At 37.8% G+C, this 144,179-nt stretch overlaps 1 protein-coding gene across 3 annotated transcripts; it reads left to right on the top strand.

The window, feature by feature from the left end:
- The first annotated feature begins 59,715 nt into the window (after nucleotides 1-59,715).
- On the top strand, nucleotides 59,716-139,354 carry tei (irregular chiasm C-roughest protein teiresias). 3 transcript variants are annotated; one of them, XM_076131655.1, is made up of 14 exons: nucleotides 59,716-59,824; nucleotides 73,473-73,656; nucleotides 127,479-127,906; nucleotides 128,125-128,340; nucleotides 129,403-129,688; nucleotides 130,212-130,322; nucleotides 130,593-130,694; nucleotides 131,253-131,474; nucleotides 133,703-133,844; nucleotides 134,912-135,069; nucleotides 135,222-135,335; nucleotides 135,413-135,502; nucleotides 135,637-135,747; nucleotides 135,831-139,354. In XM_076131655.1, the coding sequence occupies exons 2-14, from the start codon at nucleotides 73,572-73,574 to the stop codon at nucleotides 136,208-136,210; spliced, it is 2,445 nt and encodes an 814-aa protein (XP_075987770.1). In that variant the 5' UTR covers nucleotides 59,716-59,824; nucleotides 73,473-73,571; the 3' UTR covers nucleotides 136,211-139,354. The 3 variants fall into 3 exon arrangements, with proteins under 3 accessions (XP_075987770.1, XP_075987767.1, XP_075987768.1); XM_076131652.1 differs by having other exon boundaries at nucleotides 135,219-135,335; XM_076131653.1 differs by having other exon boundaries at nucleotides 59,753-59,884; nucleotides 135,219-135,335.
- Nucleotides 139,355-144,179: the final 4,825 nt, after the last annotated feature.

The raw sequence follows: 144,179 nt of genomic DNA, 5'->3' as shown, positions 1-144,179 counted from the left end.
TTTTCAAATCGGACCAGTAGTTCCTGAGATTAGCGCGTTCAAACAAACAAACAAACTCTTCAGCTTTATAATATTAGTATAGATAGATGCGAAAGTAACTCTGTCTGTCTGTCTGTTACTCAATCACGCCTGAACTACTGAACCAATTTGCATGAAATTTGGTATGGAGATATTTTGATACCAGAGAAAGGACATAGGCTACTTTTTACCCCGGGAAAATGACGCATTCCCATAAGAAAAATCAGGTCAAAGTAGCGGGTAAAAAGCTAGCATAAATTATAAAAGCTTAACTTAATTAAGAAGATTGTCAAATAAGAATCAACTTTTGGACCTCTTTAAAGACCGATCGTTAAAGACCAATAGCACGCAGCCCAACTTAAGAATTGAACCCGAAACCCCATGGTTAGCAGTCAGATACATTACCGACCTCGCCACAGCGGCAGTCTCAATAATTACTTATTATTATAATGGATTGGCACAGTGCCCATCGTTATGGCTTCATTTCTTTTAAATTCTTCCTTTTGCCTCTGCGAAGGAAGTTTTTAATGGCGTGACCCATTATTTGGATTAATTATGGGATAATTAAGTCCGGGTGATAATGCTTTGGGAAAGGAAATGGTATTGGTAATAATGCTGATTAGGTAAGTTTATATTCAATTTATGTCCAAAAAAATGCACCAGTGTAATTTTTACAGTATTAAAGCTTTCATTCGCAATATTATATACTAGTTTACAAGAAGTGTTAAACCGCATTTCCGGTAAAGGGTTTTACAGTAGAAAACCGGTTTAAAAGTTGCTTTTACGAATGCTGTAAAAATAACAGCCTGAATGAAAACGACACTTCGTTCTTAGTTTTACCACTGTTGTAGACGTAATATATGTATGTATGCCCAACAGCCTAAGGCAAAACATGAAAAATTAAGTTCAATGATTCAAAAATAATTATAAAACATTTTCATCCGTCCAGCGTCATTTTAGTCGCACATAATTCACACATAAACGCACCTCGTCCGTTAGGCCGAGTGCACACGGTACACAGACGTTAGGCACCGTCCACACTGTGCACGCTCCACCGAGCGTGTGACGTCACTGCCGGCTGTCAATGACACGACCAAGCTGGCTAGGATTGGGTTAAATTTAATTTTGTATTTAGTGTAATGAAAAATTCTCTAATATTGTAAATTTTCGATATGTACAATAGTATATTATTTACAACATTAGAAATAAGCTAAATTTAGGAATTCAGTAGTTCCTGAGATTAGCGCGTTCAAACAAACAAACAAACTCTTCAGCTTTATAATATTAGTATAGATAGATAAAAAAAAACAAAAATATATATGGTTGGAAAAAACTGGCCAAGTGCGAGTAAGAATCGCGCTCTAAAAGTTTGATACGGAACATTATTTACAAAAACTTGATAAAGAAAAGACTTATTGTATATAATATGTCGCCTTATATTATTATATTCATTTTTATTAGTATAACGTTCATGAGATACAGTCTAGTGACTGGTGATAGACAGACAGACATACTGTGAAGTCTCAGTAATAGGGTCCCGTTTTACCCTTTTCGTGAGGAACTCTAAAAACCGATCGGCCGTGGAAGGAAAGTATTTTTAATATTGAAGACATCTTAATTTACAGAAATATAATATTAATTTAAAAAAAAAAACAAAATTATATTTTTTCTAAAAAGGATACTTCATAACTCATTAAGGTAAATTTATAATAAACTTTATAAAATAAATAAACAAAAAAATATTCATTACAATTAATTAAGTTGAGCTCAATTAAAATGAGCACGTAATTAAAGTGAAGCACACTTCGGTACAAACGTTTATAAAATGGACGTACATTTATTTCAAATGAAACCGTTTTAAATTGAATGTTCATTGGCATTTATTTATTAATGGGTTTTCTACGAATTTCTACATATAGAAATAGACTGACTTTGTTTGCAATTAAAACGAGAAATGTGTTAAATAACAGGAGCCATACCTACGGTTGTACATGACCATAAAGCCTTTTTCACCAGAGATAAATAAATATTAGGTCGGGGAAAAAGTCTTTTCGCATTATAGTATGTATGAACTTGTAATAAAATCTTTTCTCTACACAAAAAAGCTCGATATTTGGGTACCTCACGAGCTCACTGAAAGAAACCTAATGAACCGTGTACTCATTTGTGATTCTTGAAGCCAAATAGATTTTATTACAAGTTCATACATGCTATAATGCGAAAAGACTTTTTCCCGACCTAATGCTTAAATGAACATCACTGGACAACTCACACACTGATCTTTGATTCCAAACTAAGCAGAGCTTGTACTATGGTAACCAAATAACTGATAAACATACTTACAAACTATACAAAAGATGAACTATTTTTGCATTAAATTTTAAATTTCAAACTACCAATACTCGATAGTATTGGGGCCAGATAATAATATAATCAAGCTGCAAGAAACAAATTTTTACACCTTTATATTGAAATGGTTTTTTTCGATACTACGACTGCCTATTCACCCCATAATTCCCCACTATAATCGAGAAACTATTAGTATAAAGGTAACGAAATTATGTTGTTGTGTAAATTATCAAAAGCAAGCTTTCAATATTATAGCACAGATGAAAAAAAATCGTACTGCAGCATCGATAACTTAGGCAGCATCTTTCATATTATGTAATTAATATGAAAAATGATAGTTAAATTACAGTTGAACAGTGCACAATAACATTTGGGTGGGCGTCATAGCCGCTTACCCAGTATAATGTTATCTATCAAATAAAACTGTCTCTGCGCGCGGTCACATGGCCAGTTGGCTGGCTGTCAACCCCACACACACCCTCCACCAACACCCCCTTGTACAAACTTCACTAACACACATCACCACTACTATAAATACTTCAAACTATTCTGACTGTAGTATAGTTTGAAGTATTGACCATGTATATAGTGAACGATAGCAGCGCTAGTAAGTATTGACCATGTATTAATGTATTCAAGAAATAAAATATTATATAATAAAATATCTGAAACCTCATGTATATTATGTACGTAAGTTTGTGTACCCAGTGTGTCTTAAGCGAAACAGGGGCGCGCCATGCCACACTTACCTACGCGTCTATCACTCGGAAACTCTTCTTACAAAAAAGTGTAGAGTATAAAGCAACACATATCTTTCTATCATTGCTCTTTAGCTCATTATATTTCTTTGTAAAATCAAACTTAGATGGTTAGTTATTATTATCCAGTCTGTAAGATTTCGTTCTTTACGGGACGTAAAAAATATGCTATAAGAATAGTAAAAGAAGATCCTCCTCGTGTCGTGTCTTCGAGTTTCAGAGCACACATTGACAATCGGTTCTCGATGTTGAATATTTTGTTTATAGTCGATGAAAACAATAATTAATTTCCGAGTGACATAAACGACTAAAACAGATGCTCATTAACAAAATAAAAAAACGTAGGTACATATATGTATATCAACTGCAAGCACTGTAGTTAAACCACAAAACAAATAGTACTAAAAATGTCTGAACAGTTGAAAATCTAGTATTTTTTACGTTAGGAAAAGCGTTAAAAAGTTAGTTTTTAAACTGTATCTGTAGTGGGTAGTTTCACGGTATTGTTGCTGCGAATATTTTGTACTTTTTGTTTGTAATAGAACGCAGCTTTTTGGCTTTACGATTGTATTTAGTTTTTACTAGAATTTGAATGTGCCCGGGGAATATTACGTAACAAAGGTACGTGTATTTTGTGCAATGACCCGGTTTTGCATATGTGAGGTATTTTAATTTTACCTATGTTTGGTTTTACAGGGTTCTTGAAACATAAAATGGACACAGCGTAAAACCTGACCCTGAACCAGTGTTAATAAGTTACAGTAAATGTTTCTCGGTAATGAATCGAGCGGCCATCTCTCGGTGCGAGTGGTGCCGTCATTACAATTTTTCAAACTTAAAAAAGTTATAAATTAACATTTGCATTATTGTAAAACTCGAAGCTGCTATTCACCAATCTCTATCAGACATCTTACTCTACACAGTTCCACAATTAATTAAAAGTCAATTTACACAGTCTCTCAAATAATTGTTTCCAAAAACAAATACATTTAACCCTATCCATTATCAAAATTGCACATCAAAACAGAGCCCCGTCTATCGTTTGCAATGAATTACATGCAAATTTGATCAGCAATTTAGGAGTATCTCACCGACTCTTGTCTAGCCATTTGAAAGAAATTTATTTTTCTTTATAGTACAATTTACATGGATTATGGCTAATTTTCCTTCCCCTAACTCAAAGGGACCCCTAAGTAATAAGGGGGTGAGTTTTAGGGGTAAGTCTACAAAATGCCTTGCACTCAAGTTAACTCTCAAGACGTTTTTTATTTGATTAACATTTTTTAGAGTTCCGTAAAAGGGTGCTGACGGAACCCTATTAGTAAGGACCCTCTGTTTGTCTATCCGTCTGTTCGTCACAGTCGTATCATTATTTGTGCGATCCACAAATAATTGTTTCGGGTCCCGTTGTACTTTGTGTCTGTTGTTTGTGGTTAAAGTCCCCGCGACACAAGAACAATGCTTAGTGCGGGAGTTAAATTTAAGAAAAAAAACAAAAAACTACATCAATTTAGATGCCATTCTTCGGAAATAGTATTCATCCAATTATACCTTACATTCCCAGTTACAGTTCAAGAACATTTTCCCAAAAATAGCGGAATGGCAGATAAAAGTTAATTCATATGATAAGTTTGGCTATATTGTGACGTCATAGTGCGGGTAGTTTTACAAAGTTTTCTTCTCAAGTTATTGTAGAGGTTTCACGGTTCGATACACAACAAGAGTTGTGAATAAAGACTAGACTTTCCGATATTGCTTTGTTATTCTGAACAATGTATGGCGTGACGTCATATAGCGAGGTTAAGTTATGTTGCCAAAGGTCGATAAACGGATGGGTGACTGTACGATATTGGTTGATTATTATCGCTCTATCTAATAGGAATAGATAAACATACTTAAACAACGATCATTGGAAACGTTTTTAATGATTAAATTTTAATGCTGAAATTTTCCTCTTTGCCATGTTGTACTTTAAAAGAGATGTAACCATAATAAATTATGATTGTGTAAATGCGTACCTATTGGCACGTCACTACGTTTGCACTGCAATATACATAGGTTTGATTCTCATACAAAACGAAAAATATCTGTGTATCCCACAGCTTTTATTCCAACTCGAGATTGTATTTTACGAAATTGAAAAGTCCGGGGAACGTTACATGCTTCGCGTAAATTCTTTATCCAAAAGAATATTTTCAATAAAATACAACGAAGGTATTTTATCGAAAAATGAACACGTTTCAATGGAAACCAATAAATCAGTGAACACAATAATATTTTCATATAAATGATCTCAGTTGCATTTCTGTTCAATACTTCACCATCGTTTAAAAGACAACACCAATTAAAATCGAAACGAAATTAAAAAGCACACGGATATGCGTATATTAAACTTTTAATCCGGCTGAAACCGGTTATATCCAGTCGTAGCCGGAAAATACTGGCGCGATCCGCCCCGAGTGCGTCCACCACCCGTCCGGATTAGTCGGGATATTGTTTATTTTTTATATGAAACTTGTGAATTTTGCTTTTCATGTTTTATCGTTTAATTCTATTTTTCGCTGCGTGGCTTTATATATTTTTTTCGATTTTTAATATTTTAGTTTCTATGTTTTTTTTTGCAAATGCTTTTAGGAAGTTTATGCCAGTGAATTTTACGATTTGATGTAAAATTCCGTTAAAAATATTTCAAAAACACGCTTGAGGATCGGATGGGAGATTCATCCAGAGTTGTTATATTATTTTAAATATTTTTCATTTGAGAGTTTATACCAAATACTTTTGATTTACTTTTTTTTTGGCTTATTTGACTGAGAAAAGAAGCTTTGATCAATTCAGAATGGAATCAGAGTTGAGAGACATAGTAACAATGAAAATATACAAATCGTTTACAGGCTAAACAATTTATTTAACCTTTTTAAAACTAACACGAGAAATCCGAGAGGCCTTAACGTGATGAAACATTGCGTGCCTAAAGATTGTTTAACACATTTCTTGAGGACACAAAAATTTCTAACCGGCAGCGGCACTTGGCCAACGTGATAACCTCAAGACCTAAAATGCGATCCAAAATATTTGTTTCGGGTCTGATTGTACTTTGTGTCCGTTGTTTGTATGTTTGTTAAAGTCCCCACGACGTAAGAGCCATTCTTAACGAGGGAGTTGTCTTTTAACAAAAATGAGAAAGTGGTGAATTATCCTGTTATTTCAGTAATCATGGTGGTTCCACAGTTAGCACAGTTAATTGCATTCCATTGTCTGTGCCCAAAGAAAATAGTGATGCGCTATGTTTCTATACGGCATGTCAGCTTGTACTGTCTGAAAATACTTGTATTTATTGAAAATGCTTTTATTATTGAATTGTTTAAAAGAATTTTGAACTATCTATATTGATGTTTGAACAGTTTTATTTGAAAGAATTGTATTTTATTGCTTTGTTCATTTTGGTTAAATTTTATTGTGTACGTGTATGTTTGTTATTTAATCATACGTAGACGTTTAAATGGATTTTATCTTACCTTATTTTTTTATATTTTATCTTTGGATAAATTTAAAAGTTTTGTATCTTACATTGTTGCAAAATTTATAATATAGGATTTTATAATATGAGACAAGATTTTCATTATTTTCAAGCATAATCGAGTCAATGTTTAACTTCTAGTTCCCAGCTCGCATTTGTTCAGCGTCGTGGACTCTAGCCCTAAATTCTTTCTAGTGTAGTTTCTCAAGGAGACCGTGCCCAACAGTGGGATAGTATAGAAATAAATAATAAGTTATATTAGCGTCTACCCGCGACTTCATCCATATAACCCGATTTCCTGGGGTAAACATTCTTAATTCTTAGTTTTATAAACTATCTGTAAGCGAAATTTTATCGAAACCGGTTCAGCAGTCCTTGCTCCTCCCCATAAACTTTCGCATTTTTAATATAAGTAACATGTTTAGTGGAGCTAAACCCTATGCAATTGTTATGTATGAAGCAAAGTTACTACATAACCTCTTCAGTCAAACTTTTACTAGTAAAGACGTATCAATTGATTTCCACTTACGAATACCAATAACATTTCAGTATCCATTACCGACTCTGTATGGACGTGGAGAGACTAACTTTGGTCATTGAAACCAATGGATATCTATCTATACGGACTAAAATGATAATTGCGAAAGTTACTCTGTCTTACGGTTTCGGCTTTCATGACAAAGCTAAATCGAGTTTGATAAAACTTTATTATATAGACTATAAAGAGATGGACACACTATTAGTGTTTATTATGTTGTATTTTAATGAGACTTTTATTTATTTGATTTTAAAATATGTCTTGACAAAATTAAAAGTGGCTAAGGTCGCCACGCCGCTACTATTGCGTGGTCGTGGGTTCGTTTCCCCACACGGAACTGTTATTCGTGCGATCCACAAATAGTTGTTTCGGGTTTGGTTGTACTTTGTGTCCGTCTTTTGCATGTTTGCAAAAGTTCCCGCGACAAAATTCTTAGTGCGGGAGTTGTATTTAAAAAAATTATAATCAACTAAGGTTACCTATATACCATATATTTTTTAACTACCTGGGAGTCTAAACATGATGATCCCACGGCAGGATCAGAGATAGTAGTGCGTTTACCATTTTCAACTCTGCACAACAAACTGTCAAAGTAAATACATACTACTTAGTTAATATACGAAGTGCTGCTCGCTTTCAAAGTTAGGAATTTAAACCTTAAGCGTATGTAAGTTCGTCGTTTCAATTATAGCTGATAGCAGAACTTTTTTTTTTATCTAGCCTATTTCTGTGTCCCACTGCTGAGCAAAGGCCTCTCCCCTAGACTTCCAGTCCCCTCGGTCGCAACAGAACTTGTATGATATAAAAATAATAAGCTAAGTATATTTTTTTCTCTACTCATCATTTTTATACAGTCTTACAAGAATCTTTGAAATTAACTTAAAAAAGTATCATACTTGTATCCTCAGAAAGTTCGTAAACCGATTTCAAAGTGGTTCCCAGCCCTATTCCCAAATGTGTCCGGACAACGATTTGTAGTGCGTCGCAATCCGGGATAAAAAGATTTGTGATAACGACTGAGATAAGGGGAAATCTCGGTGCAATGAGATGGAGGGTCCCCCTGGGGGCAGCGGGGGGCTGCGGGGGGCGGGGGGCAAGTCCTTGGCGGAGACAGCCTATTATTTATTGAACACATTCGTTTAAAGGGACGCTCTAGTGGCTGTTTCGGAAGTTTAAATTATTGAGGTGTATGACGAATTGTGGGAATAATTTTATTCCCCTTTTTTGTATGAGTTTTTGTCAGCATAGTGGCGAAGTTTTTGTAAGGGCTTTTTTTTATGATTACTGCTTTTTATACAGACCTATTTATTACAAATTTTAACATAACCTCAAAGCCATTCGGCAGCTGCATCATTCACGAAATGACTACGCCAAAGTTTGCTTGCTTCAATGAACATGCACTAGGTTAAGTTTCTTTCACTGTTTTCGGTAGTTAAGTTATATCTTGTAGAAGGAGCAACTAAATTTGCATACGAACCTCGTGTCATAAAACATGTTTATTTTTAGCAAACCACTACATTTAAAAGAGACATAACCTAAACTTAAAAACGAATCTTGTAACGGTAAAAGTTTTACAAACAAACTGTTTGTTATGTATACTGAGTAAAATTACTCAAAACGACTTACTGGATTAGAATCGAATCTACGACTCCCGCACTACAGCAACAGTATGGTAAACACCAAAAAAACCGAAAATTATACACCATTTGAGAACCTTCACATTTTTTTTGGAGTAGCTTTTTTCGCGTCTATGTGTTGGTTACTCTCGAAACATAATGGGATCAATTCCCAGTACTTAATTGTAGAAGTAAATAAAGTGTGTGTTGTGAGATGTGCAGTGATGAGTAGGTGGCGTCAGTGGTGTGCGTGGCGTTCGACGCGTCTGATAAACGCTCCCCCGGCGGTGATTTACTGGGACAATGGGACATGCACAGTGGACGCTAGGACGGTGTTACTGTCGCCTTAGCGTTTTATTAACTTGTTATTGTGATAAATAATAAACTAATTAATGAATTGCCACTGTGGCGCGGTTGGTAGTGTTTGTTTCCCAGGTTGGACAAAGTGTTATTAGTCTTTTTCTAGTCTAGCTTGCCGCCCGCGGCTTTGTCCAAGTGGAATTTCACCCCCTTCGGAGTGGAATTTCCAAAAAATATCTCTAAGGTCGCTTAGGTTCCTCTACAAGTCTACACCTTCTAAGGAATCTTCATACCAAATTTCACCTTTCTAAGCTCAGGTGAAATGTGCATTCATACATCTTTGCCAACACCTGCAACAGCCCTATTGTCTGTATAATATAGTATAATTTAACCTAATTTAGTGCTTAGCTCGACTCGTGATTCAAAACCACAATCTCATAATCAGTTGTCGCCTACACTCAAGTTTGAACTCATTTGAACTGCTCAAATTACTTCAAATTAGCAAAAAACTAAATTATATTACTTTAAGTTACCCACGTGTCAAAAGTATAGAATTTAATAATAGTAAAAAAAAACCCCATTTAAACAAACAATAAATGCCTTTTTTCATATTGGCCTTACCCCTTGTCATTGCGTATCCGTGCCCCGGCTTCTTGCTGGTCTCGTGTGAGTAGCTATGAGAGTAATAGAATAGAGAGTGTACCTTTGTATTGCCTACACACTTGGACACTATAAAAAAAAATCTAAACAATTGTCTGGTTTAAGCCTATAGAATACTGGCATTAAAATATATTATTTAATAATAATAATAAATATTATTGGACAACTCACAGACCGTCATTTGATTCCAAACTAAGCAGAGCTTGTACTATGGTAACCAAATAACTGATAAACATACTTATATACTTCTAAATACATACTTATATAGATACATTAACATCCAAAAACAACATAAAACATTAAAACTTTACAAAAACAATAAGGCCTCATAATTTCACACTTTTCACAGAAATTGCATTCAAAATCACATCTATCGTCTGTTTCATAACGACAGTGTTAAATATAAGATCAATCAATCACTCGTTCAATATCAACGTGAAAAATGAACGCCTTCCAACATTTCACCAACATTTCATACTTCAGAAGTTTTCATCAAATCACTGAGAACAATTTTGTATGGAGCAAATTGCTTTATGATAGACGAAAAATTATACGTTTAGGTTTTGCGTACTTGAAATATATTGTCAGCTTTCTTAGATTGCTGTTTAAATGTCTCAGGTTCAACTCCCGGGTTGGGCCAAAAATTTATGAATATGTTTCTAAGAAATTTAAAGCGATTATCATAATTTACCGCCTATAGAGATACAATAGACCTCTACTTGTCTATGCCCTGCTTTTCGATCCTTTTCCGATCTGGTATAATCCCGAGTATATGGACCAACCCGCATTTGGCCAGCGTGGTGGACTCAAGAATAAGAAGACCCTTGCCCAGCAGTGGGACAGCAATGGGTACAGGCATTGAATATGGGAGTTATTGTGTCCAGTCTCACCGTCAGGACCATAGAAATGTTTTCAAGAAAGTGCAAATACTGGCAGCATTTTACGGGATTTCAGAAACTACATACAATGCTAGTATTATTCTAGACCCAAAATGTTAAAATACGAAGACGAAATTGATTTTGAAAGCTACTTCAATTTCGAAACTTAATTGGAGACCAATCAGTTTGTTAGTCAAAATTCTTAGAACAACATTTTGAAAGAGATCCGGGTGTATCAACACTCTAACTTTCATCGATACTATTTCAAACTATTTCGTAAAAGTATTATTTGGCACGAATCTAGTTTTTAGAATTAGTCATAAAATTGGGTAAGTTTGATTAAAAAACCTACTACGCACATCCAGAAGATGGCCTTGGAATCGAACCTGGGAAGATACCGGTTATACTACTTACTACTAGTCACGATTGCTATTACTAGACTGGTGAGATAAACAAAATAAAAACGTATTAATTTAGAATATACTCTTTGATTTTTACCAATACATAGGTTTTACCAGAATTTGTTCTTTCGTTCAATTTAAAACTGATTCAGATTTTTTCTATGAGTATAGAAATACAGTAATTTTAAGCACTTTTTATATATTCTGTTGTAGACAGAGGTGTATAAATAAATAAATAAATAAATAAATAAATAAAATAAGCCTAAGCTTCACCGTATACGAGTTTATAACCATAATGATAAACCTCCGATGTTTTCGTCACACAAGATTCAAACAAAAACATCATAATAATATGCTTAACCCGGGAATCAAACTTAAAACCTCATTTACAACTGAGAATCTTACAAGTTAGGTATCAAAAATCTGCCTTATAATAACTTCATAAATAAATACTAATATCAAACAAAAATATCAATACAAAGTCATTGGTAGTGCTTCTATAACCTTGGCACCGTTATGATAACTCTCACGAATCATGTGAGTACTAAACCTGTTCCCGTTTGAACACCTTGAACTATTATACCGATACATTGTACTCGTTATTATAGTGTTTGGGTATATATTTTAATAGGTTAGGTTAGGTGCATAATATTTTCGTTTTAATTCCAAACAAATTAATGTGGGCCATGTGTGAGTTAGGGAGTTTGAATGCCGTCAATAAATGTTTAAGACAATATTATTCGTGAAAGGTTTAATCACGATGTTTTCCTTAACCGTTAGAGCACGTGATCACTATTTCTTACACTCATAACTTTGAAAAGTCATTTGTGTGTTGAGCCGGGTTCGAACCGTCGACCACATGCGTGGGTGACGCCAACTTATACCACTCGGCTATCATCGCTATAGAAATTAACTAAAGAAATTATCGAAGCTAAAACTGAGTCACCTAATTATACTTAAAACATTCATATGCTAATCCAGGCAGATGTTAGTAATCAAGTAATCTTAACCACAAGTAAGCCTTTAGATTTCAGTCTATACTAGAGGTAGAATAAGGAAAACTATCTCTTGAATGTAACCAAACTAAGTTATATGTAGGTACTGATAGTGAGTCACGTTCTACCGCTAGATATGAAAGTAGAATAGTTTCTTCATGATTCATTCGTTTTCACCCATGGGTGAACTAAAGGCATTGTAAGTTTCGCGAATATTAGAAATCGTTATCACTCGGTAAAAACGAACTTGCATTTCTTCAACTTGGACTAGGGTGGCCTAAGAAGTCCAAACTATCTGTGGGTTCAGCAACTCTTGGCGAGGTCATTCCATTTAATGGTTGTTTGAACCTAAACCGGTTGTTTTTTACTATTATGATAGACATAAAATCATGTCCAAGGCCTTTCGGGCGTCTAGATGAACTTTGACGCTAGGTTGATCACTAACATACGATAGAATATAAATAAAAACAGAAATTTGCGTGGTCGGGTAGCTCTACAAGGCTTTTATAATTACATCGTGACTGTAAAATCCAAATATGTAGGCAAAAGTTTAGATAACGTTAATCGGATACTAAAGGTGCGAGCATTAAGAGCTGAATATCAAGCACATAACTATTGAGATTCCAATATTGAAAAAAAAAACGACATTTCCTCGACTCGGGAGTCGACCCCACTACTACAGAATCAGCAAACGCATATGCTACCGTCTGGACCACAAAGACAGTCAACTTTAACCTACATAGTCTCCACCGGTCAATGTTCCTAATCTCTCTCACTGCGAGAGCACGGTAGGACAGTAGCGGGTTTTTATTAATGAACTATATCATTCATCTCATTCATTCATTCATCAACTCTCATTCAACATAGTTCGTTGTGTGCAAATTAGTAAAAAAAATGGCTAATGAATTTTGATTTTGGTCAAGTGTGAGTTGCGCATATCTTTTAGAAGGTTTCTTTTAAATTGTTTTTATGTATTGCTGTTTTGCTAGAAAGTGAGGTAAAGATCCGGGTTCGATTCCCGAGTTGAGACACATTATTGGGATAACTGTGCTGCTTAGACAAAGTAGAAAATAATTTTAAATCATCAACATATTAAAAAGTCAATTGAAATAGCTAGATAGAAATCGAACCTGCACCATAGAGCACACTGAAAACCATAAAAATCTGGTTTAAAAATAGCCATTGTAAACTATTCCATGTAAAAAAAAATCAAAAGTGTAAACCTAAGAAAAACTCTCCATATTTTTTTTAAGGTTTGTTCAAAACCACATCACTGGCTTCTACCCCTACGTCCTTCTCAACGGCCAGTAATTACACGTACCGCTGACTATCAGCCCCACCCCCCACGGTCACAGGGGGGGGAGGCGACTAATCACGAATTAGATGAACCCTTCGCTACTCGGAGCCGATACACTTGCTCAAATGATCGCCGTAATGGCTTACAATCTAGAAACCTTTTATTTGTTCAATGAGAATTTTTGCCTAGACTGGTGAATTTTGGTGTTCTTATTTAAAGTATAGGACTGGTTTCTTCTTAACTTATTATATAACATTTTCACTTAGCAAACTTACTGGGTTAACCGTAGGGGTGTAATGTACATTTTTTATCGATACTGTAATATTCTTAATTATCACCATCAATGAATATTCTTAAGAAAGTAAATGTATTTTGTAAATAAAATCGGCACATAAACAGCTCAGTCCATAACTACATACAAATTTTAATATTAACAATAGTTTTTTATGTGTAAGAAAGTGTTTTTGTATGGTATCTCTATATTAGCGATAGATAATATTCGCTCCTAATATGTTGGTTTTATTTCCTACATAAAAAAAATGTATAATCCACCGAGGCAGTCCAAAATACACGAAGTTAATATAATGTTGTGTATGTATGATATTGATACATTATTGTTACAATTATACCATAGAGACTCATAATATGATAACAACTGCACTTGAGAGCACATTTCAGGCTATTTGATGAATGATACCAAGTGGGAAATAAATTAAAATACAAAGGTTTTTAACGAAAAATCCATAGCCAGTTGCGCTCACCGTTCGGTAAACGATCTCTGGGTTAAGCAAACATTGGCGCGGTCATTCCATAGATGGGTGACCGCATAGTGGTATTTGAACTGGACGTCTCCGTGCTTCGGAGTGCACGTAAAATGTCGGTCCCGGTTGTTTTTAATTAAGATAACAGTCGTTATGCTAGTTAAGCCACGTCAAAGGCCTTCGAGCGGCTTGAACAACTTAAAAACTAGGTTGACCACTAACCATACGATTAGAAGAAGTATTAACGCGAAACCAAATTTTGCTACTTTTTTCACACTAACTGTCTTAATAAAACGTCGTGTAAGCTGTTTAGTTATACAGTGTTTTGGCACTTTCAATCATTGTTGAATTTGTATATGAGTGAACAAGACAAAACACTTTAGTAAGATAGGGTTTATTTTTTTATATCCTGGGATACTAATTGGTCAAGCATTAAGCCTTACGAAAAGTCTTTGATTTAGCCAGGTACTTGTTATAAAAGGCAAGCATCTAGGGCCGACTTTTGACGTGCCCTTTTGCCCTCGTGCCCTCATTAAGCGTCCATCTTAGTTATGCCTCGTAAAGTATTGCTTAACTTTCAGATAGTTTATCAACCGGTGAACGCAAATAGCTATGGATACTTGAATATGCTATGGTTTTAGTTTTAAAACTAAAGGACCTCTAAATCAGAAGTAGAATAGTAAAAGAATGTACAGTTAAATACATTAATCTTAGGCTTTTATTATAAAATACAGTAAGTATGTCTATCAATCCATGCTAATGTTAAAAGTGTCAGCTTGTTTGTTACGCTCTAATGGCGAAACTGATTGACCGATATTCGTACAAAGGTTAACGCTTTGTTTGTACGCTATATCTAGTAAGTAAATAATTGAAATGAATCACTTTGTATTCGAAAGCCTGTTTAGATTTTAAACGTAAGTAATTGTTCAAAACTTATGGTTATTGATTATTTTTACAAACAAACAAATAGTGCGGTGGTGACGGCCAAGCTAATTAGTTTATATTACAAATTTCTCAACAGCTACTCTATAATTGTTGATAGTGGCCGAAAATCGCCTATCTGCTTGCATCGGCCGTGGTTCCAGAACAAGCGTCAAATCTTAAAAGAAGAATAATATGTAATCGACAGTAAACTAATGAATATACCATCGGCTCGACCTCGCATTTGTAGGCCATTTTGTTACATTTGTTACTATCGAATAACGGAAAAGAAGAGGTCTCTGCCCAGCAATGGGACATTAAAAAGGGCTGAAAAAAACCCCGACTAGTGAAAATAACAAAATAGTCCAGATCAGAGATTTTCATACATATTTCTTAATAGCTACTCGGTTGTCAATAGATCGGAATCGGAAAGAGCCAATCCAACTGTCAGATGCTAAAAAAAGAATATGTAAAGGTCGTAGCTATGATAAATATCGTGGCTCCACCTCGCACCTGTTCCCCGCTCCTTCTTCAACGCATAGAACAAAGTATTGGCCATATCTCACACATTCTCCATACTCTTTACCTTTTTGCTACGTTTTTTCATAGTTTAAAAGTTCCTTCCCCTAAATCTGGCCAATATAAACTGCAATGTATTATCTTATAGGGTTGCTAACATGAATATAGGAGATTTAGTTGATATTGAGTTAAGTGTGATGGTTTAAAATGTCGTGTTACTTTTTGTAACTTGTAGGTTTCATTGAACAAAATATATTTATATAAATAAAAATTATTTAAAATGAGTCACCGAAATGTACGTACACGCATAACTTTTAAACTGCTAAAGTAAATTGGAAAATTGTTTAATTAATATTATGTTTGTAACTGTCGGGATAACGTTTGTATGGGTTCAAAATACTCACGGGAATGGAATCAAAGGGATAAAATTGTAATATACTCGGCCGAAGTAGGTCCAGTCTGCTTATAGTTCAAATAAAAATTGGTTGTTTCTGTTTAAGCCGGATTAAGCCATTTTTCGTATATTTGGAAAGGACTCAAGACAAAAACTGTAACTATTGCGAGATACAATTCTCTCAAAAATACATTCACGTTTCTATGATGGTTAAGTATGCTTAGTACTTAATCACTTAAAAACCGCTGAATTTAACGAAAACATATTGTATCTTTGATTGAGAAAAATTACACTTTTCGTCAAAAGCATTTTTGTTTTTCAATCCAATTGTCAGAAACCAGTTTAAAAGACTATTTTTCTTAAAAGATACAGTAGCAGCCCTACAGCTAGACAAATAGTAGTACCCATATTATTTGCTGGTCCAAGATAGAGGATATACATCATCTCGCATTATTTATGTGTAAGGGCTCAGCAGACATCGCTCGCGACCTACAGTTTGTTAGGCGCGCGTGATTTGGGTACCTGCTCAATATTCCTTTGCTTTTTTACTAGTTTATGCTGATAGGGAAGTTTTTTTGCGATCTGTCGAATGTTTTGCGAAATTCCTTCTACTATTTTCCAGTCTTTATAGTCCAAGTAGATTACAAGGAATCATTGAAATTTCGGGTTGGATTAACATCCGAGACAAAGTTTTTTACGTGGTTATGCCAAGTAAATAATCCTATTAAATAAGATAATATATCTATGATTGTGCCTCTATGCCGTAAACTATTGTAGCCTATGTAATAAACCTATTGTTCTGTTTTAGGTTCTATGATAACAATACGTAAAAGTTCAATCTGGGGGCACGGAAGTGCCCCCGCAAGTCGAGCAAAAAAAAAGCGGCACGGCCGTACCATTCTTTTCTCGAAGCAATTCGGGCTATTTTTGACACCCCTATAATTTCGTTGTGGATAAAACAAGAAGCCTGAATTTTCAGCAACCAATAAGTCATTGTATAAACACGGTATATTTAAAATTTCAGTCAATTTGAACCAGTAGTTTAGGAATGACAACTTGTTAAAGTTTCTGAATTTTGTCACTCACTGATTCACTGACTCACTGACTCACCGATCATCAAAAGTCTTAGGTACTTCTAGCAGACTTAGAAGCTTCAAATTTAGAATACAAATAGGGTTTAGTGTCTTAATCATGGGAAAAATTTAATATTTTCTAATTTCGGTTCAGTTTTCTAAATACACTAACTGCAACAATAACTTTGTAATTCCATATAAATGTATAAGATTACAAGGTTACATTTGCAGTTAATGAATTATTATTACTGTAGAAAATAAAATAAATAGATGTAAATAGGTACCTACTATGTGAGGCATAACGGGAGGGGGTATAGGGTGGGTAAGGGTGTTTAGCTCATGAAACTGAACAACATTCCCTTAGGAAAATATGTTGAATCGTGAAAAAAAAACGTCTTTCCATACAAATTGGACTTATGTTCCCTCTACAAAAAGAAGTGAGATGCCATCAAAAACATTCTGTAAAATTCCCAAGTCTCGCCGTAAAAAGTTGTGAGATCGATATAATACCAAGTCGATTAATCTATTTAGTCTCTACTTAAAAGACCTTCTGTCTTAAGTTATTACGTATGTTATTATCATGCCAATTAAAAAAAAATACGTTTCAAACAAAATAGATCGACTTGGTCATCGCAAGAAAACACAAATTCGCCATTAACATTTCGGGCATCTCGTCGTGCTGTGTAGTGTGATACAAACTAATCATCAAATCATGCGATGGCCAGGTCGGTCTATTTGTTTTAAACGTTTATTTTTTTTTAATTGGCATGATAATAACATACGTAATAACTTAAGACAGAAGGTCTTTTAAGTAGAGACTAAATAGATTAATCGACTTGGTATTATATCGATCTCACAACTTTTTACGGCGAGACTTGGGAATTTTACAGAATGTTTTTGATGGCATAAAATTATGTGAATGAAACATTATGCGATATGTATATTGCGGTTAAAATTTTAACAGGCGTTTTAGTTTAAATCTTATTATTTTTATAGATGAAGGAAGAAAGTGTGGAAATTAAAGGGTGGCCCTTACTTCAAACCTTAAATACAGCGCTCTCGTACATGTCCGTATAGTTACACATAAGTTCAAACACAATATGACTATTTTAACTAAATAATTAATCTAGCTTTCCAATAATCTCTATAATAATTTATTGCTAAGTTTAGAACGTTAATTATTCATTAATCCTGCACAATTGATTTGCGTGCGTTCAACCAACATCCGCATAGAACAAAGGAGATAGAATAGTAAATAATGAAACACACAAAATAACACAAACACGGATTGTTCGCACGTAGCCATCATTAAAACCAACAAATACTGATAAATGTCATTTATTACTAGCGCCTGATACAATTATAATAGCAATAGAACGCGTAATCAGATATTGCTCGCGCGCGATCAATAGGCAATTTGCATTAATTAATAGATAACCATTATAATGTGAGCTTCCAGTATTAATATTGTAAATAATCAACTAGTTCTGTAATCTCGTATATTAGTATAGTTTCATATAAGAGTATTATCGGAGTACATAGTTGAGTTTGTGGCTTAAATTTGAAATTACTTGGTGGATTTAAATTACTTGCTATGCATTGTGACAATTATGTAATATAATGGTTTACCATTATGTTTATAGGTAGCCATGACGAGCCAAATAGTTGTAGGTACGATTCCATACGAAATCAATGTTCATGTGGTTTATTTAAACCGCATCATTGGAAGTTAGATAATTATTTAAACTAGCCTAATAAAAACAAATACCTAACCGCATGTCATTTAGAATTTATACATGCATAATATCACGCCTTTTTCACTGATTTAGGGGTAAGCAGAGATCAAAGAACGCCCTTTGGATTTTATATAGAAATTAAAACTAGGTATCTCGGTTTGTTGAATAAGAATAATTTTACTAGCACTGATAGCACAGTTTATAATACACCTACCTATTGGTTTAATACGTTTGAAAATGTAACATAGTATAAAATTCTGCTTCTAATACAATCTTTGAAATATAATCGGAATGTATATAAAGTGACATTGTAAACGCGACCCAATTCCGTTCGTACCAAGTTTACGGCAGAGGTCGTATTAGATTCTGATAACGTTTAATTTACTATTTGTACGTTCCCGATTTTGTTAGCTAACAACGAGTTGGAAATATTCCCGAACATTAGGAAATAAGGACATTTTTATCGACTTTTTTTGAAGTAGGTTCTATTATAGATTATATTAGTTAAAGTAGGTATACAATGTGCCACTACCATGGCTTGTTTTGATCAACGTATGGGTAGGGCTTAGAGGTCAATTATAGTCATGTGACAAACTTAAATAATATAACATAGTTATCTACCTAATTGCAAATAATTAAAATATCACACATACATACAATAGGTAATACAATATTACAATCAACAGTATCACTCTATACAAACATTCATTCATACGTATCATCTTATTATCTTATCATGACATATAAAACACTTATGACTTACCTGTACCCCGGAGCAACAGTGGCAACGAAGAAAGACTCGCAAGTCCGGCGCCGGCGCGTCTCGATCCTGTAACGACACTGACTCTTCTTGCGGCGAATGTTTTTCACCTACCCACTTACAAGTAATTATCACTTGTTATTTAATAACCATCACTAATCACTTCAAGCGCTTAGTTTAGAAAAGCATTGCATAATGTTAATGCACAATTTGGCGTTCGAAATGTGTGTATTAGGCACCTTGAAAACAACACAAACACTCACTACGGTCTACCTAATAATGATCAACCTTCTTCTTAGCGTGTCGATGGCAAACAAATTATAGTATTAATACTAAAAATAGTGTATGACACTTTCTGTCTTGTAATACACTGCCAGCCAGTATTCCGCTACGTATATGGCGTTTTAATGTTTATAATGATCAACCATCAATAACACTATGGCGTCCATACCGCAGTAGGTAATCACTTACTGAAATGTCTTTATCGCACAAAACGATAACTATGACTACTTAATTACACTAAAAACTTTTAATTACATAATTAAACGTGATTTTTGCGTAAAGTTAAATTATATTTTTAGTTTTTAGCGCGCGGAATGCAGCGCTAAGTGTGTCAAGGCCACAGGTTCGGCTGACACTGGCGGGATAGATCAAAGTACATCAAACGGTGCGGCACCGTCGCGTGCGCCGCTAAGAAAGAGAGGCCTTAACGTAGTATTTTTTTTTTCTCATTTTAGTTTTATTGATTCGGATATGACTAGTGAGCCCAAGGGACGAACTTTATGCTAAAGTTGATTAGGTACATGCTGTAAAAAATTGTTTATAAAGTTAATAGTTGATAATTCGGTAATGACTATATTATACCAGCTGACCCGCGCAGCTTCGCTTGCGTCACATAAGAGAGAACGGGTCATAATTTTCCCCGTTTTTGTAACATTTTTTACTGGTACTCTGCTCCTATTGGTCGTAGCGTGATGATATATAGTCTATAGCCTTGTTCCATAATTGGGCTATCTAACACTGAAAGATTTTTTAAAATCGGACCAGTAGTTCCTGAGATTAGCGCGTTCAAACAAACAAACAGACAAACTCTTCAGCTTTATAATATTAGTAAAGATTATGGCAGTTTTATTTCTAGAAAATACTTTAGTGTTACCTCACATTTACTCTAGTACCCAAAAATATTCTTCGCTTCAAGTATAAATGTTAAGCAAACAGCTTTCAGAGGCTCAAGTGAGCAAACGTGTTGAAGTCATGTGTACACACTCTAAGTGCAACTACCAATATTGTGCCGACGCAGTGCACTACTAAATCTGTTATTTTACTAGCTATTAGTATTAAGTAATAGGCTACTGCTAGGCATGGGGATGTATGAAGCTCGAGATACTGACCTATGGTCATCAACCACTCAAGAACTGTATGAAAATCGCAGGCACGCAAGCCCAAAATGATTTTTCACGTACAAAATTCCAAGTTGTCACCCCGGGGTGACAGCGTAGAGGCGACAACTTTGAATATATCTTTGGAAGAGGCTGTTGCCCAGCAGTGGCCAGGAGTTTCTTGCCAGCTGAAAATGAAAATGAAAAAAGATGAAATGAAAATAATTTTATTGTTGGCAATAAATAAATATAAACAATAAAAAAAAAACAATATGTGCACGTATTGCCAACAATGAGGCCCTCATTCAGCTATATGCTGCAATACCACGAAGATATTGCAGCGCTGGTTTTCAATGAGAGCCCCATTTTGAGCGATACTGTTACTTATCTAGGTTACTACAGCAAGTTACTACTCTTCTCATTGGCCCTACCTTTCGAACTGGCGGTAAATTCACTCTCTGTATCATTGACTCCTATCATAAGTGTCAGCATTTGACCTATATGAATAAACTATTTAATTTTGATTTTTGTGGTGCGATCCTCAAATAATTGTTTCGGGTCTGGTTGTAGTTTTCTGTCCGTTGTTTGTATGTATGTTTAACCGCGACACAAGAGCAACTCTCACCCCCGGTTTCTGAATACATTTAGCGGTAATTTATCTAATCAATAGCATTTAAACTCATATAAAAAAAACGCTATTGAATAGATAAACTACCGCTCAATGTGCCTCAGAAACCGGGGGTTAGTGCGGGTTGTCTAATAAAATTAAATGTAAAATACATGCCTATAGTCTATAGATATGTAGATAGGGACGTCTAAACAGTAGTCGAACAGTGTGGAGGTGAATCACGTCCGCAATGTTCAGTGCAGCGACACTGCATACAAATGTGACGCCACAGACATTGCCACTTATCATAACACGATTTTAGAAACATCTAGCTGCCAGAAATACTTTAGAGAATGGCCTGTTTTGTATCTAACAATCTAGTCTAACTTTAGTTTATGATATTTTTGTATAATATTGCATTGAAAATGCGAAAGTTATTTGTTTGTTTGTATGTGTGTTAACCTTTCAAGTAGCTAACGAAAGGATTTTAAGAAAACAGTTTGTTAATCTAGATTAATACTCTACTTTTTATTCCTAGAAATCTTTTCACGAAGACGAAGTCGCAGGTACAAGCTATGTCATAACTATGGCTTCTGGGAACAATATTCTCTTAGATTATACTTTATCAGTTCCAGGAAGGTAACCAGTATAAAAAGGGTTGCGAACTAGTCTTGAGAACCTTTAACTTGAAGAAATATTTTAAGATCTCTTCTTGCCTAATATTATAAGTCGCAAAGTTGCCTCTTAATATTATTATTATCACTACAACAGAAATAATATAATGTTTACTGTATATACGGAAGTTAGAAAAATCTTCTATTTTATATGCTTATAGAAGGCAAATCAAATTAATCTTAAAAGACACATAACAATATAGCTATTTTTATTTTTTTTGTAAAAGACAACTGCCGCACTAAGAATTGCTCTTGTGTCACAATTATTTGTTGATCGCACAAATAATTATTCCGTGTGCGAATCGAACCCACGACCTCCCGTCGCAATGGTAGCCGCGTGGCGCGTGGTGATATTAACACAATGCGCCACGGAGATGATAGACATAATTGACTACAAACAAAACAAAAGCAACTTATCAAAGGAAATCAGTATTTATCAGTGTTCTAATCTAAGTCGTTACGTGTATTCATACCGACACGTCGTCTTATAAATCAGCATATTTATCTGACACGACAAGACGCAACGTCGCACGACGTCGCGCGTGGCTTAATCTAAAACGTGGGCAACATTTACAATTTCACTATAAACCTCACACTCTAAATTAAACCTTAAGTCTTGCTACTAAGGTTGCAATTGCCCTGTGTCGTGTTTAAAAAATGGATGCACAAATATTTGAAAATTTTAACACGGGAAAATGAAAAATGCGTCAAATGTGGAACAAAGTTACGTGTTCTGTGCGATTTTAATTTCGGTCGGGTTATTTGGAATGTCTTAATTCATCTTCTCATGCTATTTGTTCAACTGTGATTTTATTATTATGTCCTGTTTCAAATAATAATATTGTGAATTTAAAACTTGTATGTTTGTGCAATGGATGCCTGAAGGTCAACGACGACGTCGAGGCAGGCCGAGGAAACGTTGGCGTGACGATTTAGACATTTATCTGGAAGAGTGGCAGGAAATAGCTAACGATAGAGACCGATAGAGACGATAGAGACCGTTGGAGAAGTTTGGGGGAGATCTTTGCCCAACAATAGGACAGTAAAGGTTAAAAAAAAATATATATGTTTGTGTGTTTGTTTGTTTATGTTACTCATTTTGTCTTATGTGCAATGATATATTTAATATTGGGAAAGAAGGCTTCTATGAGAAAAAATAAAAGGACATAGTATATCCTATCTCAACTACATATGTAACTATAATATACGTTTGGCTCATTTTTTACGTCAAAATAGATGAACCAATTTGGACAAAAATTTGATGCCGTGAAAAGTCAAATCTCGGGGATTGGGAAATTAATCAAGCCACTTTTTCCTACGTAAAATAAACCACGCAGGCATCAGCTACTATTGCTAATTTTCAAAATCTAATTTGATCCCTGTTTAAAATTGCATAGCATAATTCATTCCCCAATTCCCATGAGAAGGTTGCACGAACATTGCAAATCAAATCATCGTCCCTTTACCATCCCGGTGTCGAACACAGGACCCCTCCTGGAACACGGGTTATAGTTATTTAAATGAAGCCTGACAACCTTCTAATTTGACGTTTGGTACCGCAGCGGTTACAGCCACCATGACATTACCATTACACAGGGTAAAGGGGATTGGAATACTATTATTATTTCTGTGATTAAATGACAGAATCTTAGGGGACGATTTCGTACTACTACCGGCATTAATTAAGTCCAAAATATTTATATTTTTTGGAAACTTATCAGCGCCCCTAGCGGACTTTGCAAGGACTATTTTCTTAGTGTAATTTGATGTCAAACGCTCGCAGGTCTATAGCACGATTATCAAAATCGTGCTAGTGTTTAGAATTTTTGTTGGTAAAATCTAATAAATTACGTGAATGTGTATCTTATATTAAACATTTAATTGACTAACCGCAATCGGTTTCTTAATGGTTTTTTGACATCTTTAATAAATTATACTTGCTTTAATCATATGGATAGAAGGTTACAAATAAAGATCGTTCAATGTTTTAATACAAACATTTTTGGTACTCAATTACACAAAAACAGCATAACAGGTTGAATATCATTTTCTCCAACATATGTTAATAGTAGACTACAATTGACATTTTATACTAGGATGCTCTTAATAAATATTTCCACGCGAATAAAGTCACTATCAGAACCTTTCAAATAAAATAAGAAGTAAAAACAACCAAGCTTTTATCCCACAACTATTTCAGTGTGAAATATTAAAGAATTCTTAACAGTTTTAAGATTTAAAGTCACAATTTGGATCGCTAAACGATTCAGAGCGGAGTAATGCGTCGCTGCTTGAATACTAAGTAATGTTTTCAACTACCTAGTGTTTCTGTTTTTTAGTCTAGATTGAAATGTTCGGAGTAGTTGCGACGCTGGATGGAATAATTTTGAATTTGATTTTCTAGAGCTGCTTTGATTGCAGATTTTAGAAATTTTTCAAGCATGAATAGCCAGATGAGTGAATCTTTGACGATTTTCATACGATATTTGTTCATTTATTTAGAAAAGACTATCTGTCACTTATTCGGAAGCAGCTATAGAGTAACAAAAAATTGTTCTCAATATAATTCATATGAATAAGAACGTAGAAACATCTGGTAAATCGATATGAACTTTAATTTGTTTGCAATAGAACAATCCATATATTGCACGACGTGGCTATGCCGTCAGTTTAAGATCAATCTATCACATACAAAAATAAATTGAAAGCAGAATCTAATAAACAATGTTACTAAGAACTCTCTGACCCACCTCAACCCGCAAAAATATTTCCCACTAAGACAAAACAAACATAAACACCATAGTCTAACTCTTTACATAAATCCACCAAAACGATAACTACTGTTGACAAATAGCGAACATCCCCACAGTATGACAAACAAGAAGTCAAAAACGTACCACAATAAGCAATAACACTCGAGGCGCAAAAACCCAGCGCCACAGGAAACCCGACCATTGTAGGGTTAATACGGAAAATTGCGGTCTAACCCGTTTGTAGGTTAACCCTCGATCGCTAAATATTCAGTAGAAATAGTTTTGTGTTTGATAATTCCGGTTTATTGTGGGTAGGGATGCCATATGCGAGGGTTTTCCCGGATATGTCCTTATGGAAAAATCCGGTGCACGTATCAATGGGATTTCAATATTAGATCAGGTTAAGTGTCGAACATTGATACACATATTTCTTTTAAGTAAGGCAAAAATAAATACGACTTTAATTCTACTCGCTGTTGGATATGGATTGCTTGCTTTCAGATAATGCTCAAGTCCTAAAAAGACTTTTTCTACATGTGCAATAGATCCCCAAATGCAAGACGCTAAAGCACGAGCGGAGCATTCATCTTGACTACAGCGTCTATTTGACTGTCGGCAATTTTATATTTTGCTTAGTAACATTAAAGAAGCCCTTAAACATCGCAAGACTGTTAAATATAAGATGCTTTAAAGTTTCTTGTCCCGACAGTCAGAATGTAAACATGGTGCCCCTACTAGTGGGCCCAGGACAGTTCCTTGAGGGACACCGACTTTCACCGTTTGGTTAATAAGGTTACTGGTTTACGTAAGTGGGTGTTGAAATTATGTGCGACGAACAAATGTTGTTGGGGACTTTATTGAGTAGTTGTAGACTCAATCGGACTGATAATAAGGTGGATATTTGGTTCTGATTCAGTGTTATGTAATCGAATGCTTTGTGCATAACACTTTTAGGTTGTTACAGCCCAATGGTTAAGATATTAAGGACATATTTTCGGTCGTTTATTTAAATCCTATTTATTTGCCAATGAAAACCTTTTTTAACTGGTTGTATTTTACAGGACTATGTATTGTAACGTCATACAACTCAATGATATGTCAGTTTTATCAAACAGAATGTAAAAATTTACAATGACAGTCCAATTTCAACTACAAAAACTTGTCAACTAGTCACTGGTTTGATTCCTAACATAGGAATCGGACACATGACCTTATGATCAGCAAGTCATATCGGTAGCTAAAGTAGTCAAAACCTAAATCACTGAGATAAACTAGAGTATATCGTGACATTTAGGCAAAATGTCACAAGTAAGAAGGGTCGAGTTAAGAGTACATCAATCACTGGATAAAAACTGCCCTTGACATTTACTTACGAAGAAAACTTACATCAATGTATTTATGTAGAAATTGATACTTCTTTTGTCCTAGCTCATACTGGTAACATTTAATTTCAAAAGTTTGAACTAAATATATAAATGTGTGTACGCAAAGGCAATATTTTGTATTTGTATTGTGAATTCGAACATCTATTCTATACTTATAATAAATCTGTAGAGAGGTCAATTCTGTACATTGAATATATTTAAAAAAACCAATGGGGGATGTTTAGTAACGGATACTGATACCGAATCTGCAATTTATAATTTTCTTTTCTGTCTGTCTGTCTGTCTGTCCTCCGTCTGTATGTGTCGCTATCACGTAAAAACTACCGAATAGAATGCACCGAATTTTGGTATATACATAGAATAGGTAGTGGAGCAATTTCTAGGATACTTTTTATAGCATAAAATTTCAAAGATTTTTAGAAAATTGAAAAAAATACGTAGAAAAGTTGAACCTGCGTTTCCCTATAGAGACCATAGATGGCGTTGCAATCCATTTCACAACATTCGCATAAAGTTAACGCAGCGTCTGCCGTATCGATACCTGTTGTTCGCACCAACCAATAGATGGCGTTATAGTTCGCAAAAAAGCATGTTTTTTCTAATTAATTTATTTTGATGGCTTTATTGTAAAAAAATACCTTTGAAACATGCTATACATTTATAGGATTTTCAAACATAAATGTTGTATGATATATTACACAAAAATGTTGGTTTACGTGGGTCCGGTGCGGTCGGGATATCCTAGATGGCCAACAGAGTAATTTCGTTTGTTGTTGTTGTTCGCCGCAACTAACAGATGGCGTTGTTGTTCGAAACACACATATAACCAAATTAATTGGTTGCATTAAGGAAATAAATTGGATAGCTATGAAACAGACTATGTGGTAAGTTTTAAAAAATAAACAACGGATGATATATAAAAAATAATTACGGGTTACGCGGTTTCGGACGTATCATCGCAAGTATACAATGACATTATTACGCGTGTGAAGAGCTCCGGCGCAGATAGGTCTGTCTGTACCTATAATAATATTCTGAATCCAGACGGGTAAGCAATGGTCAGTCTATAATAAGGTATTATATTTTATACTGTAAACTGGTACGGATACAGACGAGAGCGGAAAAGAAGGTAACCACAGGAAATCAGGCCTGCCTGAGCCTGTGTCACATTGTGTGCCCTTCGGGTCCCTTTCGTAAATAACCATTAGATGACAAAAGAGTTGTTAGCATATTTATGTGTAGGTGTATCGAGTGCTTCGCAATTCGCGTGCTCAAACGAATAAGCAACAGTACGAAATTCACGCGAGCGGAGCTGCACGGGTCAGCTAGTATTGAATAAAACTAATGAAACAATAGAAATTTCAGTTACTGTATGTTCCGATTCAAATATTTCAGAGAAAAACGTAATTAATTGTGTACTTTATACCAAGATCTAGTCAAGTAAAGTCGCGGGTAAAAAGTAGTAGCACTTGTCAGAGGGCTACTTTAGAGTTTTATAGTCGTTACAATAAAATTAATCTTCAAATAATAATTTTTGAGTTACGGTGTTGAACATATCCTAAAACCGACCTTAGTTCCACGTTACCACGGTGAACTCGGATCTCTTAACGGGCCGGTTTTACAAGCCTTCTAATAAATGCTCTAAGTAACCGTTTTATAAAACTGATTTGTATTCAGCAGATATAATCTTAATTCCGACCTAAACCGTTTAGCAATAAAACTGGCTTCTTAAATATTTTACGAGAAAGATACCGAAAAAGATTTTTCTAGTATTTGTTTTTTCAAATGTACCCAAAAATACGCTGGTATACTAACTTGAGTTCGTGATTTTACTTGCAAGCTTGTTGCTTTTTGTTAAGGCGACTTTAACCCAGCTTTTTAAAAATTACTTTGTAAGTTTAGCTCAAAAGTTTTTATCGAGGGCCACTTTCGAAACACGAAAAATACTCTCTCTTTCTTCCATGCTATGAATCCCCCATGGTAGGGGGGGTCAGGCTGCCTACTACTTCCGTCAACTTCGCTATATCCTTGACATCTTCTTCGGAACCCTCACACTCATGTAGTTTTGCACTATACTTTTTCCATCTTGTTTTGGGCGTCCCATGGACCTACGCCTGTGGAGAGATAGATGTAGTCCCTTGTCTCCTACATGCTTGGCTTGAAATGTCCCTACTATCTTAGCCTTCTCTCCTGTATTGTGTCAGCGATATCCCGTACACAAAAACTTCCTCGGATGAACTCGTTTAACAGGATAATAACAAACCTGAAAATATCTTTAGACCACTCAAAACTAGTTTTGTACGGTACATAAAAGTAGCTAAGTAACTTTATCATTGCACAGGCTCTGTCAAACAAATTCCACTTTTATTTCCAACAAAATGTTATAGCTTTGTTAGCAAATCTGCGAGACACGTATTTTTTTTTTATCATTTTATCCGTGCAAGCTGGCTGTGTGCCAACCTCACGTAAATTAATCAACAATTAGTGCGACGCCATCCGCCCGCCGCCCGACACTGTCTGCTTTTCAAAAACGTAATTTAACTTTTCACGAAATTGAATTTTTCTGTTCTTGTTAGTGCTTTCACAGATTGTTTTAGCTTCTGAAAATCTCTAGTCTGTTTGAACAACTAATTGGGGACTGTTCTAAGAAAAATAGACAAATTGAATAAACTATCTGAAAATGAGTTATAAGAGTTTCTTTACCAAGAAAATTTATATTACTGTTATTTGGAGCGTTGGAAATTTTATTTTTTTCTTTCCAACAGTATTTGCCGTTTAGACTGATAGTTTAAACATCGGACTCAAGATCGACAGGTGTAGTGAGTGGGTTTGTTCTGCAGGCATTGTGCTACCGACGTAAACTCGACTAAAACAAGTCACGAGCTCAGCTGGATAAGTTAATTTTATTTTGTTAGTAATTTATAAAAAAACCTAGTCTAGAAAATCCGCTAAGACTTCTATTCTCAGTCTAACAAAACGAATTTAACGAACACACCAACAATAAAATGCTATAAAATCCCAATACTTTTTAAAACGTAGCAGATGAGACGTATCGTACGTGCTACGAGTGCTACGAGCGCTACGGCGGGGCTACGACGCCGCTACGAACTTGGAACAAATATAAAGAAACTCATCAAGAGTTGAGTGGCACAAAGTTTTGACAGTAATGGCGGTGGCTACAACACTCGCTTTATATCTCTTCATAAAGGATGGTACACAACAAACGAGTTTGATTTCAATCACTCAGCATATTTTTACGCATTTTTTTTGTTTTATACTATCTATTATTAACAGATAAAAAATTGCAAGGGTATCTTAAATTATTATGTTTTTGTGTCTGATGCTGTTTTTAGCACTAGATGGTGAGGCTTTGTGGAATGATTTCTAATCTTGAAGAAACCTCAAAATGGCTACTTTTAACTATGAACTCTCTTGGAAAGAAACCTAGTACAATAATGTACGACTTGGGAACTGAAACCAGGAGTACGTGATCTGCATTCAGATACACTACAACCTAGATCACTAAATCAGGCAATTTAATTACCTTAAAAGACCTATTTGAAGTACAATCAAATAAGAAACTTTTATGGATAAATCTATTTCGATTCATTCTAAAACTATTAAAATAGATTAAAGCCAATATTGATTTGAAACTATTTAGTTTAATATATCTCGATTCTATTTACACTATCATATCAATCTCGATAAGTATGTACTACGCGTAACATCTACGCGGCTACGTGGCTACGTGTGCTACGGCGTAGCTAGTTAAGATGTTTTCTTTTCTTTAAAACGAGTGCAGACTAGCGAGTTGAACTAAGTTTATAATAGAAGTCGCGATACAAACTTGTATTATGTCGACAACTAACACGAGTATTGTTTCTTTTGTATTTTGTTTTATAACATCACGGTTCATATACCAAAAGATACAGCAGTATAAAATATACACACGATTTTCTGTGAGATGTAATATTATAGAGGAACCTGAATTATTCCTTAGGTTTTATGTGGAAGTGAGAATGTGTACAACCAATCAAATCATTTATCAATTTAGGTCAAATGTTGACACTAATGGTAGACAATAATTACCGAATCTACTGCTAGCTAGGTAAGAAAAAAGAGCCTAATGGTAAGAGCTTCTTGCTAGCTCTTCTCATATGGCACTACAGCCAATCTTTTTAATCCCAAAGATTTACATTGTGGTTGATACACTACAATCTACTGCTAAACAGAAACATATATGACTTCTAGGCTCTCTTGAAAAAAAAAGGAACTCTTTACATTATTATATTCAAGAAAATCTCTCAAAAATATAATCAACCTTTTATCTAACCCAAACACCTTAAATAACCATACATATACATGACTAAAACGGTAATTTAAAAGTAATTAGTTAAACCTTTAAGTTAGCAAGTCCCATTAGCGCAAGAGGCGTGAAGCGTCGGCGACGATCGAACGCGAGACAATGAAAAATATTAATAATTCATAGATTAATCGCTCGCGCACTGACTTTGACAGACACTGAATAGAACAACCCTTGATTAATACCTAACAGACTAATACTTCAGAGAGGGCAGGGATTTTTATAGACAAGTCCTTTACTCATAACTTTTAAACTCTCGCGTTGCATGTTTAATGTATAATAGAAAAATCAAAATATGAGGTTAGATGAACATTTGTCCGCCTCATATACACGTCCAAGTCCTGTCATCGCTGCTCCAGTCAGTCTGGGACCACGGCGATTGCAACCTGCGCCGAAACGTTAGGCATTTTAAGGTAAAATGCGTGTTCGCGTTAATTCCCGTATTCTATTATACATTAGGTCCTTTACTATAAAAATACCATCTAATAAATATCTTAAGCAAAATAATCAATTCAGTAATACACAAAGACTCTTGCCCAAAAACAAAAGTAACTTAATATAATAACTACCTTTCATAAAACTGCCTATATTTCATAACATAACCCAACAAACGTCTTTGTCTTTATCACAAATCTTTAACACATCATTCACCATTGTTCAAGTACAAGGTACAAGCCACAAAATCCTCATATTTCACATACTTTTCCTTCATCGCGACATTATCATAATGTAATACAAAAGTGCCTACACGCCGCGTCTGCGACATAATCTGTGCCCGCCGCGTGCCCGTGACGCGTCATCAATCATAGAGTTACGACTGTTCAGAGCTGTCCAGTGAACAATTTATATAGCGTTAGTTCTGATAGCCGAGATGTGACGTGTCTAGATGTTATTAAGATGTAATTATATTAATTATTTTTGGTATAAGCAATGTGAATAAATGTTATAATATTTTGCCGCATTGCAGATTTGATGTTATCTAAAGTAATTTTTTAATCATACACCATATGCAGAATTTTAAGACCGTTGCCATAAATTCAATGACATTTAAAATAAAAATATTATATGATCTCGGCTCAATCAACATAAAATCTTGAGATTTACCGTTGCAATCTTAGTCGTATACCCATTCAAGTAGTATAGTAGACTAGTATTCAATGCAATACCAAAATGATAATGTACCCCGTACGAACATCGTTCATAAAAATATGTACAAGCATTTTCAAAATAAATAGTTGTCATGCACCCTCGGTACATGTTGTTTACATAAGTATTATGTATAAGTTATTCCACAATATATTTGCAGGAAGTGTAAATAAATGAGAGCCTTATTACGCGAAAATTTGAGTAAACTTCGCACCCGTACCAGCGGGGAGCTCACGTGTGGTGCAAGTGTAAAGAAATATCGAGAATAGATAAATATTTGTTACTTTTTCTAACATCAGCTTGTCCATTTTAGGGTTCCGTACAAGGATAAAACGGGACCCTATTACTACTAAACCTCCGCTGTCTCAGGTTCAGGCTGTATCTCATAAACCGTGATTAGCTATCACGGTTTATTAAAAATATTAAAATATAATACATTAAGGGGTCCCCACTCCCGATACAATAAACGTGTTTTTTTTGTATTTTTTTATTACGATGTCAGCGCAGAGAATTTTCTTCTGCTCATTCGTATAACTTTTTGCAGAGCAGCCGTGGTCAAAATGTTGTTTTATTTTAGCGCGCACATAATAAACAAATATCTTCAAATAAATAAAAGCAAAAATGTACATCACTCCCCGCTCATGCCTCGCACCACTAGTCGCTGAACACGGCTTCGCTTTGATCTACCACCTGCGACGTCTTTTGATCATCGCCGAACGAAACAACGCTAATTATATCGTCCACTCACCGCTCCTTTTTGTTACAGCTTTTTATTATTACACTGCAAATTGTATGGAAATAGCTTTTAAACTGAAAATAACGGTGTTAGGGTGACAAGATAATATGGTAAGTAAAGCTATGTTGACAAGGTAAACCTTTAGGTTGGTGATCGTTTACAAAGAAGACTTGCGGGACATGAAAAATTGTCGCTTCTAATTATCAGCATCATGAAAAGCCTTCAAGTAGATGAAATTAGTCTTTTAGACGTGGATTATGGCTTTATAAAACTCTGATTCTGACTGTCATCTTTTGGGCTTGGTCTTCACCATGATTATAAATAGCTTTGTTAACGATACTTACTAACATTTTATTAGTGATTTAGGCTTTTTAGGCAAATCCTCTTTATTGAATGTTATTTATCGGACCCCATCAACCGTTGTTTCGTACTGAAAGGTACAATTACAGGCCTTTCGTCTCACCCACAGCAATACCGATGGGTCCATCTCTAAAACAAGCACTTGAACTTACTTGAGCTTAGCTTAGAGTAACAGGGTGTAAATGACAACCTTTTATTTCATCATCATCGTCATTTTCACTCCTACCCAGTATTCGATATAGACCTCTCTATGTCCATGTTACGCTCCCCTATCCTCTGCCAACCTTAGCTAGGCATAGCCTGCGCAATATACATTTACTAATATCGTCCAACCATCGTGACCATCAAACTTTCCCTTGCCATACAAAAATCATCATACAATCTACTCCAATCACAACTCAATCGTTTCGCTCAAATATTATTTATAACAACTCTTTTTCAGCACTCTGGTGAACAAGTTTCGTGAAGGGCTGTCGATACGACGTGTGATTTAGAGGCACTCGTACAAAAACCTTGTTGTGAACGTCAACTCGCGTCAACTTGCGTCAGCGGAGCGGAGGCGGGGCGGAGGTGGGGCGGAGGCGAAGCGGAGTAATCATCGCGGTGACCTGGATCATGAGTGCGATACACTATGGGACAAAATTATTATACCCTCCAATTTTTTTTGATTTTGTTGTACTCAAGGTTCAAACCCATTTTCGGTTGGGACAGTTATGAAATTTTAACTTGACATTTTTTTGTCATTACATTATTGCCTTGACATTATTTGGTGTCTCTATGTGTCAGTCTCTTCTCTTTCTCTTGTCTTACAAAAGGCAACTCCCGCACTAAAAATTGCTCTTCTATCGCGGGGACTTTTACAAACATACAAACAATGGACAGAAAGTACAACTAGACCCGAAACAATTATTTGTGGATCGCACAAATAATTGTCCCGTGTGGGAATCGAACCCACGACCTCCCGATGCAATGGTTTGCGGCGTGGCGACCTAAACCACTGCGCCACGGAGGCAGTCATATTAGGTTATATGGACTGGATGGGCTTTTTATCTAATTCCAAGTTTTAAGCAATTTTTTAGAAGTGAGATCTATATTTGCTAGCTTTTTCTCCTGTTACGGTAATAAAAATGTATACAGTACCTGTGTTGGATCAAATATTAGTCCGTCTCTTGTTTAACGTCTAGGTTTACTTTTGTATGTTTGTTAAGTCCCACGCGTCTTGATATTAGATACAATATAGAATAGAATTATTGACGAAGTATAAAATATCTTGGTTTATGAGTGCGGAAAGTAAATATATGAGTGCTAAAATTGTTGAATGAAAACAACAATTACTAAAAATATTTAAAAATTAATTAAATTAATAACGCTAGGAAGGATTTTGTTAACAGTAGACGCCACAGCTATTGCATCGGGTATAGCGAGTTCAATTCCCGAATAATAAAGATTTTTGTTTTCTTTTTTAAGGAATACCATCCCTTTATAAATTTAATATACAAATAGAGAACCCCATAATATATAACTTTTTATTTATCACACATTAAATATTTTACCCAATACTTAACTAACAAATAAAAAACTACTGGTCTAGTATATAATCGAATAAATAGAAGATATTCATTTTATTAAGTTTTAGTTCAAATACTGGGACAGTACAAATAAGTTGTACAAAATAACCTCGATATCGTCTTGAGACGGTCTTTGTATAAAAATAATATGTTCCGATACTTTTGTGTTCTTTAGCTTCTCCCGATTTCCAAGTATATTAGATTTGGAATTTAACTAGAATCAATTGTTTGGTAAAAACTAAATAAGTATTCGGAAAATATTTTTCCAATTACTTGCTTACTTTTAGTTCCCCTAAACTTTGCGTATCTTTAAAAAAATGGAATTCTCAAACATTTATAAACTTCTTCATGACTTTATCCTTTGCTGTAACAACAAATAGTTTGTTATTGTCCGCCATAATTTTAATCCTTAATTCCTAAACGAAATTAAACGTTATTTGCCATAGACCATTTCTATTACGAAACTGTTACCGTGAATGTATCAATTATTGTAAAACTTTATGATCACTGCTCAGCCCAAAAAATAGAACGTGAGACCTTTTTTTCAGCAGTGGTATACCATCGTGTTATAACTACGAATATTCCATCAAAAATAAGTAAAATTCAAAAAAACACTGCAGAAATCAAACTTGAGCCTTCTTGTCCTGCAGTCTCATACCACTGCACTGTACATTTGTAGAAATCACAATACTATATTAAGTAGTCAACTAGTCACATTAATGTAACTTCTCTAACGCATTAGTCTTAGTGACTGTAATGTTAGATGTAAGTGTGTGAAATAAATAAATAAATGTTTCCATGATGTGTGGTAAACATAATGTCCCGCAGTGCTCGTAGTCGAAGGGCATGTCACTAGGTGGAAGTGTTAAGTACTTGTGACGTCACATGTTTGTTATTGACGATATTGACGGCTCTACACACTACCACACGGTTTATATAACACAAAGTTTGACAACTATGAAGTTGTGTCGTAGCAATAATAATAATATTATTTAATCATTTATCAATTGATATTAGAATGTGAAAGTCTGATGCCCGTTCACGGTTTAACTGTTGAACTAGTTTTTAGGAAATTCGACTAAATATATTCAATATTTGAAGATCCAATGAAAATACTGGTAAAGGAATCGCAAATCGGCTAGTAGGTGGGCCATTAACCTGTCTGATTGCTAAATAATAAATTAGGAATCTATTCAAAACTGGTACGTATAGCTGAAATGCTCTTTATTAGCACATGTATCGACAAATATGACATTTAGAAGTGTATTGTTATGCATGCTATTCACATCTATGAAGAAGTTATTTATAAGCTTGTTACGTCCTATAAATGTTTCATTCGACAAATATTCCCACACAATCATTCTGTTGCCTTTATAGCTTAAATAACTTATAAAGTATTAACTCAAAGAAAATGTAAGGGAATAAAAATGCCACTGTTATTTAAACGTACAGTACACGTGGGCGGCTCATTGTGCTACGATCACCGTAGCATCTCGTAGCGACGCCTACGCCGTAGCTTCTGCGTAGAACTTATTTATGTTCGCTTTCAAGGAACTGATGAATTGTATCATGAATATAAATAAGAGTTAAACGTGTTTTCATTTTATTTTAACTTTGTATTGTTATTTTTGATTTACACGTGGAATGAGCCAAGAAGCCTAAGAATTTATACCTAAAGTAAACTTTACCATTTCTCAAATTTTGTCAAGTAATATTTATTTAGTAAATGAGATACACAAGGCATTTAAAGATAACATAACATAAACGCTACATATGTATACATATACATCAGGCACAACTAAAGTTTCAATTTGATCGAATACAAGACTTTTATTGCAACTAAAGCGACATAACGACCACCTTAGCCAATCAACCACATATTGCAATGCGACCACCATAACAAATTCCCTATAAAAAAGAAAAACTTTCTACCTTACTACCTTAAAAATAGAGCTCGATATAAAACATCTTTATGTATATACGTTTATAAAAATAAGATGTGATAGTTAAAATACTTTCCGTACATTTCTTTCAGGGAAGGCTCGAGATATTTCCAATACGACCTCTTTACATTCATAAAATCCCAATACTTACAAGGTCGGGAGTTAAACCCGGAGCTCACTGGCGGAATAGCTAATATTTACCTTCAAACTCGCCTTATATTACTTGCCTATGTATTTGACTTTTTACTTTTTGTGACAGTGGCTGTTAGGTATTATGTTTTGTCTAGGTTTGAGTACCATAAATAAAATATTTATGAGGTTTTTAACAAGCCCCATACTTGGTCAGCATGGTGGTTATAAGGTTTCTCCCTAATTCCAGGAGGAGACCCTTGCCCAACAGTGGGCAAGCAAACAGTTTTATTAATAAAAAACGTATATATAATATTTTAAAGATTTTTTTCTTTATTGTACTACCTGACTACAGCCTAGTTGGACAATTCAGAAACTAGCTACTGGTCTAAAGTCGATCATAAAGACTCATTAAACACAGGTCTTAAACGGTAAATGAATCTGTTTCTTCAAAAAAAGATAGAATTTCGAACCTAACTACAAAGTTCTTTTCATAAAAATCTTTCCGAATAATTAATTTGTCAGCTAAAGATTAGTTTTTATTTCAAAGTGAAATAACTGTGTATATAAATATTATATAACCTTTGCTCTTTAACAAATATAGTGAAAGCCAAGTCTTAGAATATATACGTGGTATTCAGTTAGACGAGGCGCCCTTGGCCCGGCTTTGTGAGCCTCCGCTCTCTACAACACAGATTTAAAGATTAATTTAAATGGAAATCGACTTATAAATACTCGCGGATCCATGTTTATTGCGATGTTAATCTATTTTCTAAGGTATTCTAACTATTATTATATTGTTGCGCTGTTATAAGAGATACTGTGAATTTATTTAAACGGTATAATTTTCTTTAGATCTTTGTGATAGTGTTTGATTACTATCTTTAGTCTGTACTTTTGAAAATGTATATAACGATTTAGGTTCTTAAATGTAACAATCTCTTTTAGAGATAATATTTACTGGGGCAGAGTATAATTTTGTGTTTGCGCTACTCTTTCCTGACTTTTCTGGATTTATGTGGCATGCTTCCTATTATAATAGTAGTATAGTATAAAATAGATAATAATTTGAATGTAATACTCGTCACGAATAAAGCGATATTATCAAAACTAAATGTAATCAGTACTTTTGTAGAAGTACGGCCTAAGCCAGTGACGTGTCTCTATCAACTTAAAACTAAATAATTACTGATAGTCAGAATAAATTAAACAACTGAAGCTTAAACTAAATAAGAATTACGCTATGACCGTCAAATTAAAATGTATAAATCTTACTAGTGTTGCAAACGAAAATTCAAGATTAGTTAGAAACATCTACTATTGTACTAACTACTGAAAATCTATTTATGTAATACAGTTCATAGAATTCTCGAGAAATCTCTTGGATAAACTCGTAAACAGAAGCTACCATTTTATAAATGTTCCATCGAATTTGTACTCATTACTGAACCAATACATCTTCGAGAGCTACATACAATAAGGAAACATGTGAAAACATCCACCACATCCCATACATCAATAAAGGCATAATTGTAACCGGAGCGAGGTGAGTGTTCGTGTTGAGTCAATAACTCGATTTGATCGCCCTCACGGCCTCCGAGTGAAGACCTCCGTCAATCTATGTCACTCCTCAATAAGAGCAACGGGTTATTAAGTCTGTCATCGGTTTTCAAATCGAAGATGTAGAAGGCTGGATGCCGCAAACTTAAAAATAAATTAAATAGGAACATTCGCAAATATTCGTAGCTAGCTCGTGGCTTAGTTTACAATAGCCGCACGGATCGATCTCTGAGGTTAAGCTACGCTTACCGAGGTTGTTCCGTGGATGGGTGACCATCTTATACATATCGAGTTCCTCCGTGTTTCGGAAGGCACGTTAAATTGTGGGTCCCGGCTGTCATTTTCGAAGATCTTTGACAGTCGTTAACAGTAGTCAGAAGCTTGAAAGTCTGACAACCAGTCTTACCGAAGGGTATCGGGTTAATACCTAAGCAACTGGGTTGTGGAGGTCAGATAGGCAGTCGCTCCATGTAAAACACTGTATCCAGCTGCATCCGGTGAGACTGGAAGCCGACTCCAACATAGTTTGGAACAAAGGCTAAGCGAATATATTCGCAAATATTCGTAGCTTATAAAATGATCGGTTGCCAGCAAGTCTATGGAAATTTTGATGTTGATACGAAGAAATAATCCAAGTCATTCAACTGGGTTGTGGAGGCAATTCACAAGTCCCGATAGGTAGTCGCTCCATGTAAAATACTGGTATTCAGCTGCACTCGGTGAGACTGCAAGCCGACTCCAACATAGTTGGAATTAAGACTAGGCTGATGATGACGAAGTAAAAACAGGTTTTCACGAACTCCTACATACCACAAATTGCAGCAACAACAAGGTGTTACTTAACTTTTCAGTATTAATTGATGTGAGATTAGACGACTTTCTACCTCTTTCAACCATCGGTAACTGAGTTACAATTGGGTGTATGAAAAATAACTCTAATACTCTCCATAAGTTATTTCTTTCAAGTTAGCGGTCGCCGGTTGTATAATGTATTGTCTTAGCTCAATTGTCAAACTATTCAGTGTCATATCTAGCATGTTCGATATCTGTGTACAAACCCTCATGCATAATATCAGAGCTTATTCCCATGGGAGTAGGCAGAGACTGCGGCGTGTCACTTGCTATAATCTCAAGCCGATTGCGATCAGCCCTCGATAAATGAGCACTGAGTTAAGAAATATTTGCACTCTATGAACCTTTGAAATGTTTCTGAATTAAATACAAACGTTAGAGGATTTCGATCCCGTAGTATTATATAACGATAGCCAAAATTACGACATTATACCGAACTTACCCTATTTTGAAAAGGATCTTATTGACTTTTACATTTTGTTTAAATGTGGATAGAATTCAAAACAGTGCATAAAATAGTAACTGTTCTAACTGTAAACGCAACTTTCTGAAGCCTCGGCGCGCAGCTTTTACTGAGAATTTATCACGATTGTTTTTAATTAAAAAAATCTAATCAAAAAAATTGTAATCAACAATTACATAGTACTTACCATATATTTCAATATGTAATATCATACTTTCAACTACAAAGAAAGATCCCAAAAAATCAAATATTACAATATTATAATGTAACTTTACAAAAACTCCAGCATATTGGATTCGATCTCGTCTCGTCACAAGTTGGCTACAATCAGTTTGAAGGGCTGTGACCGCCACGCGCCGCCGTCGCGCTCTTACATCGAAAAACTTGTGACCAACACAACTTTTACATTGAAACCGTTTCAATGTACTATTCAAATGTTTAATTAAATAACTTGGAGAATTTTGTTTCTATAATGTAAAGACTTTTATGCTTGAATGTGTAAATGGTAGAGCTGTGGATATCAATGATGATCACGAGACCACAGGTTCGAGTCCAAGTTGAGGTATAATATTATGATGTTTGCATTGTTTAAATATGAATTTCAATAATTATGAAAAATAATAATTTATTATTTACTTACCTATTATCGTCGTTTAAGTTCTATTACCACGTAAGTTATTTGTAGTAATTATTCAGGAGAGACAAATTTCATTATCGTCTTTCGATTCGACTTCTAAAAACTCTCTCTACTTCGAAAAAATGACTTAAGCGGTGATAGAACTTAAACGACGATAATAATATAATCCATCACTATTCTATATTTCATATAAATAGTTTTAACCTTACAAACGTGAAACATAGCAGAAAGACAGTTACAACTGCTTATAATCTTACTAAGGTTTAATGTATCACAGACATATTTTTTTTTAAATATTGATAACTAATCAAAAAATTAACTAAAAGCACTTTGGCAATCTTAAGTATTAACATCTAACCTAAGCCAATGATTATATTGTAATGACTTATGTAGAGCTACCTCTACCACGCTTTAACTAAGAGCCAGCCAACCCCTAACATTGACTTAGTAAAAAGGGTTGTTATAAACACAATTTATCTGTTTTAATTACGTTAAAGAACTCTACACAAATAGAGACGTGGGTAGAGTCTGTGTAGAGACTAGTGAGGGAACGATGCACGAATATTTGATTTATTTACCAGGGAATAATACTTTTTAGGTAACTATTAATTGCATTATAGTAACGATTAATTACGCACTATAACTATAATATCCTGTAAATGCCTTAAGAGTCTGGAAATGCGCTTAGTTATTTTAATATATTTAAGACCTTTTGTACAGAAAAGCCTATCGAAAGTAGATGAGTTGATTTATTTGAATATAACATTACGAGTAAGTACCCAATTATACCTATGTTTTTTATTTCGAAAATGGCATTTGTGTCCACTAATGTTTTTAAATGTCAGAACTGTTATAGGAATTTATTTTCTGTTGTGTCTTAAATTCTTGTTTTTTTTTTGTTGGATTAATGTACTACAGAAACGGGTTTTGAATCTACCCCTTTGCTATAGCCACATCATCAGACCATCAGCAATAAATAGAAAATTTAATCATCTAATTTTAATGAGGCGATCACATCACTAGTATGTAGAGTCGATATAGTCTATGGTGAGCGGTAGGGATGTATTCGACGCGGCGTGAATAATTCACTTGTCTATTGTCCGAGGATTACCGGCCGCACTCCCGCCGGTAGGGAGACCACTATTATGAGCGAAATCCTCTCAATTATACCTTATTTACTTTTTGTACATAAAACACAATTTTAGTTAAAGCCTGCATGTAAAATTTAACTGTGTTACTGAAGGAGTAAAGATGTAAAGGAAACTGAAGTCAACGGGCTTCTCACATTCTTTTTTGTGTGAATAGTTATACCCTGAATTTTCCTGCGCCGATATTTATGTAGGCTTGGTATATTTAAGAACAGCATAAATTCACACACTAGGCATTATCAGAAACTTAAGTTGTTACGGTATACAATTTTTAATCGGTTCATTTTGTTTTTTAGCAATGTCATATGTGTTATAGGTTGTAATGTGTGAAGTTAAATACGTGCCATGGTTGACGATGTGGTTTACTGCATTAAATTTTTTTGTAAATAATTTCAACTTATGACAGAAACCGGTAGAAGACTTTGTAGGAAACCTTTGCCTCACAATGAGACAGATCAGATTAATAACAAAATTCATTCTCAACAAATTTTCCCATTAGCTACCTTAAACCTTAACTTCATATAGCCTTTTAAATAAGGCAGCAGTTTCACACGTACTGAAACACTCATCAAAATATTATTTTAAAAAACCCTGTTATCCTTCAAAACGCACACACACATTAGCTCCTCATACCGCACATGATTGAATTGCACCCGCCGTAGTGAACCTGGCGGCACATAACTGCCACTTTTTACTCAATTACAGCCGAATCCGGGGGAGACTCGTTAGCTCACAAATGATATTATTTGACCGGCCAATTGGACGCAATTCCTTTATAAAGTCTCGTATGCATTGGCGATGTTAATGTTATGAATCTGATGAAAACGAACGTCGAACGTATGATTTTTTGTCCCGGCATAGCTGGCACAGACGTATGTGTATTGTGTTTAATATTAGTTCAAATTAACTTTGGAAGAAGTTAAATAAGTTTTTTTTTTAATTAACGTGCAGTCAAACATAATAGAGTGTACAGCTGCAGGAGATTTTATCATGAAAGTGAAGGGATATCTTTTATAAGCGACAAACATACACCACACAACGGTACTCCAAACTTAACAAAAGATGTTAATGCCGACGAATGTTCTTAATTCGACATATCACTTAAGTTCTTCGTATCGCGTTGTTTTCGTTCGCTCTTAAATGATAACAGGATTGTAAGTGTCGTGGACAACGATGATGCTAATATTTTTGAATAAAACCGTAGTTTTACATTCTTTGCTCGTAAAAAGAACGCCTTTTTTCGGTATTTAACTCACAAAGTAATCTAATGTATACCGTCCATTACAAAAAGTTAGTGGGTAAGGTTTCGCTGAGTTAGCGTGCGCGCTATTGATTCGCCTCAAGAGCAGTTTGCCTCCAGTCCGGCCGACAATTGCTATAACGCCCGACCACTATTGCTATAACAAACACTATTATACCTTTAACAAGCCGTTTTCTTCTTGTCGTATGGTTTAGTGTTCAACCTAGTGTCAAAGTTGTTCAAGCCGCCCGAAGGCCTTTGACGTGGCTTAACGACTGTTATCTTAATTGATTACAACCGGGACCAACTTTTTACGTGCCCTCCGAAGCACGGAGACGCCCAGTTCAAATACCACTATGCGGTCACCCATCTATAGCATGACCACGCCAAGGGTTGCTTAACCCACTGATCGTTTACCGACTGGTGAGCACAACTGGCTATGGGCGCCTCTCGTTTAACAAGTCGTTTCTACTAACCAATAGCAAGAAAATAAGAGATGTGAATGAATGAATTGAATCCTCGCATGATCATTGTAAATCTTTTGGCGATTGAAAAGAGTGGCCGTGAGTTTGTTGCTAGCTCTTCTCATAAGGCTCTACCCCCTTTCCGAGCTAGTGGTAGATTCAGTAACCGTAACGACTATCATAAGTGTCAATATTTGACCTAAATGAATAAATGATTTTGTGAAATTGCTAAAAATAATTACCTGAGTCCTGTGTTGTTTGGTTATGTTCTTGCAATTGTGTGTACTGATCGTGAAGTTCTCAGTTCTTTTTTCGGGGTACTTAATAATTAATTTATTTGGTTTAGTACATGTAACCTTGTCTCGCCTAACTTTGCTGTAATAGTTGGTAATCAAAGTGATGATTATTTCTATAACCATTGCGTCAACTAGACTGTATAAAATACTATAATCGTACCTGGCCCGGGAATAGAACTCCAATCCTCATAATAAGCAGTCACTTCTCAAACAGTATTCAAAGGGAGTGAAAGCCCTCCGGATCCCAAAAAACCTCTTACACTGAAAAGTAATCGTAAAACTAGGATCGTTCCTCCCTTCCTCCCTGGAGGGTCGTAAAACTGAGATTTAACGACCAGTAGTCTACGACCACTGACCAGGGTTTTACTGAATACTGATTTACCAACCGATTGTGGTGCGCGTTATTGTACCAATGAAAGAAGGTTAAGCAACGGTGTTACGGTTTGGAAAATGATGGGGCACCGTTTTGTGAATCATGTATTTAAACTTCAAAATCTCATTTTAGACGGTTTTATTGTTGTGAGTTTCACAAACAACTGTGTGAAATTTTACCGTGCTAACTAGAATTCGTTTACTACTTGGGGTAATAATTAATTTGTGGTTAGTTAAAAGTTAATATGGTTGTAATTTTTTGTTTCTTTTTAAGCTCTAAGAATTGCTCTTATGTCGCGGGGACTTTTACAATCATATAAACTACGGACACGAAGGGTAACCAGACCGAAACAACAATTCGAGGATTGCACAAATAATTGCTCCGTGTGGGAATCGAACCCTCCCCACGACCTCCCGCCGCAATGGTAGCGTGGCGACCACTTTAACCATTGCGCCACGGAAGCAGTCATAGACTGATTTTGGTCTATGTTCTCTTGATGACCGTAATTTGTTCATTTGCAAAGCTTCCTGAAAATCTCAAATCAAATATTTTATCAAAATGCTTGTAAACAAAGCACAACGTAGCTTTTCAAAAAATAATATATAATAACAGCCAATATATTTTTTACTGAGCCCACGAGGTAAAGTAGGCGTGATGAATTATATAAGTAAGCTTATTGGAAGGGGTGGAACTTTGCCAATCGATCATTCGCTAAGTGGCTAAATAAATAGAACCTCCACACAAAACTGAAATTTTACAATGAACTGAAAAAAACTTTTTCGTCATTACTGAAAGGGTTTTTCTCACTTAAAATTACTTAAAGGTTTTTTTCTATATTATTAGAGTGTTGCAGTGATAGCCGAGTGGTTTAAGTTCGCACCTCTCACGCAAGTGGTTGCAGGTTCAAACCCGAGGCAACACATAAATGACTTCTCGAAGTTATGTGCATTAGAAATAATTATCATTTGCTCTAAAGGTGAATGATCAAAAAGATAGAGCTTATTACTAAAAAATGGGAGCGTTTATAACTATTATTGTAAATATTTTGATGTCAGGTATAATGGTACCGGTATAAATGTGGCTGCTTCTGCTTACAGATCACATCTGCGTGAATTATCCCAAGGAAACATTTAGATAGCAGCTTAAAATTGGATAACATTTTCAACATTTCGCAATTAACCTGTGAGAACTAGCGAATTTTATTTTCATTATTTGTATGTTTGAAAACCTTATAGAAATGAATGAATGTTTGTTTAAATAAAACGTGATATAAAATACTTTCATAACCAGAAAATTACTAACAAAAATAAGGCACTACTCTCTCATATTAGTATTTATCAGAAGATAATTCGTGTCATGTGTACCCGCCCTATAAATACTTTAGTAGAACGTTCGGATCTCGTCTCGTTGAATTGACGGGAGCCCTTAAGCTATCGTCAATCCTAACAAACGTCATCGTTTTGAACCCTGCAACTGACAAGGAAAAATAAACCGTAAATGTATGTAATATTCAGATGAAAATTGACTGATGAAATGTTGTGTCAAGGTCCAAGAAATTCTTTTAAAAGAATTGCAACTTTATTTCTTTGAAACTAAAGCTCAAATTTCACTGTAGTGTTGTGGTAAAACTATAGGGTGTGTAAACAAATGTAAACTTTATTTGTATGTGTATAGGGTTGATTTTAGTTGGATGTTGTTATAAATAACTTTTTTCAAGTTGTGCTTGTTATAGCGGTGTCTATTTGGTGTGTTTCAATTTACATTTATTATATGAACGACGGTTTTTGCATCGGATTCTTATACGCCGGTAGTGGGACATGCTGTATATGGATACTGGGTGATGTCGTTTGATTTCTTCATCTTGTTTGGATAATTTAACGATTTTTATGAAAAAATATATTTCAATTTATCATTTTTGGGATTTATTTTGTCTTTATTTAAATGTTGTCATTCACTTAGTCCTATACTTTTAATAGAGCAGTGAAGTGGATTTCCGCTTAAAACAATGTTCTTAAATTTTTCAATCTCTTAAGTTTATTTTTGCGCCTGAATAGCCAAGAATTACAAACATACCTGCAAATTCAAATTCAAAATATCATTTAAACTTACGTAAACTTCCTACAGAGTATTTGAAATAGTCATATTATTGTTTCGAGCATTTCGGCAAAGCTGGTGGTGGTGTGGCTCGTGAGAACAAAAGGCAAGAAACTCACGGCTTGTTTTTTTTGGATTTTGCAATTTTAGGAGTCAAATTATAATTATAATAACGTAAATACAAAATCAAGTATACTTTAGTCCAAATCTACAAAGTCTCACACACACACACGCACATATGTGTGTATGAGTTAATGTTCTCTGTGTATCAGATAGCGTTTCAAAATGAATATCTTTTGTTTCATGCGAGCCTGGTACCGGTGGATAGTTGAGTCCAAGTATTGTTCGACGAAATCGTTCCACTACTGCTTTCATATGGAAATATTAACGGGTTTCATATCTTCTGGGTATATTAAACGAGTCACTTTTGTATGGAAATATGAAAGAATGACAAAATCATATTGGTTTTGATTTTTGAAAACAATGAATATTTAATCTTAACTTTGAAATATTGCATTTTATTTTCGTTTAGGTCACACTGCCTTTAGCTGCAGTCGATAGTGTATCTGACTGCTCAGGTTCGAATACCGGCTCGAACGAAAATTGGCGTTTTCTAATTTATTAGAATATTTCTCAATAGTAGTTCGGACTTTGGCAAAGAGCGTGGTTAATAACAATTGACCTAACACAGTTATTTCACACATCTCTGCCTGCACCTTCGGGTGTAACAGGCTTTATATTATTACGTAAAAGTATTCTACGAATATATCTAGGTTAAAGACTACCTGTATACCATCAAAACATGTTATTTAAGTCACGATAGAATAACATACATACCAACTTCCGCATTAATAATATTAGTAGGAAAAAAAATAGCAGACATGTTAATAATCTATATCTATACTATAATAATATATAATATAATATATAATCTATACTAATATAATATATAATATTATAATATTAATATGTGATATTATAAAGCTGAACAGTTTGTTTGTTTGAACGCGCTAATCCCAGAAACTACTGATGCGATTTGAAAAATTCTTTCAGTGTTAGATAGCCTATTTATTGAGGAAAGCTATAGGCTATATATCATTACGCTACGACCAACAGGAGCGGAGTAAAACGAGAAATGTTACAAAAACGGGGAAAATTATGACGCATTCTCTCTTATGTGACGCAAGCGAAGTTGCGCGGGTCAGCTAGTTTAATATAATTGGTATAATTAACGATGGTCAGTATTAACTGCAGAGTTAAGTATATAATTTAGTTAATAAATAATATAATAGGCGAATATGGAACTCAGTTCTAAATCGAGTTATTGTCACGTGCGGTGAGTTTAATGACTCTGCGCTATTGTTGAAACATTTCAATAGGAAATTGCTTTGATAGACCAAAATATATTAGTTATTTTGTATGCAGTTTATAACTAGCGGCCGCCCGTGACTTCCTCTGCGTGGATTTTAGTTTTGAGCTCCACTGCTATTTGTTATAGCGTGATGTTAGCCTTCCTCAACAAATTTACTAATCAACGGAAAATATTTTATTTTATATTAAATTTGTAGTTCCTTAGATGGACTCAAGGAATAACCCCTCCCTCCCCGATATTCTCAACGTTTCGGCCATATTGCACAGATAATACCCTCAAATTGTCGGTCTAAGAAATAACTATAAACTGAAGAAGAATTTATATGGTGAGTGAAAGCCAGCATTAATCGTTAAAAACGGCTACCCATCTATGTACTATCCTTGCTATAGCACGCTTAACCTGTCGCATCATTAAGCCCAACGATTGCATCTGTTTGATGGGAGTTAAAGCATGTTCTCATTAAGTGAGTGCGTGTCGATCGAGTGACGCGCCGGCCCGCGCTCTGTGTCCAATTAATTAAACATTCCTCAACGAATGAATCGTTTGTACATACTAGTTGATGATCGTGGAGCTGTTTGTATGTGTTTTCAATTAATCTAGTCTAGTATACATTGCCGAGTGGTTTGAGTTGGCACCTCCCACGTAAATGGTTGCAGGTTCGAATCCGAGGCAACACACCAATGACTTTTCGAAGTTATGTGTGTATTAGAAATAATTATCAGATGCTCCAACGGTGAATGAATACATAGTGAGGAAACCTTGCATGCCTGAAATTTGTTTAATACATTTATTGAGGGCATGCAAAGGGCTAGCGTGGTGGACTCAGGGCCTAATACCTCCCTCATTACGGGAGGAGACTCTTGCCCAGCCGTAGGACAGTAATGGGTTATATTTATTTATTTATTTATGGGTAGTGTATTACAACCGGCTTGCTATCTAGAAATGTGATGTATGTTAATCAGATCAGCGCCTCTACCGGGCATCTAGGGAGCTATTTCTGCAGTACATTTTAAATTTACGCTTTACAGGAAGAAAATCGTAGCAAAAAAAAATAATTTACAGCTTATAGTTTAATGTAAACCAATACATAGAACACAATAAATTATAACATATATCTACTTATATTATAAGTAACGGTGGTTGATCACGTCAGCATTTACTCGATCATGCTAGAACTGAAAAAAGAAATCAATTGTTATTTGGAACTTATTGAAGTAAACTATTAACTAAAGACTTTATACAAAAACGACAACACAACTACATTGGGGGGTCATGGGTTAGGTTCCCAACGTAACAATTTAAAAGAAATTCGTTGTTTGTATTATTGTAAAAGACCCCGCGACACACAAATTTTGTCTTTTAAATGAATGAGTTTAGTTAAAATATATAATACTTACTACCATCAGCTATGTCCACGCCGTCTCCGAGCAGGTTTCCAAACACAGAGAGCTGGTGCTCCAGATGTGACTCCACCAAGTTCTCCAGCAGTCCTGAACTGTTCGCCGCTAGACTGTACATTGTACATAGAATTATCGTTATTTAAAAGTCAATATGTGATTAATACTCTGACTAAACCTTCGAAAACAGAGAACAGATCTATTTCATCACGCAATTGGCGTGATGAAATAGATCAATTCCTTTTCATAATGAGACCAATAAATTAAATATTAAGGTAGGGTATTCCTACATTCTTAGTTCGATCCTAATGCCATTTATTTTGTGAACTAATAGTGAAGGTTACTTACCCGGGATTAATGAGGGATAGTAATGTGTTTAAGATAGGAGTCGGCGCCGCCTCACTCACCCCACACCACTGTCAAATATAAAAATTATCATTAAAATAAAATTTTCTCTGATTAGTTTCACTACTTTTGAAACCGACCACTGACCACAAGATCTCTGGTTCGATTCTCAGCCCAAATTAAGTGCTCTTGATCTAATTTTTATTACAATGTTCTTAGTTTCTCAGAGTTTGGTAACATGCTCGGTATATAACGATAGACTGCTATTAAGAAATATTTTCATACATATTAAAAAAGCAATAACACCCTGGCCGAGCCGAAAATCAAACCAGAAACCTTTTAATCAGCAGTCATACACTACCGACCACGCTTCAGAAGCAGACAAAGAAAGTTACTTATATGTTATAAATATATATTTTTAAACTTACAATCAGTGCGAGAGCGAGTAAAGCAACAAGTACACAAGTGAGACGAGCCATGTTGAACTAACACTGCCACTGTGCGGCGCCTGCGCAGAACCATACATATATACCAGCGGCCATCACGCGCGCATTTACATCACAAACGAAGAAATTATATAATTACTCCACTGTGACATTATAGCTCACGATTTTATTGTAGGCATTTAGTTCAAGTGCAAGTAGTTTATTAGTCTTATAGAATTGTGCTGTGATGTAATTATATGCATATGACGGCGGCCCTATGACAGCAATCATTGTATTGCTGTAAAGCAAAAGAATATTTTATGAATCGCCGCTAGTTCTATTTTATGGTCTCTGCCTACTCCCATGAAAAAAATGTAAAATAAAAAAGACAACTCCCGCGCTAAGAATTGCTCTTGTGTCGCGAGGACATTTACAACGGACACAAAGTACAGCCAGACCCGAAACAATTATTTGTGGATCGCACAATAATTGTTCCGGATGGTAATCGAACCCACGACCTCCCCACACGGTCTGCGCCACGGAGGCAGACACGTTTTTTCTCTTTTTTTTTCTTTTTATTTATGTGTCTGTTAAGTTTTTTTTTTACAAAGTTGCCTATATTGACGTTTGTTTACTTTTTCTAACTGAAAAAATCTTTGTCATTTTTAGACCATGTTTAAAAACTATATTGCTTAACACGTGTGTTTTTCGTACAGCTCTAGGTAGTGCGGGGAGGTAATTCAGGTATCTAGGATTCTTATTAACATAAACAAATTAAAATCGAAACATGTATTTTATATTTGAAAACAGCGCATAACAATTTTAGTATTAATCGAAAGAACAATTTTACACAAGCATTTAAAAGGTCTATTTAATCACAATGACTGTTAATTATATCTGATCAATATTGATCAAAGTGCCAATCAACAGTAATTTTGATTATCAGTAATCATGAGAAAAGTTGAAAGGTAGAGATATGTAGGAACCAGGATACGATAGTGGATTTAAAACACGGCAGTTGTTGTTGTTGTTGTTGTCGGGAAAAGACCTGAAACAAATAATTTATAGTTAATATTGCAACGTGTCCCGGGTTCGATTTCCAGGCCTTAGAAAGTCGTATTGGTCTTTTATATTAGAATGTTTGTCAACAAATACCCGGAGGTTAGTGACGTGGTAGATATATGGCAATAATTTCGCCCCCTATTACATGGGACTAACATTGTTAGTGGCGAATTACCCATGCCAACAGGTGTACTACATTTTACTAATCATCACAAATTTAGTAGGATAAAATACTAATACTTTATTGTTTCTTTTTTTTAATATTTCTTAATAATATTTGTTCGAAATTAAGGTTTTTCGCAAGTGGGATTCTTTTCTTTTTAATATAATAATATACAAATTACATCGAAACGTCCATTTTAATATTTGAAACAGTAATACATAATATTTTTTATATCTATCGAAAAATATCAAACAAGCATTTAAGAGGATTAAATAATTCACTATTCAAATTTAATCATAAATTCTGTTGATTATATGCCGATCAATATTAACTCAAAGTAACAATAAACAGTAATTATGATTGACAGTTAATCATGATTATCAGTAATCATGATCAGCGTACATGCAGGAGCAGGAGTGTGAAGACCCGGTTAGGGTCCCGGTGTTGTTGATGTTGTTGGGAAAATTCCTGAAACTGTTCACTTATACTCAATTTCACTTCTTTTGCTTATTAAATACTAGCTGACCCGCCCAACTTCGCTTGCGTCACATAACAAAGGCTGATAATTTTCTCCGTTTTTCTAACATTTTGCTTTGCTACTCCGCTCCTAATGGTCATAGCGTGATGTTATATAGCCTATAGCCTTCCTAAATAAATGGTCTATTCAACACAAAAATATTTTTTCAATTAGATACAGTAGTTCCTGAGATTAGCGCGTTCAAACAAACAAACAAACTCTTCAGCTTTATATTTTACTATAGAAGTATAACAGATAAGTATAGTACAAGGACGTAGAAATCCGCTACTTAAGCCAGTGGTTACAGTATTATATTTTTAGAAGTCGCTGCTACTGGTATTACCTGAAATCTGTTGGAAGTCTTGAATTCCAAAAGTGCTGTTGCTCAAAATGCTGTAAACAAATAATACAGAGAGTATTCATAAAAAATGAGGTTTTTAATTTTGACTGCCTCAGTGCCGACGCCGCTACCATTGCGTCGGGAGGTCATGGGTTCGATTCCCACACAGAAACCACTATTTGTACGATCCACAAATAATTGTTTTCAATCTTTGGGTAGGACGCTTTCTAGTTGGAATACCGTCAAAAGCAACCCGGAGTATAGTTATGTGCACGGTAGATGTAGTAATGGACTCGACCTTATGACGTACAACTAACATTCTAAATGGCGAAACACGAGTGTATTGCATGCGACTAAGTGTTCGACTTTAGGTTTTACAAACGTGATATTGTAAGAAAGAAAATATACTTACTAGCTGATAAGATAGGCAATGATGTCGTTGGACGTGATCTGCTGCTGCTGCGGCTGCTGCTGCTGTTGCTGCTGCTGGGGGGGTGGAGGAGGGGGGCCGTGGGGGTGACGAGGCACGCCATCTACCACTGCGCACCACTGAAACATACAAGGGTTAGTACATTTGAAAGACGGTGTCTGCGGCACTGCGATAGGAATCAAATGGCTATACCACACAGAACAATATTAATTTAAACCAAGAGAAGTGATTGTTGAGTGGTTTAGCACCTCCTTCGCAAGTGGCCAAGAGTTCGAGCCTGAGGCAACACACCAATGACTCTTCGAAGTGTGCAATAGAAATAGTTATCACATGTGAGGAAAACATCGTGCTGCCACCTTTACCTGAGAGTTCTTGAAGGAATGCAAAGTCTTCAACCCGCAAGTACTGGTTAGAGACCCGAAGTGACCTGCGTGGTGTACTTTAAGCTTGACCCCTCCCTCATTCGGGGAGCAGAATAAAGAGACCCTTGCCCAGTAGTGGTATATAAAGGGTTTATTTTATTAAAAAATAGGTACTTACAAAGAATGCGAGTGGAAGCATCATCATCAGCAGAGTGGAGAGACGAGACATGGTTGCACCTGCAGTTTGTGACTGTTTGGAACTGCTGCAACACTGAGCACCTCCAGGTCTTATACAGCCACACTCTCATTACCATCACAATGTTGCTCTTTGTCCCTTTGATGAAGGTCTTGCGTCAAGTAGACTTATTGTGGTGGTTCCACGTGCTAGTTTGGTAGTGTAGCCAATTTTGAGTAGTATTTTCCTTAATCATTATAATGTAACAAACTGGTCCGTACCCCCAGTCTGCGAGGTCCTTATAGTCATTTAGTTCTTTAGTGTAACCTAGTAACTTCATCGTCAATCTTTTTTTCCATCTTTTCCTACAGTCAACGTAATGTTTAATGATAAATAAAGACTTTTCGTAAATAAAGTATAATCTACCTAAACTTTCCTCGCCCAAGTCACAAGATTTTTATTCACCATCGTCAGCAATATCTTCATGCTTCAGCTTTTACTCGAAAAGACATCTGGTAGCACCCAATGAGTTTGTTTTCTAAATCTTAGCATTCCTGTGACTCGACCCACTCATTTTATTATGCTTAGTTATCGTTCAGAGGCGCCCATAGCCAGTTGCGCTCACCGGTCGGTAAACGATCTGTGGGTCAAGCAACCATTGGCGCGGTCATTCCATAGATGGGTGACCGCATAGTGGTATTTGTACTGGGCGTCTCCGTGCTTCGGAGGGCACGTTAAAAGTCGGTCCCGGTTGTTGTCTACTAAGATAACAGTCGTTAAGCCACGTCAAAGGCCTCTCGGGCGGCTTGAACAACTTTGACACTAAGTTGACCACTAACCATACGACAAACAACAAAACAGTTATCGTTCGATCGTATAAAGATGGACATCGTTGTCGAGGCCGACCACATCGCAGGTGGCATGACGATTTAACGGCATTTGCGGATTCATCGTGGTGGAATATGGTACAGGACAGACAGGTTTGAAAGAGGAAAGGAGAGCCTTTGCCCAGAAGTGGGACACATAAAAGGTAAAAAAAAACACAATAATGGAAATAGTGTACTTTGAATATTTTATTTTCATAAAGTCTACTTATAATATAATATTGACTAGTCGATATTTTTGTAATCAAAAACGGTAGCTCTTGCTAGAAGAAGTCTTTTAAATAATTTCCGAACCATTTTTGTTGGTAAATGTATAATGTTGGCCACATTAGATCGTGTGTGACACAAGGCCGTGGTGTTTACTTGATCTGTCATAATACTCATGTTGCTTTTGTTTCATAGTTTATATCGCTACTATTATACGTGAGAAATTTGTAGAGAAAACGTTTGCAATTGTATAGATACAAGTAGTCAGACGTGACTCAATGGTTATGCAGTCTGACTGGAAATCGATGGGTCGTAGGTTCGTATCCTAAGTAAAGTAAGTAATATCGAGGTGTACAACTTCAATAAATTCTATGAAAGCTCTGATACAGTGTTTTGTCCTTTTTACTCATATACAGTTTCAAAATTGATTGCGCGTTCTGGTCCGGGCGCTTATGGCTGCTGATCACCAGATTTCCAGGTTCGATTCCCAGACCGATAAAAGATTGATTGGACATTTCATTTCTGTACAAAAAGCTTGAAAAAATTAAACCAGTTTCATACAGTAATTGTTTATAATTAAAGAACAAACCTAACAATAACAATATATATAAATATTCTTACAAAAATATTCTATTAAATTATTACAAAATAATAAATAAATAATAAACAAAATCAGTACATTGAATAAATGTAAATGAAACAAGATCATGATTCTTCATCGCACTCGTCAGCATTGAAGAAATTTTGTAGATCATGGCAGGCAAAGTTGTTGCGAGAAGAGTAAATGGTACAAGAACTGCAATGGAAACAAAATCATTATTATACAATAGGCAAGAAGTAAAGGATTGAAGCTCTGGAGCTCTTGCAAAAAAGAAATCGTGGTAAAACTAAAGCAAAGATTTCGATGTGACTTCGTCGGCAAGCATTTTTATAGACGAGGTACTATCGAACAAACTGAATCATGACCCACCATGTGCTCATTTTCTAAAACGCGTCTATATACGCGTAGGTCGAAATTGGCTTGAACCTTCGTTTCCTTGGTAATGAATTTGTTATCTGTCATTATTGCGACAAATCTTTGTGCGCCAATACAATAATGCTTTGCTACCGTTTTCAACAGGCTCCGTGGCGTAGTGGGTTGATGTTACGACTGCGACGCGTCAGGAGTGGGTTCGATACCCACTCAGGGCATGGTTTATTCAGCCATTATAGGAAATAATGTAACTATAAAAATTAAATAATATAGGGTAACCAGCATAGTTATTACCCGGTTAAGGAATTGATACACAATTTTGGTCAATAGTATCTTTATTTAGTAAAACATTGACATAAACTCTATAATAAACGCAACTTAAATATTCTTTCTAAAAGAACATCAGTCCTTTGTTTCAATAACTTTATACTAATTCAATATAAAACACTTAAAAACCAGAAATACTAGCGAATACTGTTAATTCAAATGTGTTATCCTTAACAAATATTGCAACAAACTTTTACTTTTTCTTTTCGAACTACACACCTGTCGCACAAACGTCGGACATGAGTTCTATAAATTAAAAATGTTACCAATATTTTAAAAGTGACATATATCGCAATCAATTTGAACTAGTTACTTTAGAAATTAAAATAAACGTATTATTCCTTAATATTGGCAATCACTGTATGATGGGCAATGACTATAATGGTTACCCTAATCGTTTCACAGATTTCTAAATGACGTGCTATTTGATATTTGACACAAATAGGTTTTTTCGTAGTGAAAAGAGTTTAGACTATTTACATTCTACATTCAAATTAAGAGTGATTTATCGAAAACGTATCTACATATTGTAATAACAAAGGTCAAAGTTGTATGTAGTCGTATATACATCATAACACAGTCGTATGCATGTTTAAAATGTCCTAAGTGCAACTTTGACGATAGAGACGAAATTCTTACTGTTTTGACGGTGTCAAGCGAATTATCGGCAAAATGGGTCATGAATCAGTTGGTTCGATAGTACTTTATAATTTGCCCGAGAGTAAAGTCGCAGGATACAGCTAAATAATATTTAACCCATAAATGTCCCACTGCTGGGCAAGGGTTTCCTCCCGTAATGAGGGAGGGGTTAAGCCTTGGGTCTACCTCTCTGGCCAATACGCGTTGGGGACTTTGCATATTCTTAAGAACTGTTATAAAGAACTTTCAGTTGCATCACGATGTTTTCCTTCATCGTTGGAACAAGTGATAATTATTTCTAATCCTCACATCACTTAGAAAAGTCTTTAGTGTGTTGCCTCGGGTCCGTTCACCAATGGCGTGGGAGGTACCAACTTATACCACTCGGATTGCTATTATTATTATACTCTTTCTCTTTATTTCTGTTAAAGGCCTTAATATCACATTGCTGGGGGCGATCGTCGGGTCCTTAAGACCCCGATTAATATACGTTTATGATCCTCAGAGAATTGTTTCATGTTTGATTGTAATACTCGGCAGTGGTTTGTATTTTTATAATATCCCTCGAGGTACAGAAATAATTACATGTGAAACAATTTACTTTTTATAAGGAATATACTTCAACCGATACAGTTTTACCTATCCTCAGTTATTAGCCGTTTTCAATGTCCTATCTATCCACTGTTTGCTAAAAACAAGCATTTACTACCACTGTTTTTTAACTTTGCTTTCCCCACCCATTCATGGCTAGCAATTTCTACCGAAGTAAGTTAAATAATGATGACAGATAGTAATGTTTGACAGTATATTGAAGACATAATCGTAGGTTGGTTTGCCTGTCAGTTGTGAAAGGAATCCAGAGTACATCTGTATAGAGCTTGGTTAATTATAATGGCACTACCTACTAAATTCCGATTGGTTAGACATTATCACATTGACACCGAAGCTGTCAGATAGTTAGCATCTAATATTATTCGGTGATTAACGCAGTGACGCATCGACAGTTGATCACGATAATCTCCGTGTGACGCCAGATAATAATCAAGCTTGTATAACTATAATTGTAGTACTACTTACTTGAATTAATGTCCCTAAGCGCATCGGGTACTGTAGCTCGATTCTCTCCTGAATACTATACTAACCGGCTTGAAATCGAGAAATGTATGAAAAGCGCGATGTCTGATCAGCGCCTTTGACGGGCGTTGTAGGAAATATTTTGGCAGTACTTTCTAAATGTCAAACTTTTGATACTCGACAGAATCGCGGTACTGCATGCGTCTATTAGGCAGAGGTGCACACATTCAAACCAGGCACTATAAATAAAAGCCGAATATTACTAGAAGGTGACTGTGAAGTAATACTTACGTTAGCCAGTCAAGTTGGCCGCGATCTGTATAAAGTCACTAAGCACGGAGAGCGCTGTCAGCTTCGCTTGCAGTTTAGATAGAGCCAGTGTAGTTAATAAGTTGGTGCCATTTGATCTGTAGAATAAAAAGTATTAAAAAATCTCGTCCATTGAAAACCTCCCTCTCTGTTTGAAGCCGGTTAAAATAAACAAAATGTTATCATGGTAAATCCTAAATGGCTTTATCAATTTTAATTTGAATGCCTCCGTGGCGCATTGGTTTTTAGGTCAGCACGCCGCTACCATCGAGTCGGGAGGTCGTGGGTTCGATTCCCACGCGGAACAATTATTTGTGCGATCCACAAATAATTGTATCGGGTCTTGTTGTACTTTGTGTCCGTTATTTGTATGTTTGTAAAAGTCTCCTCGACACAAGAGCAATGTATAGTGCGGGAATTGTCTTTAAAAAAAAGCATGTTTCAGGAACATCTAAATCGCATGATGCATTTACCCTGAAGCGAGTAACGACAGTAGACCCAGGAACGGTGCCCCATCAGCGACTCCACACCACTGTCAATATAAAACATAATTATTTATGAACAAACAAACTACAACAATTGCATCTTTTGTGGGAAAAAGTTACAAAATAATACCGACTGAAGTGCACTTAAGCTTTTTATATTCAAAGAAATGGTTTGTTCCTTTTTATTGTCAAAGTGTAATGCATCTCTCGTGACGGAGGTTTGCACTTCAGTGGAAAAAAATCGTAACACTAAATTGACATAAATGCTCTTACAACTTGTTCGTACTGAAATAGTTTCCGAAGAAACTCTTTGGTGCTTTAATGGCTTATTTGGGGTGCATGATAGGATGAATGAACTCCCCATAGCACTCCTTGGAATCAGCCAGGTTCGGTAACCAAGAATCTAGGCTTACTAATCCTCTCAACACAATGGTACTCTCAAACATTAGGCAATACATCCAGCCTCCAGATATACTCGTCTCTCATTGACTTATATTATCATTATCGCAGTCTTAATAAGGATACTGGGTAATAGAGTCCCGTTGCTCCCCTTAGGTTTTTATAACCTTAAAAAATCACACTTATGATAGTACAAGTAGCAATCATTGTATCTATGACTAACCCACAAATACTGTAGATTAGAAGCCTTATAAAAACAAAAAGCAGCTATATTCATATAATTCTTAATTAAAAGCTATTTTTTAGTATAATAGTTCGAAACTTACGACCATAAGGAACGGTATCATGAAGACCACGAGACAAGTAGACCGAGACATGTTAGTACTGCTGACCCCACACTCGGTAAACAGGACGGTGATACTGGCTCAATGCTGATGGGGTTCAGTACATATAGTACCGAACATATTAACATTATAATACTAATTACTGATTAGTAATTGACTAAGGAGTAGAATAGGGCTATTTGAATCACTATTTTAGATTTAATTTTACTTTTACTTTGCATATATATCTTCAGCTACGACAATTTCATATACCTATGGTAAACAGAACATATAAAAAGGCAAATATTCTATTTTTATATTACTTGTTTCATGTAAACCGAACTTGTATTAACAAGAATGGTATTGGTAACGTTGTAAAAGCCAATTTGATCATTTATTAAATTATTGACAGGCCATTTAATAACGATAAAATACAGTAGTTAAAAAAATCCCACAATGCGTTGCAATAAATTACAACGACTTATGTAAGCTAATAAAAATAGGCTGGGCAAGGTTAAGGGATATGTCTTCGATTAGGTTCTTGATGGGTGACCATTTACAAAAAAATCACGTTGACTTTCACTCTCTTCGGAGCAAACTTTGAGCCGGCGTCGTCTCAATTGACGAACATCAATCAGTATGACCTAAGGGAATCAGTTTCCCAAAATAATACAATTTAAAGAGAGGGTCCCAATCACCCCTCCTCACTCAATTAGGCGTGGTCTTATAAAGTAAGTAAATAAGGACAATGTCACTCAATGATACAATATATTGTAATTTATATGTGAAGGCTGCTCCTTTACAATATATTGTGTGATGTTGCATAATTATGTCATAATTATATTATTATGTAATTGTAGTAATATAGGGTGATTGGAAAATGTAGGAGGTAGAATTATTTTAATTTTCAAAGATTCCAATTTTGGAAATTTAAATCCTTAATTAATAACAAAAAAAAAGAAAATAAAACAAATTTCAAGACAATGAAATATATAAAAAAAAATACTGTGTTTACTTTTTGCCTTATTGTATTATAATCTATTACTCTGACAGATTTTATTCAAATCTGTTCAGCCATGTATTTATGATATAAGAATAAACACAAAAAACACTTTAGCATTTAAATTATTTAATTAATAAAGTTATCATCAAACAATTTTACAAATAGTACTCCGAATTGGTTGAATGAGACTTGTGTCAGATAATCACGTTGTTATTCCAGTGGACAGTGGTACAAGATCCCGGGTACTATTCCCGAGGCGATCAAAGTTTTATTACCTATTTAAGTCTGCCATTGGCACTGACAGCCTTCAGCTCAGATAGCACTTTATTGGATATGAAATAACTGAGAATATTTGATGAATAAACCAGAGATAGATATTACTATCTATACTAGTATTTACACGAGACGGATAGCTCAAAAAAGAAAAAGACTTTTCAAAAATATTTGTGTGTAGCGATAATTGTGTGGTTTAAGGAAAGAAAAACATTGCACGCCTTTGAGTTCTTTAATCAGTTCTTGAAGAAATGTTAAGCCCCCGACCGACACTTGACCCGCAGTGGACTCGCTCTAAACCCTCTCTATGCCGAGTAGGGACTGTGCTCAACGATAGAGAAATAACGGGTTAAATTTTCTTTTATAGGTCGCTTCGTACTGAAATTCTTCCTCATCAAAGATATCATTAGCTACTTGTGCTTAACCTACAAATTTTCATCTCTCCCGTTTCTTTGTGTCAAAGTTGGTTCGTATGTGTGCAATAAGATCGTGAGTGAATGAGTGCGCTCTCGGGCTGATCCTATCTTTGTGCCGTGCTCCGGGGGTGGGGGTGCGGGGGGGGGGATGTGTGGGGGTACAGGGCGCGGGGCTGGCAGTTCGCTCCCGGCGGCTGACGTGGACGGTCGCCCCGCGCGTGCAGTGAGTGATAGTGTAGACAAGCTGTACCACGATATCGGTGAGTGTCCATTATGACACTACACTATTTTGATTTTTGTGTTCGTGTGGTTTTTCTTTGGTATGGTGTTGTATGTTATTTTCAGTTTATTTCAAAGGTTGTGTAGATTTAAATTATTTTGGTCAAACTCGAATGATTTATAAAATAAATTTGTTTTGCTGTTCATAGTAGAAAATACAATTTAATTAATTAACTTTTCTGTTTTCAAGTCAAATGTTAATCAGAAGCTTTTTAATGACACCATATAAAATTACTTACTTTTTTTTAATATATTCTGACAACATACATCCTCATAGAAAACCGTTGGCAATTTCATGAAACATTTCCTTGAAGTATAATAATATCTGAAAGGTTGTTAAAATACACAAAGTTTAGATATCGACTTCTTCTCTTTGTTCGATAACATTGATTATTTTACTATTAAACGATAACGACCAACGTAGGTTATACATTGAACGATAGATTGGGAGAGAAAAAAAAGAAAAAACAAATATGTGAAATAAAAACGCAATGAAAAGCGTACCACATAAATATATAATAGAATTAGTCCAGGCCTCACAGTGAGAGAATGGTTATTTAGGCTTAATTAGCCGATAAAAAAGTTAGCTATCACTTCGTCAAATTATGTCCAAATTGGATAAGCAATTTTCGCGAAAACGTACCAAATAGACAAAGTAACTTTAACATTTTGTTACTTACTAGGTTTTGCCCAAAGCCCGAAACGCGTAGACTATTTGTTAAACAAAGTAGCTTGTGTGCTTTTCAGAGGCGGAAGCTATCGCTATGCGAAATTTTATTTAAATTGGTTGAGTAGTTAAGTTGTGACAAAAAGACAAAGAAACATCCATATTCACTTTTAATATTGAAAAAACATTATTTTAATATGAAATAGGTAGTTGTACCGTAGTTGTAGAAGGTATCAGATAAAACTGGATTTTGCACTCAAATAATATGTAAATACAAACAAAAGTATAATTATTGTATGTTCATGAACAAGAGGGTCTAAGTAGGTAGTTAGTGCGAGCCGTTGTACACAACTAGTATAATACTGAAACATTTTATACAAATTGAGCTACTTTCAAGCGAAAATATCAAGAAAAATATTTTCTCATTTCTTTGAGAAATTGTCTAGGTTTTGTCAGAAGCTTGGTTTAGTTTTAGTTTATTTTTCAGTGAAAATGTAGCCAATGTCTTTTTCTGTCTGTTTATAAGCTATTGCTCTACTGTATTTTCTCCTCACAGGTTTAATAGTTTCGTTATGAGTTCCCAATGTTAATTACGCAATTATGAAACTAGCTTTTGTTCGTGTGTCCGTTCTCATGAATAGTTTTTGTGAACGAAATAGGAAGTCTTGTGACATGGTCTATCACTCCACCTAATTTCATCGAAATCGGTAAAGCATTTACAAGCAGAGCTATTTTCCCAATATTAGTATGTATTGATCGTCACGCTCGGCTCTCATGCTCGATCGTCATGCCCGAGTAACAAAGAAGCGATACGAAATTAACGTTTTCCAATAAAAGTGGAGAGATCAATGAAAATAATTACTTTTACGAGTGGCCTTAATGGAGTCGCGCCCGTTTATTCACAGATTTACTCAATCGTTTGATAAAGTCAAAGATTTTCTACCAAAGGCCATTTATTTTGTAATAATAAAGCAATTTTAGTTAAATGTAGGCAGGACTCGATCGATACAGTTTTCGGAAAATGTTATTCCAATAAGTCTTTGTCAGATTTTTGGAACTTATCTGAAGAGTCATCAAATAATTAACTGTTAATTAGTATTATGTAATAAAATATAAAAGCCGAAAGTGCCGGTATCTCAACAGATCTCCGTATTACCAATGCTAGGGAGATGAAAATAAGTTACTTTAGTCCCTAAAAAATGTAACAGACCTTATTAGTTCTGTTACATTTTTTTACTAAAGTTTGTAAAATTTAGACACATAAAGATTATAAAAATATATTAATAATGTTACTTATGTGCATTGTTCTATAAAAAAAAAAAATTCGTCAAGCTGTATTAATATCGATTGCAAGCTTTTTATTTTTAGTCCACGCAGTTTCAAGAGAGTATCTTGACAATAACAGAACTTGTTCTAAAACATTATTATTATATGACGTGGACATCCGCTGAGAGGAAACTCAACCCCTAAAAGGAAAAAAACAAGGGATGAAAATTTGCAGACAATGGACATTTCGCCCCAAGACGGAATCACGCGATGAGTTCGTAGATATCTTTATTATTGTAAAATTTTGCGGGTACTTGTATTTTTTTCTCGGAAATTGCTTGACCGACTTTGGTGATTGGGTAATTAGGTTTGATGGGTTGTAATTAAGATTATATTGCGATTTTTTAGAAAATATGTTTTTTTTAATATAATTGTCTTTTGATTTTATTTTTTTTCTGATGAAAGGTTTATAATATCGCAATTTTGATTTGAAACCCAGACAGAATTTAGTTGTGTACACATCTGGTAAATGATTTAAGGTAGAAATTCTGTTTAAACCACGACCAAATCCGCACTAGTCAACTAGTTTATCCCAAAAATATTTATATTAAACGCTTATATCAAAAGCCTACAATTCTATAAATAACTTATAATATTAAAAGATTGATGTATTGATGTAAATCTCGAACGGTTTGATGTATCGCGCTGACATTTAGCAAATATTTGATGAAACGATCACAAGTTACTGTACTAAAGTCAGTTTTAGATCGAACGTTTGACATTTAGATTGAGTAAATACTTTTTTTATTGTACGAGACAGACGCTCGATTGATATTTAATATTAGAAGAGTCCTTATATGATATGATTGAAAAAATGACTCTCTAAATAAGTGTTGCCATACATAATATCACGCCTCTAATGCTTAAAGGAAAGGTAGAGGGAGATGTATAAAATACACCCACGTTTTGCTATTAACAGTGTTAGTCCGGTACAATAACGAGCGCACCCAGTGCCGAGTTGTTAAAATATTAATGTTTTCAAAATTATAGTCTCGTTGCTATAACGATGCAGAAGACATAGCAATTTCACACAGCTTATGTAATAGCAATTATTTAAAATCAAAAACTCATTTCACCCAATTCATTCTATCAAACAGTTTAATCAAAAATTGAAATAATCATACAGTTAATAAACACAGGCAAAACCGCCGGCAGAAGCTAGTCAATGAAATATTAATGACATTACACAAAATAAAATGTAATTAATTGAATTACTTGTGACTGCGAATGAAATGAAACTCGCTGTGTTTACATACTCGTACTTACATAACAGTGATGTTTAATTACAATGTGTGTCTGTGTGTGTGTGTGTGTGTGTGTGCATTGTGTGCAACTCGGTGATGGACACTCGTTATCTAACTATATGTTAATATATGTTATAATATATAATACATATTACCTTCCGAACTGGCAGTAAATTCACCTTCTGTGTTTGACTATCGTTAGTGCCTGTACTTGCCTATTAAATGATACAAAAAATAACAAAATTACGTATAGCAAATATTCTAAGGTTAAATTTTAGATATACACTTAAACAGAAACCTAAAACATACTTCGATTTTTTTTTTTAGAACTGACCAACCCCCCAAGCGTGTTTTGAAAGAACTAATCTATGTATTATATTGTTTCTTCCATGTTCTAATGAAAATAGTTTTACGTCTCCAAAATGTACCGAACTTAAATAAATAAACAAGTAAAATATTTGAAACTAAACGTCGGACCCGACTTCGCTCGTGTAAAATAATAATTCCCTGTTATCGCAGTAGTAACCCAAAGTAGCCTCGGTTTACTTCTGCATCGCAGTTAACACTACGGTATATTTTATCAAAATCGGCTTAGCAGTATAAACGTCACAAACCAACAAACATACTTCAGCATTTGTAATAGTATTGATAGACGTTTATAAATATTTGGACCTTTTCTCGTACATATTTCCGTTTGATTGTTTCTCGTAAACAATAATATGTATTGAGACGTCTAATAACCTGATCGAAAGCATTGTGTATTGTTCAATATTATTGTATTCCTGTATTCATCATAAAGATAATAAAACAAGTAATTATACTGTGAAGATAAATATTTGTATAAACATAGAACATTTCTTTTTACTAACAATTAATCTAGTATGACGGAAACTTTTGATACGTGCGGTTGTTCTGGCGTATAGTTCCGGTAGTTGCACCTTTGTGCTAGATTTTATCCAAAACGGTTCAGTAGTTCAGTGTAGTGTGTCAGTCCGGATATCCTATAATTGACTATTTTTTTAGTTAATTTTATGAAGATCGGTTCTTTGGTACTATGGTCGTGTGTTAGTTGTGAAGGTGTAACAGACGGACAGATTTTGGCATTCGTTACAAAAAAATTGTAAGTATATTAGTATTGATTGTCGGCTTGTCTATACCTAAATAATCTAAAATAGGTGTAACAATTCTTAATACTTCTGAACTTATATATCTGAACGTATACAACATATGTATTTAATGAGTCACATAAATTTGCTTAGTTCGATAATCATCATCAGCCTAGCCTTTCTTCCAAACTATGTTGGATTCGGCGTCCAGTCTCACCTGAAAGCTGAATATCAGTATTTTACATGGAGCGACTGCCTACTTGACCTCCACAATCTAGTGACTTAGGTCATAAACATATACGTAAGTAACAGATACCCTTCGGTAAGGCCGAATATCAGGTTTTCAAGCTTCTGACTACTGTTAACGACTGCTTGCTTAGTCCGGTAATGCAACCCACGATACTCGCGCACTTTGGTAGCGACGTGACACTAGCTACTGAGCTCAGTCCTACAATAATAAATGTAAGTCGATCGAAACGTCCGGTATAAAAATGTTTAGTAACATTTAAGTAAGATTGCTTCCGTGGCGCAGTGGTTTAGGTCACCACGCCGCCGCGCCGCTACCATTGCATCGCGTCGTGGATTCGATTCCCACACGGGACAATTATTTATGCGATTCACAAATAATTGTTTGGGGTCCGATTGTACTTTGTGTCCGTTATGTGTATGTTTGTAAAAGTCCCGGGGACACAAGAGCAATTCTTAGTCCAGGAGTTGTTTAAAAAAAATAACAAAAAAATAATTTTCAAACGCGATTTCCCGTCGCATTATAATATTAAGCGCTGGTAAAAACATATATTGTTCCCTAGCACCTCTACATAGAGTAATATGTAAAGTAGTATGCAGTAGTTGCAGCCACGTACACTCGTACAACCATTACTAATGTTGAGTACGTGCCTGCTCTAGTTGCTCTCCTTGCTCTCCTTGCTCTAGTTGCTCTACTCACACTGTTCTAACCTTTGACCCACATACTCGGATGTGCCACGGCTTTGTCTGACAACTGCACTGAGGATTCAACTGCACGTTTGGCGCAATAACTGTAGCGCCGCGTGTGGTGGGTTGAGATGAGCACGAGTATTCGTTCTGAGCCTGGTTGTCAATTTATCTATAATATGAATATATATTTTGAAGTAGCATTTAGTAGAGGCGTATTCTCTACAGTGCAAGTGGTATGTAAAAATATAAAGGACCGCGATTTTGATCGCGATTCCCGATTGACGATTTCTCATATATATTTGTTTGTTTATTCAGGTTATAAGCTCTGAGTGTACGAAATTTCATTAAACTCCGTTCAGTAGTTTTTTGTAGAAGACTTACAAACATACAAACATCCGTGGTTATAAACTTTCGCACTTATAATATCAGTAGGTTGAATTTATAAAAAGTAGCCTCACTGTATTTGTTTTTCTCTTAAACTTATTCCAAGCAGTCCAGCACTTAAGCTATATACATAAATATAATCTATATAATCTTATGGCGGAAACGCAACCCAGTTCGTATTTTTTTACATTATAAACAAAATAGTGTTTTTAAAAAATCGTTTATAGAATCGATCTGTTGTGCAATGTGAAGCGTACAGTGGCTCACAAGAGCGGAGCGTGCAGTCGCAGATGTAGGTCACGCGCTGTGTACAGTCCAACACATCACACACTATACAGCGGGACCATTGTGCACCACTGTACAGTCACCGGCTTATATATGTGACATGACTCACTTTCCAATAATTGTAGTGGTAAATATATTTGAACAACTCAGATACGGATGTCTGATTTTAAATTGATATTATTATGGTAACTAAACGATTGATAAAATAAAATTGTAACAAATTATGTCAGGTTAGACATATAATTCATCCTAACTCAAATTAGATACTCGTGAAATATTAAATACATGTATAATGGATGGGTTTCAAAACTTAGACAGTCGTAAACGTGTATTTAATTTGTTCCTATAACTAAACTGTGAAATAATAGTAGTCAAAGCAAATGTTTTGGTCAACAATTAATTTCAATGAGTCATTGATATAAAAGAATGTATTTTTGCTCATGACTGTAGTCCAAAGCATGTATTGTGCTCGACTGTACCACGGTCCATAGCTCGCATTGTGTGCGACTGTACCACGGTCGATAGATCGTATATTGCGATCGAGTGCCGGCTACTAATAGTAGGGACCCTCAACCTCCGGTAACGGGCTCGAGTGGAGGGTATTTTTAGAAATTGTTTGATTATTCGAGAGTTCTGAAGAGGCCTATTTATGGACTAGCTGTATATAGTTCTTGTAAGTTAGTCGTTATTTATTAATACAGCAAGTTCCAAAGTTAAATTAAAAATAACTTTTAAGGAGATTTTTCTCTTTCAATTAGAATATTATGAAAATCTGTACAAGATAATTATATTATTTTTCGAGAAACTTTATAAATGTGGAATTTTAATTATTGGACCAAAAGTAGTCAAATTGAAAACTCAACATAATATTATGGAAATCGAGAAAACGAAAAACGCACAGTTACATTGCAACCTATTTCTCTTTAGAAGCACTGGAATTCGCAAAATTCGAATTCACTAGTATTGAAAGTCTGGACTGAGTACTTAAAATCAATTATATATATAAGAGCAATAAAATCTGATCCTAGAACTATCTAAACTACAACATAATAATAAATGTTTGTCACTCGAGGGGCGTATCTAATCTATCTAAGATTGGGGATCCGTAGTTAAACAGTAGAACGATTTAAAAGCGTGGCTTCCGATAAATATGTGATGAACGTCGTCACCCCGCGTGTCAATATTAGGGGTGTGTTACACAGATATGTAAACGCTAGATAAGGCTACCAGACTATAGACTTTTTTATTCTGAGAGGTTGACAACTTCGGAAAATGTTTTTTTCTTTTCCTGATCCTTTAGTTACTTGGTCAATATGTAAAAAAATAATATATTAATCGTCAATAAATTGACTATTCAACTATGCCCAAATCAATCCTAGTTTTTATAAAATTGAGTGTCTCACTATTAGTATTTATTAAGAAAATCAAATCGATATAACTGCAAGTATGGATGAGTACCTTATTAAAAAAACTTTATCCAAAGATAGTTTTAATAATAGAATATAACAACGTTGAGGTCACGCTAGCAATTTGAATACACATAATACTCAATTATGTTAATTTTCTAGCAATTGATATTAATTAGTTTTTTACTGTGCATCTGTGAAAGCCGAAATTCTCACTCTTATTAGCATGGATCTTAAAATGTGTATGCATATTTATTGTATATATTTTGTTTAAGTAAAAAGTGCGCTCGGTCATATAAGGTGCGGTATCTAGTAAACATAATGTGAGTGGTGTGGAGCCCCGACCCCCCGGTAGTGACGTGCGCGGTCGTTGTTTAGTTATGGTAATAACGTCGTCGGTAAGTGAGTGCTAATTAACAAGTGTTCACATAACTACTGTGTACTGAGCAGATTTATGAAAAATGCCTTCATTAAGTACTAGTAGGTTTTATAAGAAATTTTACTGATAGTGACGTAGAATGTCTGTAGTTTTAAGTCTATAAGAAATAAAATAATGGCCGTTGGTTTGAAAACTGGGTTTTAACAATTGTATTAAGTTGAACAAATAACATTAAGTAGAAACAAACAAATAAATCTGTTGTCTACGAAGATAAAGTAACGTACATTTAAATTTATTTAGAAACTGGGCAAAAACATTTCGCATTCATCAATCAAGCTAAAAACTAAAGAACATTTTTTCAAGTCTTAGCACAATAAATCCACATTTAAATAAAACTGTATAAAATTATATCTGAAGACGCTCGAACCGTCCTACAAAAATATACCTAAAAATACAAGACAGTGCTCGTAGCTCTGCTACATCGCTACGAGAGCTACGAGGGCTACGACGTAGCAAAATGAAACAGTAATTAAAGAAAATACGACGATAACTTAGAGTATATTTATGGATGTTTTGGTCAACTTGGACCGTTACACTTTGTAAAGGAAATAAGAAATAATTTAAACGAGCAACACCGAAGAAAAACGAACGAGAAAATTCCAAAGTAAAGTTGTTTTGTAACAATAAAATGGTGTAAAGTGTGGTGATAAATTAGTAATATTTGTGGGTTCCGCGGGGTTCCGGAGGGTTGCTCAGAGGGGGGGTGAAGGCCGAGGGGAGGGGTGCTTGCAACTCGTCACAACTTGTTATTGGTGGAGTTTTTTGTACATTTGCGGTTGACATTTATCAACAAGTGTACACCTTGTTTTAGCAATAACTTTGAAGCTTACGCCTTGTAAAATATAAAACTTTATTATGTTGTACTCAGAAAATGTGCTCAAGCAGCTTTGTAGCACGTTTAATAAGTATAAAGGGTTATTACCTGAGATAGAAGGAATACATTCCAGTTACACTAAGAACACTTTAATTTGTTACCAACATTCTGAGTTCAAGACTTTAGCTTGAAATGACTTAATTGCACACAGAGCCTTAATAGATTAATAAGATGGCAAAATTTGACTGTCCTCCCACACAAAGCACTGGTAGTGAGATGTTAACGGTTAAAAACAAAAAGGCTTAATACAAAAATAATATATATAGAGCTCCCGAGAGTTAAAAAGCGTTAACTAAAGAGCTCTCATTTACTTCACAGTAAAATTACTTTTTATGTAAAGTATTAATTAATATAATGTTTACATGAGACGTTATCAGGTGGTTTCAATCAAATATAATTACAAGAGAACTTGTTGCAGCTTGTTTACGAAGTTCCGTGTAATTGCCGCGTGTTACCTGCACTGAGCGCTCAACACTCTCCGCGGGTCTTGAGCGACGAGTGTTGAGCGGCGGTTGTTGAGCAAGACTCAAAGTTTGATAAAGTTGCAAGTGCCGTTTGATTGCGGAGGAGGGTACGTTTAAGTAGATGTGTGCAATGTTGGGTAAATGCTCGTACAAACTTAACTAATATAGTCGTGCTGAAGGGACTATTTGTTGGTTTGTACACGGTAATCTCTGCAAGTGATTTTTGTGAGGGATGAATAAAAATATTATGATATTCATTAATAATCACTGTTTTAGAAAAAGTGAATTAAAGACAAATTAACATGTCCAAAATGTTGACCAGAGTAAGTGAAGAATTGGTGATCATTTACTAATGAGTAACGTAATACGAGACTACACAGTTAAAAGTATTTGTCAAACGTCTACGACTTTATCCTACAAAGCTTTGCTTAATATTTTATGTCAGATCACTTACGATATTGCTCTATCACGATGTATCAAGGCTACATCGAGCCTGAATATAGACCAGCGAAATATAAAAATAAATCGAGAGAATATCTGAAATCTATCAATAATGTATCACAGTTCAATGTTCAAGGAAAACACACAATACAGATACAAAACCCCACCATTTTTATAACAAAAGAGTTTCCTAAAACTGTATCGAGCAATCAGTCGTAGACTATCAGTCGCAGCAAGTGTGTTCGACGCCAATATCCGCGCGCTTCCGATATCGGCTACGAGTGCTACGGCCTGCTACGCCGCTACGGAGGAAGCTTGCTAAACACTTCCTTCCACGAGAGAAATACGATCGTAGCCTCCTTTGCCGTCCCCCCTCGCACCCCTCTCAGCCCTCCGCCCCCTCTTCTCCCGGTGGGAGGAAGGCTGTCGTCCCGTCGCGATATAACCGCACCCTAAAGACGAATTTAACTCAAAGATTAGGGTTATGGGATAGAAACCTCAGGATATCGAATGTAAGGGAATTTTCTTGACAAAATTGGTTGAAAGCTGGCTTCTTTTGGACAATCCTATTTGGAAAGGTTACAGATACAAGCTCCTGTGAGCGCCTTTGCTCGCGTTCTATTTAATTTTCCGTATTTTCGGGAACGTTGTTCGTTCAAATATTTAATGTTTCTACAGTTATACTTACCTATTATACCTATGTAGATATTAGCCGGAGCTACTTTATATGATAACTGGATCAAATTGGATCGTTCGTAGCTTTTCATTTTAGTTTCTTTGTTGTAACGATAACCTTTAACATTTTGTACGATATGATATTAAGAGTACAGAAATGTGGATCAAAATTAATAGACCCTCTTCAGGAGTTATGTCATTGCTACAAATCTTGGCGATTTATTTTACTAATATTGTAACTAGTTTGGTTTTGTAGTAAGTTTTGCAACTAGTACAGCTTTTCACTTCACTATTTTTAAAATGTATTCTCAGTAAAAGTTCAATATAGTTTGATATTAATCAAAAAAATATATAAAAGAGGGACTAGAATGCATCTAGATAAAATTTAGCAAAAAACGACTCGATCTATTAATTGTATATCATTTCAAATCATTTTACTTTACACGCTCAGAGTCACGGGGAAAATATAATGTTCTATATTATATAGTTATTTATGTATTTTATCCCTTTGTTTAAATGTATAAAGCACATAGAGCGCTGGGTAGTGGGGGGTAGTGGGTACGATTATTGGGCGATCCTTTGTGTCAACACGATGCAGCGGCCACTGTGGACCGATACGTACGGCTTTGATCAATACTACACTTTATATACGTACTTTATAGACGTTATATAGTACAAAGATTATTATCTATACTAATAATATAAAGCTGAAGAGTTTGTTTGTTTGAACGCGCTAATCTCAGGAACTACTGGTCCGATTTGAAAAATTCTTTCAGTGTTTGATAGCCCATTTATTGAGGAAGGCTATAGGCTATATATCATCACGCTACGACCAATAGGAGCAGAGTACCAGTTAAAAATGTTACAAAAACGAGGAAAATTATGTTTCTCTTATGTGACGCAAGCGAATTTGCGCGGGTCAGCTAGTAAAAAATATTATTATTATAATATGTTGTATTTTATGTCAATCACAATGATATTTGCTGGCTGGAGGTTTTATTTTAACTACCTTGGCTCAGTGTGTGTAACAGATAGATAAAGAGTTCTTTTTGCTTTCTAAAAATAGATTAATGCGCTATTATTGATAGTGTGGTAATAATGTCATTACTAAAAAGATTACTAATGCGCAGGTACTTAGGTTTTAAAACAGATTTTTGTGCATAAAAACTAATAGTATCAATATTCCAGAAAAGTATTTTGCATATATTATGAACGTGTATTTAAACTTACTATTTAATTTATTGACTGCCTCCGTGGCGCAGTGGTTTAGGTCGCCACGCCGATACCACTGCAACGGGAGGTCGTGGGTTCGATTCCCACACGGAGCAATTATTTGTGCGATCCACAAATAATTGTTTCGGGTCTGGTTGTGCTTTGTGTCCGTTGTTTGTATGTTTGTAAAAGTCCCCGCGACACAAGAGCAATTCTTAGTGCGGGAGTTGTCTTTTAAAAGATAAAAAAAAATAAAAAATAAAAAAAAAATTAAAATAGGCTTTTCTCCGAATGAAAATCGCAGGTAATACCTATTGTTTATATAAATATACTGGACTGTATTTACTTTGAATATCCATTTTAATAATACAAAGAGCTTATTGTTCAATTGTGTTTAATAAATACATATTTCAATACAAATGTTATATTATATTCTGCGAACGACGAGTACCTATTGTGTTCAATAAAATGTATTTGAATTAAATTTATATTTGAGCTACGTACTTTAAATAATGAAGTTATCTATATTAATAACACATTTTTCAACAATTTAATTGAATTATAGTACGATAACTTAGTAGAGCGATGCAAGGTGAGCGGGTGGTGAAGGTTGAACATTGAAAATACAGTACTTCAGTCACCCACTTACTTATTGACTGTTGGCTAAGCTACTTATATTTATATATGTACGATATCAATCTATACTATACTATAATATTATAAAGCTGAAGAGTTTGTTTGTTTGTTTGTTTGATTGTTTGTTTGTTTGTTTGTTTGTTTGAACGCGCTAATCTCAGGAACTACTGGTCCGATTTGAAAAATTCTTTCAGTGTTAGATAGTCCATTTATCGAGGAAGGCTATAGGCTATATATCATTACGCTACGGCCAAAAGGTGCAGGGTACCAGTAAAAAATGTTACAAAAATGGGGAAAAATTATCTAATGTGCCGCAAGCGAAGTTGCGCGGGTCAGCTAGTTAACAATAAACATAACATCTTGCATGCCCCGGCTCTGTATAAGACAAGATGACGTTCATACTCGTATATACACCAACGTTTTTACAGACGTTTTTATCGTGAACCAACATTTTGGATTTAGGTATCTGAAAATTTCATAACATATAACATTTCTCGTTGACTTCTCTGTGGCGATATTTCGTCAGGTTGTTTATTGCAGATAGTATAATAATCAAACGGAACATACTATAAATGCTACTATTTTTTATTATTATTTCTGCAATTATTTCTTTACTGTTTAAATAAATGGCCTATAAGACGCAGAGCTATAATTATGACAAATTAATGAGAGACATTTATAACAAATGTATTTGGTATTTGAAATGTAAATGTGTAAGTTATCGCTTATTCATGAATTAATGGATCTGTATTAATTATTGAATATTTTGGAATACTAACATCGGTAACTGCCTCTGTGGCGCGGTCGGTAGTATATGCGACTGCGGTGCGAGAGGTCTCGGGTTCGAATCCTGGGTCGGGCCAAAAAGTCTTTTCTGAGATTTTCTGTTAAGAATTTCTTAGAGATTGCCCGGAGTTAGGAAGTTGAGGTCGAAGACCTCCGTGCCTCGGAGAGCACGTAAAGCCGTCGGTCCTGCGCCTGACCTCTCACTGGTCGTGTCGGTTATCCGTCCCACCAAAACTATGAGAGTAATGGAATAGAGAGTGTACCTGTGTATTGTGCACACACTTGGACACTATAAACAAAGTCCTGCACAGATGGCCAGTTTCAATGAAATTGACCGCCGTAGCCGTGTGTCGGCTAGGAGGACATTACTAACATCGGTCTAGTTTGCGCAGTTATTGAATTTCTAATGTAGCAGATGTAATTTATTTCTACGACATTTTCGTTATTCTAAAATTTTGTCAGGCTCCCAGCGTTTCTAGTGTATGCCTTACGTCAATCCAACATTTCCGCGCTCTGGATTCTAATTTCTATAAACTATTTTTAATATTAGGTAATACATCTTACCTCGATTGAAAAATATTATTATGTCTTCAGAAATATACCCACAAAGGAATCAAAGTATAAGCCGAAGCATCTATTTGTAGGCAAATATTTTTTGTCTCTTGTGAATATCAAACTCAAGACACATAGGCTCAGTGATAAACGGTGACTACTTTAACCACTAATGTTTGTTTGTTTGTATGTGTAGATGCAGCGGCCGTGGAGATGAGCGGTGTGCGCGGTGTGTGGGCTCGCCCGCGCGTGTGTCTGGCTCGCGCGCGCCGCCGCCCCCTGCCCCCCCTGTGACATGGCGCCCCCCGCCCGCCACCCCCTGCGCGCGCGCACCCCTCGCGCCGCGCTCTCTACTCTCCTCTACTTCACTTTCCTCACTGGTGAGTACATACATACATAGCATAGATCATTATACACATACCCTTATGGACAAAATTGCCTTGCATCAGAAACTTTCAAATTTAAAAAAATACGTTCGAATTATTCTTCAATTATTTGTAAGCGGCTTGAGCTACTAAATCAGTTCCCATTTTGAATATACCAGAAATTTAGGCATCACCTGCGAATTAAATTAATTACAATCTCTATAATAATATGACAACATCGAATGACGCGATGTACAGACAAACCATCAAACTAAACGTATGAGTGATTCAGCAAAAACAGGCCAGTGTTGATTACTACGAATGCCTTAAAAGAAGGAACCCATTTAATAACTCAAAAAAACGTAAGCGATTACTTTCCCATCACAACAAATACCAATATAGTATTTAACGCATGTTTCAACACCCTGTACATAGTTGTCATAACATTATATTAACAGTTACAATATACAGTATGAGCTCATTATAGCGTGGTGCGCGAAGTTGCGCTAATTTGTGTTCACATCCAACCAATTGTATGATCGTGATATTGTGCGGCGCTCGACTGAAACTAAAGTTAACATATATTATTACTATAACAATGCGTACACATTTACAATATGGAAGCGGTTATATTTGATGTTAAAATACGCGTGAAAGTTTGTAATGATTCAAACGTAAGTACCTAACTTATTATAGAACACGTGGTTTAACTTAATGACTCTGAATGTAGTAACGATCCGATGTGCAGATCTTCTTATCGCGTGGTTAGTGGTCAACCTAGTGTCAAAGTGGTTCAAACCGCCCGAAGGCCTTTGACGTGGCTTAACGACTGTTATCTTAGTAGACAACAGCCGGACCGATTTTTTACGTGCCCTCTAAAGCACGGAGATGTCCAGTTCAAATATCACTAGGCGGTCACCCATCTGTCGAATGACCGCGCCAAGGTTTGCTTAACCCACAAATCGTTTACCAATCGGTGAGCGCAACTGGCTATGAGCGCTTTTGAATAGATAAACTACCGCTAAATGTACCTCAGCTACCGGGGGTTAGACATGTACACTTAAAGGGCGTGTAAGATACATCTACAGTTCAACAACAGTGAAGAGCCTTGTTTGTAAGCCTTTTCGCGGCTGGCAGACAAATACAAAATGCAAAATTTATAACATCAGTAAACTGCACACTTATGCAGCTGAATTGGTCTATTTAATACAAATATTTTATTTTTTAAATACACAGAAATATTTGACTACATTATACATATTACTAGGTTGCCTTCGCTGCTCTGAAAACATAAAGTTCTGATCAAAAGCCTTATTTTCTAGGATTCCCAGGATATAAAATAGTTTATCATTAAAAGCGGGAAAGTCTAAGATATTTATTTGTAAGTACTTCTTTAAGCTGGTGACTGTATCACCAATTTAAATCGTATTCACTTCGCGTAACTTCGCGTCCTAATCTCGAACATAAAAGATATAAACTCGATTGCTTTACTCGAAGCGTTTTAATCCTCGCACCGAACAGCTCAGCTCCGTAACTTTATTTCACCGACAAATGAATAGTTCAATGTAAGAAACTCCACTTGTAAACCCGTAGAACTAACTCGTTGTAAGAAAACATCGTGATGAAACCTTGCGTGCCTAAAAGTTGTTTAACGCATCTTTTAAGGACATACAAGGTCCCCAACTTGCACGTGGTCAGCGTGGTAGTCTCAAAGCATAACCCTTCCTCGATCGAGTTAAGATCCTTGCTCTGCAGTGGGACTGTCAGGGTTAACAAAAACAACAAAATCTTGATTATTATTTACGTAAAAAAATCTTAAATAAAAGTGATGCGTTTTAAATAAATTAAATGGCTTATCTAAAGCAAGAGAATCCCCCTGATTTGCCAGCCAATACATATTTATTCAGAAGTGGTAAAACCTTAATATTTTAAAAATGCAAAGGTTTAATTCAGTGAGCGAGCGAGACAGAGCTATAACAGTAATATGTAGTAATTCACAAACACTTTAAATAATTACAGTGAGTTTAATCTACTTAATGCCGGAGCGTTTTGTGCGAGAACTTTCAAATACAATTATATTTAATATACAAGTCTCTACCCGCGGCTCTCGCTGCAATACGTATGTATTGTTGTACTGTATAAATTTACGTTGAAACTTTAGTGTTCCATTCATTAAATTACTTATATTTTTATTTGAAAATGTATGACCTCTTTTGTTTTCTAAAAAGATAACTCCCAACTGGACTTTTACATACAAACATACAAACAACAATCTGTGGAGTTGTGGATCACATAAATATATGAAATTGAATCCACAACCTCTCGACACACCGATAGTGACGTGGCGACCACAGTGGAGGCAGTCGTATAATAAGTAATATAATGTCTAAAATAAGGCATGACAACTAAATATTTTATAGTAAAGTCTACATACATATTCGCAACAATTCAATTTCTCTAACATTGACAGAAATAAACCCAACCAGGCATTGTGTGAAATAGCCGTCGTAATATTGTCGTCCATCGACACGACATCCCCCTGTATACGGCGTGTCGTTAAGTGCCGTCGATAAATCACCACCCTGTACACTTGTATACGCTATCTATATGTGTATGTGTAGCGACGTCTAAGATACCGACAGATTTGCTTGTTCATTGTTTATTGTAACATAGATTTTGGAAGCGGTTTGAGGGTAGGCAGAGAAATAAATTTATGGTGCAACTAGTGCTCAGATGTTGTTAAATTTGATTTGAATTGATAAGCAGCACAGTCATAATTAATACATCGTATTATAATTTAAAGGTTTATTCTCTATTCATTCGTGTATTATTTTTTGGAAAAAATTGTTTAATAAGTCACGTCAATCATTATCTACCCTCTAAGTACGTGTTTTGAATAATTTTCTTTACAGTAATTAGTAGCTGTATTAAGTAGGTCTCTATACTCAAGGCCTAAACCCTTCCTCGTTCCGGGAGGAGACCCTTGCCCCGCAGTGGGACATTAATGGATAAAATTTATTTTATTATTTCAAGTAGTCGAGTATAACCTTATAGGTAAGACGGTGTTAATTTTTTGATCTTCTTTATTAGTTTTATAAAAGACTAGCTGACCCGCGCAACTTCGCTTGCGTCACATAAGAGAGAATGGGTCAAAATTTTCCCCGTTTTTGTAACATTTTTCACTGGTACTCTGCTCCTATTGGTCGTAGCGTAATGATATATAGCCTATAACCTTCCTCGATAAATGGGCTATCTAACACTGAAAGAATTTTTCAAATCGGACCCGTAGTTCCTGAGATTAGCGCGTTCAAACAAACAAACAAACAAACTCTTCAGCTTTATAATATTAAGTATAGATAGTAAATACTATTTAACCAACATTTCTCATATACGTCTTCAGTTCATTGAACCCCAGTATGTATATATACAGTACACAATGTATACGTATATTTGGTCGTAGTTTTTCCTGTAGTGGCTTGTGTCGTGTCGTGTCGTGTGTAATACGTCATCGTGGACGTCACCGCTCTGCTTGACTGATGAACTGACCGACCGTATGACAGAGTTCTTACTATTGTATTGTATGTATACGTGTAGGGGTAAATGTTGATTCTTTGTTTGTATTTAGTTAGTTACACGATTAGATTAGAACAGATATTTACTTAATTTGAAAGAAGTTTTTGTCAAAGGAGAATTTTCAAACCGTTTAGTAGAGCAGAATTTTCTTTTATGAGGCATAATTAAGAGATTGATTAGTTTTCCTTTTTATACAGAACTCACACACATACAAACATACAAAAACACACATACAAAAAAAGATATAAAAATACTACTACATTAGAAAATTTATATACCTACCACGCAAATATTTATTTTGCATAAGAATCAAACTCGAGACCCCAACGACGAACACCGAGTTAACCACAGCACCTCAAACATGTATTAAATAATTTCTATGAAAATACAAAGTGCTCTCTCATTACATTGTGATACACATCACAGTGGATGGTGGTTGGTTCACATTCGCTCTCGTTCAGTTCAACTACGATCGATACTCGAACGCTCAGAGGATACGCTCGCAGATTCCCTCGTTACGAGTACTTACTACACAACACTACACAACACACAGGCACGCCTGCTAGCGCTTTTTATAAAGGCTTTCGTCTTTAGGAAGGTTTTGTTTTTATCTAAATAGCTTGTTTATTAAAATACTAGTTTCCCTCTCTCTCTCTTTCTCTCTCTCTCTCTTTCTCTCTCTCTCTCTCTCTCTCTTCCATGCTATGAATCCCATATGGTAATAAAATAAATACCTTTAAAAATACTAGTTTTATTGTCATTTAAAAGGTGATTGTCGCTATGAAAATAGTTTTTCGTATTCCTCTCAAGGATATGGTGCTTTTATATAAAAGTAGAACTTTGAAAATTTGTTTGAACTAGAGTTAATCCTAATTGAAAATCTACTCAACTGTCTTGTTTTTAACTGACAAATAATTTAGATATTTTTTTTTACATTTTAAGCAAATTAAAATACGAGTACTTTTTTAATAAAACTTGTATTACATTTATAACGTTATTCTCAAATGCCATTAAGCAAATTTTAACCTACTCTTTTACCCGAGCGAATTCGCACCAATCTTAATTGAGTCATAGAATCTTCACAAAGACACAAATAACCCTCGACTATTCATAATGACTACACAAACGGGTTTTAAATCGAAACCTTCATCGACATTGTCACAGCCTAGTGACATACCCCAGAGCACCAACACTGATCAACCATTCAAGCGCTTCCCACCGCTCGTGAGCGTTTCTGAGCGTTCGTGAGCGTTTCCGAGCGCTTCCCGCCGTAAGCTCCGAGATCGCTCCCTCGAGTAAAGGATTAGCATAGCGGAGCGACTGTAGCGATACTTTATCGATATTTTATCGCGCGATAAACAGCGGTGGAGGAAACGACTTATATTTTTACATGTTATACAAAATACTTTGTAACTTGCCCGGTATTATGCCGAGTCCGTTACTGCCTCCGTGGGGTGGCGTGTAGTGTATCTGGTTGCTCACCACGAGGTCCTGCGTTTGATTCCCAGGTCGGAGAAGGGCTGTTGGTTTTTTTTATTCACAATAGTAGTCAGGAGTTTGGTAACGTGCCCGGTATATAGCAATAGGTTAGCCTCCTATTACGTAGGACTATCATTTTTGATGGCACAACGTAAGAGTATTTCATACACTTCTGCCTCCGCCTTCGGGTATTACAGGCGTGATAGTATGTATGTATATGTTTACGAAATACAAGTATCTTTTGCTCCTGTTTTAGTTTGTGCTAGTTTCTCCGACTTTGTATGAACAAAGAATTTCCCGATAAAAGTATTCTATGTGTTAATATAGAATTGTATCTCTGTGCCAAATTTTATCCATATTGTTTCACACACGAACTTGTTTCCTTTATTAAACTTGCAATAAAATGCTTTATACAATAAATAATATATTATTAACTAGCTGTAAATAAGGTAACACAAAGATGTTGTAAGCAATTGACGGCCAAGCCTATTTAGCCGCTTGAAGCAGTATACAAAAAAAGCACCTTAAATCTATTAGGATCTTAAAAACCTTACTTTATAATAACAAACAATTATAATAATCCTTTATTTTGCCATTAAAGATTGAAACTGTTTTTAATTTAATATGTACATTGACTTATATTCTTATACTTCTTATGACATAATCTTTACTCTATAAATCCATGAATTATTTGAATCTAAAAAACATCTACTTCCCTGGTGAATGCTATTATATATACTTTGCTTCTACATGTCTGTACGTTACGCTTTACGATCTAAACTATTGAACCGATTTAAACGAAATTCAGATAGAAAATATTCCTTAGAAGCTAGGCTATTGGTTAACGCGCAGGGCGGAGCTCCGCCAAGACGTCCTGGCGGCGTGGAAGCGACGACTGGAGAACCCCAGCGCCGGCCTCGTCACTATCGAGGCCGTGCGGCCGGCGGTCACGGAGTGGCTGGAGAGAGGGCACGGCGCGCTCACATTTCGGCTGACGCAGGTCTTGACCGGACACGGATGTTTCGGCAAGTACCTGTGTCGTATAGGCCGTGAGCAGACGCCCAGGTGCCATCATTGTGGTGACTGCCCCGATACGGCGCTGCATACGCTGGCAGACTGCCAGGCGTGGTCGTCGCAGCGCCGTGAGTTAATCGGGGTGGTCGGGAGCGACCTCTCGCTCTCGGCTGTGGTTCTGTCCATGGTCGGGAGCGAGGCAGCGTGGTCGGCCGTCGCCTCATTTTGCGAAAATGTAATTTCCGCAAAAGAGGCTTCGGAACGGGAGCGGGAAATTAACGCTCCCCTCCCATCCCGCGCTAGACGCACCGGGCGTCGCAGGCGCCGGGACGATCTCCGGCCCCCGTGACGCGGACCTGTGGGCGGCGGAGGCGGAACGCTCCGTCGCCTGAACAGGGAACAGGTCCGAGAGGTGGGGGTGTGCTGTGTGTTCCTGGCATACCCCCTTGAAGTGGAGAGCTAGGGGGGGCAATATTCATGCCCGCCCCCGCTCGAAGGTGGGCCCGCATCCAAAGCGGGCCGTCACCGGCTAGGACGCGGAGTATCCAATCGGAGGTACCGCGTCCTGGCCACTTTATGGTGACAGTTGAAGGAACACCGTCAGGTTTTTAGTCGGTATGCCCAAATTTAAAAGCCGGAACGCCTAGCCGGCGGGAGAGCCCGACAGACCCCCGCTACCTCCCTGGAGCGGGACATGCAGTAATGCATTTTCCTGACGAAAAAAAAAAAAAAAAAAAAAAAAAAGGCTATTGGTTAAGAAATATCGCTGTGGATAAAACCTAGTTTACTATAAGTGTGTTCGGAAAGATTGTGCGGTCCCAGGTTCGGTGTTAGTTTGAGATAAGCGTTTTTTTCTGAATATTCCCGACATCAGAGCGGAGTTGTGGTAAATGGTAATAAGCCCCTCCCCTCCCCCTCTCGCTGGTGAACGAAGCCGGAATATACAAAATGTATTTCTTTTGGTAAAGACCTCACAAAGTGGGCTCAACATCAAACGAAATACAAAGTAGGGACACACACTATTTATTTATTTATTTGCTATAAAATAAGGAAAAAAGAGAGATTATTTAGTGATGTTTTTACCATCTGGATAAGTACTGGTTAGATTAGCTGATGGAAGGTTAATCATACAATTGAGAATACAATTAAGTTAACTGATGGAATTTTGTAAGATAATTTTATTGATTGGGTGTACGGTGTACCTAAGTTTAGATATCAGATAGTTTACACGTGTGTGGCAAAACTGCGACAAACTTCTTACGTCTAATTTTAAAGCTATGAGCACGGCGCAAACGAACCATATTAGTTAAAAAGTTCTCAGAACTAGTAGTTGATGGCTCACTTAACTGATTGTGTGTGTGTGTGTGTGTGTGTGTGTGTGTGTGTGACTGTAAAACGAGATTTAAACTTTTGAGCATTGATAATATCCGAGAGAAGTGTCATTACTTTCAATGCAAGTCTGCTTGATATTTTTATTTTTCTATACCTAATAAAACGTTAAAAACGTGAGTATTTTTATGGATGAGTACAGAATAATTAAATGTTTAGCAAAAATAAATAAATTGCCTCGATGGCGCGGTCGGCAGTGTATCCATACTATTGTCGGTCAGTAATATTGGTCTTTTGTAATTTACACACATAACACTATTACACCTTTCAATATGACAGGCGTGATATTATGTATATGTGTATTATATTTAAATAAGCAAGCAGTAAGTTCACAAGCAGTTTCTAAGGCAACGATCATGACACATTATTATCGTCAAAGCTGATCGAAATCAAGCAACAACTGGTATCAATTCTTGCCGCACGGTGCAACGGAAGTCGTTAGTTTCAAGACAATTGCGTGCGAGTGGCCGACAGAGGGCGTGAGAGCCGGCGGCGGTGTCGGGCGCTGTCGGGCGCTATCCCGCGGTGTCTACAGTCTACTTAGAGCAATCACGCGCAACTGCGTAATGTCCGTGTCGAGTGTCGGCACTTTGTGTCGAGATTGCACCACTTGCGTTATGTGATGTTTCCTGCCTATCTGTGATTGAATCGACTTGACCTGCCCATCGGTTATAGAAACGTTTTCACTTCTCATGTCACTTGTAACATTTAATTGGACGCCTCGCTATTTTAGTATAATCACAGAAGTTCCCTCTAGCACCGTCCGAAGGAATATTAAATATTCCATAAACTTTTTTAATCAGTTTCAAAAAAGGAGTAATATCTTAAGCCACCTGTATTTATTCTATGTATTAGAGCCATCGTAATAACTATTTATTGGGTGAACCGATTTCAAAGGCTTTTTTTTAAGTTTGTGCTCTCGATGTGGTGGTGATGTGCGAGAGATTCTTATGACTGTTGCATTCTATTTGTTTTATGGACGCTTCGAATTAAAGGAAAATGAAGCCTGAATTCGGTTATTTTTGTATGAAGTTTTTGACTGAATTCAGTTAGGACATTAATGATTTCATTTAGCATTGAACTACATGTGCTTCAAGTTTCATCAAAATCCAAAACCAATCTCTTACTGGATTATTTATTACTTCTACATATCTATCTTTTAAAATAATCACTATAAAATTTCTTTAACACCTTAAACTTGTTCAAATACTCCGTTACCAACAGAAATACTAGCAACCTCTCAAGGCTACCTAACAACTAAGTAACAGTCCTAGTTAAATAATACCATAGACCCATACATTATAATTATATGAGCAGACAAGCGGAGGCCATCTGTCATCAAGTAGCTATTAAGTCATTACACTCATTATATACATACATACGCTACAAACTATATACTACACTATACAGGGTGTCCTAGAACTCAACATCAAGCCAAAACGGAGTAACGCGGTCTATTGTAACCATCATAAGAAAAATCAATAAAAAATCTATTGCAGTTTGAAAATTATTGGCATTTAAGAATAGCCTAAGAATTTGGTCTAACTATAACCATTTTCTGGTATTACTATTTCAGATTTCAGAATCAAAGTTAAGATTTTCTTTTACATAATTTTTAAACTGAATGATGATTTTTTCTTTCTCGTGATGGTTATAATGCCTCCGTGGCACAGTGGTTTAGGTCGCCACGCCGCTACCATTGCGTCGGGAGGTTGTGGGTTTGATTCCCACACGGAACTGGTGGTTCTAGCTGGTCTGGTTGAATTTTGTGTCCGTTGTTTGTAGAAGTCCCCGCGACACAAGAGCAATTCTTAGTGCGGAAGTTAAGAAAAGAAGAGAAAACGATATCCTGTCCCTTCATTTCGGCTTGACATTGAGTTTTGGGACACCCTGTATATACTACAATGTGTGTAAAGTGTAACACGCGGTGTAATTACGCTGTGGGCTGTCATTAAGTAAGTTGTCATAATTGTATGTGTGTGATATTTGTGGGAGGATCACTTGATCTTGCTAATTAATGTTCGAGCTCTGATTGTCGGCTTACTAAGTATTGCAATTAGACTATTTGTGTTAGGAAATTATCGCTATCAGCTTGTGATAGGATTTCATTGAAGGATATAGGACGACGAAGGAGATAAGGTACATTGACAGTTATAATATCAAAAAGCTTACAAAAAAGCTAAAACTCGCAATTTTTTTCACGTGGTCAAAGTCGTGGAAGACGCATTTCTATCCGTGCTAAAAAAATCCTTAATAAAAAGTCTTACTTGTAAGCCTAGGCAACAAATAAACTATATAAGCATCAAGTTTTATAAATATCCGTTATGTAGTTTTGGCGTGACTGAGCAACAAACGTATTTTCAAACTTGCTAACTTTTATATTTATAATAAGAGAGAAAATCCAAATTTCAAGAATTTTAAAATATCCTGCGACATTGTAATGTAAGGCCCTATGGTCTTACATAGTCCTAACACTAGCTTACCTCCCTGCTAAAGGGCACGTAAGGGCTGTATTCTTTACACCACTCACACGTGTGATTTTTCCTTGGCGTTATACACACGTAACTTGCAAATGTCAGAGGGCTTTGATATGACTTTTAACTTGAACTCTAAACGCGTTGCGTGGGACACTGTTTGTTACAACGCTTACAGGCTATCTAAATATATATAACTCAAAGGTGACTGACTGACTAACATAGTGATCTATCAACGCACAGCCCAAATCACTGGACGGATCGGACTGAAATTTGCCATGCAGGTAGATGTTATGACGTAGGCATTCGTTGTGAAAGGATTTTGATTAATTCGGGTAGAATTAATCAAACCAACGGGATAAATAGAGGATAAAAGTTTGTCTGAACATTCTGTCCAAAATCACGAAGCACGCGAGCGAAAGCTAGTGATTATCTAAAGCATCAACACTTGTTCGTAATTCGTATTAAGTGAGCGTTCTCCCGCAGTACAGTTCACAAAGCGAGTTCATTTCAAGTTAAACTGTGCCCATTAACCGCACCGCTTCGCTCATCATCGTTCAGCATTTAGAACAATGACCCCCCCCCCCCCCCCGCGGTGGCGTGCCGGTAATTGGGTAAATGTATTATTGAGTTTTTACTGTTGGATACTTCAGTGGCTGCTACTTACTCGATATAAGGCGATTAGATAGCGTTGTCTTCATTGTCAAGTGATTCGAGTGTCTTGTTCGATAAATTATATAAGTTAAAGGCGATGACGTCACACGATCTTTTTATACAAATTATATCTAAACTATAATAATAATATTATAATGCAACGGGTCTTAAACGCAAATTCAAAAATTAAAGGTTAGGATACCTTATTTGTTTACCCGACTTTTCTATCGAATTACATCGAACGCGACTGATACGTTAATATCTAAACTAATGTGTTATCAAACTAAATAAACTGAACGAATGTTTTCCGTAAAGTTTTAGGAACTCTTTCCTTCGAACGCCAAGCAAAACAGTCACAAACCCTTGCATCCCCCACGCACATCTTCGGATATTCCTTTCCTTTTACATCACGTGAAATAAAGACGTTATTTTCAAATTATGATGATGGGAGCAGTAATATATTCATAGGTTGTGCGGTTAAAAACCTTGTTCTTTCATCCCCCCGCGCCCCCCGCCGCCGGGGGGACGGGGGGAGTGAGGGGGACGCCGGCATCTGTTCGTCGTCTCATCAATATTAATGCACAAGTAACAATTTGTTGATTGGTGTGTTATTATAAACCGTGGCAGAAGCCGCTCCTCGCCGCTCCTCGCCGCTCGCGGTGCCTGCGCGAATGTAAAGAGCTTTTTTGCTCGTTTGAGAATATCTTGTCTGTGTTTCTTTGAGAGATGAATTAAGCTATGCTTTCTATTATGAATTCTCTTGGGCTTCAGAGCCCGGCTTCCGTAGCGTAGCTGTAGTACCTACGACTGCTACGTAAGCAGATTGAGCTAAATGAACGACTACCTCTCTTTAATTTTTAGCTGATGGTGGATTAAAGCGAACTTGAAATTTATAATAATTAATAGTTATGTGTCTTGTTTATGGCATGAGGCAACCCTACAACATGTAATTAACATTGTAAATGCGACACATGGGTGTATCTCATACACCTCTGTCCACACCTTCGGGTATAGACCGTGATATATGTATGTGTAAACATTAGACAAGCTATAATAAGTACTGCTGTGGTTTAACGAAAAGACAACTCCCGCACTAAGAGTTGCTCTTGTGTTGAGAGGACTTTTGCAAACATACAAACAACGGACACAAAGCACAACCAGACCGAAAACTATAATTGAAACTATACGTGTGGGAATCGAACCCATGCCCTCCCGACGCAATGGTAGCGGCGTGGTGACCTTAACCACTGCGCCACGTAATTCTCATAATAGAGTTGGTAATAATCGTTTGACTCGAGGTCGCCGCTTCACATAACTCTCGATTAATTAAACAGTAATGACGGTGACGCCATTGTACGACCACCTTTATATTGTACAATTTAATGACTCCTCCTTAAATGTTCTTATTGTGGGAACCGTTTGAGATTTTGAAATAATTTGAGTCTGGAGAGCGTTTTATAAGCAAATATTTAATACGTGGTTCTACGTAAATTTAAGTGTGTTACGGTCCTGTATTCGATATCTGAGTTACTTATTTTTTATGTTGTACTTAGTTATATTTTCTGAAAGAGAAAGTCCCCAAGCCACACTTAGCTGTGACTGAATCAAGGCCTAACCCTTCCTCTCGTTTGGGAGAAGACCATTGCCTGCAGTGGGACGGTAGCGAGTTGAAAAAAAATACAAAAAATATTCAAGACATTTTCCGTTCAAAAATCGATGACAATAAGAAGAGGTAAATTTCAATTATTGTCGTCAACAACAGAAATATGATTATTTAGCAGCAGTTCGTGTTTGGAGCAGAGTTGAGCAGCTTATATCTTATTTCAATAGGTGTCGTTAAGCCCCCTCTTATAAAGTCGCGTCAAATTGACTCTCTTCACGAAGTTAAGCCCTCCCGCGGCTCCAAGCCATCGCCCCGCCGCGTCGGCACAAGTACTAACAATATTTTGTCATCGGAACAAACTTGCTACTATCTTGTAAATTTCATTATGCAAAAAAGGGGAAAAATCAAGGTCTTTTCATGATATTTTTATATATTTGCGAGACGATCGTAGCGACGTTTTCGTGGTCGTTCTCGTGGAGTAGTGTAGCTTATGTCGTTTTCTGATTTGTATTTCTATCACATTACTTATAAGTCCGCTTAGAAGTTTAATAATGAAGATGCGGCAAACAGAAAAACAAAATTAGTTTTATAGTAAAAAGAAAGACTAACGAAATTCAGACCCATTTTTTGTGAAAAAATAATAAAAAGTGAATAGATAAAATCTTCATCCATACCTAATTAGTTGTGCTCCTAAGAATATAATTAGTTATTCTTTTAAAACAATGAAAGTGTGTCTACTGCCGAGCGAATAAAACATTTCCAATCTTCAAACTGCTATTAAGAACTCCCTGCCTGACATAAAAATTAAATTACACTTGAGATAACTCGGTAATCGAATCCGGGATCTTGTGAGTAATCGCTGCGTATTTGCCCCTCGCATTGAAGCAGTTATCAAGTTTATAATTTAATTAACAAAACTACTCTCGCGGGATGAATCCCCCGTTCATCCCTGCATCCCTACATTGCGGGGGATTCACAAACGTTCCAATCTCGGTCGTAAAGTGCAACCAATTTGAAATAACTCTATCTATGGATCAGATTTTATTACACGAACATACTTATGGACAATATGACAAGTTTGTTGAAACATACAAGTGGGGCCAGTCTGTTATGAACAGGCACCGGTAGCAGACAATTCTATGTAATAACTACTTCGCTTTGACCAAAAAATAAAAAGACAGATTTTGTATCTGCTGTCTCATATATTATGTGGACTTGAACGAATACGGATTTATCATACGGAGTAATATGGATTATGTGGACCTGAACGAAAACATTCTATTGGATCTACTAACTACAGACATAAAATCACGCCTTTTTTCAATAGGATTAGGCAAAGACCAAGGAACGCTACTTGCTACGATCCCTACGAACTTCTTTTACTCATAATTACGCTTTACGCAGCCATACACATTGTCTTTGTCATACACCATAGCCCGTTTACGCATATGTACGTACTACGAATCTGATCACTTTAGTAAAAATGTAGTAAACTGAAACCAAAGTTATCAATAATTTGAAAGCAATTGTCTGGTGTTGAAACAGTGTACAGTGAGTAGACAGTGAGTGTCCGGAGCGCGGAGACGATCTGTTGTGTAAAGCGGAGTGATTTAATGAACGAGGGCTGCACCCTCCGCACACACACACACACACACACACACACACACACGCACGCACACACACACATGCACGCGGCGAGGGTAGTGCACGTTGGCGAAAGTGTTTGTGTTCGTTTGTTGTTACAGTTGATGGTATCGTGTTGTTGTTACTTAATTATTATCTATTTTCATGAAGTGATTCTTCTTCTCTTTCGTGGACTCTGTAGTGTACTTTCTTGCATCCTTTTTAAACTGTACCCGTAGGTGAAAATCTTGAGGTTCAATATTCTTATTTTGTTGAGTTATATTTCTCAATAGTTATATCATATTTAGTACCGCACGAACTGGTAAGCGATCACGACATGCGACTGATACAAAATACTTACCAAGACGTGTTTATTGATAGAACTTTTCCCTAAAAAAAGTTTATTTCAGATAGAAATATATTAAAACGTATATTTTCAAAGTACTCTGCGCGCAGATAAATTACCCGATATTTAATACTGATGAGGTTAATTTACGCGTGGTGCATTGTGAGTGCGGTGACGTCACAGCGCGTGTCGGCCGCGTAACGTGTCGGTTTGATTCCCAGTCGACACATTACTTGTGTTACCCGCCACCTGTCGGCCACTCGGCCGTTATTTGTGTGTTGTGTGCGTTTGATTTGTTTGGACAAGTCCCGAGCGACCCTCGAATCAGCTGTTAAACTTATTTATACGCTTTTATTACTGGACACGTAAAATGTGATACGAGAACAAAACAAGTTAGATTCAAACTTTGGAAGCTTCAATAAATAATAGAACTTAAATAAACGTTTAGAATATAAATAAATAAAGTCAGATCCGTTGAGTTGCGATTCTTTAATTTTTTTTTTTAATTGTTTATAAGCGAATTGTTTAGATGAATTTTAGATTTTCTAACAAAATTAAAGTGCATGTATGTTCGCTAATGTATACGTGCTCTTACAAAAGCAACATTACAGCACATTACAAATCTAATAATAAGGTGCAGCACACGCGGCGACACGAGCACGACACGTGCACGACACGACAACGTCACGTCCACGACACGACGACGACTGTTCATTAACTACTATAAGTTAGTACATTCGATTTCAAGCTCAGCTCTCTACGTCACTGTCATAGATATTGAGTAAACTAGATATGGCTCATCTAAAATGAGAGAGTGCCATGTAGTCGTGGGTCGTGGTCCATGGGTAGATAGATCTGTTGAATCTAAAGTTAGCTAGATGATAGAATGTCATACCTCGGGAGAGACAAAACCACTTTTATAAACTCTTATCTCCTAAGTCTACCAAATCTGACTGTATTCGCTATTTACAGTTTATTTTACACAAGATACGTAAATATAGAACTTTAAACATTGACAGTCTAACAAACTTCTTTAATTTCTGTTATATTACTAGGAACTGCACGTTTGGCGCAGTGATTGAAGTGGTCACCTTGCCGCAATAGCCGTAGCGCCGCGTGTGGCGGGTTCGAATCCCTTCCGGGACAATTAATATTTGTGTGATGAGCGCGAGTATCTGTTCTGAGCCTGGTTGTTAATTATCTATATAAACATGTATTTAGTAGAATATAAGTATGTTCATCAGTTATTTGATTACCATAGTACAGACTCTGCTTAGTTCAATATGAAGTAACCGTGTGTGAGTTGTCCAATGATATTTTTTTATTACTTGCAGATCACGCATTACATTTATAAATAATGGTACGCTCAGTGTTCAATGTATTGAGTGAACTAGCACTGTCTAGTGGTGCTGATATCTGCGGCGGCGCCAGTAGCCATTATTATTCGTAGAGCCCCCGGGATTTTGTTCAATCCTTTCTTACAGTTAGCTCCGGGAAGCTATTTATTTCCCAAATTACTTGCTCCGGATACTAGATTAGCCTCTCTGTGATCAATCAGCCTGTTTTTTCCGTTTTTATTTGATTATACATTTATCTACAAGTTTGGTGTTACACCTCGGCTTAGTTAACAATAGCTGCGCGGATCGATCTCCGATATTAAGCTACGCTTGCCGAGGTTGTTCTTTGGATATGATCATCTTATACATAATATATGTACATATCGAGTTCCGCCGTGTTTCGGAAGGCACGTTAAATTGTGGGTCCCGGCTGTCATTTTTAAATATCTTTGACAGTCCTTAACAGTAGTCAGAAGCTTGAAAGTGTGACAACCAGTCTTACTGAAGGGTATCGTGTTATAACCCAGGTAACTGGGTTGTGGAGGTCAGATAGACAGTCCCTCCTTGTAAATACTGGTCAGCTGCATCCAATGAGACTGGAAGCTGACTTCACTTAGTTGTAAGAAGGGCTAGGCTGATGATGATGTTGGTATTGCAATATGGTAAAGTAATCAGTTGTCTTATACTCAATGGATTTTAACGTAAAAATAAAACAAACTGTTCTTTGTTAATATTTACTTTCTACCCTAGCTGAGAGTTGTATTAGAATAATTATGATAAAAAAATCTTAGGATTGGCAATCTAGTTCGGTCGGAGTGTTCAATGAGTCGGATGTTGTGGATTCAATTCGTTAACAAAATAACGCGCATAAAAGATGTATTTTTCTCTGTCCCGTTTAGCTAAGGCCGTTCTTTTTAACAAAACTCTGAACCATTTTACAACTTTTAATATAGAAAGCTATGATCGTAGCAACAAATTCAATAACAGTAGCGACTATTCATAGGTTATAACATGTGATAATAAACTGCGAGTGGAGCGGCGAGCGGGAACGAGTGCGTTTTATACGTCCCGGCGACAATGGCCGCCAATAAAGCAATTTTATCTGTGCGATAGCTGACGTTGCACCGTCCCCGCGCCCCCCGCGTCCCCCGCCGACGGGGCCCCGCCGCCGCGGAGCCCCCACCCACGGGGCCCATGCATAGGGCTGTTGCCAAAAAATAAAAGTCTTGCTTAATCTTTTGTACAAATAGTAATACTACTTTCTAGTGGGATTAATAATGAATGTAATTATTTATTGTCATTTTTGAGCTGAATGTCAGTGTTTGCGTACTTGCTTATTACTTGCGTATTTAGAGCAATTGATATTATTCCAACAGGCTTATTTGTAAGCCTTTAACTAACCACATCTATACTTATAATAAATCTGTAGAGAGGTCAATTCTGTACATTGAATATATTTAAAAAAAAACCAATGGGGGATGTTTATTAACGGATACTGATACCGAATCTGCAATTTATAATTTTCTTTTCTGTCTGTCTGTCTGTCTGTCTGTCTGTCTGTCTGTCTGTCTGTCCTCCGTCTGTATGTGTCGCTATCACGTAAAAACTACCGGATAGAATGCACTGAAATTTGGTATATGCATAGAATAAGTAGTGGAGCAATTTCTAGGATACTTTTTATAGCATAAAATTTCAAAGATTTTTAGAAAATTGAAAAAAATACGTTGAAATCGTTTGAACCTGCGTTTCCCTATAGAGACCATAGATGGCGTGAAATGGATTGCATTTCACAACATTCGCATAGTTAACGCGGCGCCCGCCGTATCGATACCTGTTGTTCGCACCAACCAATAGATGGCGTTATAAACCGCAACAAAGCATGTTTTTTCTAATTCATTTATTTTGATGGCTTTATTGTAAAAAAATACCTTTGAAACATGCTATACATTTATAAGATTTTTAAACATAAATGTTGTATGATATATTACACAAAAATGTTGGTTTACGTGGGTCCGGTGCGATCGGGATATCCTAGATGGCAAACCGAGTAATTTCGTTTGTTGTCGTTGTTCACCGCAACTGACAGATGGCGTTGTTGTTCGAATCACATAATAATTAAAAACCAAATTAATTGGTTGCATTAAGGAAATAAATTGGATAGCTATGAAACAGACTATGTGGTAAGTTTTAAAAAATTAACAACGGATGATATAAGTATAAAAAATAATTACGGGTTACGCGGTTTCGGACGTATCATCGCAAGTATACATTATTACGCGTCTGAAGAGCTCCGGCGCAGATAGGACCTATAATAATATTCTGAATCCAGACGGGTAAGCAATGGTCAGTCTATTATAAGGTATTATATTTTACACTGTAAACTGCTACGGATACAGACGAGAGCGGAAAAGAAGGTAACCACAGGAAATCAGGCCTGCCTGAGCCTGTGTCACATTGTGTGCCTTCCGGGTCCCTTTCGTAAATAAACATTAGATGACAAAAGAGTTGTTAGCATTTTTATGTGTAGGTGTATCGAGTGCTTCGCAATTCGCGTGCTCAAACGAATAAGCAACAGTACGAAATTCACGCGAGCGGAGCCGCACGGGTCAGCTAGTACATAATATAATCAAACATAACTTAAGGAATATTTCATTTATTCTTGTCCAAAAAACCCTAAACGACACATTTTTAGTCGCGCATCTATATTAATCCACCACACAATTATCATGAAAGCAGAAGATCTAACTTTCAAAAGCAATAAAATGTATGTCAGCCCTGCCCCCCCCCCCCCCCTCCGGCGCCCCGCAGTGTCTCGCTGCGCCGGCATGCGGGTGCGGGCTGCTACTTAATGGGAGGTACACGGTAAAACTAATACGCATTACACCAACTATCAACACTGCTTACACCGCTCACTGCTTTACTAAGATGACATGTTATTAATAATAATAAACATAAGTAAATTGCTGGGCAAGGGTCTCCTCCGGTAATGAGGGAGGGGTTAAGCCTTGAGTACACCACGCTGGCCAAATGCGGGTTTACATACCTTCAAGAACTGTTCTAAAGAACTCTTAGGCGTGCAAGGTTGCATCCTGATGTTTTCCTTCACCATTGAAACAAGTGATAATTATTTCTAATATCTACACACATAACTTCTAAAAGCCATTGGTGTGTTGACTCGGGTTCGAACCTGCGACCACTTGATAAGTTATTTACACGGTTACTAGGGTTCTGTTATTTTTTAAATATATAAAGATAAAGAGTTTGTTTTAACGTGATTTTTTTTTTGGAAGCACAGATCCGGATCAAAAAAAAATTGTTTTAAATAGTCCATTTATTGAGGCTGTATGCTATGTTGCATCACGCTGACTGAAATGAGAAGAGCTGAAAATATTATAAATCCACGTAAAAGAAGTCACGGGCGGCGGCTAGTAAAGTCAAGCGACATGCTGTGGTTAAGAACAGACTGACTAATTACTTAATTACATTAATCAGATATAAAAGTTGGTTGTACTGTTTCAGTATTGGTAGTCGACGCCGCAGACGAACAGTTAACTGTCCGCTTAGTTAGCGTTCATTTTATAATTGACATCGACTTTTTACAACGTTCGCCAACTTTCTGTGTGAATGAACGAGACGCGCTCTCACTGCTTTATAGTCTTAAAGGCTTTTGATAAAATTGCTCATATATATCTAGAGACGAGGTTAACTCAATTTGATTTATATCAAATTTTTAAAAAGTATACTTCAGATGATTGAAGTATACATAACTTTTAAACTCTCGCGTCGCTCTCATGTTTTATGTAAAATATTATTAACGGTAAAATGCGTGTTCGCGTTAATTCGCGTATTCTATTATACATAAATGATGTGTTAATTGGCTACCAATTATATAAAGCAGTGAATGAGAGCTTTAGTTTTGATTAATTTTACTACAATCGTTGTTTTGTTAATAAAAGCCTGTCTTTCCATATACCATATATGCATAAAATCTCATTTTTTCCCCCACAGAGGTAAGTTTCCCTTAGTAAAGGCTTACAAACTTCCCTTGCCAAAGACATATTGTCAGAAAGACGTCGACCTACATATTTTCTTAGTCTCCATACGAAATAGCATGAATGAAGATCTACACAAATAAATAAAACATAACATGGATTTTATGTTGCTAATAAGAAGTAATATTTCCAGAAAAAAACGAGGGAAGTTCAATAACTACTCAAACAATATGTTTATATTTCAGAAGAAAATACTTCACAAAACAATGTTGTTCAACTGGGAGCTGAACCCGTGACCGGCACTCACGTACAAGACGCAACTCAATACAAAGTTAATTAATCCAGCACAATGCGACTTGTTCCCAACAACTTGTACCGCGCTGTGTTTGTCGTTGCCGCACTCTTTGTTCCGCACTATACTCCCCACCACTCCCACCACTGCCCCCTGACAACTTGCAATCTTTACAAAAATCTTCTCAAATTCAAGCCGTTGACAGCTAGAGTTATTAAAATATAAACTATTTGAATGTCTTCTGTGCGACCATGCCAAAGTTCTTCACTTCTATATTTTAAACTACTTCTCTTTGCTTCGTGATACGATCATATAAACTGATGTGGTAGATTCAGTAATTGTAACGACGATCAAAAGTGTCAATATTTGACCTAAATTAATAAATGATTTGATTTTGATTATGATGACAATACTTGGTGATCACTATATTATTATTCAATCTGCTATTGGTTCTTTTTAACGATTCTCTATTTTTATTTGAATGTAAATATTAGGCCGGGGAAAAAGTCTTTTCGCATTATAGTATGTATGAACTTAACAATGATTCATACATAAATATTTTCTAGATTTCATATCATTAATTTGAATCATACTGATACATATACATATACAGGGTGTGGCGTAAATAATGGATAATCCTTTACCAGCGGATGGGCGACTTCCCGACTGATCTAAAAATTAAGATTTACCTCTGGCACAAGTATCATAGTTTTCGAGATTTTGGCCATTTTGTGTGTTTTTTAAGAAAGCGATTTACGCTCTTAGTTTTTGATGCTGTGATCACAAATTAAGGCTTTTTTTGAATCCGTTTTCTGCAAATAAATCCTGAATAGATGTGCTATTGAATCTACAATCTTGTTTTGTTCTTACTACTTGTTTTTTATTTAAATTATGCATTCAAAGTAAAATTTTATAATCTTTCACAACTTTCGTGCAACTTTGAGCACTTGTGGTGAAAAAAAAATGTATGGTGGCTTTACTGCCCACGCCATAAATAATTTCTAAATTTTATTAGAATTCTAAATTAGTATAACATGTAGCATTAATACTGATTATTGTCAAAATATTACAAAGAACTTAAATTATTAACACTTTTGCCGGTCGACTAATTTTATTTTTGCACGCATTTAAGCTAAGTTTGCTTTCAAATATTCATGTCTATAGGGTTATTACACTATTAAAGATTATTTAGATGATAAAAAAGCTTGGAACTGTGCTGCTTCTACGAAGTCTATTTCAAAATAATGTAAGTATTACAATTTGATGAAAAATGATTTATTTGTCAACAGATTAGTTTTCTTTAGATTTCTAATTATCTTTATTATTTGAATATTATTTATGTTTTGTATTTCTTTTTTTTTCTTTTCAACACTGCACACAAGTGTTCAAAGTTGAACAAAAGCGTTGAAAAATTATAAAATTTAACTTTGAATGCATAGTTTAAATAAAAGACAAGTAGTAATAACAAAACAAGATATTAGGTTCAATAGCGCATCAATTCAGGGTTTATTTGCAAAAAAAAATAGCCATTATGTGTGTTTAAGAAAGCGATTTATGCTCGTACTTTTTGATGCTGCGATCACAAATTAAGGTTTTTTTTTAATCCGTTTTTTGCAATTAAATCCTGAATAGATGTGCTATTGAATCTAGAACGCGCTTAGCGTGCAAAAATAAAATTAGTCGACCGGCAAAAGTGTTAATAATTTAAGTTCTTTGTAATATTTTGACAATAATCGGTATTAATGCTGCATGTTATACCAATTTAGAATTCTAATAAAATTTAGAAATTATTTATGGCGTGGGCAGTAAAGCCAACATAAATTTTTTTTTCACCACAAGTGCTCAAAGTTGCACGAAAGTTGTGAAAGATTATAAAATTTTACTTTGACTGCATAATTTAAATAAAAAACAAGTAGTAAGAACAAAACAAGATTGTAGATTCAATAGCACATCTATTCAGGATTTATTTGCAAAAAACGGATTCAGAAAAAGCCTTAATTTGTGATCACAGCATCAAAAACTAAGAGCGTAAATCGCTTTCTTAAAAAACACACAAAATGGCCAAAATCTCAAAAACTATGATACTTGTGCCAGAGGTAAATTTTAATTTTTAGATCAGTCGGGAAGGCACCCATCCGCTGGTAAAGGATTATCCATTATTTACGCCACACCCTGTATATAGTCGATTAGTCCCATATCTCATAAACACTTATACTGTAATCACACCGAGATACCACGTTATCAATACTTCACCAACAACAATAGACGGCAACAGACAGTTGCACTCGTACACGTAGACGTACGTGCTAGATCAACCTTACTGTTACATTATAATATTTATTATCGTAAACTGTTCCACCTGAAATGGTTGTAGGAAAGTTGGAGTACTTCGACGCTGACACGATGCTGTGGTCCGCTTACATCGGCCGACTGAAACAGTTCATAGTGCTCAACGACATCAGCGAGGAGCTGCGCGTGCCGCTGTTACTCACAGCAGTGGGTGACGTCACATACGGGCTGGTACGCGACCTCTGCGCCCCCGCCGACCCACACACACACAGTTTCCATCGACTCGTCCGACTGGTAGCCGACTATCTACATCCACCCTCCTCCGAAATTAAACATCGCCACGTGTTCCGCTCGCGCAAGCAACGACCCGGTGAATCTATTAACGATTTTCTACAGGAATTGAAACGACTCGTTAGCTGTTGTCATTTTGGATCGAAGACTATGGAGAATATAAGGGACCAGCTAGTTTCTGGCTTGAACGACCCTGAGATACAGAAACAAATATTTGATAAAGGAGTTACAATCTACGAGGAAGTCCTCGATCTAGCGCTGACGTTGGAGGCTGCCAGCGCAGAAGTTGACACGTGCGACGTTCCTTATGCAGCAGAAACAGACCACACCACGAGCGAGAGCGGAGACACGTGCGAGGACCGTGCCGCTGTACAAAATACTGAGCCCGCACAAAACATAACATTAAACATATTGTTCAGTCAACAAAGATTGTTTGGGTTCAATGCAACATCTTTAATACGAAAATTAAATTCGCACAATTTAAACGTTGACGTTATCGCAGTAACTGAGAAGCATCAAACTAGACAAGACAGCGAACAAGTGATAGATAACTGGACGGTGATAAGACCGTTAGTAAAACGAAGATTCGGTAGAAGTGGTGTGACGCTCGCGGTTCGTCCCGGCATCAGCGTCACTCGGCGCACAGAGCTCGAGAGCGAGCACGGCGACGACGTGTGGCTGTCGTTCACGTCCCGCGCTCGTCTCGTCCTCGTGTGCCTCGTCAACATTACCTTTGATTTTGAAGATACGACTGTGGCAAGGTGGTGCGAGAAAGTCAGAACTTACATACATTCTCATAAAGATACTTGTGTTATTATACTAGGACAAATAATCATGGCAGAATCGCGGATTTTTAACTCGTTTTTGCGTGATTGTCACTTAAACGATAGAATTGGTTTGAGGAGAAACTGCTATGTGTTATTACAAAGAAATAATTTGTCATCAGTATCAATCGCTGAAGGTATTTTAAATGGTGAACTTACTACATTCAAAATAAAAGTAAAGATCGACGAAAACGTAACTTTTGACAGAAATTTAATTGAACATCGAAAACTCAGCTATATATCTGAGTATCCCATCGCTGCACATGAGAGTAACATTGAGTCCGCGCACGACAGACACACGCTCAACATGTTCTATCTACACGTTTATACGTTCGACACTTTGACATCTCTGAAGCGAAAAATTCTTTCAACAGACGTGAAGTACGACGTTATCGCAGTAACTGAGGAGCATCAAACTAGACAAGACAGCAGGGAAGTGATAGATGATTGGACGGTGATAAGGCGAGCAGGTGTGAAGGAGAAGCGCGGTGGCGTGACGCTCGCGGTTCGCGCCGGCATCAGCGTCACTCGGCGCACAGAGCTCGAGTCAGGCGGCGGCGGGGACGTGTGGCTGTCGTTCACGTCGCGGGGTCGTCTCGTCTACGTGTGCCTCGTGTACTACTCCCACAGTCAGAACAAACATGTTCAGGAGTGGTGTGACAAAGTTAAAAGTTGTATTGATTCGCTCAAGGGCATCGTTATTATATTAGGAATATGAAGGTTAGCACTCGTCACCCTGATGTCAAAGTAATTACGATTGCAGTTAACTTGACGTGTGCAAACCTTCAGTCCAAATGAACACCACTAACGTATCGTTCCATCCATTCTATGAACAGATTCAAAGGTCTACCCTCTGATAGTGTTCCGACTGTACCGAGCGAGGAGCGCCACTGAGCGGGGAGCGTTGTTCAAACACGACTACTCAGAGGGATTAACGCGGCGCTGCTACTTGCACTGTTTCTATATAATACCGGGGTTAGTGGCTACTAACGATCGATGCACTGAATGGACAGCCTGATAGGGCATTATATGCATTATAGTAATTTCAGGCTATGGATACACTAGGGGACAAATGTCCTGCGACAAGTGCCGCCGGCGACGTCGGATGAAGTCGTGACACGTAGTTAGACTTTGATGATGCAGGAGTCGCATCATATCGCCCGGTACGTTTATTTAAATTCCACTTTATTTGACACTAGCTGACCCGCGCAACTCCGCTTGCGTCACGTAAGAGAGAGTGGAGCAAAAACGGGGAAAATTATCCCCGTTTTTGTAACATTTTTCGTTACTACTCCGCTCTTAATGGCCGTAGCGTGATGATATATAGCCTATAACCTTCCTCGATAAATGGGCTATCTAATAGTGAAAGATTTTTTTAAATTGGACCAGTAGTTCCTTAGATTAGCGCGTTCAAACAAACAAACAAACTCTTCAGCTTTATAATTAATATTAGTATAGATGTCCCTCACACAATGTCGCGGGGCTTCTGTCACTTAACTCTATTGGTGATATTGCGCGTTCGGAAATTTGACCCAAATCAAACAAATTGCCATTTAACGATTATGCAAATAAAACAATTTTATTTACAAACGTTTTACGCGATCCATTTTACAGTAAACGTGCAGCGAAAAATACAAAATTTTATTTATTGTTAAAAAACTATTCATTTTATCACAAATGTGCTCGAGCTGAGATTCGTCTTAAGCCGGTAATTGAACCCGGAACTAAGTAAGCGAATAGTCACATATACAGTCGCTGCGCCAGTCGCCACCTCATTAGGCTAGGTAAGATAGTGATCTGACGCATTTTCACTCATTGAAATGTTCATAAATGTTGAACATAAACTTCGCGTGCTAGATGCTACTATCTAATATTTAAAACATCTCTCAAACGTGCAATTTTTCAACGACTTATTTAACTTTGAACATAAATCCAGTATAATTCATCTTATCATTAATCTCTGACGAAAATTCGGTGAAACAATTAACTCAATTATTTCCAAAGTATCAAAAAACTAGAGAGCGAATATAATGATATAATTATGAAACGTGTCACGTTCACTCGTATTCATTAAATCTAATTTGTGCATTGCGTTAGTCGCCTGTGTCTGTGTGCTCATGAGATTATCGATCCCGTGCATGCGACGCGTGTGTGCAGCACGACGTACACTGCCGCTCATGACCGAGTGCGTCCGACAAAGGACCGTTCCAACAATGCAATGCACAGTTATATCTGTCTCGGCGAAATGTCTGCTGAAATTTCGCAGTACCGTTTGTGACTGCAAGCTTATATGTTATGCAATGGTGAAATTTCGCAGTATTCGAATGTTAACCAAGATTTTCAAATACTCAAAGGCATAGGTGTGACACAGTCAAAGCGATATTTTCACGTACTAAGAAATATTGTTCCGAAGGCACTTTTACAAACAAACAAATAATTGTTTAAGAGACACATAGGACAATTTGTAGGTATAAAAATTAGTAATTTGTATAGTAATCGAACCCACGATTCCCGACATAAGGGTTAATAGTTTGACAGTTACTTATAACACTATGTCATACGCACGTTTACTTTACATTTATCAAAGCAAATTATTGATCACTTTAGAATGACCACACATTATATGTATTGACCTACCAGAATAATTGTAATGCTCAGTCGGTCCCTCTAAATAATCCCTGATGAGAATGTATCTTAATGTCCATGTTCCCCTCTAATCTATTTAAACACAATTCTCCATACATCTGGCTTCTATTAAGAGATAAACATCAGTGAATTAAATAAGGGTGGCTACAACCACCGCGGTAAATAAATATTTATAAATCATTGTGACTGATTCACTTAATACATCTATACTAATCTATACTAATATTATAAGCTGAAAAGTTTGTTTGTTTGTTTGTTTGAACGCGCTAATCTCGGGAACTACTGGTCGGATTTGAAAAATTCTTTCAGTGTTAGATAGCCCATTTATCGAGGAAGGCTATAGGCTATATATCATCACGCTACGACCAATAGGAGCAGAGTACCAGTGAAAAATGTTATAAAAACGGGGAAAATTATGATTATCTTATGTGACGCAAGCGAAGTTGCGCGGGTCAGCTAGTTATCTTATATACCTTACTTTACTCATATCACTTACCGATCGATGTGTTTAACCTGAGCGGCGGCGCTAGTTAACAACCTGCATAGATAAAACTCATCCTAGATTTCATGTGTTTGGTGGATTCGTAGTACTCGGTAACCGGCGGTCCTGTATGTCAACATTAATGGGTTTGGAGCAAGGAAACTTTGTAAGGATCTTATTAAATGACGTCGTTTGGTCTTTGCTTACTCCTATAGGAAGTAAGTACGCATAATATGGATGCATGCGTTCTTATAAAAATATGTTAAACATTTTATATTTTCGTTTGTTGCGGAACAAAGTCTATAGATCGCGTACAGGCGTACAAACTGAGCTGTAGAGGTTGATATAAATCGTGATAATCGGGAGAATTCGCGGCGCAAGCTTGTACGTGAATAAAAAATGTAGTGAGGCTGAAGGAGCGGTCCTCCCGCCGTTATCTGCCTTTACGAGTTCAGATTACGTTTTTATATTCTGTTTTCTTTCACTAAATACATACTTTGTTACTTTTATACGATGTTTTGCCTTACAGCCATAGTCCGGCGATCCAAGTTCTACTGTGAGAAAGGGACGGCCCTATACACATCCTATAGCTCCATCTCTTTCTTTCTGGGTCGTATTTGGTGTGCGGGCGGGTTTGTACCGCGCCGGTACTCAGTGAGAGCTCCCGACTGGTTTATTACACAACAATAATATGACGGTATCACGATATTATTATATCTTGTTTTTACTTTATTAGCTTGTTTTTGTTTTTTGAAATGTCACTTTTTATTGAGGTTCTCGTTTTATTTCTTGAACAAAGGGTTAAGGCTGCGAATTAGGGTTTGAAGTATCCTTATTGTCAAGGGTTTGAGTAGCTTCTGGTTTTACAGATTTAAAAGTTGGAAATCCGTGTCGCACATGAAAACCGTACTAGGGCACATTTTAAAATTTAGTATTTTATAAAATAATGTCAGAAACATTTTCCAAAGCGCAGAGATTGGGCCAAAGATTCCTTAACCTAATCTGTTAGTAACTGCTAGGCACCACATTTATCTAACATATCATTTATACCAATCTAAAGTTTACTACTCAACATAAGTCACCCTTCAGAACGACTATGATCGTCTTATATATGTAATTTAAAATCACAGTATATGTATTATTTCTGTAGAGTATTTAGCCCCGCGAGTGTGTGATGTATGAGGTTCCGCGTCACTCCGCGCCGCGACACGCTACAAGTACAGTCAGCTCCGCAAGTCGTCGAAAATATTCCATCTTACGAAATTCTCAAACAGGCATATTATATTGTCGAAAACACATTTCACATTGATTGAAAAGTGTCATTCTAATTCTCAAATTCTACTTGATTTTGGTCAGGTAGTTATTGAGATTTTGTAATGAAGAGGTTTGAAAAATGAAGTTGTTATAGTTCAACCACTAAGAGCTTTAAATGCAAGGTTTGCAGCTGGCGAAGTTATACAAAGTAAGAAGTTAGTATATCAGTGCCCGGCAGACCTATGCAACTGACCGTGGCTTGTATGATTCCGCTAGTTTATTTTTTAAATACACAGATTTATTCATTGCCAACTAGATAAATCGTATAATAGAATACGGGAATTAACGCGAACACGCATTTTACCTTAAAATGCCTAACGCTTCGGCGCAGGTTGCAGTCTGCCTGGGACCACGGCGAGTGCAACCTGCGCCGAAGCGTTAGGCATTTTAAGGTAAAATGCGTGTTCGCGTTAATTCCCGTATTCTATTATACATTAAACATGCAACGCGAGAGTTTAAAAGTTATGATTAGATAAATCGTGCGTGCTAAGACTGTCAGAGTATAAGCAAATGTTGTAGCCGACTGTACGTAGCATTCGTAGCATATGTAGCATACGTAGCGTTCGTAGCTTTCGTAGCGTTCGTAGCTTTCGTAGCGCTCGTAGCGTTCGTAGCGTACGTGTGTGGACGTGGAACAGATTGATCGATTCACCTGCGATGCTTTATTTATTGGCTCATCTACTCACCCATCACGCCTCGCTCGCGACGCTGTACGTGGGTAGGCAGACGTGTATTAAGCCTGCACTTTGTCGAGCTAATTACATAGACAATGTTTTGGAATTACTTGTGACGATCCTAAATAAGCTGTTTACATTTACTCTGATGATGTTTTAACGACAGATTATGAGCCTTCCATAGAATCATGAGTTGATTATTGGGAAATAAGGTGATACAAAGGCGTTTCTGTTTTTTTTTTTTGTTTTAATCAAAGATAACTTTCGCGAATTGACTCTTGTGTCGCGGAGGCTTCTACAAAGTACAAACAGACTCCGAAATAACAATTTGTGGATCGCACAAATAATAGTTCCGTGTCGGAACCAAACCTGAACTCCCGACGCAAATCTAGTGAGATGAACAGGATCTGCTTCAGTGTTATTTTTACTTACAAGTGTGTACTTAGTTAAACGTACAATACACGTGTCTGGGACATATCAGTCCGTTGAGACCGTAACGTTTAAAGTATACAAGTGTTCTCCACGAGACATCTTCTCACCTTCAACTAAATATAACTTAATGTTTCTATTTCAAACTATTTCATAGTCCTCTGATTACATCTTATTGTGTGATTGTATCACTTTATATACGAGATTATGTATAGTAAAACCAAGTCGCATCTGTCTGACTGTCTATAATCAACTCGAAAACTAAACGGATTTTCATACGGTTTTTACAAATAGACTGAGTTATTCAAATTTTATTTTGTGGTTATATAAGATAGCGCAATATAAAAATCTGTCTTATTATGTGTGTATATTAGACTGCTTAGCACCTATCGCCTGAAGTCTGCCTAGCGACGAGGCGTCGAGGCGAGGTGATTGTGTGATCGAGCACTAGGTGTTATTATACGATACTTTTACTAAATATTATGAATGTAAAACGTCTGGAGGACGACGCGAACAAGATGAAAAGGATTAAATATAAAGTGAAATACACATTCGAGCTAAATACTGCAAAAAATCACAATATTTATTGTGAGACTCGGTTAGCTGTCGAGGAAACCACAACGCCCCTACCGAATGTCACAAGAAATATGATTTTACTAAAATTTAAGTGTCAAATGGCTATTTCACTAAAACAATTCGGTAATACAGAATGTGGAAGATATAGTTTCACGCGTGTGTTTATGACGAGTGACAAGTTGTGTAAATGTTTGCTGTGACTGCTGTGAGACAACAACACGCGGCTGTTGTTTGACCAACTACTACACTTGAAGCACTTGTTTGTGAGTACACAAGATGCGATCTCTCGCTGTATTGGCAATACATTGACTACTTCGCCAATAACACTCGAAGGTTGTGAATTTTGTAATCGAATTAGATATACTGTACAAGATATGTTACATGAAGACGTTCAAGTTTGACATTTACAATGTTGATTAAATAAGTAAGCATCGAAGTAATATTTTGTTTATTTTCGTTTTTAATAATTTCCGCGCTGAAGTTAATGTGGTCCCCATGCCACTACCGTTGGGGCGTGGAGAGTTCGATTCACATGGAACAAATTTTTGTGCGTTTCACAAATTGTTGTTTCAGGTCTTGTAGTAATTAGTGCCCGTTGTTTTTATGTTTGTAAAAGTCGCCATGGCAGTTTTTCGTTTATGTACAGTCTTTAAAAATAGACATTTTTTTTTTCTCTAATGCATATTAACGTTTATATTTGAACTCGTCTCGTCGCGATTAAAAAGCTTTTGATGTTCGCCGCCAGACGTTTACAAATCGTTGACTTTTCAATGTCACGCGTCACACGCGTCACACGCGTCACGCATCAGGCGCGTCACACGATAATTAAAAAACGTTTTATATCAAAGAAATGTGCTACAATAGTGCAGTCAATTAAGCTTAAATTAGGTAAGAATCTCGGAATTCGAGATACCCAGCTGTAAGTCTGTAAATACTTGTATATTGACACCCTAAAAGTTGTCTCAAAACCTACATATGGTAGGGTGTACGCAACTATAAAATTTCAAGGTCCAAAGTCCCAAAAACCGGTTTTTTGAGCTTTTTTTGTAAATATCTCATTTCCTATGGAATTTTTGCATTCGTATTCATTACCAATATTGTACAGTATAAAATTCTCTACAAATTTTGTTTGAATTTTTTTTTTTACGGTGAACCGTTTTCGAGATAGAGGGGGGAGAGCGCGCGGTCACAGGATCATTTCAAGTCAACCGGTGCCTCCGGTCGAAGATGCGCCATATATATTATAGTTGATGAACTATCGATAAATCAATGATTAATAAATATTTGTCAATTTCTATGAACTATTACATTATTTTTTATCATTTTTTTCATAACCTATCCACTTTTTATTCAGTATTAATTAACTTATCAACACTTACCTGCCCATGTAATTGCAGAATTTTTCATGAAAATATAGGCACTATATTTGAATTTTAACCTAATTAATATTAATAACTTCTTACATGATGAAAAAAAAACAAATAAATCAGTATTATTGAAAAGATATAGATTTAATATAATTATGAAGAAAATGATGACTCCAATGACTTTTCGAAGTTATGTGTGTATTAGAAATAATTGTCACATGCTCCAACGGTGAAGGAAAACATCGTGAGGAAACCTTGCTTGAATAAAATTTGTTAAATACATTTATTGAGGGCATGCAAAGTCCCCAACCCGCACTTGGCCAGCGTGGTGGACTTAAGGCCTAACCCCTCCCTCATTACGGGAGAAGACCCTTGCTCAGCAGTGGGACAGTAATGGGTTAAATTTATTTATTATTATAATCATTGATTTATCGATAGTTCATCAACTATAATATATATGGCACATCTTCGACCGGAGGCACCGGTTGACTTGAAATGATCCTGTGACCGCGCGCTCTCCGCCCTCTATCTCGAAAACGGTTCACGGTAAAAAAAAAAATTCAAACAAAATTTGTAGAGAATTTTATACTGTACAATATTGGTAATGAATACGAATGCAAAAATTCCATAGGAAATGAGATATTTACAAAAAAAGCTCAAAAAACCGGTTTTTGGGACTTTGGACCTTGAAATTTTATAGTTGCGTACACCCTACCATATGTAGGTTTTGAGACAACTTTTAGCGTGTCAATATACAAGTATTTACAGACTTACAGCTGGGTATCTCGAATTCCGAGGTGAACTTACTATAATGACTGGACTACAACTCACACGTCGATGAAAGGAGTCGTGATAAGGTTTGAGTGATCGATGTACTGCCGATATAGAATCAGGGAGTTTGATGACCTCACGTATTAGTATCAATTTCAGTTTATGCCTTAATCAAGCCTTTTATTGGTCTATGTATTTTGTCAAAACTATTCAGTGTATTGTTCTATCAGGAACAGGTGAGTGAAACTGAGAACTCAATATACTTGGTCGTCGCGCGCTTGATATTTAAAACTTGAAGAATGTTCCGTACCAATCAATGAGACAATAATAACTTAGTTACAGACAAAACAGCTGAAACGAAGCAAAACTTTATTTATTTTATAGAGACAAATACGCTTAAATAATTCGCTATGAATTCATGAAAATGAAAACAAAACTAAATTATTTTGTACGTTTTTCTAATTTATATATTCTATTCTAGGAAATTGCGTACTTGTATATAAGGTTCGATATCTCGAAGCGTGTGTTAGTGGTGTAATACAGAGTACTTGTAACAAGACTTGAGAATTTATATAATTACGTGTGCCTCGAGAATGTACAAACAATCCTCATTTGTAATATAAGTAACAAATTAAACATATTAGCAGGAGCGAAGTATCCTCACTACACTCGCGAGCAAAAATGTATACCACATTTTCAATCGGACTTTTTGACTTAAAATGACATTTAAGTTAATAAACAATAGTAATTTTGCTAATTTCATGGATTTTTTGAAGAGAAATCCCGCACTTAGAATTGCTCTTGCGTCACGAGGACTTTCTCAAACATACAAACAACGGACTCAAAGTACAACCAGACCCGAAACAACAATTAGTGGATCGTACAAATATTTTTCCGTTTGTAGATCGGCCGGTAAAATGCTGATAAATTGGGATAGTGCATACATAATTTTGCTTTTGACTGTACATGATACTAATTAAATATTATATAGAACAGTCTCGGATTATTTGCTGAAGATTTCCTCTTTCAGCGGTTCTGAGGCAAAGTATTTGACAAACAGTTAACAATTAAGTAATTAATATAATTAAATAATTAAGATATGGGGTGGTGTCGTTATTTTGTAGCCGTTTTCAACTGAAATGAGAAATATTTTCTGCTGGTTTTATTAGGAACTCATGTGAAATTTTTGAAAAGGCATGAAGTCTGGGTTGGCTTTTGACTAAGTGGTCCGACGGCTTAGCAAAAGACGTGGGGAGCCGGTGCCGATGTTGTGGACATCGCTAGGGGAAGCCCTTGTCCAGTAGTGGACGTCTACAGGCTCATATGATAATGATGATATAACACACGTCTCTCCTCAGCTTCGTAAAATTCGCTCTACATTAATCTGGATCGGATTATCTGTGAAAAAATACATTTTGATTCGCGTTATCAATGTTGCCATGGATAATTCTAAACGATAAACCGACGTCCTGTGGTATTTGTATGAGTTTTCAAGCGTTCTTCCGACTATTCCAGTTGATATGAACACTTTTAAAACGTATCCTAAATTAGCGTACTAAGTATTATAATGTGTCTATTTCCTTACGTTTTTATTTTGATGCCAAAATAATAAGTATGTCAAACATTATTACAGCAACCCTACCTAACAAAATTCACCTCTACTAACGAAGGGTAGCACAATATTAAAACACTTCCCTACAAAGTTAAATATTAACCGGCACCCTGTAACTTGGGAGTGATAAGTGTAGTGAGTTATAGAGGTACAGGAAGGAAGAGAGGTACAAGTGAGTGCTGGAAGCAACAGGGCGTAAGTTAATAGTGTAGTTGACGGCGAGGGCTCAACTACCGACGTTTTGTTTTACGACGCGCCGCGGGACTCCTCCGCGGTACATACATACATACATACATACACCGTACAATATACACTCTTTAGTTAGAGTTAAGATACTCTACCGTCGCATGTGAAAGATGGGCGTGAGAAAAATATTTAATACTAGCTTTTATAAGTAACTTTGACCGCGTGGTAATATATCCCGTGATATAAAAAGTATCCTTTGTGTTAATAAAGCCTAGGTTTATAAACTATCCGTGTGTCAAATTTAATTAAAATCCGTTAAGTAATTTTGGCTTGATTGAGTAACTAACATCGATACAAACGCGTGCTTTATAATATCAGGATGTATACAATTACCTGTGTTAAGTTAAGCAGAGATATTCTAACGGTATAATTCCAAGCAATTGTAATAGTTAGAGGTTCCAACCTAATGCTGACTTTCACAAACTTGTTATAACGATGGAGAAAAGCATTGTGAGGAAGGAATGCAAGCCTTTAAACTTTAAAATAGTTCTGTAAGGGATGCAACCTCCCCCACCGGAGTTGAGGAAGTGCCTGATGTCTAACCCTTCTCATTCTGTAAGTGGAATGATAACAGGTTAAAGTGAATAATTCACTATAACTAAACAAATTAAATATTAATTAATTTTTCATTTTGCAGTCATTGGTTTGGTAATCATACGTGATTCATGCAATATTATAATTATATACCTCCCACGCGAGTGATCGCAGATTCGAACCCGAGGCAAAACATCAGTGACTTTTCGAAGTTATGCGTGTATTAGAAATAATTATCTAACTAGTTCCAACGGTGAAGGAAAACATCGTGATGCAACCTTGTATGCCTGAGAGATCTTTATAACAGTACTTGAAGGTATGCAAAGTCCGCAACCTGCACTTGGCCAGCGTGGTGGACACTAGCCCAGCAGTGGGACATTAATGGGTTACATTTATTTTATTTTATTTATAGACGGTTTTTTTGTTTGTTATGTTTTGCGTCTATGTAGAGTCTCTTGTGCAGGCTGGTGTAAAGGAGCCCTTACAATGTGATATAGATCCTTCCTATTTGAGTGTCCGACAGTAAGTGAGCAATACCGACACGTTGAATGTGAACGTAAAAACAAACTTCAAACACTGCCACCCTTTTTGCTCAAGAGGTAGTTCACATAAACTCGCAAGGTCTCTGCCTTCATTACCTAGTTACTTTTTAGTCAATTCTAAAAGGTACGTATGCGCGTAAAAACAGACCTTTATTCTGAGATTAATATTCATTAACTCGCAGCAACGAGTTAAGCTTATTGCATAACATACTGATGCATAGAACAGAACACCTTGCTTTAATGTAAAGTGCATTGATTGAAATTAGAAGCAATGCATTGATTGAATTTAAATTATATTGACTTCATTTTCCACAATTCCGTTATAACATTTCGAAATTTCTATAATTTTCTTTCGTAGTAGATAATAACAAATGGTTAGTATTTCCGCTTAGGCAGCGCTGGCCCTCGCTCGCGGCGGCCCTCGCACGCCAGACAATACTGCTGCTCCAGCAGTCTCGTATTGATCAGACACGTCGCGACGATTGAACACCTTCTGCTAAAATACTACCTCTTTGTACAATCTTGAGATGACACGTAGTAACATAATGAGATGGTCTGTTTACTCGAGCTTTTCTTTTGTTCTGGCACAAGAATAACTCGGTGTCGCGAGCCACTTTTTGTCCATTAATATTCACTCACACATTGATACAACCTTGAACATTCTGTTCCTTTATCATATTCCTTCAAACATACCTTCCTTAAGAGCTTACATTCAGAGCGACAACTTCAGACCTTTTAAGTTGACATCAGTGTAGTTCCCCGCGCGTCGGAGCCCCGAGCCCCGAGCTACCTCGGTACTACGGTACTACGGCCCTACGTCCCTACAAGCACGCGCACGGAATTTTAATATAAGCGTTTGTACAACTGAGATTTTGTCCGAGGATTCCGACCGGCGCCAGAGGGCGAGGGACTGCGAGGGACTGGGAGGGATTAGCGCGGGTCACGGCACGTCACCGGCAAATCTTGTAACGTACGCCCGTAAAATATCTTTAGTATGTGATAAAGGAACGTGTCGATATCAGCTGACACTCGCCTTTGTTTTGTTCAAGGAAAACGTATATTATATACACTTATATACAGTTATATATTGTGTTATATGAGTCCTTGCTACGAAGTCTTTGTTTTCGTCACAAATCAAAACTCTGTTGTTGCTAGCTGTTCTCGGAACAAACGCGTCAGTACTTTACTCTGTCAATCAAAAAAGTTTCAATTTCATGAAACAGTTGTTACGATTTGGAAAAGTATTTGTTATTTATAACAATGAATCAGTTTCTTCGTAAGATTACTTGTAGGCTAAATATCAAAGTTTACAACTCCGAAGTGTTGAATTGTATAGATGACTTCTTGTCAATAAACAAATTACCGAGGCAGTGTTTGAGCGCCGCATCGAAGCTCCGGAACGATTGACTTGATGTAGGTAATGGCTGCCCATTTATAAACTACTAGCTCCCGCCCGCAACTTCGTCTGCGTGAAATTACTTCCTAGATAAACATCCAAACTATCGCATTTATAGAAATAGTAAGAAGTGTAACTAGCGCCGTAGCTGAGCACTAAACGTTTAAAAACCACCTTTCGTAGCATCTCCAGTAATAAAATAATTTCTGATAAACCAAGATAAGATTTCGTGCAAAGATTTTGTCAAGCACTTGACACGAGGTGCGTGGAGTGCCGATCAATCGATATGTAACCGTTCAAATATCACTTACTCGTCTCCCCGAGGTGCGTGCTGCTGCAGGGGGGGGGGGACCTGGGGGAAACGGTAACGGCTTCCTTATGGCGCCACGCGGGGCCCGGTCACGGCCATGTGTGTGCTAAACTGTTAATCTCACATTAACAATACTTTCACATTAATACAATATGTTATACTAGCGTCCACACCCGACCTCGTACGCGTGGACCTCCGTTTTTGCCGGTTTATTATTGCTGCTCCATTCCTATTATTCACGCCGTGATGTTATGTAGCTTAGACTATATCAATAAATACATAGGATATTGAACATAAAAATATGTGTTCGATTCCAACTGGATGTTCTTGAAATTAGTGCGTTGAACGACTACCAGATCTTAGCCATGCGACGTGAAGGGAAAATCGTTACAGACTTTTACAAATATATATTATACTAGCTGACCCGGCAAACGTTTTTTTGCAATATAATTTAATTTTGGATACTATAGTATCCATTGGACGTTTGAGTAGATATTTAAAAAAATAGTGTCACTTAGGCGTATGAAAAATAGATGTTGGCCGATTCTCAGACCTACTCAATATGCTTACAAAATTTCATCAAAATCGGTCCAGCCGTTTCGGAGAAGTATGGCAACGAAAACTGTGACGCGGGAATTTTATATATTAGATAAATAACTAACAAAAAGTCTATAGTTTTACACCCAATTTCTTTGACAACTGACAACGTTTGCCCTCGCTCTCTTGCCCTTCGTTAAGAGTTTAGTTTAAAAGATGTAAAAAACTTTATAAAAACTGTGTTCATAAAATATAAGTCACTTCAACTTTAATTAGTCTAGAATGAATGAGCTTAAAAGTAGTCTGTAGGGATCAAGAGATCGTATCACGTGGAGTTTGATACAGTACAGGCTGTACAGGCTCTACGGGCTCGCCTCGCGGGCAACGCCGCAGTATAAAGTAAGTAGTGGTAATTAATAAAACGAGTAACACTTAAATGTAAATTGGACGATAATGTCGCTATAACATAAACTTACCATTTAATTAACTTGCGTATTGTGACGTCACAGCTCACTACGACTTAAACGACCAGCGACCAAGACCCCTGCGGTGTTTGGCAGAAGTCGACTTGAGAGGTCAACTATCACTAGTCATATTACACCAACAGTAGCCAGTGTACCGAGAGCTCTAAGCCACCACTCACGGTATGGGGGCGAGGGTCAAGTGAGAGTGGACATATTAGTCCATCCCGGGACGTTTTACTGGTGGGGTGTAAGTAGTGGGGCGCACTGGGCTTGTTATTATATCGTAGTCTTAGTTGAAAGAGTCCATCGAGGATATTGGACGATCGATGACTTACGCAACATGAACTGGGACGGGGACTAGATTGGTCAACAATTACACATTACGAATAAATTTAGCTGAAAATTAATTTGATTTGTTTACCATTATAAAATATTGAGTTGCTGTTATAGCTGTATGTCAGCGAATGTGTTAACTGTATATCGTCAAATATTAAGGTTAAGCAACTTATACCCTTCCGTATCCTATCCGTGGCTTAGTTTTCTTCTATCTTTTTAGTTTTTACTGGGCAAGGCACTTAAGTCTTTCAAAGAACACGTAAAAATTTATCCAAGTTTGGACAAAGTAATGTCGCATTCATGAAAACATTTTGACGCTCGATTGTCTCAAGTCAATGCCTTCATTAGACCTCAAGCAATTACTTAGACTCAGGCTGTCCACCGTCCCAAGTTACAAGGACATAAAACAAATGAAGTTGTTAAAGAATGGCTCAATTTGTGTCAGTCTAGACCACATACATCACATTACCTTTAGAATTAATTCGTAGCTCGCAACGAGGTCAGTGACCCCACGCCACTGCCCATTCATATTCATTACTCCAACAATGAATAAAATTCCGATCAACTTTACACTTCGCCTCAAACAAATAACTTTTTTGGAATTCAGCAAATTTGAGGATTTTTTCGGTAGCTACAGGTGTTAAAATGTGTTTATTTATTTATTTTTATTTTATTTAGGGAAAACAAACAGTTACACACTTTTCTTAATAATAAATATTAACAAACAGTTTTATACAAATGTGTAGCTCACAACGTTATCCACGTATTAGTAAAGAAATATTGAATATAGTTAAGCAAACTCGGGTGCACCCAGTTAAAACTAAAAAATATATATATTTATAAAAAAATAAAAAATGAGGGAACCATAAAGGTGCATTATATACATTACGTTACATACATTGATTTTAAAAATACGTAATTTTAGTTTCTATCTAAGATTACATTTGTTGTGATAGTCTTTAACAATGCGTTTCTGAATCTGGAATAAGACAATGAAAATATATCTAAGTCTGTAAAATGAGTATTATAATTCTTAGTTATACGGTGCAGAGGTGCACGGACACCGGCGTTAGTCCTGCAAGAAAAGACAGCAAAAACCGGATATTCGCGCACCTCGCGCCTAATTATGGTTCTAGGCACAATGTAGCATAATTTATTTGTTATATCTGGACAGTCATATTTGTTGCGACATAAGTCAAAAAGAAACATTACTTCTAAAAATAGACGTCTAGACTTTAAATTCAATAATTGATTGCATTGAGCAGATGAATCATAGCCACAACGATAGTTAAGTGTCTTCACAAACTTTTGCTGAACACGTTCCAAGCTATTCGAGTACTTATCATAAAGCGGATTCCAGATCAAAACTGCATATTCAAGTTGTGATCTAATCAAAGACCTGTAAAGATGAATATACGTATCTTCATCTTTAAAGTCCTTAGTTGATCTCATGACAAAGCCATACATGCGATAAGCGTTCGCAAGGATTTTGTCAATGTGATGATTGAGATGGAGTTTGCTGTCTAGTAATACTCCCAGGTCTCTCACGGAAGTAACTTTGTTGAGTGTTTCTTGGGACAGACTATATGCGTGCGTAAAGACATCTTTCTTTTTAGTGAATGTTATGGAAACACATTTCGCTACACTCATTTGGATTTTGTTTTGTTTGCAATACTGGGAAAATCGATCGAGATCTGCCTGTAGTAACACGCAATCAGAAATACTGCGAACTGTTCTATATATTTTAAGATCATCAGCGTACATTAAGAATTGGGAGTTCAGAAAGCAGCTATTCACGTCATTTATAAAAACTATAAATAAAAGAGGGCCTAATATAGAGCCCTGAGGAACTCCGGAGGTAGTAATCACTGAGTTAGATTGGTGACCTTTTATAACCACCTTTTGCGACCTATTCGTTATATATGATGCGAACCAGCGAAGCAAATCACCACGAATGCCGTTGAATGCCAGTTTATAAAGAAGCATTTCATGATCAATTTTGTCGAACGCCTTTTTAAAATCCGTGTACACCGCGTCTACTTGTACTTGTTCATCCATATTATTAAATAAATAGTCCGTAAAAAGTAGTAAATTAGTAATGGTTGATCTTTTTTGTACAAAACCGTGTTGTTGAGGTAGTATAATGCTGTGAAGTGTAGGATAAATAGCGCGGTGTACTAGTCTCTCGAAGAGCTTTGACAATGTTGACAAAATAGAAATGGGTCTGTAGTTTTCAACATTATTTTTGGGACCCGCTTTATGTACTGGAGTAATATTAGCTCTCTTCCATACATCAGGAAAGGTTCCCTCCGTGATACATTTGTTATAAATGATGTGTAGTGGCTGACATATACTGTTAGCTGTATTTTTTAAAAATAGTGGTGGTAATCCATCAGGCCCTGAGCCTTTAGTTGTATCGAGACAATTTAAAGCTTTCAAAACTTGGTCATAGCTAAAAGTAAGATTATTAATAATAACGCTGTTTTCCGCCATAGCTTCAGGAGGTAACCACTCCTTTACATTAAATGTTGAAGTTTCGTACACGGATTGGAAGAAATCCTGATACAGATTACATATCATATTTGGATCGTTAGAACTTTTGTTTTTGTAAATCATGGTGGCTGGCACACCAGAGCCTTTTTTGCGATTATGGACATAACTCCACAAGGATTTTACATTTGTCTTAATGTTGGTCTCTATACTATTGATGTAGTTAATGTAGCTATTTTTACACTGAATCGCAAATCTGCGTCTTAAGTATGAGAATTGTTCGTAGTCTACCAAGTTATTGTATGTTTTCCATTTAATCCATGCTTTGTTTTTATTTTTAAAAATGCGTATTAGTGACTTTGAAAACCAGACGGGGAACTTAGCCGACTTGGGACGAGATAGCGGCGTGTGTTTTTTAATTGAGTTATAGACAATTTCGTAGAAAGTATCGACACTTTGTTCTGCAGAGAGATTATTTAAGGTGTCTTTCCAGTCAATATCGGCTATCTCCTCATTGATTGTAATATAATTTGATTTATAGTAATTAAACTTTATTGTTTTCGCCTGTGCTAACGGTTTTATTTGAGTATTATAGGTAATAGTAGCGCAAAACGGCGGATGGTGTACGTCGATGGGCGTTAATGTGTAAGCGGGTTGATAAGTAGAGCAATCATTATTACTAATTAATAAGTCTAAGATACGTCCTTTGTGATTTACGATATTATTATATTGATAGGAGTTAAACAAAGACATGAAATTACTCAAATTTTCACAAATTAATGAAGTACCAGTACAGCAGAGAGCATCTATGTTGTTATTGTTATTTCGACACCAGGACGCATCCGGCAAATTGTAATCTCCAAATAAGTAGAAATTACATGGATTCAACTTGTCCAAAATGTTTTGTAGGAAATTTAAATGGGTGAGATATATATCGTCAGAAGACCTTGGGGGGATATAAGCGACACTAATTAAGCAATTTTCACTATTTACTTGCGGGAGTTGTATAAGTATGTGTTCTATGTGACAAGTACTACGTTGGTCTGAAATTACGATTGTAGAACGCAGGTATTTTTTTACGGCTATGAGAACCCCTCCGCCTTCTTTCTTGTTAGTGGTAATTCGGTCACGATCACATCTGTAAACTATATATCGATCGTCTATGAATTCGTTATCGTAAACCTCTGGAGTCAGCCAAGTTTCAGTCAAAATAATAAGATCATAGTTGTTCGACAATATGTTCATATACAACATATTAAGCTTGGTACGAACGCCCCTGCAATTTTGATAATAAAAACATAATTTATCCATTACAATAACGAAGATAATAAACGGTAATATGTTCAGCAAACTTAAGAGACTGCGCTATATGACAAGAAACGATATAGTGATGAGAATAGCCAGGAATACATGTTTTACGCTTTAAATTGGCTAAACCCATCGATAATTTGACATTATGTCGCAACAGAATTACAAACTGGGACCTAGTAATGTGAAGATTATAAGATACAGCATAAGATTCAATTAAACATGTAAAAGGTGGCGAATGTACACAATTAAAAATCAATATATAGTACAATATAAATTCATATGAAACGCATATGTTAAGTAAGTTCGGATATTTAACGTTAGATGACACTTTGTGTATATAATGCAGGATAAGGAAGTATAAACTATTTGAGCTAATTACGTTTTGTTGACTTGCTATTCGATTTAATTTTATCCATATCCTGTGGTGTGCGAATGGCCATAGCTGGGGTGCCGTCATTCTTTCGAACAAGGATGGTAGCGTGTTTGATCCACACGTACTTAAACCCATTTTTTCGAGCAGCATCTCGGGCGGCACGAAACAACAGTTTGTTACGCAATGTCAGATGTTCATTGACGTATATAGGTTGCGATGCTCCGGATATTCCAACTTGATCAGTTGCAACGCCTTTCGCCAATCGCACTGCACTAATAAAGTTGTCTCTCAACATACGGGAGTTTAGTTTGACGACGATGTTTTTTGGTTTTTTGTTGTCATTCTGGGCATGTGGAACACGATGAATCGAAACTATGTCTTTCTGCTGCAGAGGGCATTTAATTTTAGAACTAATAGCCTCCATGAGGGATATCAAGTTTTCAGTTTTCCTTTCAGGGACGTTACACACTTCTAAGTTGCATAAGCGTGCTTGCTGCTCAAGATTGTCGATTTTAGTGATCATTTCCACCCTTACAGAATCACAATCATTTGTACAGTTGGACTGCCCAGAAATATTTTCAAGCCGCTGGTTTAGGTCATCCTGCTGGTCTGATGTATATTGTAGCGACTTTTGTAGTGAGGCGATATCTTGACATAGAACATTTTGTTTTGTTTCTAGGACAGATACATGTTTTTCCAATTTAATATGGTCGGAGCGCAGAGAGTTCAAATCGTTTTTTATGTCGCAAACAGCTTGAGTAACGGTGGTTAAATCTGTTTTGATACTCAATAGATTGTCTGTTAACTTTGATAAGGCACTTTCGAAGGACTTCCTCAACTCATCAAGTTTCGTGTTCATATCCTGAGTGAGGGTGGTAATGGCGCAGGTTATTTCTGATTTGGGTTGTTTCCTCTTTCTTTGTGTTACAGTATCTGCAGTACTGGCTAGACTCGCTAAGTTTGGCGAGGAGACGGACGTTGACGGCGGTGAACGCTGCATGGTTTTTAAATAAGAAAATATAGGTACACAATGCAATTGAGATATTACAGTACGCTGTGCCGAAATGGGTAGAGTATTTCGCGATGCGCCGCTCACTATCGGTGGTCCCGCGGCGACAAGCACAGCGTCAGCGCACAGTTGCACGAGAAGCCGCCGGTTCGAAACCCAGTTACACCCGTAACTTTTTCTGAGTTTCTTGAGCAATTATTAATTTCTACTCACAGACAATGATGAGAGGGACGCCGCTATACAGATACGAAGATGGCGTCGGCTTCTTATGGACACTTTCCCAAGATAGTAAGAGAGGGTCCGATCTTGCAAACACAAACGACTCAAACTTCGCAAGCAGAATATTAAATATTAAATTTAAAAAATAGACAGAGGTCCACCCTCGAGTAAGTTCACCGGACGAATGAACTATTAATGATTAAATGAAAGGAAAGTAGGCGATATTGTAGATGTTAATAAAGGAAAATAATAACGTAAATATTGTAAAATAATTACGCATGTGGATTGTGGGTGTGGTACAGAGAGTGATTTTTATACGCATACGTTTGGCAACAATAAAGGATATAGGAAGGTATTTAAACTTTCCTTTTTGATTGTCGTATTTGTCAAAAAATCTTACAAAATGATAGTAAAGATATTACTAAGCCCGTCGTTATAGTCAATTGCTATTTAAGGACAAGTATTCCTTCAAAAACATTCAAGCAAAACTGTTTACACAATTTAGTACCGACAGAAAGTACCTAAACCTCGTAAGTATAGTACTGTATATCTGCTCTGCCTGCGACTGCGGGGGGCTCGTTCACTGAGACATTCCCTCGCAGACAGAGTGTCGGCGACACGCTCCACGTCAATATGTACACAATCCTACACAATGTACAGTATCGTACAGACTTGTACAGTATCGTACACTTGTACAGTGTCGTCCTTACAATGTCGCTGCTCATTTATATCAAATACTCTTTATGTGTACACAGACTAAACGAAAAACGGAGACGCATATACAATTATGACTTAGCAAAGACATATTATAGGTACATAGGAAATGAATTGCTCTTACGGGGAAAAATTTGTAAAGGAATGTAAATCGTAATACATTACTCATATCTAAAAGGCATAAGTACCTAAACTGTTCAAGTTACTGAAACGGTCAATCAAAGTTAAGATGATGGTATAGTTTTCTTTAGTCTTGAACGAAGATGTAGTCTACCAGGCCAGAATTGACCCACATTGTGAAGTGAAACCTAAGCCCTTACCTCGAGAGAGACTGGTTAAAAGTGGACAAGTGGGACAATATTTTCATAAAAATATTCCGCTCCATTGCGGGTTTGTTTCCGGCTCCGTTGAACCGTAACGTTGCGATGCAGTGATGTGTCAGTAACGCGCCCTGTGCGAAGGGCTCGTAATTCACACCTCATTCAATTTACTTTGCGTACCCACACACGCACACGCACACGCACACGCACACGCACACGCACACGCACACGCACACGCACACGCACACGCACACGCACACGCACACGCACACGCACACGCACACGCACACGCACACGCACACGCACACGCACACGCACACGCACACGCGTGTTAGTGCCTCGATTAAAACATAGACATTGTAATTAATCTATAACGTGATATTTTATGACAAAGGTTGAAAAAAGTCCTAAAGTATTAAAATATACAATTTAGTTTTTGTTTAACTTAAAAGGTTTCATAAATAAATCTCAAAGATGCGCACTAAAAGGCAATTACAGTAAAGATGTTAAAAGGACGCCGCTCAAACTATCACGCCCTAATCTTATTAAGCTTTTGATGTTTAGGCTTCAAAGTGATTCTACCTTTTTTACGTTTAATGAAGTCTTTGCATTCAAAAACAAAGTGATATTTATTTATATATCACTATATATTATTAGATATATAACATTCACAACATAAAACTGATGTATAATATGATAGATATTGTTATGTTTTGCTCTATAAATATTTTAAGTTCCCCAGATAGTCATGTAAAAAGACTGATTTCAAAGTAATTTCTTTGCTTTATTTTTTTTACAGGGACTTTCACTTGACATGACAACTTTATTATTATAGAAGTTACAAAAGTCGATCTCTGTTACCCTCTTTCACTCATACATACCTTATACATTGTCACTAGTTACGAGTAACACGAAATCTGCCCTTTTTAAAGTACAACTTTTGTGATAAAAACTCGTAAAGTCACCGTTTCTTTGTACGTTATATTCAAAGGCGTCATTTGCAGGTGTTTTATCTTGCTCACCGGTACGAGACGACACACAGCTCGCAGCAGACGGTGCGACGGCTATTGTGGCGCACAGTACCTCACACGACGCTAATGTCTGTCGCCATGAACGTGGATACGCTTTGTTTTACACCAGTACAGTCCACTGCAAGTGCTGATACACGAGTTTTTAATATATCTGCTGTGTGCCGCACGGTGACGAATGATGAAAGTATCCTTAACTTAACGATGACTGCTGAGCCATATACATAAGATTGATACGAGACTTTTGTTGTATGGAGTATAAGCGAGAAAGATAACGTCGTCGAGGTGGACCAAGTGAACGGTGGGGTGCAACGACTATGCCAATTTTCGAAATGCATGACTACGGAACTTAATGCTCCTGGCATTAAGTCCGCCTTTATACAAAGTTGTATATTAAGTTTAAAATAAATAAATAAATACAGGTCATGAGATAAATCAAAAGTGTTTATGGAAAATCTTTGTCCATTCAAGGGAAGAAGTTGGATAAAATATGCTACGCTTCAGTGTTTAAGGTTTGGAAGAAAAACTTTTTCACCGATTTATGTTGCTGACTGTACGTCGGTAGATAAAGGGAGCTAGTTTACGCAGACATTTTACTGGTATATTTTTCACAAAAGTTTGGCACTAAAACTTACAGCATTATTATAGAAATAGTTGTTATGTCCTCAATGTTCCCTGGTTTGACCGACGACGAGACGACGACGCGCGGCAATGCAAGATTTACTGCACTTCTCTGTTTTATGAATAAAACAGTTCTTTGTGCTGTATTTTTATCTGCAGGGGACTATTTTTTATTTGTTTTTCCAAAAAAAATCTTATCAGTAAACCTGTTTTAGTCTTGGTTATAAAAGCTAGGATAATTTTATTACAAGCCTTAGAGACTGATGTCATTAAGAATAATTTGACTAAATATGTTGCTGAAAACTTTTAATATAATTAGAGCAAAATTTAATTTTCAGAATGCATTCAGCGCTAACTCGTTAGTTTCACCAAAAATAGCTGTCAACTTCAGCCATTAAAGAAAATCTTCGCAAATAAAAAATCCAATAACATTTTGGGAGGCGTTCAAATCACGCGTCATAAAGCTTCACATTACCGATAGATGCGTCTCTTATATCTGCGAGCTGTCGGGGGGGGGGGGGGGGTCCAGGGTCACGAGGGGATGGGGGAGACGTGGGGGGGGGTAATGAGGCCGTTGAACAGACATTTAGGCGAGGAGGCGCGTTAAGTGTCGCAGTTAGCGCCACACGTGCGCTGGAACGAGCGAGAGTTCGATGTGTGCGCCAATAACCTGCCTACAGCTAAGACGTGCGTAGCTCTGATACACCGCTTTATCGTATTCTACATAGTCCTAACGCATCACCACGCGTTTGATATGGCAAAATTGCAGAATTGGTTCTTGTTTCATAGTTAGTTTCGATGACAAATGTGTCTTCAGTAGCATTATCATCTGTTCTTGTTACCAAAATATAATGAAGTAATCGTTACAAATTATTACAACCACAACCCTTTCCGTTAATGAAAGGGTGTTACGAGTGATGGGTTAGCCCCAGTTCACGAGCGCGTCGTTGAATGTATTCCCTCGCGTCGTTAAGTACTTGGTAATGATTGTTCTGTGAGTGTCACCTCGCTGGGTAGTCGCGACCTACGCCAACACGCGGCTTGTTCCACCGCCGCGCCGCCACGACTCCCGGCGTCACAATTAAGTGCAGGTATTATGAAGATAATCCTCGCTCAGCTCCGCAAGCCCTCGCTTAAAGCAGCTCTGGTATTGGGGTGCTTCATATTTTGACTGACGGGGATACTCTTAAGGTTCGTTGTACTCATTAAGTAGATTTTGCTACGATTTTGATGTTGATCTCGTTTAAGGCACATATACATAGTCGTATAATGACTGTATCAGATTGGAATAGGTAAGTCTACACATGTACAAAAAGGAAGCAAATCTTAGTTTAATTAGCCCTTTGGTTAACAATAAACATGACGAAGTTTAGTAAAAACAGAGATCGTGACGTCTCTATCACTACAACAACGCTAAGTTCACACCAGCAGTCTATACAACGACTGCACCAATAAAGCAATTATTCAGTCAAAGTACTTTATATCTCTTAAAGGCACCCCTAAGTGCACGGCGGCACTCGTGACGTCACTAAGTGTTTACTCGTTAAGCTCCCCTCCCCGGCCGCCAGGGCTGCCACACTTATTACCGACTATACAAACATAACAAATTAATGACAAAACATCACATTTATTTGTTCACCAATAACAAAGTATTGTGTTTGTTTTTCATGGTAAAGTAAGTAGTAGTGAAATATATAATGTATTCTCTCCGCTTGTTTGATACTTAGATATGTTCTAGGTCGATGTTATCCCTCGAGGTATTACTCTAATCCTTTTTTATGTTGTTTACTTTTAAGACTGTTTTTGTCTTTTTATTATATACTAGCTGACTCGCGCAACTTCGCTTGCGTCACATAAGAGAGAATGGGTCAACATTTTCCCCGTTTTTGTAACATTTTTTACTGGTACTCTGCTCCTATTGGTCGTAGCGTGATGATATATAGCCTATAGCTTTCATAAATAGGCTATCTAACACTGAAAGAATTTTTCAAATCGGACCAGTATCGGAAAGATGATATTTTCTTGAAGTATGAAACGTAAACGTTGAATCAGTAATTTCTGTATGTATCGGTTTCCACATTTCAGTGAATTACAAAACCGCACTTGTAATACATGAACACAAACACGTGGTGCTGTCACATTGGTCAGTGTATCGCCTTTGTTGACGCATTGTACATTGTTACCTCAATGGCTGGGTGACGACGTGGCAATGAGACGAGGTGCAGACTTAGCGAGGTATGCAAGCGCACTCTACTGAAATATATAACATTATGTACTTTGTTAATATCCATATACACTAGATAGCATAAACACGAACTGTCATCTCTATACATAATGATGTAGTTGTGTCGGTGTTTCACAATTTAGGACGCGCCAAATAACTTTGAGTGCTTGAATGCAATCACAACTGGCCACAAGCCGCTGCGAGGAAAGTAAAAAAAAATATGCAGTTAAGGAAAGTTAGAAACAAGAGTCAGTGTTGTTTGGTAGGGAGCTCGCCGCGCCTAGCGTCTGTAGATATTATTATAAGCGTAGCTTTAATCGTCACAATTCGTAACTCGGCGCGCAACGCAATACATCACGGCGCGTTATCTCCGCGCGCCGCTCAAATTGCTAAATGCGAATTTTAATTTAAGTACCTATTTAAAGTGCTCGCTAGCGAAGCAGTCGAGCGAGCCGCTCGCTGATCGCAGCCTTTGTTCCCCACTGGCTTTGATAAGACCATTTAAATTGTTTGCGACCTTAGCTCCATTTTGTGCCTACATTTGTTTTATAAGGATTTGCTAAGATTACGGAATGAGATCTCGTTATAATGTCTCTACCAACATATTTTATATGTACATTAAGCCGCGGCTCAAGGTCGCCGGTACCAGCCACAGTAGGTAGCTGTAAGCTTTATTCTCATTCTTGGAAAGGAAATTTCGTAAACGAACTGAATTGATCGTTTATAACTTTATCTTATTTTCGCTCACACACAGACGTACTCGGCAACAATCGGATAAGTATATTTTATATTATTTTACCAACAACGGTTCTAACAATATTTGTGACCGAATAGAATAGTTAAGTTTCACCGAATATAAATTTTTCGGTAGATCGAGTTCCTGAGGGCGACTTCCTATTACTGTCCACAATTTCTGTATGAAAAGCTGATCAGCGCCCCTAGCGGGTGTCGTGGTAACCATTTTCAGAACATGTTACATGTTACATGTTAAACCCTTGTTACTCGCTAGTGCCGACTGTAGAAAATCGTGCTACTATCCTTTTTATAGGACAGAAAAATATGCAAATTAACAAGACTATGGTAGTATGGAATATATAATTTTAAACGAGTTAATGCTTCAGTAAGTGGGTATATAATATGAGGGATAGTACGTTTGTATGTGTTAGTAAACTTCATATGTTTGAGCTCTCCAATTAAAACTTAGTGGAAGTTTGCTAAGTGGGGAATTACTTCATAATTTCCGTGTAGGCCTGTTCCGGTTGTTCCTTCACTATGTGATAGAGTTCACTGTGACGCCATATTGTTGACGACTAACTTCTCTGAGATGAATAGGACGTACGGCAGAGATGAACTTGTACGTTCAATGTTGGAAAGCATTTAATGTATGTAATATGAACCGCACTACAGTGAGATGCTCTCGTAGAAGAACAAAAAATATTCTATATTCTGAACCTCATTTACATCCTTAAACAAGTAGTTAACAACAGACGTTTAGTGTAAATCGTAACTCTAAACGTTCTATGTTTGTGTAGTTACACTAAATAGAATAACTAACTGTATCTCGTCAAAGGTAAACATAATAAATTGTCAAAACACATATTTATCAGCAACATAAATATTTTAATTAGATCAGATGCTGTCATCACTGGGCGCTGGTCATTGGCGCGGAAACTCGTAAACATTTGCCGCGCGCCGGTACACCCGCGACCCGCGCCATCAGACCCGCGCTCACAGACCCGCCGGCAGACCCGCGCGTCACGACCTCACTGCCGACTATCAAATATACGATTTACGAGTTTATACCTCACTGCCTCTATGCTTACATTACTTCGGGTTGCTACCAATTTTTCTTATCAAATCGAGCGAAATAATTTTCTCCTGACGCAGACGTTATCTATGCTAACGTAACCATTACAATAATCGTATTTCGTTTCCCAAAAAATGTTGAGATATTTTTTATTTGTTTTCTGCGCACTCTGCGAAAACCACTGAATCATTTTCGAAGGGACTTCGCAATTAAAAGTGAACTGTGGTGTGACAGTTTTAGTCCACAGTTTAAGTAGTTGTCGACAAGTTTGATTAAAACCCGGTTTGTTAACTGTTTGCTTGACCTCTGTGGGAAATGTAAAGTAATAGAGTTGAGAGGTCTACACGCACTGGTCGGTTAACTCCCTACAGTCAGCAAAGGGCCAAGAGTAAAGCGCAGATCACACTATTAACTAATAAGCCAGTAGCGCTTTCGTTCAGTAAACGATCGGCGAGTGAAGCAATGTTTAGTGTCCACTCCATCGATGACTCGGAGGGCACATTCATTGCCAGTGTTCACTTTTGTCAATAGCCATCACAGTAGTAAGTCATGTCAAGAGCTTCGTGTGGTCAGCTTGACCAATACAACAAAAAACGTAACAAGAGTTGAAACAAAGCCAAACCAGGTATTTGTCTCAGCTTCTCTAATGTGGCTACTGCGTCTTTTTCACAACTTTAACGCAAGCGCAACAGTATGCTAGCGATGGGAACACAGTTCGCTTTAATAGTTCGTTACAAATGTGGCCGTGGTTTTACACAAAGGTTTCGTTAGCTAACCCTCTATATTCTGTACCCACAGTGATATTGTTCGACTAAACGCGGCCCATTGTAGCTCAACACATTGAAAACACTTGTCTGTATTATTAATAAGTTGATAGTCGCACAACACTTGTTTGTTCCGGCGGCTATTAGTGCGGGGCCACGTGTCGCCGGTACACAGCTACAGCGGCTACACATAGTTGGGTTAATTTGAAAAGTTTCCCCGACGGCGGGCCGCAGTGAGCCACCCTGGGCGGCCCTGAGCCACTGTGTACGACGACGGCGCGGTGGTGGTGGTAGCGGGAGAACTGTCACGTGTCGCGCACTGAAGGGTTCAGAGCGGACTGACACATCACTCCGTTAACAAAACGTTTAATGTTGCTCATAGTTTCGTGACGATAATTAACGAACATCTTGTAGTTTTAAACGAAGACTTTTGCTTTAATTATTTTGAGTTTATTTATTTACATTTTGTTCATAGAGCCGAACATGTTTAAAATAATAGCAGAAAATAAGGTAAAGCTCTATCACGTAACCAGTGTCGTCTAATGTTTCAATGTTCTGTAGGGGCGACGATTACTACGAAAGTTTAGTTCAAAAAGAAACCTAAACCCTTTAATCCTTTTTTATAGACCTACTCCTAAAAGCCTACTCTTTTAATAGGAAAAACTGAGAATTCTTGACGGGTTCCATATCACTAAAGTGATCATAATGCAATTTTACATTCCGGAGCCTGTAACAATCGTTATTACTTGCTGGTTTTATCGCTTTAAAGGTTCTGTTGCGCAACACGTTTGAATGAAAGCCTCGTCGCTACGGGGTACGGTGCATACGAGTAGTAACGTGTGAGATGTTAGTAGGAACGTTACGTGGGTCTCCCGCAACGCGCCGAGAACCTTTTTATAACAACTTTTAAACCCTTCCCCACACTGGGAGGAGGAAAATCGCATCAGGTTACTGTGCTTTGCAATTGAAAAATATATTTGACAGGAAAATATTTACCGGTCTATCCATCAGGCTCTAAGTTTTCACTCAATATTGCTGTAAACTTAATTCCTTATGAATACGGGATCTTTCTAGGTCTTTCAGAAAGACCAATGTTTTGAAATTGATGTAGACCACCGTAGGATACGTCTAGAACATGCATTCATTTCAGATCAGTCGCAACTGAAGGCATATCTCCTCCTATACGGTGGTCTTTACACCGAGGGTACAGTGTCGCCGTAAACTTGACACTTAACTAGAGAGCCGCGAGTGCCGGCCACGTAGAGGCTTACGGCTGCGTTTTATAACGTCACAACGCACTTACATCGAATATCTTACTGACTGGAAGAATGGACTTGGATGTGTTTGACGTAATTTCGAGGGTGCATAATTATTGGCTATTTCTTCATCGATTTTTTAAATCGCGAATGTGACTATACATATTACTATGTCCCCCTGTGTGTTTGTAACTTAATGATATCTGGACGGCTGGACCAATTTTGGTGAATTGACAAAGCAATAAATGATATCTTTGGGAAAAATCTTGCTATTTTTAGCTGATAAACTAGCTTGACACTCTGTTGGTATAATTTGTTTGAAGTATCTATTAGATAATAAATGAGTAATCTGAGCTGTTATAAACTAAGTAGTGGTGTTGTGAAATAAGCTCGAGAAAAGAGCAGCGTTAACACGATCACTTTGTAACTTTGAGTATTTGCATCCCACTACTTCTTAGTTGTTCACTGTTGTTGACTGTTGTTGACTGTTGTTAGTAGTTGTTGACTCAACGAGGTGAAGTGATCAAAGAGTACTGCGAGTATGATGTACGCAACTGTAGTCTTTTCTGAAGAAACTTTAATAAGTTATTGTTAATAGACAGTTTATAATAAAGAGAAGTAAAATGGTATTATTTTGTGTAAAGTCAATCAGTACCTTTCTTATCTGTATCTAGCTGCGGGCTCTGCACTATTACTTGAACATGCATTCTACCTCTGAATGTCTGAACGTTTTTGAACGACACGGGTTACTATGATGGTGGTGCCCTGTTCCGTTTCAGCGTTTCCAGGTAAAATACAAGTTCCGCTTGAATCCCCGTATGAATGAATGTCGTCCTGGCCGATATTTGGCTACGGCAGCCAGTTTCATTAAAACCATCCAACTGTGCAGGACTTTGTTTATAGTGGCCAAGTGCGTGCACAATGTACGGGTACACTCTCGACAGTTTCAAAGTTCCAGTGTATTATCCGTATACTAGCACTCCCTAAACCCGCATTCACCTACATCACTGAGACAGAAATATTAAAGACATTGTAAGAACGTATTTACATCTCACCTTTTATTCCGTATTTAGCTCAGCACAAGCCCGTATTTCTGCGAGTCTCGGCGTGTGTCAGCGTGTTTGAGCGTATTCGAGCGTGTTTGAGCGTGTTTGAGCGTGTGAGCGTGTTTCAAGCGAGGAGAGCGCGTAGAGCGAGTAGCTCGTGTTTCAAGCGTGCGATTAAGCCGTAGCGACAATAACAATATGATTTACGCGGCACTCTCGCGACACATCCCCTTTTTACCTACTTCTTACGATATTCCACCACCACAGGGTTGGCGACTCAATATATTTAAATTTTAGAAGAGGTAATTTATGTAGCCTGAATGCTACCACCGGTACGTTACTAGGTAACTCTTAAATGGTCTGCGTACAAATTTTCATTGATATAGTGGTTGAGGGTTTAAAATTACTCCATATTACTATTGGAATATCGCTGATTACAAGTACAGGGATTCTGTGTTCATCAACAACAAGTCACTGACAAGATTGCTGAACAATCAACACATCACGACATGACATTAAGATATATTCTTTATAATCCTATAACCTTCAATAAAAATAGCTTACTCAGTGTTAAATAGTGGTATTAAGTAGGTATATAACGTATTTACGATAAACGGTGAGTGGCAACCCTAGTAAGTAGAGCAAACGTAACGTAGGCGTAAATAGGGTAGCGGGTGTCGCTGATATTTTATTTACTCGTGATAGCTACGTGATTACGTGCCAACCCTGGCCGCTCCCCGCCACTCCCCACCAGTACCCACCAGGCGACGCTTGCCGCTACTTGCCGATACAAACTAAATATACTACGCGTCTAATTCCATTTGAGACGACACTCAAATCCAATGAACCTTATTTTTATATACGAGAGCGACGCGAGACACACGTGTGAGTGTCACGGTCTAAATAATTGTATTATAACTTGATAGAGGGTAAATTGTTCTTGTCAGTTGTCAACTAATTTGTTAACAATTTCCATTCGTGCTAGATGTAGGTCGCCTGATTAAATTGTGTCCCTGAAAGGATGATAGTTTTCTGAAATACTTGGAATAACAATAAAGATAATTCTCGGAACAGAAAAGGTTTTCGCTTATAAAATAACTTCACTGATATTGTTTCTAAAATATTATTATAACTATTGCTACTTTGACGGTTTCCAAAAACTCGTTTAGAAAATGTCTTTATTGAATAGTAATTGAACATGTATAACGATGAAAGTAATGGTCTGTTTGTTTGTCGGCAGGTTTCCCCTTCGCCCTGAGCTCCGAGTGGAGCAGCACCGACGTCCCGACGCCCGCCGACGCCGACCTCGTCCGCGACGCGCCCCTCTACCCCGTCCTGCGCGACGAGCGCGACCCCCCCGCCTACACCGACACTGACGCCGACACCGACACCGACACTCACACCGACACACAGCTGCACTCTCAAGTGTCACTAGACACAAGCGTAGACGCCGATGTTCCCGTAGATAACGGTATCGACACCAAACTACCATCAGATGCAACAGACAGCGAAGTGTCGCCGGACACAGACCCCGCTAGCGACGTAGTTCCCGACACCACCCCCGACACCACTCCCGCAGCAGCAGAGACTGAACACGCAACGAACGTACAAAGCAATCAAGAGAATAGAGTTAAACGTAGTGCAGCACAGTGGGATAAGACGCAGAAAGTAAGTGCACACTTACACCCAGAGATACAGTTTCAAACTAAGTTATCTAAAAGCGAGCTGAGCTAATTGTTTAATCTTACTTTAAATAAATATCCTAATAAACTAAATGTTATAGCAAAACAAATTCTTCTGCCGTATTAAAGTAGACTAAACAGGACTTTTTGTTACAACAATGCGCAAAGGCGACAATTGTTTGTTTATTAATAGTGCACTTACAGTCGACAGGGTCGAGCGGCGAGCGTCGCGTGAAGACGGGCGACACGATCCTGAACATCCGCGGCGCCGTGCGCGACGCTATCGGCGACGCGGGCGCCGCGCCCGGCCCGCGCGCCTCCTCGCGTCTCGACACGTTCGTGATCCGGCCCGCGCAGGCGCAGTACACGCCGCGCACGCCGCCGCGCCACGACAACAAGCACCAGCATGCACCGCCGCAGGTCCCACCACGCAACCTTCTATCACTACCATCAAAACCAATACTTTTAAAAAATTAACTGATTTTGTGCAATCTATTTCGCTACATTTGATAATGTTCTGTCTAAAATGCCTAGAGTATTGCACAGAACAACAGTTACTTTGTCGTTGCCAGTAATATTGCAGTGGTATTGCGTCGATACTCCCATCTAATCCTAATCCGGTCCAAACTCGAGTGCTGTGCTCCAATTCGGTCTGAAATAGCCGCAGTTATTTTGAATGAGAAGTTTAGTGCATTCTGTTCGAATTGTCGTAGTATAATGAAATAGTACTTTAAATTCAGTAGAACATGTATCGATCGAGTCGCAGGGGAGCTGAGAGAACTCAGTAAGTTATTTTAGGAAAAATCCCCGACAACAGATGCAAGTGAATATTCATCGCGGGGCGGCATTGTTTGCGTCCGCCGCGCGCTGCGCCGAGCCCCGCCGCATCCCGGGCGAAGGGCGGGCGCGGCGCTAGTCTTGTTTATTTTACTCGTCCGTCCTCTTCATTAAGTCCGGAATAAATTCAGCTCGTTAAGTCTTTCGTTATTTTTCTTACAAATTGTCGCAGTACTTCGTTAGGACTTATAATGTGATTACTCAGATCTCGCTGAAATACACGGAGATTTCCTCATTTACATCTGCATTAGCACTTTTAACAACTTACGCTTTCCGACATTTTTATGGACGCTAAAGTCACGTAAACATCAGCGACTTTGTCGACTTGGCCTCACTCTGTCGACTCACAGGGAAATTATTCGACGCGACATTTTAGCGACAGAATTGCGAAAATTATACCGAGCTTAATCACTTGGCACTCGACGCGATGAATGAAGGGAACTTGGCATACATACTGACGTGTTATGTACGTTTCATTACCGGCTCTCGATTTACTTTATAGTCTGTCGGCTTGCACTAACTTCAACTACGAAATATGTCCATGAGTTTGACTACATGCCAGTGAGAAGGGTCGCACTGGCGTGCACTCGAGCTGCATCTAATCCTAACTAAATATCGTTAATCTTTTACATGTATTGTCAACAGGCGGCAAAGTTAGAACGCGAGTTGTTAGTGGAGGCGCACTCGGTGGCGCGGATTCCTTGCGACATCACCAACTCCAGTGACGTCCGCTGGTACAAGGACGGCGAGGCGCTGGCGCTGCCGGCCTCGGCCTCGGCCTCCGGCGCCGGCGGCGAGGGCGTGTGGCGCGACGGCGGCGCGCTGGTGGTGGGCCGAGCCACGCGCGGAGACGCCGCCGCCTGGAGGTGTACACACACCGACGACAAGGGAAACACTGTGTCGGGGAAGCCCACCAGATTACTTATCTACGGTGAGTGAACACACAACTTTTATCTATATAGTCTTATACCAAGAATTTACGCTTCTTAAAATTGTAGAAGCATTAGCACGTTACAATTGCGTGTAGTACAGGCGGCTCGCTAAATGAACATCTTACGTAGTACATTACACTGGTGTGGCGAGTCCCGCGGGGCTCGTAGCACGCAAATGAGCTTGTCTTATAAACTGATACAAACAATATATTGTTATTGTGATAACGCTCTCATTTACAACCAGACGGTAATAGGAAAAACTTTTTCGAGCGAAATTGCGAATTTTATGTTACTTCCGAGGTGCTGATGTTTACCGAGGTGCTCGAAATACAGGTTATTTAGAAGAACTTATATCTTCTTTCGTTTGGATCATTCAAGAGTAATCTCTAGCAAAAGCTAAATATCTTAGAGGTACCTTATAAGTGCAATACTTCGGTGTTCCCTATCTGTATCTCCCGTCCTTTGTATGCTGCTAAATACTTGAACATTGAATGAAGGACATGTGTATTGTGTGCGGCACAGAGCCGGTGCGCTCGGTGTACCTGGCGGTGGACGGGCGGCGCCTGGACGCCGGCAACACGTGGGTGCCCGTCAGAGACAAGACCGAGCTCGAAGTGCGCTGTGTCGCTGAAGGTAACAGATCAATGTCACGCTTGCAGCTCCACATACTCGTATATCACACAGATCCGATACGTGTTCGTGAGCTACAGAATATATTTATTTGTCAGCTGTGAGTTTGTGAGAGACACGGTGCGCTGCAATAGCTACAGTTAACTTTATCCAGATTACAATATTTCGCATAAATATAAGTTAGTAAATTCCTTTTCCTATGCAGAAAATGAACTTAAATTCATTCCTTTGTTGTCGAATTGTTAACATGCTCGTGATTGTGCGTGTGTGCAGGTGGAGTGCCTCCGCCGGAGCTGACGTGGCGGCTGCTGGCGGTGGAGCCGGCGCTGGACCACCGCCCCTACCTGCGCATACATCACACCAATTACTCCATCGGTAACTCTCGTTCCCTCCCCCCCCCCCCCTCCTCACTGCTCAACTTATTTATCACAACTCGCTGTTACAAAGTAACTCGTACAAAAGTTCAAGTAGCGCGCAATTCTCAACGCTCAGGGGATAAACCTGAATAAGCTGTTTTGCAAGTTTACCAAAGTAATCAGAAGCATTCATGAACGGCTTACATTTTGACCTTTTCGTGAAACGATAATTGGATATCTTGCTTTTTAAATAACGAATCTTATAAACATTTTCTTGTGTCATATTTCTTGTACTAGTTCATGAAAATTTGTAAACTTGACTGCATCGTACATTACATGAACACGATGCGAAATTTGTTACAGTCCTGACATTGTCAACTAACGAGCGTTTCACATTTTGAATTATATGAAAATAGTAATTCTCCCAAAATGCCATCGCCGCGTTGATCCGGCTCTGAAACAAGTCGATAGTCGATACTTGTGGAAAATCGCCCGTCTTTGGTTACAGTTACCGTCCTATGGCAGAGTCGTCAAGGTGCAGGATGTGAGCTTAGTGAAAGTTGTTGTTGTTGTGTAGAGGGTGTGTCGGTGTCGCACGCGGTGGTGACGGCGGCGCGCGAGCTGCACAACGCCACGCTCATGTGCGAGGCGCGACAACGCACGCCCGCGCCGCCCGCGCCCGCCGCCAGCGCCGCGCCGCCGCACGCTCCGCCGCACGCTCCGCCGCACGCTCCGCCGCACGCCCCGCCCGCCGCGCCGCTACATGTCATGAACGCCAAGCTCGAGATACACGTCACCTGTGAGTAGCACAACACTCTATCTCTTACTCACCCACCTTCCTCGAATGAAAATCTCGTGATTGACGGTTTCACACTCTCATCCGCTAAAATCTAGATCAACGAAGCATTGATATATAAGGCTTCAGAAATGTATTTCACTACTTCTTTGATAAATGTATAACGCTTTATATTTATTTTCAGCAAATAGACGTGTAGTAGGTATTACGGGTAGTTTAGCGAAGGCCTTGTTTGGAATTTGTTTAACCTTCAAATATAGAGGAGCGCTACGGGAACGTGACGTGTGTCGAAATGTTAGCAAACTTACGACACACGTTCTATCTTCAAACGAAACGAATGCCTTCGCACTAATTTATTCTAATGAACCGATGTTGTAGTTTATTTTGAAACAGAATAATTCGGTGAAAGGAACAAAAAGTATTTCTAACTTTGTGAATTTCGAGCCTCAGTTATGACGGAACGAAAATTTTATGAATATCCAATGGATTAGGCCAAAGTCGGTACAAAGTTGAGGGCGCGGCTCCCGGCGCCACGCGCTCGCTCCCGGGATGAATGAATCATGTAAATGAGAATGTTGACCGCGCGACGCGACCGACGCTGCACGTGCGCGGAACATGCCCGGACATGCAACGATATTATCGATAATACTTCCATGCACGCTTCAAGTTGCATTATGCAATATACATGCATTTTACCCAAATTTATCCCTCCTGGGAAATTTCATAGGCTGAACGAAGGATCGCTAAACTTAAAACCGATAATATTTCGGACCCATTAAGTGACAAAATTGTCAACAAAGGTCATTGACTTCTAGTGAAAATTATTTTCCAAGAGTTCAATCTTCTAGGCCCGGACATTGGATAAAGAATCTGACCAGTTTATCAAAAATAATGTAGTGCATACTTGCGGATCAACAAAACAGTTTGTATAAAGAAGCAGATTAACTAGAAATGATTCACTAGTGGCTGTTTGTGCACAGGGATTAGATGTTCTGTGTAGATGTTGCGTTGTTTGTGATGTTAAGCGCGTGTTCGTCATGTATCGAGTGCCGCAGACACGGCGCGGCAGTGCGGGGCAGCAGCGAACACGCCGTGTATGTGTCGCCGTGACAAAACGACGCGAATCACTTGTTTGTACAACGCACTGAATGTACCGATGTACGGCGGCTCGTGAACACCACCTGTTTCATGTACAGGATTAACAGATTAAAACAACTGACTACTCTTTAAAGGTGTAAATGAGAACAAAAATACTGTAGCAATTTATTTTTAACGCCCTTTCTCCCCGGGGCTTTACGTTGTCATTCCTGGCTGTAAACACAAAGTACCGCCGGTAGTCTTGTTACTGTGTTGTTTTGTGAAAATCTGATGGTACGCATTAGTAAAATGTCATTTTTATACCGGAATAGATATAATTTTCCACTATTTTTCTTTTGCCTTTCTTTCACCCCCCTTTTTTACCAGTAATTATAATAGGTAATCGTAAATGCAATAATTAGTATCTCATATAATATACATATTATATCTCAGATTAGCGGTGAGGTGTATATGTGTAGATACAAGCTCAAGTTTCAGTAAGTAAAGCCAGTATGTATGTGCTCACTGCTCAGAGCGTTCGTAACTTAGTGCGTAATGTTTGTGTATTGAAGTTTATCGAACATCGGTTAGTTGAACAGTTGTCGGTCTGTTCTCGTGTTCGTGTGTTCGTGTGTTCGTATGTGTTGGTGTGATGTGTGCTCTTTGTGAAACTTAGCGCTGACCAAATGTTTGCGCGACTGATTACTGACCAGCGCCCACCTCGCTCCCCCGCTCCCGCCCCCGCTCCCGCCCCGCCGATAAAGGGAGAGGGGTATATTTTTGACAAGTATCATTTTTATCCGGTTTAGGATGAATTGAGAAATTCATGAGCTAAGCGTTTATAATAGAACTGACCACCACAAATACATTGTTGGTCGGCTGCTAACATTTAAATATTATGTTACTATCAGGCCTTGTCCCACACATAGATACTCTTAGGGGGCTAATTAAAATGTTTCTATACGCCGTTTCACTGCCGGCTTTCAAGACTAGAGAACCAAGACAAGAATAAATAGGATAAATTAACTAATATGATCTCGCATTTAGGAAAGTGATTTCGATAATAACCGACATAATGCGACGTAATGCGACAGTATCGAATGATATCTATGTACTTATGTAGGTATGTTCTGAAGCTGTGTGTCTGTGCGCAGATCCTCCTTCGTTCGTGATATCTCGGTGGCCGGGGTTCGGCGTGTCGCTGTCGGCGGGCGGCGCGGCGGCGCTGCGCTGCGACGTGGACGCCAACCCGCCCGCCAGGGCCTGGTGGCTGCGGGACGATGCCAACCCTACCAGGTGACCACATACCGTGCCTTTTGCCAGCTCACTTGAACGAACAACAGTTATGATTCAAATATTAGGTTTTAAGATTAATGCGTCACACCACTAGGACTCCGATTGTAATCTTAACCAATTTTTTTAATCAAGATATAAACTGAAAATTGTGGTGTGCAAGCAGCTGAGGCTCAAACAAAACATTACTACAGACATGATAATATCTCCATCGCCTCTCGCCATACTGTTGCTAATTTATTCACTAAAACACCAAGTTCAGTTAAATTACCTTCATAAAAGATTCCTAATTGAAACATTACAGTAATTGTGCGAGTACCCGCGTTGACCTCCCCGTGACCTTGACTGCGCAAACCTCCGGGTTAATTGTAAACACCCTGGAAGTATTTACTTAGTGCGTGGGATGTACCGACTTGTACGAGCCCCGTACATGCTACCATAGTCTATTTTAATGGATCCCAACAAATTATTATTTGCACTTTTATATACTCGACGAATAAACGACTGACCAATTTCATGTTTATATTTCCTGTAGTTCACTGACCAAATTAGTGTTTGACTATTAATATACATATGTATTTCGGTTCTCTACTTCGTTTTTCGCCTCTATAACTAGCTAATTGATCGACACTGTGTGTGTGTGTGTCCGTCACGCCGCTAACACCACACCATGACCCAACACGGGATAGTTTATATACATAAAGTTTTGTGGCTTAGTTTTCATACCGGAATGGTTCATTGATTCACGTTGTTTGTCTTTCTCCTTAGTATGTTTTAGCTGTTTATAACTTTTCCTCGTTTTGAGGAAAACAACTGATTTTGTTTCCAGTTGGGTTCATAACCTTTATAATGGTTTATCAAGATGTACGTAGTTCCGCAGTTCTGTTCTAAAATTCTTCCCTTTTAACTCTGATGATCTAGATGTTATATCGGCACTAAAATGTCCATATCAGGCAAACGCTTTGCACTGTATTAAAAGTATTGACAATAATGATATTATACGTCGTAGGTAATGTGTTGTCTGAGATGAGTGGTGATCGCATCATTGATGATCGGTTGTGTATGTGTAGTTCACCGCCGCCGCTGGAGGGCGGCGACGAGGCGGCGCGCGGCTCGGCCACGCTGCGCTGGGCCGCGCTGCAGGGCTCGCACGCCGGCTGGTACCGCTGCCGCGCCACCTGGCTCGACACCGAGTACTCCTCCATCGGCTACTACCTCAACGTTATAGGTACATATTATAAACACACTAGCGGACGACTGCTACCAGGTGCCGTCCGATGACCGCCACATTTTTACAATCATTTTCTTTTTTAATTCATTTCCAAGTCATCTTGTGAATGGTATTAAAGAAATATATTTGATGCTGTTATTCTCCAGCAGCTCCCGAAGAGATCACGGAGACGGCGACGGAAGCCGAGCCCGAGCCCGAGGAGCCTGACCATCAGAAAGTAGAGGTGCCGCTCGGAGGCAACGTGCAGTTGCACTGCCCTAAAGGTAGAATTTCATAAATTAAGTACCAACTAAACGCGAGTACCATGTATATCAGTGACTAATGAAAGACGACTTATCAGGGAGCGTCGGGTGCTGGTGGCGGCGCGTGGTGGGCAACTCCAGCGAGTCGTGGGCGCCCGCGGGCTCACATCACGCGCACGGCGTGCTGGGTGAGTCGATCACGAGTTCCAGTAAAAGTAGTTATTTTAACATAACCAGTATTCTATTTTAATGTTTGGAATACCGGAAGCTGAAATTTGGAAGCCGATTGGAAACTTTTTTTAAAGTAATCTTTTACTGTCAGGTATCAAAGATGCGCTGTACCAGGAGGGCGGCGAGTACCGGTGCGTGGGCGCGCGCGGCCCCGACCTCATGCGACTGCGCGAACTCAAACGAGTCACGCTCAAAGTTACCGGTGAGAGCGCCCAACACTTACAACTGTGGTGTACGATACTGGGGAGATAGTTCGTAGACGATGACCGTGTGTGTGGCGTGCAGGCGGCGCGACGGCGACTGCGCTGAGCGCGACGCCGTGGCGCGGCGGCTGGCGGCTGGAGTGCGGCGCGTGCGGGCGCGGCGTGCGCGTGCTGTGGGTGCGCGGCGGCGGCGCGCTGCCCGCGGCGCTGGCGCCCGACCTGCCGCAGCACTGCTGGCGCGCCGTGCTGCACGTGGTGGAGCCCGACGAGGTGTGGTGCGTGGCGGCCGCGCCCGGCGGCGGCGCCGTGGCCGTGTTCCCGCGCCGCGCCGCGCCTGTCGAGCCCGCCTCGCCCGCGCCCGCGAGGCACACCGTGCGCGCCCTGCACAACGCCGCTACCTTCGCCGGGAGCCCGTCGCCGCTGTCGCTGCTGGCCGCCTACCTCGTCGCTCGGCGCCGCTAAATGCGAGCGGCGTGCGAGCCGCATTATCACTATTGCTCCAGGCGGGCTGCGGTGTGAGAGCGGCATCCGTGTCCGAAAAAATCGACGAGAGACGATAAACCTTATGTGAAAGAGCCCGGTCGTGGTCTCCGGCGGCCGCATAGCGAGCGGCCGGGCCACCGCCGGGCGTCTCCCGCTCGGGCCGCACCGTCTGTCCGCGGACGCTCCACGGTCCCTCGGCTCGCCTGGACTCGTCCAAATCGTACAACTGTGTTGTTGAGCCGTCCGTCGCGGATCCCTCGTCGCCTCTCCCGAGAGCGCGATCTATCTATCTCCTACTCTAGTCTTCGTAGAACTATGTATGTATGTAAGTATCATTTGTTACGTAGCGTGTCTATACTCGTATAAGTACTATACTCGCACGCTCGCCGCGGCGCGGTGCGTGAGGGCCGGGTGTGGCGGGCGCACTCAGCGGCGGCGAGCGTGCGCTGGCCTAATCTTACTCCGACTCCTTGGTTCCCCTGTTCCCTGTCTTCGTCTTCTCTCGTCTCGCGATCATTTCATTTCTCCTCTCCGTCGACTACTCCGTATGTCCACTTGATTTCTACGCGTAATTTAGAAACAGGAAACGAATGTGCCAAATTGTTGATATTTTATAATAGATTTTCTTATATTGATTATAAATATTATGTACGTTACGTTCGTATCTAAAGGTATGTGAATTATTAGGGCAATGTGAACACCAATGAGAATCCTAGGCTAAGTGAGAGTGTTGAGCCGGAAGCGTGAAGCGTGAAGCGTGAAGCAATACTCGGCTAGCATATAACTATCATATATTTTATATAGATGTCAAATTCTTAACAAATAAATATGGAAGTGTATCATAGCTTAACTGAATCGTGTAAATTTCGATGTCAATTTTAGACGCCCGTTTAGGTCGGCCGTGTTTTTGTATGAACGAAGTACTAATACAGTAATACTAATATTTGCTACCACAAGTTTTGCAACAATCTCGTAGCGTGTAAGTGTAACAAATTTTTATCAAATGTTCGATGTTATGCCGGCGTCGTCTCTCGACGTTAGTTTCCTTAGATTGTGTTTAGTGACGTTCCTTTCCCTCTCGATACTGTTGGTCTCTCTCTCTCTGTCTGTCCGTCTGTCTGTCTGTGTGGGTCGCGCACGCCGGCACGCTTACACGCATGCACGCACGCATGCACGCACGCGCGCACGCATGCACGGCCCGCACGTCGTTGTTGTTGTTAAGAGTTGTGATGTGAGCGGAGGCGCGGGCGCGTCGCGAGCATGTCACTCCGCGTGTTATTGTGGATCTTACAAACCATTTATCGTTAGTTTAATTAGATGTAGCGAGATGTATTTTTGTACCGTCTCTGAGCGTTTTATCGTCAATTGGACAATGAGTTTTGAAAATGTAATTAATATATTTAATCGAAAAAAACGTTGTTTCGTTTACGTACCTGGATATATGTGGAAACGTAATGTTCCGTCCATTGCGGCTCGGTGTAGATAGTAAGGAGGTCAGTAGCGGCCCGTGCGCGCGTGTGCGTGTGTCGCCTGTGTACAGCGGGCACGACACACACACGCACGCACGTGCCGCCCTCACTAGTGTTGCTCAGCTACTCCTCACGTCCGCGGCTGTCGTCACACGATCCAGCTCACACTGATGAACAGAAGTGTGGAAGGCTGTGTTGTGCGAGGTCGGCGCGGCGGCGTGCTCGTAGAGTGTGGTCCCCTCCCCTCCCGCCCCGTGCTCCCTCAGTGTCGCCGGCTCCGGTAGAAGCGCCGTGCTCCCGCACCTCGCCTGTAAGCTGCTCTACTGCACAGTACGTCAGCACTAGACACTGTTGCTATACTGGGCAACGTCGCCACGTGCCACGCGCAACCACCGTTCATTGCCACAACAACGATGCTACGCTAAAACATCACATAACTACTTCACAGGTACCAGTTCTCATCGTCTTCTCGAATGTTAATAAATCTACTGTCAATATTATTTCTAAAAACATCTTCCCTCTGTAACAAAGTACGAGTATCTCTCAGAATACTTCTCTGAAAAATATTTCCATTACAGCAAAAATGTAAAATGTACGTAACATAACTTAATTATAGCTGTTACTCGGAAATAATTGTGATATTAATCAGCGAGAGGTCAGTTGGGTCAGTTCTAGCGGTGCTGCGCGGTGCTGCGCGGTACTGTGCGGCTCTGAGCTCTGACCCCACGCCATTAAGACACACTTGTGCCTGTGACCCACTTCCACATCTTTATATTTGCCCTGATAGAGCGACATTAAGGGTTTAATTGAGCTCGTCGTTCTTCTATGTGTAGTTCACCATTTTGTGTCTAAACAACATACCACTACTGGTGTGTTCATTTCAATGATTCCTGCTGAATTAAGAACGCATTCCTAAACAACGTTGACGTAGGATTGGCATCGTAAATATTATTGACTTGTGGCTTTCATAGAGCTGCAGTTGTATCTACTGACTATCTCCATCGAGCATAGCCGGCTGCGGGAAGACATCACTCCAGCGTCTGCCGCGCGTTGTGTCTGTACTCATAAACGATCCATTCATTATTGTCTGTCCAGTGGTAGGCAGCACGTGGTACTGTGAAGTAGATACATCCCTCTACGGTTCGTTGGTCAAATACTTAAAACAACGGCTGAATCGTAAATTAACTTATACAGCCTCATTTTAAAAGAGTTCCTTTTTAATAGAGTCCTTACCATGAAGCCTCGTAAAGCCCCCGCTCAACAATGAAGTCATTTAAAAGGCCTTTCCTGAAGGAAATAAAGGTTTTACGTTCAGCCGTTCTTTTAGTCACGTTGAGACGACGCGACAGATTGATTGATGCGTCGTGTCGCGTGCGTGGCGCGTGCGTGGCGCGAGCGTGGCGCGCGGCGAGGTGCGGGCGCGCGGGGCGTCCTCGCATCACCCACGTTCAGTAGCGTCCATGCGATAGTCAAGCGTCAGCGCTGCTCGGTGCCAACAAGTTATTTATTAATATAGAGATACATACCGACTGTCACGCCATATTTACATTTTATTATATACATTATTGTTTACTTTGATATTGAATGTACGGAATCCATATATTCATCGCCACGTGTTATGGAAACTCGTATACCGGATAAAATAAACGATATAAAAATATACGCCGCCTTTCATTCGCTCGAAACCTTTGACGATACCCCGTCCATGAAAAGAAAACTTTGCCGGCTTAGGTCCAAGACTCAATTTGCGTTGTGAAGAAAACGAGGGATTTTAATAAAATTAATTTGACTAAGGGTGCGTGCAGAGTCAGCGATGCGTACAATCGAAGCGGACCAAAGTTCAGGGAAGTGGGGCGAGCCACCGACAGAGAATATATTATCTAGCGGCCGCCGCTCCCACCGCCCGCCGCCCGCCGTGCGCTGCTCTACAGCTAAGAGTGCCGAGGCCCGAGTGTAACAGACACAGTCGATTACATCGTCCAATCTCTCACTGAATGTTGACTAAATTATTGATTAAGTAAGTACATCGCCAATATACATATACACGTTATTCCTAAAAGTGATACTTTTGGATTTTCCATCTCATTTTTTCTATCTCACAAACTCATCAAGCTTTTTCATGAAGATTAAGAGATTCAAAGTTGAACAAAAATGTTATACAATTAGTATCAGTGAGTGTGTGCGAAGACTTAAAGCATTTTATATTGAATGTAGTTATGAAGTGTTCCCGGTGTCGCGCAGCGCTTGTGTAAGTGTACCGCCGGGACCCCCGCCGCTCACTACACCCTACTTATATTAAACATCGCTCATAAGCAGATATGTCCATGTGTAGTCTCATACTTCACTAGCATCGATCTATCATACAAAGTGCTCCTTATTTTTACGACTCTATGAAAACAGCATTCATATTTATGTATAAATCGTAGAAAGTTGATACGTAAGTAGTTGATGGCCACACTCGTGCGAACAACGAGAATGTTCGCGGTATCAATTCAACTGTTACAGCCATTGGATACAGCGCAAAATACAGAAACATTTCAATGGAAATACATTTCAGCGCAGAAAGCAATAAATCACAAAACCAAAGAGGCAGCAACAAAAATTCATATATTATAAAATATCTGTGCTCCGCGGAGTGAGGCATTGTGCGCGGATATCGCTGGAGAGCGCGTTTAATAACGATTCATCACACAGATCAGATATTTGCGCCACAATGCCTGAAACAATACCGAGTAATACGAATAATACGAATAATCCTATAAAAGCGTCGTCTTTGTTCTCGCCGCCACGGCCGCCGCAGTGCCACCCGCGCGCCCGCTCAGACCTCGCTACACTGACAGCGCAGCGCGGACCCTCTCACTCATTACTGACACTGTTGTCTACAGCGATATAACAACCACCATTTAATAATTGTTATATTTAATTTAGTAAAATGTCTAAGTATTCATTGAAGGTACCTACAAAGAAAGTAATTTAGTTTGTGACAAGATTTAACGCAAGTCTGTGACGATCATTACCCTCTGAAACATGTCACACTGAGTAAACACTAGATTTATTATCCACAACGACGGTTGATGTGGGTGAATACTACAAATATTTAGTCTCCTTTTAGGTTGAATCCTAAAATAATTGTATCCCTTCTGGTAACGAAGGACAGACAACGGTCACTATTAAAATACGTAGTGTAAATGATACAGCGGACAAACTAGCTCGTCTGTACGAGGACACACAAAGATTACTTGATGTTGTTCAGTTATTGTACAAGAGTTTGATAAATGATGAGAAAAAAGGATTAGTTGATAAAGTGAGTGCAGTGAGACAGTCTCGCTGCGAGCGACGCCGCGCGCCGGCGACAATAGCGGCGCAGCTCTCCACCGTAACAACTACACTTGTGCAGTTCACGTCCATTGTTCGCCGCGCACTCCGCCGCTAATAAAAGTGTGTTGTAAAACCGCAGTGTACTACTAACTTTGTCCACTTATCTTTATTATACTGCATACAATTGCACAGAGGAGATGTAGAGACATTTCAGATAGTTTTGGAATAGTATTGAGACTTATTCAAATTATCGATCCTGAACTTATTGGCAACTACGTCTGAATTGGTTGTTAATGTTTCTACGGATCACGAAGTTCAGGATTTGAAGTTTTGGTTTGTTATTACATTACGCTTGTTACATATTCTTAGTAGCGGCAACAGATTTGTACGTCTGTTACGAGGAAATGATTAGTCACACGAGAGTGACACACGTGTATCTACTAGGAAATGTGTTCATAGTGAAACGTAGCAAGTGATTAGTTCTGAGAAATAAACGTGATAGTATTGCGCCGTACAACCATTGTGCGGTAGTTAGTAGTTCCGAGTAGCGGCGCGGATCATACGGCGCTCCACAAACAGCAACACAGCCGTGCTTGACTACGGGGAACCTCATATAACACACACTAATATAACAACATTACCAACTTCCACAACATAGAGCCATCGGCTAACTTATTGATAACTAACACTACAATTAGGTATATTGCTAAGTTAATATTGTAGATTTATAAAATGGGAGTGGGCCGGCCATATTACCCGCATGCTTCCGGAAAGGTGCCAGAGGATGGTCATCGCAGACGCGGAAGACCCAAACCGAGATGGCGGGAGGACCTGAAACCATTTGAAAAGGACTGGTTGGATCTTGACGCCGATAGGGGGGTTTGGAAGGGAAGAAGGAGGCCTTTGCCCAGCACTGGGACACTCAAACAGAGGAAAGAAAAAATTATCACTAGGGCCGAGGGCGTCGTTCAGTGTCCACCTCCACTATCTGCTACCTGCTACGTGCTGCTACAAATGTAATGTGATCCTCTTGCAGCTGCAACGGGAGACATATCTTTCCGATTTCGCCTTTACATTCGTGGTTAGCATGTATATAATACACGAACACACTTAATTTCAGTGGAACAGTTAATTTATAAACTGATGGGGAAACCCAAAACAAGTGATCGTGAACGATAACATCGCGTGTTTGAACTTGTCGACACTTGAATGACAGACTAGTTAGTAGGTAGTAGTTGACAGTTAGGAGAAACACCCGCCATCATCTCGTACGAGTGCTGTTATTATATACAGCGATGTCATAGTGCCAGTGTGAGTGAGTGCGAGTCAGTGTCGGCAGTACACTGACTGTCACTGACTGACACGCGAACACTCACTACAGTACTTTAGCGTATTACTGAATAATTATTGCATTTTATGAAATTAGTTAGACAGGTTTATGGGGTATAACAGTTTTTAAGTTTTACCAAAGTCTAAAATAATTTCCCAGTGACGAAGCTATCCCGTTTGAAACCTACATACTTACAAACTGAAAGGATATAAATGAATTATTAACCAATATTTGAATCATCGTTTTGAACACATCTTCGTTTTGTGAAAAGTTGTTGCTGTAACACAGACTGTATCGTTGAGTCGTGATGTACTCGTACATGAAACTCAAGTCGTATTAAGTGTGCACAGGGCGGTGAAGCAGTAAGCCATGAATCAATGCAGACTGTAGCCATGTTTACACACAGAGCGGTCACAAAGAGCGCGCTGTTTGTGCTGGCATCTCATTTCAATCGCATGCCTCCTCTGTAGCTCTGTGGCTCTGTGTTCCATATACGTGTTACATAGACGGACATATTGGACACACTCGATACTGTCATCATGCAATGCCATGTATTATTGTGTACTGAACACATTATTACTTGAACCAGCCATCTGAAGCGGTTTGCGAAGTTTCTTTGCTTCAATATAGCACGTTACCACAATATAACAGAAATGAAGCATCTTCCACATAAAATGTAATGACCTTTTCTTATTCACCTAATTCACCTATGTGCTTATATTTTAACTAACGCTTAATGAGGCAAAAGCGCAGACATTTGTGTATATGACGAAAAAAAAATTGTTGAAGTAAACTTCTAAAAACTGATTTATTTCACTGATTGACTAATCCAATATTGATGTCATTAATCCATACTTACGAAATTAATAAATGCGAATATACTATGGCTGTCTATTACAATGTCTCTGACTTAGATGTAATTTGACATCGTGACGGTTTACGAACAAGGAAGGAACCATTATTTAACTATATTTCAAACAAATGATGTGAACAGAGCTACTGGCAAAGGCTTAATAACATACGAAGTACTAAGAACTAGAGCGTACTGTTAGGAAAGTGGTTGTGCACTCGCATGCGGGTACATTGTCTCACTGAAACTTGACGAGTGCGAGTTGGCCAACTACACACACCCACACACATGCACACACATGCACACACATGCACACACATGCACACAAGTACACGTGTATATAGGAAAGTTCCAGCTCGCAGCTCGCTCGTGATATCTGCCCTCAGTGTTCACATATCACCATCATTAACTCATTTATTCCTTCAAGTTCACCAAGCTTGTGTATCTGACCAGATACACACACAAACCCTAACTCTTAGCCAATCTACATAAGTAATATTATTGTGACATGAAAAATATTAAAAAAGACCACTTTGTTAGTAGCTACTGGTAAACTAGCCGATTTACAAGCAGTACATTATCTATGTAAGGTAATAAAGCTAGTATATGGTCGTATATATCAGTATCCATATGTTTGTGTAGAAGTGTATCAGTGGTCGGCGGTGGAGCGATGTGTCCGCTCCTTTGTTCAGTCACACACAGTTCACACGCGACCGACGCGACCGACGCACGACCGACACCGCTGACCACAATGCCACACTTTACATAAAAATGATTTATTTCACTGAGATAATGCCAAATGTCCCACCGACTGCCTCACACTGCCTCACAGTGTAGGAGCAGTGTGAGTCTCACACCGCCTCACACTGGCTGTGCATGCTCCTACACTCGCTAGTCGCTACTAATGTTTACGTTCAATGGACAATTACTACATTAGGACATTTGCTGTAACAATAGTAGCTGAATTGAGCTTTGATTAAA

Source organism: Anticarsia gemmatalis, chromosome 26 (assembly GCF_050436995.1).
Source record: "Anticarsia gemmatalis isolate Benzon Research Colony breed Stoneville strain chromosome 26, ilAntGemm2 primary, whole genome shotgun sequence".
Lineage (NCBI taxonomy): Eukaryota > Metazoa > Arthropoda > Insecta > Lepidoptera > Erebidae > Anticarsia > Anticarsia gemmatalis.
This window is presented reverse-complemented; position numbering and strand designations above follow the sequence as displayed.

Coding starts and splice junctions, on each gene's coding strand:
- tei (XM_076131652.1), top strand. CDS start 73,572: ATGGCGCCCCCCGCCCGCCACCCCCTGCGCGCGCGCACCCCTCGCGCC. Junction 135,070..135,218: donor CTACTACCTCAACGTTATAG/GTACATATTATA, acceptor GTTATTCTCCAG/CAGCTCCCGAAGAGATCACG. Junction 135,748..135,830: donor AGTCACGCTCAAAGTTACCG/GTGAGAGCGCCC, acceptor TGTGGCGTGCAG/GCGGCGCGACGGCGACTGCG.